General features: G+C 36.1%; 4 protein-coding genes and 2 long non-coding RNA genes across 10 annotated transcripts; 4 read left to right on the top strand and 2 right to left on the bottom strand.

The window, feature by feature from the left end:
• The first annotated feature begins 4769 nt into the window (after positions 1-4769).
• On the top strand, positions 4770-8153 carry LOC140154322 (arylacetamide deacetylase-like). The gene is made up of 3 exons (XM_072176894.1): positions 4770-5057; positions 5744-5810; positions 7228-8153. The coding sequence occupies exons 1-3, from the start codon at positions 4832-4834 to the stop codon at positions 8036-8038; spliced, it is 1104 nt and encodes a 367-aa protein (XP_072032995.1). The 5' UTR covers positions 4770-4831; the 3' UTR covers positions 8039-8153.
• A 1399-nt stretch (positions 8154-9552) lies between these two features.
• Positions 9553-11943, top strand: LOC140155903 (uncharacterized). The gene is made up of 3 exons (XR_011859440.1): positions 9553-10008; positions 10553-10727; positions 11140-11943. It is a non-coding gene; the product is annotated as an uncharacterized lncRNA (long non-coding RNA).
• Positions 11944-12454: 511 nt separating this feature from the next.
• On the bottom strand, positions 12455-14773 carry LOC140155902 (uncharacterized). The gene is made up of 2 exons (XR_011859439.1): positions 14635-14773; positions 12455-13535 (listed from the first exon to the last, which is right to left on the bottom strand). It is a non-coding gene; the product is annotated as an uncharacterized lncRNA (long non-coding RNA).
• A 1580-nt stretch (positions 14774-16353) lies between these two features.
• On the top strand, positions 16354-32880 carry LOC140155901 (carotenoid phi-ring synthase-like). Of its 3 annotated transcripts, none has more exons than XM_072178911.1 (8): positions 16354-16670; positions 26015-26134; positions 26709-26864; positions 28618-28770; positions 29318-29440; positions 29808-29956; positions 30461-30546; positions 31095-32880. In XM_072178911.1, the coding sequence occupies exons 1-8, from the start codon at positions 16634-16636 to the stop codon at positions 31870-31872; spliced, it is 1602 nt and encodes a 533-aa protein (XP_072035012.1). In that variant the 5' UTR covers positions 16354-16633; the 3' UTR covers positions 31873-32880. The 3 variants fall into 3 exon arrangements, with proteins under 3 accessions (XP_072035012.1, XP_072035009.1, XP_072035010.1); XM_072178908.1 differs by lacking the exons at positions 26015-26134; positions 26709-26864; positions 28618-28770; ... (2 more) ...; positions 30461-30546; positions 31095-32880 and adding exons at positions 18222-18341; positions 18951-19106; positions 19307-19459; ... (2 more) ...; positions 21755-21840; positions 22244-23345 and having other exon boundaries at positions 16421-16670; XM_072178909.1 differs by lacking the exon at positions 16354-16670 and adding an exon at positions 24188-24336.
• Positions 32881-34701: 1821 nt separating this feature from the next.
• LOC140155900 (trafficking protein particle complex subunit 14-like) lies at positions 34702-55495 on the bottom strand. The gene is made up of 10 exons (XM_072178907.1): positions 55081-55495; positions 52241-52457; positions 49926-50012; positions 48288-48390; positions 47839-47992; positions 41372-41532; positions 38308-38402; positions 37111-37244; positions 35233-35582; positions 34702-34820 (listed from the first exon to the last, which is right to left on the bottom strand). The coding sequence occupies exons 1-10, from the start codon at positions 55486-55488 to the stop codon at positions 34706-34708; spliced, it is 1824 nt and encodes a 607-aa protein (XP_072035008.1). The 5' UTR covers positions 55489-55495; the 3' UTR covers positions 34702-34705.
• A 2525-nt stretch (positions 55496-58020) lies between these two features.
• LOC140155899 (glycerophosphodiester phosphodiesterase domain-containing protein 5-like) lies at positions 58021-120797 on the top strand. Of its 3 annotated transcripts, none has more exons than XM_072178906.1 (15): positions 58021-58128; positions 77205-77652; positions 78772-78875; positions 100244-100337; positions 101490-101648; positions 102337-102433; positions 102912-103057; positions 104029-104111; positions 105678-105828; positions 107430-107654; positions 108051-108208; positions 108770-108917; positions 110095-110177; positions 112880-113163; positions 117179-120797. In XM_072178906.1, exons 2-14 carry the CDS (start codon positions 77527-77529, stop codon positions 113148-113150), a joined length of 1845 nt encoding a protein of 614 aa, XP_072035007.1. In that variant the 5' UTR covers positions 58021-58128; positions 77205-77526; the 3' UTR covers positions 113151-113163; positions 117179-120797. The 3 variants fall into 3 exon arrangements, with proteins under 3 accessions (XP_072035007.1, XP_072035005.1, XP_072035006.1); XM_072178904.1 differs by having other exon boundaries at positions 110095-110201; XM_072178905.1 differs by lacking the exon at positions 58021-58128 and adding an exon at positions 73684-73806 and having other exon boundaries at positions 110095-110201.
• Positions 120798-124126: the final 3329 nt, after the last annotated feature.

Below are 124126 nucleotides of genomic sequence, written 5' to 3'. Positions count from 1 at the left end.
TAAAAATACCACTGGAAAGAGCAAATTCTACACGTCTAAATAAAAAAGAATTGTTGCAATTGCTCACAGCAAACTTAAGTTATACTCATTTGAATACAACCCCCCATTTTTGTAGCTGCACACGACTGATTGATTTTCATCCATTTCAATTTCGACGAATCAGCAAAGTGGTAACAGGATTTATTCTTGAAAAGAAGGAAATTGGAGACGAAAAAGACGCCGAACTTCAGTGGACTCTTAGTTTCATGTAGCTTCGTCGACAGAAACGTGCGCTCCCGTGCGGTAAATTGTGGTGCCATGTTGTCATTTGACCCGTTTTATTATAATATAGTGCAATGAGGTAAAATTCATAATGAAAAGAGCTCTTTAAGGGGTGGGGTATGAACGTTTGGACATTTATTGTGGAACATTAGAGCACATCAGACATATCGAATTGCCTTCTGAATACGAAGAATGGCCTTCGATATCAAATAATTTTGATTTTTGAAATTCGCAATGTAATACACATTTTATGGCAAATGATTAAAATTGATATTTTGATATTTAACAGTACTCGAAGTAAACTTTATAAATCTGATGATTTATATTTAAAGTGTATGTAGGTGGGATGAAAAGCCGACGATCAATTGAACATTTTGACCTTTCGTATTGAAGATATGGATTTTTTCCCAAAACACAAAAAAAATTAGGTCTTTTTGGGAACAAAATCCATATCTTCAATATGAAAGGTCAAAATTTTCAATTGATCGTCGGCTTTTCCTCCCAGCTATATACACTTTAAGAATATATCATTAGATTTATCATATTTACTTCGAGGACTGCTATATATCAAAAATGTGAAAAATATCAAATTTTAATAATTTGTCATAAAATTTGTATTATATCGTGAATTTCTAAAAATGAAAATTATTTGATATCAGAAAGACATTCTCCGTATTCAGAATGCAATTCGATATGTCTGATGTGCTCTCATGTCCTACAAAAAAAACTGTCGAAACGCTCAAAACGCTCATTCCAGATCCCTTAACATGTAGGAATTATTGATCGAAACCACACCTCCCACAGAACTTTATTTGCATTTGAATATCGCGCCTTACCAATCAATATAATAGGTATGCCCCTACTTCGGAAGTGAAACCGTGTGCAGCTACAAAAATGGGTGGTTGTATTCAAATGAGTATAACTTGAGTTTGCTCTGAGCAATTGCAACAATTCTTTTTTTTATTTAGATGTGTAGAATTTGCTCTTTCCAGTGGTATTTTCATTTTTAGCATAATCCTTACAGATCTCAAGTTACAGCCCCTCAAACATGAGTTTACATTAACAATATTATATTGAATAATATTAATAATAACATATATTTATTTAAATGAAAATTCGACTATGGCATAGTCTATATAGGTGACGAAGTCTTCGTCATGTTCCTTGATTATTCGAAGGCATTTGATCATGTTGATTCAATCAGCCACTTCAAACTGTTTGCTGCAATGAAAGAAATGGGCTTCCCAGTATATCTTGTTTCTCTGCTACAATCCTTTAATGTAAACCAGAGAGGAAAGATCAGATGGAATGGTGAAAACGCAGATGAGTTCAGTATGACCAAAGATATAAGACAGGGCTGCATTGCGTCACCACATCCTTTCATGGCATACACAGAGAAAGTGATTAGGGATGCTGTGGATAACTGTGGCGTCAAAGTAGGAGGCATACAAATCTCAAACCTCCGATATGCAGATGACACCGCTGTCCTTAAGACATCAGTAGAGGGCATAGAAAGATTGACAACAGCGATATATGTAACGGGCAAAGACGCGAATTTCAAGCTCAATGTGAAGAAAACACAACTTCTTGCTGCAGAAGCAGAAGGAAAAGAGTACAACAGCATACCTAATGGCGCTATGGGCTCCCTTGACATAACTGGAATTTTAGACACAAACTAAAAGTGCCCTTCCATAAAAAATTCTCACCAGCAATAAAGGGCACAATTTACCCCAAGGCAAAGGAGCCCATGTGCGCCATTAGGCGAAGGTTTACTTTACGGTAATAGATGGAGAAGAAGTTGAACAGGTCAATCACTTCAAATACGCGTATCTGGGCTCGGTGAAAACATCCAATGCAAATTACACTGCAGACATAGCCAGGATTGGAATGGACAAAGAAAGAATGATTGAACTTCGGAATCTATAGAATGATCGACACCTTGTAACAGAACTGAACTGAAAATGAAACTTGTCAATATACCGGTAGAGAGTGTACTCCTGTAAGGAGGGCTGGACTGTGACTAAAGCAGATGAGAACCGGGTGCTGGCTGCTGAAATGTGGTTCTGGAGAAGAATACTAAACATCCGTTTGGAAGGAGAAACGACTTGAGGAACTTGGTGTGGAGGAGACTGCTGCTTGGAGAGTTGGTGACAAGAAAATTAACGTACCTTGACCACATACTCAGAGGAAGTGGCAGTGCACTAACACTCCAGATAATAGAAAGAAAGGTTGAAGGGAAAGTGAAGAGAGAACGGCAGAAGAAACAATGGTTTGACAACATCAACGAATGGACAGGAATGAACCTAGTGCAAGCCAATCGTCTAGCTCAGAACAGAACAGACTCAAGAGACATAAGAGAGGACAAATAAACCTCTGGAACAAGGCAACTGCGCCAGAGCCAAACCGTTAGTTGAGGAAGCGGTTGCATCTTTGAAGAAGTGAAATAAGTTGATCATAATTGCTGACAAAAGTGACGCAGGTTAGTAAATAAGACATAAATAAATATTGTTTTATGTTTTGACCACAGTATAATCACCTCTGTCCAATTATTTAATGTCGGAGAAGTTGGAAAAACTGGTTAAGTCGAGATTAAAGGGGACATGACTCAATTCGTGGTGCTTTCTTGTAAGTGTTACTTTTTCTTATGAATTTTGTTTTAATATGGCCCAGCAAAGAGTCAGCGCTAAGGCGCGACATATCTAGTGGCTGGTTCCAGTATTGGTTCTGATCTTGTCAGTGGCCTACAATACAAATGTAGATATAATGCTGGGTATTTAGCAAATTAATACAACAACAAGATGAGGATATGATCCAAAGCAAACACACAGCTGCTTCAATTGCAGAAAAACTGGACACTGGAGGAGAGGTTGTGCACAACAATGTCAAGGGTTCAACGCCACGAAGGCAGATAACGCTTGTACCACCAACAACTGGCAGATAAGATTAAGTTTGATGACTGGAGAGCAGCAGTGTCGTTTTTAGAGAAAGGCGATTTCTTGTTATTTTTAGTTTGATCCCTGATACCACCACATCGAAATATATCCTGATCATATCTTATATAGTTTTGCATGGACAATTATTGGTAGCTGTAAGAAATATTACTCATTTCTAGTACTTCCCTTTGGGCTGTCAACAGCTCCATGTATTTTTCACAGTTTACTGCGTATGAGAAGCACTTTGAAATAAATTGCAATGATTCAATTATTGCAGTTGCACCCAGAGGTACATTCCATAAAAACACTGTCAAATTATGTGTACCTGCGTCTGTGAGAAGAAGTATGAGAGAGGGATACCTCGCCCAACAAAGTGCTGATGAAATACCCAAACCGTGTTAGTTTACTTGCAGCAGGATACTAGCTGATACTGAATAACAGTATAATACACTATTATGTTTGCATCACAAGATTTGGACATTGGGGGGGGGGGGATTGCCGAAATTAAGACCCATATTAAAGATTTTTGGTTACGATAGGTCCATATTTTTACCGATTTTATAGTAATGTTGTAGTACCAAATTTTGAAACGTTATTTGAGCTTCGTTTGTGGAAAAAAGTTTAAAAATGAGTCATAAGGATTTTTCTTCAAAACATAAACCTTTGTCTAAGGATTTCTCGTATAAAACTACCCGTACCCATTCAAGCCCGTATGCCCGCCTTTTTATGTTACTATCCTGTTGTGTTTGCATGCGGTAAAGTCATTTATCAGTCATATTTTTAAAATTTAGAATCAAGAGAATGGATTATGGTACACCATTATAATTTCATAAAAACTAGGAGCATTTTAAAACCAACCGTGATCAATATATTTTCCAATCATTCGTATAAAGTTAGGTGGCGTTTCATTTACTGGAGGTAATCATTTTAAAATCAACCGTGATCAATATATTTTCCAATCATTCATATAAAGTTAGGTGGTGTTTCATTTACTAGAGGTAATCATAAAAGGTCATCATTTATTTTGACTAAAGTTACAGATTAAAGGTCGGGTTTGTGACTCTTGCAAATTTACGTTAAGTTGTTCAATTTTTAAGAACGGGTATTGAAACGAAAGACAACTGATTTGACACCCCGAGATTTGCCATGAATTGCAAAATTGTATTACCGATATTGGTGGGATTGGTTGCCGTATATATAGGGTACCAGTTTGTTAGCTTACCGGTACCAGAAGGTCTTCCAGAGCCATGGAGGCAGCGTGGTTTTATCATGGTGTGGCAGGTGAGGAGGTCTAAAATTTAGACCTATTGGACTTAATTTCTCTTGGAGGGCTCAGCTTAACATTGCTTAACGCATTGCGGGGGTAGGAATGCTATATGACTGCTGTTAAACTGCATTAACATAACGGTGCGCGTTGTGGGTGGTTGTTGGTGGTATTTGGAGGGAGGGGGTGGTAGCCGGCGGGTGTCAGGAATGGGGTGGAGGGGGGTGTGTCTGTGGGTGTGTGAGTGGAACGCTTGTTTTGTCTATCCAACCTGGGACATAGCCTATATTGGAACAAATAAAACATGTAATCGCCCAAAATTCGGCCTGCCCATTTACATAATTAATAAGCCTATGTCCTTATCGGGTTTTTTATGCAGCAAATATGGAACGCTGGATTGCTTGAGTCACATTATTCTCAGTGGATACTGAAAGGAACACCATTGGACTTCCATTCATCACGTGTAATTACAGACATGACGTTTGACGGGGTACCGGTTCGCATCTATGCTCCTCCATCTTGGAAACAAGACGACCAGTCAGAGCCAGTACCTGCTCTTGTTTTTCTACACGGCGGTGGATGGATAGTAGGAAGCATTGGTAAGTACATAGCAGGCCTACTTCTTCCTCTTTAACTTAATTATCGGGCTTATATTTCTTCTTTTTTTTTTGTTCTGTGTAAAAATTATCATTGGCGCGTTGCTACAGAGAATAGAGATATTTGATCTGTTTCCAAAGGGTAATGCTGGAGCCGCAAACTAATGGAGCGGGTCAGCAGGATAGCTTGGAATTTGGAGTGCCGACAAATTATATTTGAAACGTTGTGACGCCCGGTCCCAAAAGGCTGACTGCGCAACTGCTGGGTGGGACACAAATTATCGATCAAGCCCCTAAGTGCGGATCATTCAAAGAGAGGACGCATGTTTATAAACGTATGTACAAGTATAAAAGTGTGTCTGTTCCGGCATTCAAAGCGAGGACAAGAGTGAGTTTCACACATTCAAAGTGAGGATATTTTTCACAGCGAGGACATCTCTGAATAGCACATACAAAGAGAGGAAATCGGCCATATCTCCCCTATACCCCTACAGAAAGAGTGTCATCCAGTGCACCTATTTACAAAGCGAGGACTGGGATTTTGTCCTCGCTATGCCCAAATGTCCTCACTTTGAATATAGGAAACTATATCTTGTCCTCGCTTTGAATGACTTGGCGAACGCAAACTGAACACACCCATAAACAATATACTTCTGACCATAATTGATCACCGATGATTTCCTCAACAGATATGTATAATTTTGCCTTGAACGACATTGCAACCAAACTGGACCATGTCTTGATAGTATCAGTAGGGTAAGCATTTAAAAATGATATACTTAAATGTTGCGACCGTGTTCATGATGTCCTCTGATGGGACGAATTACTAAGAGTGAATTAAAACGTCAAGTTGTTAGTTCAAAGGGGCGCGAATAATGTAAGACTTCGGGGCGGTCAAAAGGTTCGTAGAACATGGCATGCTATTTTATTGCACGGTAATAAATTTTAACAATGTACAGTTGCTGAAAATAGTGACGAAGTCCTTGATATTCAACAGCGAGTTGAAGGATGGAATGAGCATCCTTGAATATCATCCAGGGTCCAAAAGACTTGCTGACGTCACCACTAATGATATACGTGCTAGAGGGGGGAAAGACTTCTCACATGGGGACAGACAGGGCCCCTGTCACAGGGGAGAAGCTGCCCCTTGCACCCCCTGAATAATGAATAAAGAACCAAACAAGACAGTTGAGATAGCCATCAAATATAACAATTCTGATGAAATAGTTTTCAACATAAATCCATTAACATTTGAGTATACCAGGGTGTCTTCTAGTTGGGGGTCCCAGGACCTTCATGCAATAATCAGTTCCACTCCCTTAGAATGAGGACCGAGACAAGTTTCATCTATATGTCTAAATGTGATAAGACATACATTAATCACTGGAATCATGGGTTCATTCAGTGGAAACACCTGGATTCCCCACCCCTAAGAAGATCGTCACTCGGTCACCATAGGTCGAGGTCTTCATTGGTGTTTTCTGAGATTCAAGAAGAGTATTGATGACAGATCATTTGCCAAATGAAAGTGCAATTAAAGGCATATATCATACACTTTTGATAGCAAAATTGAGGCAAGCTATCAAGTGAAGAAGGTTGGTGGTAGGAATGGGACTGTTCTTGGATTGTGACCTGTACACTATTCTCAGTTTGTTTTTGTTTGTTTTATTTCTTCTTTAACCTGGGACACTCAATCAGTTGAAAACACAATAATCATCTGTTCTTCCTTGAGGCCCAGGGAAGTTGCCATTCACTGTCAGATAACTAAAGCAACCATATTGTGGTTCAGACATGGCCTCCAGTTGGCGAAACCCACTTTAGAATTTAAGTCCTACTTTCATAATATCAGGTTTGCTGGTGATCAATGCTGGTTAGACTTCACTGAAGAGTGGCTCATGGATCAATCGGAAGACTTCCATTTTGTTGACATAGAAGGTTTCAAGAAAAATTGAGACGGGTACATTAAGGTATGCAGTGACGATGTTCAAGAGTGAGATAGAAGAATTTGGATAGTACTCTTCCAAGTACCTTAATCTACGAACTTATTGACCCCCCCTCGTATCAACTGTAATATTTCTTTATAATTCATGATCATGAAATAAACTATACGCTGGAAACGAACGGTTAACATAGTTAAGACATGTTTCTTCTTTTCTATTTTACTCTATAACAGGTACCGTCTAGCCCCTGTTCATCCATTTCCAGCTGCAATTGACGACTGCACCACAGCAACTACTTGGCTTCTAAGTCACACAGAAGAATACAACGTGGACCCAAAGCGCATTGGGATATTCGGCGACAGTGCTGGTGGTAATTTAGCAGCGGCTGTTTCACAAAGACTAACTTTTGACTCGCAATACTCTCATCTTCCCAAGCTCAGACTACAGGCTTTAATTTATCCAGCGCTGCAAGCTGTAGATTTTGAAACGCCATCTTATCAACAGAATGGCCATTACCAAGCATTAATTTTAACTAAACCACTTATGGTTATGTGCTGGGGTCTGTATCTCAATGGCATCAAAGAAGTGAATTTCGCTGCAGCTGCCTCCACCAACAATCACACTTCGCCATATGCAAAGAAGTTATTGGCAAAACAAGATATTGTGTCCCACGATATTATCCCAGAAAACATAAGATCGGGAGAATACGTTCCACCTACATCTAACGATTTTGGCAACACGACCCTCTATGATTCCATCAAAGATACTCTCTTAAATCCAGACTTTGCTCCCTTGATGAGAACTGACTTGAAAGGTTTACCAGAAGCGTATATCATCGCTTGTAATTTTGATGTCTTACGCGATGATAGCATTTTCTATAGCAACAGGCTTGAAAAGGCTGGAGTCAAAGTTACCTTGAAGTATTATGAAGGTGGAGTTCATGGAAGTTTGACCGAACAACATGATGGATTATTTGAACTGGAAGCAGCAAGGAGGATGCGACATGATTTGGTCACTTATTTGAATCAAACTTTACTAAGCTAATAAAAATGCCATATTTAAAAGGAAAAGTCGGCCTCACTAATTTCATGTTAAAAATCTTTTGATCTTATTTTAATGGTCGACTCTATGTCTCCTTTCAAGTGTTTTCTGCATTTAATGAGGGAAATATTTTGGAAGAAATATCTGATTATTGTTACAATTTGTTCAGACGAATTCTGACTCTATGCCTTTTATAAATTTGCAACTGGTTGGAAGTACATGTGTTTGTTGAGACTTGTTATTTGACCATTGTTGGGGCATGGTAAAAAATAAAAAAAACCTTAAATACAATGTTCTAAATGATACAATATCTATACAAAATATTATACACATTTCAGATATTCAGATAGCTCTGACATGGTTTGACACAATGGATCGAGTTTTATGAAGATATATACCGCCAACGGTTTACTACTGTTGTTAAGATTTTATACATAAAATAAATTATAATAGAAAGAATAGAAAGAAGTGCAGAATACAAGATATATTCTACATGATATTCTATACACATTGGGATAAAACTCTTTGGATCTGCGTAAATTAGATAAAGTTGTTAAATCGAAAGATTATTATTTTACAGTTTGATTGCATAAGTAGTCCGTGAAATTGTGTTAACAAAATGAAAGTGTTGAAGGGTAGACTAGGTATTGTTGGTCGAAGCTGCAAAAAAACCCGATTTTCATTATCTAAATCAATATATTATTGAAAAATAACACTTGGATGATTTGCAAAAGTTCATTCTACAAATCATATGCTTTGAAATGTTACTTGATTCATTGTTATTTAATGAGTTATGTACGTTTTACAAAAGTGTTGTTGTTTCAGCCCTTACAACATAACTCAAGAACCACAGGACCTACAAACGTATATCTGTGATACTTGAATTCTTCTATACACACTTGCTATGAAATGATCAATGCAATTTTTGCCAAAGCTCACTAACATTCGCAAGATTTATTGTTGTTAATGAGTTATGTACGTTTTACAAAAGTGTTGTTGTTTCAGCCCTCTAGCTCTTTACAACGTAACTATTATGAATGGGTTATAATTTGTACAATTTGGTACTATAGATATGGGTCGGGTTTTTTAGCCACTAGCGGCAAACCTGTACTCCATTTTGGATCAAGTAGGGCCTACCCCTGCTGGGTAACATGGCTTTATTTCTAAATGCGGTCTCGATAAAATACCTGCAATCAATCGAATATTTGTTTAGATGGTCATTGCACCGGACAAACCACTTTCAAGTATCATGTATGCCGCCTGGTCCCTACTCACAGAGCGATCGTAAAAAGTGGTGCACGCCCTTGGCTAAGTTCACCAAGCCAAGCATGCTGGAGTCTCACATTTCATAAACACAACAAAGGTCACTTCACCTCTGTGTGAAATTGTATTTGTAACTTGCACTTCGTGTATTGAAGTGCTATTAATCACAAACTGAAAATAAAACTAAATAACAATTTTATGCATATTACCATCATGCTATTACCTGAATGATATATATCTATTTATTAAAATGATTTTATGATGTAATAATTGTTTAAAATTAGGGGGGTTTAATCTCTAAAATCAATTGCCAGCTTGGCTATAATTAATGTTCATCAACTACACGGGGAACTAACTTGTTTTGTTTACAAAAAGATATATGGCTGCGTACATGGGCGATCGAGATTTCCTGGTTGGTGATGAATTTAGAAGAATATTTGGATGCTTTTATGGAAGATGATGAAGAAGAAATTGAAGATTATAGTGTAGAAGATGTTGTAGAGAGCACAGAAGCTATTGTTTGTTCGTGTGGAAAGCCTGCAATTCAACGCACGGCCAAATGCAGCATGGTTCACTAGTACTAGTAGGCTACTACACGTGTGGAACTGACATGACTGAAATGCACGGTGCATGTGATGGAGAGAATACGGCTATACTATCGATGCTCAAATTGCCTAATGCAACTGTTGTGAATTTATGACACTTTTTAGGTAAATAAAAATATTTCTTTGTTCTTATAAATCTGTGTAAAACTTAACACCATCACTTTTTTGTGCATGGAAAAAATATCCAAATAATTTAAATATTCACCACTTAAAAAAATTTGGTTTCAATTCAAAATGCACAAGAAAACAAATAAACAGAAAACATTCAGCAGTACCGCCAAATCAATTGTATTCAGCTGAGAGTGAACGCTCATGGTTTCATAGTTTACAACTTCACATGCCATTGCACTGGCATCGTGATGTATTAAAACAAATGATTCTGAGACGTGCAAAATACGAAATTAGATTGGAATGACTCAGACTTCTGCATTTCTGTTTTACATACATCGGGTGGTTCATCGTAAGTACCATATTTTAAGCTTACAAGCTCTTTGCAAAGTATGCATACCCTGGGTCATGCAATGGTAAGCAGATATAACTGACCATGTTGGTGCCATACATTGTAGACAAACTGAATGAGTTGACGTTTTAAAATGTGTATTCACCCAGCAAAATTTTATTCATAAATGTATTTTATTTTATTTTGCAGATACAGATGAAGAAATGCCCAATCAACTAGCCTTGAATTCCATTTCCCAGCCCCCTTGTCCAAGCAGACATACCCAATAAGCCAGTACTTGTAAGGCCAAATGTGGCTTCCCAACTCCCTGGCCCTGGTCAGCCTCAGACAAAATCATCAGAGAACACTTCAAGAAAACAAAAAGGTAAGCCAATGTGGTTTATTTATTTTTTTATTTGCATTAAATGTTTTTATTGCCAGGACAAACCCTTTGCCCTATGAGATTTTAATTTTCCTTCATGAAATGTTCAGGTTATTTTACCACAAAATCGAATCTTCAATCATGATCATACTTTTGCAACGAAACTGGGGAAAAATCGTGACATAAAGTCATATTTTCAATGTTTTTGTATGCAACTATGTTAAGTGTGCTTCATACATTATATCTGGAGCAATTTGTAAACCATAAATATGTTACTAGTTGCATAATTGTACAACATGACCGAAGGCTTGTTCATTATACTTCACTGCATGAACAAACCATGATAATATATTAACATGTTCCGGTACCAAGCTTCTTTTGATTTTTTATACTTATTTGTCTCACCTTATTACAGGTCCTGCTACCAGACCGTTGTTGTACACAGAAGACCATGCCAAGCAAGACTGTACAAAACTAATACTTGATGCTCTTCAACAATGATTCTTCTTCCATGACTTTGATTTAAGCCATGATTTAATCAAATGGGGAAAATTAGAAAATGGGGTTAACCTGTATTTTAAACTGGCATTATAATGAATGGGGTGCATAGAAATGGACAATTTGGGGAAAATAAACAAAGATACGTTTGTGACATTGTTCTTTCTCTTTCAAACTTCTTTTGACCAAATCCTCGAGTTTAACAACGAAATTATATTGAAGTAAAAAAACTGATTGGTTGGTCATCATGGGAACATGACTGTTCAGCACTATTTTCTCAAAATGTGTTCATTTTAATTTTTTCACAGTAATTATGATGTCATAATTAGAATCAATGTTTTACTTGCATTTTAAGAACATATACTGTAAAAGTGGAAATTTGTGCGTGCAATTAAATTTTCACACTTTGCCAATTTTGATCCGATTCCCTTGTTTTTAAATTTGCGATTTCAAGTTTCCTTACATAACCTAAACACAAAAAGAATATTCACACATTGTTATATTTGCAGTAGCAGCTTGGAACATGAAAAGTGCAAAAATAAATATAGTGCGAAAATGTCCACTTTTACAGTATTATAAGTAAGTTTTAATTACCTTTTATAAAGGAAGTGATCAGCAATCACTGAGAAGTGAGAATCTTTATTTGAGAGCCGTTATTTATGTTTAAAAAATAATTCTCAAGCGTTATGTAACATGGTTGGGAAACAAAGTCATACTGACCGTAAAACAGCCGCTCTCAACACGAGATATTTAAAATTCCCGGCACCAAAATCAACTGGTATAATGATGTCACAGTATTACAAAAATGGTTAAGGGGGTACTACACCCCTCGATAAATTTGGGTGTCTATTTTTGCATTTTTCTCTAAACTAATTACACAGTGGTAACAAAAGTTATGTATATTATAGGGGCAAGGAATCCAATTACTACACTGGAATTTCCGCTTGTCTTGAGTCACTGAAATTTCAGTGTAGTAATTGGATATCTTGCCCCAATAATATACATAAGTTTTGTTACCAGTGTATAATTATTTTTTGAGAAAAATGCAAAAATAGTCACAAAATTACCATATGGGTGTAGTACCCCCTTAACCATGATGACATTGCACCAGACGATTTTAGCACCCATGAATTTTAAATAAATCGCATGTTTAGAAGACGACCGTTTTTATGATCAGCTCTGATGACAGACACTTACAATGTATAATAAACAAACTTGCTTCACTATTGAAACACTGTGTCTTTGAAATGATTTTATTCTGTGTGCATGAATGTAATAATTAAACCATAAAAGTTGGTGAAGAGTCCATACTGTCTCTCCTTGTCATTTTCATTCAGTCAAGAGGCAAATATATGCCAAGTCACAATTTTCAAACATGCTTGAATAGTTCTTGATGGGGGTGCACCGCTAAGTCCGACACGCTGTTAGTCCAACTACACAAATTCCTAAATACTTAGAGGTGCGTCAGTCTGAAAGTGGAAACACTGTGCTAGTCCAGAAAAAAAAGCATGCGCTAGTCCGAATATGAAAACCACTGCAACAGTCTGACACGGCGCTAGTCCGAATCTGAAAACACTTTTTCAGTCCGACACGCCGCAGTCCGAATCAGAAATACACTGCGCTAGTCAGAATCTGGAAAACACTTCTTCAGTCGACACTGTGCTAGTCCGAAACTGAAAACTATAGCGCTAGTCGAAAACTTAAAACCACAGTGCTAATCCGAATCTGAAAAAAACTAGCGAATCTGAAAGACAAATTCTGATTCGGAAAAGCGCAGTGTTTTTCAAATTAGGACTAGCACAATGGTTTTCACTTTCGGACTAGCGCAATGTTTTTTTGATTCAGACTAGCGTTGTGTCGGGCTGACAGTGTATTTTAGAGTCGGACTAGCAGCGTTTCGGACTAGTGCAGTGCATTTCGGATTTGGACTAGCGGCGTGTCTGACTAACACCCTGTACCCCTTGAGGATATAGATGCATCATAATTTGTTCCAAATACTCCCAAGAAACCATCTTACAGGGTGTTAATTTAAGGATTCTCCTCTCCAAATATGAATGGTCTAATTATTGAGCAGAGATCCCAGACCTTCTATACTATACTGCCTTGCACAATGGTGTCGTCAGCCATCAGGCTCATCATATTGGTGGTAATCGTATCCTTGTCGACAAGATGAAGATGACAACACAAACAGAAATTAATATCTGGGTGCAAATATCTAATAGTCAAGCTCATATCGTCAGTCTCCAAGCATGTTTACAATAAGCTCAGCCTCACAGTAGATGCAGGTGACACATAAGTCCACGAAGGAATATACTGTAAATAAACAAATAGAAACAGACTATGATTAAAGTACGGAAAAACAGTGGCATGATTAAAGTGTTCTACAAAAAAGAAAAATAGAAAAAAAATATAGAGCCTACAGCATGCGCATATTGGGGGGGGCTTTGAAGCATAAAAGCAGGAGGCGGTCAAAATGAAGGGGCTACGGAAGAAGAAGGGGCAGCAAAAGAAGGGCGGCAAAAAGAATTAGTAAAGAAAAATGGGCGGATAAAATTTGAGAAAGTATAAAAAAAGTGGAAATTTTTTTTTGTTTTGTTTTGTTTTGCTCTTCACTTTTTCAAACCACCGAAAATTAATTGGGTCAACTTTTTCGGGTTGTTGAGGAAGGGGCGGCAAAATTGAATTTTGCCTAATTAATACATTTAAAAAGATTTAAATAACCAAAGATACTCCATGCAATTGAGTATTCTGCAATAGGAGTCAAAGATCTTTTAGAAAAAAAACCACACAGAAAACTTCATTTGAAAAATCTGACAAAGTATTCTCCATACCACGTCAGTTTTTTTAAACAAATCCCATCATAAGTTATTATTAAATTCATTTATATTTTCATTCCAAAGACTGAGTGATTGCATTGGTGTGGTGATGATCACAAATTGTCATGATGTAAATTGTAATAAACCTAATTTGTCTTTTCTGGGGCTCCGCCGAGCATAATTTTACTGACGATTTAACTTGTTCAATGAAATAAAGAACAACAAAAGAACAAAATCTACAAAAAATAAACAAATAAACAAGCAAATAAATAAATATTTGTATCATGACATTAAGCTTACCAATATGTTACTGCAGAACAATGTCATGATTGTTGAATTCGTCTACCCATTTCACTCCCAATACAGAGTATTAAGTCCATAAAATCACAGAGATTCGTGAAAATCTCTAAATTTAGCCAAAAAGTAGTCTTACAAAAACTCGTTCGGTAAATTCAGGCGATTTCGGGCGATCAAAAAACATTTTAATTGATATTTGTATACAAAACGATGTTTACTGTGTTGTTTTTCTTCTGCCCAAACCCGGCCAAAGTGTCAAAATCTTGTTTTCTAAAGAACCAGATTGAATAAGTACTTACCAATATGAAATCCAGTTATTGCTCCACACAAATATTCATAAAATACCGAAAGAATGGTCGAAATCCGTCAAATTTTCGCCAAAATATTCCTATTTTCGTCAGGGATCTTCCATAGCCATCAGCTGTGTTTACATTCACGGGCAGAATCTATATTTAGAGCATTGGTCATGTTGATAGTTGACACGTAACCAAAATATTTTCTCCAGTGATGGAAAATATCCAGTCAGCCGGTATTGGACAGGCAACACTGTCGGCGTACATGATACTCTGCCAAAGGATTGCAGCATGCTGTGAATACAGCAGGAAAAGCCATTAAATCCTTTGCCAGTAATTGCCGCTAATACAGCGTTATATAATAATGATCATAACAATTTGGCTGTGCAATATCCATGGCTGGTCATTCCGTCTGGAGGCACTGATGAGTCCTTCTGGGACGTTAGCGAAGCTTTAATATACCATATCAAAACGTTTTAGCTGTGAGAGACCCTTTGCACACTGCGACTTATTACTTCTTTCCAACACTGCTTATAGGGATCACAAGGTCAAACCCAATCTCTGTGTATGGCTCTATGCATTCTCAGATTACCATCCTTAACCTTTGGTGAAATCTCAGCATACCAACCGTGTCACTGCACGCACTGTATACAGATTGCGGAGAGACCAATATACCTGGTTCATGCAGAGGTGATATGGGGTTTTGCTTCAGAAGTTCATATACTCCTTTTATAGTTTTTTCGCTATAAGCGAGTGAGATACTTGGCAAATCAGATTCTTTATTAGATGAGAAGCTTGGAAACATCCCAAGCTTCAATTGGATAAAAGGAAGCAGGTATACAAATGGTGCCACGACGTTGTAACGTTTTGAGATAAATGGTCAAAATACATAGAAAAGCAGTAGAAAAGCTGAAAAACGCGGATCTCAGGCACAGATCGGAGCATTTGTAATACATAGGCGATGGTGAATAAAAATTATTTGCGAGTAAACAATATCATCTACATTGTTTTCGATGCGATTTTAAATTGCAGGACATTCTCATGATTGTTTTGGTATGAAGAAGCATGATATACGACTAATAATGTCAAAGTTGTGGGGTTAGTAATACAAATGTTTTGAGAAAATGTCTGAATTTTGTTGATGTCAGTGGACGGTTGTTAATGGAATGAAATAAGAAAATGATCAATGACGCTAGGGTACCCTAACGTTTTGATATGCTAGCCTACAGTGGCGTAACTAGGAGCTACTAGGGGGGCAAGGGGGGGCAACCGCCGTGCCCCGGGCGCTACCACTAGGGGGGCGACAAATCATAATCCGATGCCATTCCCACACCACCGCTTCTAAGATATTCTCGGGGGGGTAGGGGCGCCAAATTTGTTTATAGTTACGCCACTGCTAGCCTAATGTTTCTTTTTGCTCAGAATTTCAGGAGCCAAAATTGCTGTCAAGCCTGTCATCGTCACGCTTCTCACATGTTAAAATTTGAATACCTCGCGTGAAGTAGTACAATGATCATGTAAATGCATATAGTTCAGTTCAAGTTCAATATCATGTTTGTACAAGGAAGCTGATTTGAAAGATATTTTTGATTTGAAAGATAATATCTTTCAAATCAAAGATATCTTTCAAATCAGCTTCCTTGTACAAACATGATATTGAACTTGAACTGAACTATATGCATTTACATGATCATTGTACTTCTTCACAAAAGGTCAGGTTCAGGTATTACGTGCTGAACATGCAATGCTCCTGGGATCAGGTGAATGTTCGCTTGTCATGCTTGTGTATGTATAGCTCCATTTACATGTATATCCTTCCAAAATTGTCTCAGTGCAGCGTCACAGATAAAGATATACACATGAAGCTTTTACATTAATCATAATTCCGATTGCTATATCTGCAGCAGGCTGATTTTGAATACTCCCGATATACAAAGGCTACATCACCAGCATTTAACAGACCCAGGTAACAGACCGAGTTAAAGGCAAGAAAAGCAGCACCACAATGGGGCTGAAAAGAACTGCTGTGTCCATTGTGTTAGGTGAGTTTAAATAATGTGCAGACATTTTGAAGGCATCATTAATGATTTATTTAATCGGGTAAACTAAAAAAGAACACGTGTGCTACTAACGGTAACAACTGCAACTTCATACGATTGGACATTTTGGAGTGACAATGGTGCACGCATGCTTCCGTTCCTACATTACATGCTTTCTTCCATTGATCTGATATGAGCTTCGTGATAAAATCATTCTCCCAACATTGCTTTTTTTCTAATTAAAATATTCATTTGAATACGTAATGAGAATTCTACAGCATTCATCAGTATCATACTGTAGTTACGGTCCATTTTCCAATACATAATACACAGTACTCTCACCATTGACGCGTGATCTCTAAAAACAGTGTATGTTACAAGTATAGGGCATTGCCTAGTTAACGTCACTGTGTGAAAAATAACCGGCCAATATTTAAAGTACTCTCTGAAATTCTAGAAAATATAGTTTTGTAACATGTCCTAAAGTTTTAGCTAATTTAGATGTTTGGAAATATTAGCACTTTGGTGTTTTACTGTATGTTATAGGTAATAGGGCATTGCCTAGTTAACGTCACTGTGTGAAAAATAACCGGCCAATATTTAAAGTTCTCTCTGAAATTCTAGAAAATATAGTTTTGTAACATGTCCTAAAATTTTAGCTAATTTAGGTGTTTGGAAATATTCGCACTTTGGTGTTTTAGGAAGGATATGTAAACGACAGATAACACCAAAAAATATGAAGAAATTATTTCCAAACTGTGTTAAGTCTGCAACCATTATGTTTCTCATTTTCAAGAATGCTAGTTAACAATATGCAGACTATTGTCTCATTTCGTAAACAAAGGCCCACACAGTATATTGTTACCTTGCGTTTGCTTTATACTCGTTCACCCAACTGAAACTATAATACCAGCTCATTGCTCATTGCACAGGTAAAACAGAAACATGTGTAGTGTGGATTTAACCAGAGAAGATCTGATTTAACATAGTTGAGCTGTTTTCAATGAGTGTTATCTTGGTTTAATAGCTTTTAATGGGGTTTGAGTCCTGCAAAGGTTGTGGTGAATTCTACTGTAGACATGACTGCATCATGTACTCTTTCAAATTTCATTGATTAGATGTAACTAAATGCACAGCTTATACTTGTAAAAATGTGTGCATTTCAAAAGCTTTCCCCTCCCGCACCCACCGTTTCAGCATTTCATGCCTCGGAGCAGGTCCCCATATGCATATTGACCCCTCCCCACATATTAAAAATTTTCCGTAGCCTCTGTATCTTTTGTTTGATGAACATGATAAAGGAAGGGGAACTAAAGGTTTAATGTGACCGGGTTGACATATTTCCTGTGCCAGTCTTCATTGGCACTGATGACACCTGAACATTGTTTGGCAATCTCTATCGCGTTGAAAACATATTAGCAACGAATTATTTTATTCATTTTAATTAATGTGCACTATTTGACGCTGCAGTTTGGTAGAAAAGAAGAATATCGTTGTTATATTAATATTGTGGAAACAACTGTAAACAGTTTTCCTTTCGATCGTTTGTTCCAGCTGGTATATTTATAGTATACATGTTCGGCTATCCGAAATCGGCGAGGATTATTCCACCGGCTAATCCAGACGATCCTCCTCGACTTCCTGAAGGACAGCAACGAAATGTTCTCATTATAGGTAAGCTTTACCCTCCCGCATGGTGAAACTTGGAACAACGGGTGAGTCAGTTTATGTATCACATTAGTCCTACACTTTAACATACAAATAGATATACGTTGCCCTTTTGACGGAAAGAGCTGAGAGAGCATAATAAGAATATCTCGATTTGCTGTAGGACGCTGTAACATTTTGATACTAATTATGGATTGATAATTAGCAAGACCATCTTACTAATTTTGTGGTGAACTACAAAAATGGGTGGTTTTATTCAAATGAGTATAACTCGGGGTTTGCAGAAAGCAAATACAATAATTCTTTTAATTTAGCCGCTCAGAATCTGCGCTTTTCAATGATCTTTTCACTTACAGTGGATTTCTTCTATAGATTTCGTACAAAAGCGCCACAAACATGAGTTTACTTCATTTTGAATCACCCTGTATGCAACGGTAATGATTGTAATTTGTTCAACCATTGTTGTGAAGTTCAAAGGAAATTGCTCTTCTCTTTATATTGCGTTTTATTAACTTTTTTGAACGAATGAGAATTTTAGTAACTCTATCTTGGCAAATTTGGGAGAAAATTGTTAAAGAAGCAATCCAGAAAAAAAGTGTGATTACATGTTTACAGGTGGTGGTTTAGCTGGAATGTCGGCAGCTTTGGAGTTAGCTGAGCGTGGATACCAGGTAACTATCAGGGAAGCAGACAGCGTCTTAGGAGGAAGACTTCATACTCGACCTGTTGAGAGACTTGGGCAGACTTTCCAAGTTGAACATGGATTCCATGGTAATTTTTTTCAATCTGAAATATAAATACAAGATTGATATTGTATAGTCATGATAGTAGAGCATGTAATTTTTTTAATCGCTTAAAATTCTAGATAAATGAATGTGAAATGCTTTCAATGTACCGATAATGCCGGTTACTAACTGATCAAACTAATCAAGTGCTCATTTTACTAATAATTTGACTCGCTTTTTTTAAAGGCTGGTTTCACAACTACTATCAATTCAAAGATATCCGTGAACGACTTGACATAGATAAGAACTTTCAAACCTGGGGATCAAACTTTTTCAAATGGCGCAAGTACCTACCGGAGGAAATAAGTAGCTGGGGACCATATCCAATAAACATTTTGGGTAAGGCCATATAAATAGGACTTACATACATATTCATGCTATCAGAATAACACAAGAGTAGTTCGAGTGACGCCATGTCGGTGTGGCAAACACATCGATAAGGGTGGGGATAAGGGGCGCACCACTCGATTTCCAGAAGGGGCATGGAAGAGTTTTTTACCCACAAGTGAAAGGCACAAGCCATTCGCCCCACTGATAACTAAACAAACCGGTAAAAAACGATAACACCCAACTCTGTATAATTATAAGGGTAAAACAAAAAACTGTGATGAAAAAATCCGCCCAACCCAAATTTTCAATCCCCAGAAAATCTAATGGCACGCTCTGAAATATGCTGCAGCGACCAAATGCCTAAAGAACAACACCTTACAAGACTAATCATAATTTTCAGATGAGAATCGACGGCAGCAGAGAACTAAAAACGAACGAAGAATTTGTCGCAGAGGGACTGATGGGTTTTCTTAACGAAATGACAGACAATGATAAGTTGAAATAACTTACGCATGGCTAAGGATGAGATTTAAAGCCGTTTTCGAATTTTTAGATATCACTGACCTTGGTGGCCAGAAAGCATTCAGGATTTAATAACTTCTGTGAATCTACTAATGTATTTATTTCATAGGTTAACAATTTGATTACATTCGGCAGGTATTGTTATAAACAGTCAGAATCTCGGTATTGTATCCGCCATGATGAACCAAGGGCCAATGGCAGATCTTATGAACTTTGACATGGACGTTGTCTACGATAAATACGATCAATATACCTTTGGTAAGTTATGATTAAGGTTAGCCTCGTAAGTGTGACCAATCTTTTTATTCTAGCCTTTTGTCACTCACTAACAAGTTGAGGAAAGCGAATTTTCGTTTTCAGTTTTGTGAGTTGTGTAATTTTCTGACTTCAAATCTCGAGGTTAGAGGGTACATGCTCATTTAGACAAAAGAAGTTAAATCTAAATTTTACGGCCCGAAATTCGCGAGAAATTGCACGGCTTCATTTACTTGTGTGTACTCCCGCATGCACGAGAGTTACTCGTAAAAATAGTCTGGCATCGAAATATACGAACCAGTGTTGCCAAGAAGTAAGGCATTGTGTTGTCAATTGATGTCGCCCAAATACAGCATCAAACGCGTGTGTGTGGTAATATGCACAAAAGAATTGCGTTCAAGTGAAGCTAATTGATTCCATTCATTCGCTTAAAGGCCCATATAAAATTAACAGATGTGGAAATAGGAGTATAAAGTGACCAGTAGATACCAGTTGTAGTCCTACTAATTCATGGCATATTGGATGGCCTAGGGAAAGTTAGCCCATATTAGCAAGACTATCCTTGCCTTCAAGGTGAAACAAACCTACTCATGTTACCCTCTGGCCATGGGCTGGCCTGGTGTCAGATCTTACCCAGGGAAAGATGACATTCCAATATATGCCTTTAACAATATTTCGATTGGTAATAATCTCAAAATCACACAGCAAACACACAACGTTTTACAGAAAAGGTTTAAATGTCGGGTTATATAAAAGGTCTAAAAACGTTTAAATATCATTTTGAAATTTTTTTGAAAACGTGACGCAAAACATTTTATAGCAGGATATTACTGAATATTTTGCAAAAACGTTTTAAAAACGTATTCATTATCTTAATATAACCCGACATTTAAATGTTATTAAAATGTTTTGAATAAACGTTTTAAGAACATTTTTGTGTTTGCTTGGTATAGATGTTTATCATTTTCAGTCATTTACCATATAATACTAACGCCTGCAAATAGCTTAGGATAGAGAGGGAGTGAGAGACACAATTGAATGGAATCGTTAATATTCGTAATATGTATATTCAATTAATATGGTTGCCTAAATTGTTTTGATAGATGAATGGGCAAAACTGAGAAACTTGGATACTACTTTCTACGATGTGATGCTAAGACCAGCGCTATCTGTGACTCTAAATGAAGAAAACACCCTCAGTGCGGCAGAAATGCTCATGTATTCACATTTCTACTTCCTAAGTGACTCACAGGTAATGTGATTGATATTGTTACCTTTTGTGATTCGTATAATTACCAAATGAGAAAGAAAGGAGAAGACGAAGAACGGCAAAAGAGTAAAAATAATGCATTGGAACATGTGATAACAGTAAATTTTACGCTTCTCTGTTATAATTAATCATGTCGGTTATCCTCTTCATGTGGATAATTTCATCGCATCCCTACTTATAATGTCCTAACTTGATCACTAACTTGATAATAGCGTTTAACTATTACTTCGTATTTCCTTCTTTTCTATTTGTACTAGGCTGACAAAAGGGAAATCACGCGGATGGATTATGGTTCAGCAATAATCAACCCATGGGCCGAAAGACTTACAAAATTGGGAGCTAGGTATAATGAGAACTTATTTATTTACTTTTGTTTTAGTCAATCTAACGATAATTACGCTAAAAACAAAAAAATTGGTAGCTAAATCTTTATGTGAACGCCGCCTTAATTCTGGTATTGTCACGTTGATTAAACATGTGTTAAACGTTGTATTAATGTAAGAGACAATCTTTTCACTTTTCAATATACATCTAAACTGTGGGTACAAATCGTTTTGATACAATATGTATAGTATTACTTATCACCGAAAGCTTCATACAAGTGTAAATTCGTAAGATCTCCTCGGCCACGGAAAAGAACTGGTTTCAAATTTCAATCTTAATTAATATCACGTGAAATCACGTACTTCTGGTTTGTCAAATGTGATTAACTATATTATATTCTGCTTTCATATTATATTTTACAGAATTGAAGTTAACGCCAAAGTCGAACGTCTTCTTGTTGATGATAAAACGGGGAAAATAATTGGTGAATCATCGCATCCAGAAGAGAAATATGATCATGTAATTTTGGCACCCAATCTTCAAGGTGTTGAAGAAATCTTAACGGCAACTTTGAAGGTTGACTCGCCCGCTAAACAGCCTATCCAGAAAATTCTCAAGAATGTGTCCCAGCTCGAAATTGCTCCTCTTTACAAAGTTCTACGGGCGTGGTTTGATAAAGAACTTGAAAATTCTGGCAGTGCCATTTTTCTTCAAACTCCCGATTTTGACCCAGTTAGTGCAATAGGTCAATACCACTGGCATGAAAAGGAGTCCGAAGAATGGGCCAAAAAGACGGGAGGATCCATTATGGAATTTCACTTATATGACTGGAAATTTGGTGATGTTCGCGATGAAGATATATGGGGGCTCATTGCACCAACAGTTAAAGAAATTTATCCTGAAATGTTTGAGAGGGATTTCAAGATGCTTGCGTATCATGTTAATTCTTATGAGAATTTCCCTTCTTTTAAGAAAGGACTTCAGCAATACCGTCCAAATGCCACCTATCCATCACAATGTGGCATTCCTAATTTAAGTTTTGCAGGTGATTGGTTGCGAACGAGTTACCCCTCCGCATTAATGGAACGTGCCGTGAGTACTGGACGTGAAGCAGCCAATCATGTACTATTATCAGATCATATAAGACAAGCGCCTTTTAAAGTTTGTCCATCTCATGGTCCAGGGAATAGATTCTCGTCAGTGACATTTTCTTAGGCAAATTTTGGAGTTCAAATCATGATTTGGGATCTTCTAATAAAACAAAAACTCCCGCGAATTCTGGAAGTGATTCTGAAATAATATGGCTCAACTTATCCTCAATTTATGAGTGCTATTCGAGCTCTTAAACATGTTAAAAAGTATAGACTGATTTGCAGGCCCATTTGGATTAACAATAATTCACCCCAGCTATGCCCTTTCACAAAATACACAATATCTCGAAAACGTTTTGTGTTTGCTGGGTTAAACATGACTGGAAATAGAATCGGAATAGATGAAATAACGTAGATACTTTTACCATGTTTACATCGGAATGAATGAATCTTTATTTTCATAATAAGAAACAACAAAATACATTGAAATTACACATCAAAACATAAAATAATGCAAAACAAATTATAGAGTAGATGATCAAAAGGCCAATTTACAAACATGGTCTGCTAGATACGTGTTGCGAGCGCATGCAGCGAGCAGGAAAATTTTCATATCTCGCGTTTCCGTACTGTTTTCCTAAGCGTTTTTAGAGTGTTTTATTTAAAAGGCTACCCATGAATGTGTGCCAAAAATCGCCCCCCCCTTCTCGGCTTGCCAAAACTTGCTTGCCCCCCTTTCGCCCCCCCCCCCCAATTTTACCCTCCCCCAGGGCTCATAAGTATTGCACTATTGCACAGCCCCTAAGTAGTCCATGATATTCTAAATCCACTCCATAATTTCCGCCATCCACTAAAAAGTCCGCAGGGTCCTATAAAAAAGAAAAAACGCGCAGTGATAGTGCGCCACGCACAGACAGACACAACACTTGACATTGATCCACAAGCCTCAGCACACTTTCAGGTTGTCGTACGGCCCCACATCAATCCATAAACCATTAAAGAACAGGGACTTCAAGAGCGCATACCCTAGACATTCTACAAATGACCATCGCTGCAAGGATCAGCGTACGGGTAACAACGAAATAATAGCAGTAAGTTCCTTGTCCAGGGGAATTTCAAGCTAACGCAATTCCTATGATAGCTTATGATGATCGATGTTCTTATGTCATCTTATATAAGCTTACATAAGGCCTGTGCGCTGATCTGTGTTTGTATTGATCCCTTGATGGTCACCTTGATTAAATATCTATATATCATGCGTATGGCCGGCCTACATGTGCGTTAAAAAAAGGATTCTTCATCACGTATCGCTACAAAATAATAGCTAATAATCAGAGACAGAGAAACTTACACATTAGTACCACAACAGAGAAGTAACAGCACTGCAATGGGACTTCTAAGAACGGCTGTGTCGATTGTTATAGGTAAGTCTTTTATCGCCGAAAACTCATTATGTATTCAGGATTCTCACGAAGAAAACACCCGGCAATAATTTGACGTAGTTTGTAGAGCCTAATTTTGATTTGGTTCAGTTTCGGTGACGTTTCTCAATCCTGCGACCGATGTGGGACCATATCAACGTACGTTTTTAGGTCCCCCCTTAGTTCCAGTAACTGTAACTCGTCAGTAGATGTTATTATGTTTAGGATAAAGACTGAAGTCTTGCTGGCAGGACTAGGTCCCCCTTTGACATCTCAATTTTCGGCGAAAACGTACCATTCCAGAAAACTTGTTGGTATTATTCCTTTTTATGGAAAAGGGGGAAATACTGGTCTTTAATGCCTTTTTTGTACTTTTTAGCATATTTTGACAATTTTTGTCAAATCCCCCTACAAAGTTGCCTTGTCCCCCTCCTTGTCCCCGTGCTGCAGTGCTTTAGAGAAGATCGTAAGATATTATATTCCCGGGTCAGCCACTATGGTCATACGACCAGGAATATTTACGTAACTTAGAAATTGGTACAGCTTCCGTGCAATTAATATGGATATATAGGCCTATAGCATGTATAGTGACCGTCTGTATGTAGTCTTTATTATGTTTACCATGCCAGAAGATAACGTTCCAATACAAATCTGATGCCTAAACAAAAAAATCAAACCCATTACCTTTAAACTTTAAATTAATTCTCTCAAATTAATCCCACCCCTAAACATATCTTCATTGGTCTTTTCCCCTTCTTGTGATTTTATTCTTTCATTGTCCTTCTTTGCTTCCATTTTCTTCCCTTTCCTTTCTCCTTTTAGCCCACGTCGATTCCCTTTCTACTTTCATCTTCCCATTCCTTGCTGCCTTCTCTTTCCTTCTAGCTCACCATGCTCACTTCTTTCACCCCTTTCCTACAGCGCTTGAAATATTGCTTTACCTATGTTAAATGTCTGTTTTGTTTTCACCCAAGTTGTCTTTTTCGTCTTTCTTTCCCCTTTCTCTTCCCATTAGGCTTCCTTTTTTATTATTCACTTCCCTTTTCTTTTTTCATTTGATTCGTCATCGATTCCTTTCTCTTGGCTTTCCCCTTTCTTTCATTTTCTCTCTCCTTTTCTCTCCGACCTTTCCATTCACCCTTTTTCTTTCCCTTTCACCGGGGAATTATTCAAATTAGGATAAAGGATTTAAAATCTGGGTCTGGTTGGGAACTGCCGTCTTTCCTATTCGAATCGTTACCAAATTGTTACTTTTCACAATGATCACATCACCTGGAGTGAGAAATCGGGATCACATTATCTTGGACTTGGTCTGAAATGAATCAGAGGCGTGCGGCACCAGGATTTATTGGAGAGGGGTACGACGGGCTCAAATGGACTTCTGTGAATTTTTCCTTCATTTTTACCGAAAAGGGGGACCTTTTGTGAATTTTTCGTTCAAAAAAAGTTGATTTTTAAATTACAGGGAAAAGTTTAGGCCTATCTTTTTTCAGAACATAGCAAGAGGCTGAATGGCTATAAAGTGTGCCAACAATATATAGCTGATAGTTTTGAATGATTTTTATTTTAACCACCAAAACACCAAAGCCGGTGTCCAGCGACAGTATTTAATACCCAAGGAGTTGGTCTGGCAGGGGGTGGCACAATCGACATTATAACCTGTATTTATTGTTTGTTTCAGCTGGTATATTTATAGTATACATGTTCGGCTATCCGAAATCGGCGAGGATTATTCCACCGGCTAATCCAGACGATCCTCCTCGACTTCCAGAAGGACAGCAACGAAACGTTCTTATTATAGGTAAGATTTACCCTCCCGCATGGTGAAACTTGGAATAATGGGAGAGCGAGTTATCCACATGCAGCACACTGTTCCTTTGCCATAGCTCAACAAGCTGAAGGAAGATGAAACATTGTAATGCCAATTATTATGGACTGATTAGAAAAACCATCTATAAGGTGTTTTACCAGGGAAGTGCCACCACTTCCCTTTTACAAAGCAAAATATTTCGTGGAAGTGAAATAAGAAAACACCACGAATTTCAGCAAAACTTAGTCTATATATGGTCTTGTATATAACTTGGTCAAAATGAGCTTATTCATTTTTGAAAAACAGAAACATGATTTTGTTATTATACGTTTAAAAATGTGACGGTAATTATTGTAATCGTTCAACCATTGATGAGAAGATCAACGGAAAATCGCTTTTCTCTTCCTGTTGTATTTTATTTATACTTACTTTAACATGTTTAACAAAAGAGAATTTTAGAAAACTCTATCAATGTAAATTTGGGAGAAAATTGTCAAAGAAGCAATCCAGAAAAAAAAATACGTTTCAATTCCTGTTACATGCTGATGCCATTACATGTTTACAGGTGGTGGTTTAGCTGGAATGTCGGCAGCTTTGGAGTTAGCTGAGCGTGGATACCAGGTAACTATCAGGGAAGCAGACAGCGTCTTAGGAGGAAGACTTCATACTCGACCTGTTGAGAGACTTGGACAGACTTTCCAAGTTGAACATGGATTTCATGGTAAAACACTATAATGATTTTTTTTCTTCAAATAGGCGAAATAAAATGGTTTGATATTGATAACGATCAATATATTGACAATGATTGAAGAGCAGGTTTGCAAAGTATCTGCCAAAATAAGTATTGTGCACAGTATAAATTCAAAATCGATTGGGCAAGTTTTGTAGGCCTAACCATCAAGAATTTAAAAATAGTAGGGGACTGCTGATTGACCCGGGCTGACTGCCATGCAGTCGCCGTGCGTCATGGTCCCCACCCCTGTATTCTGTGTGTGTGTGGGGGGGGGGGGTCTGTGGAGATGATGAGCATGCAATGGAGTACGTGATGTTTGAATTTAATTTATGTAACTTTGTGATATCTGGGCCACAAGCTAGACCAGATATAGCTTACTGTTTGATTAATGACATGGACAGTCGTAAACCAATCAAAGATAAACATTTGTGTTACATCATTAAGCGACTGCGATTGTTGATTATCTTATCAATTAAAACAATAGATGTATTGGCAAATTTGCTATGTGATCGGACATGACCTTTTTAAGAGACAATTTGCTCATCCCTTCATACCTTTAACGGAATCTGCGTAGTTGGATTTCTCACCGGATTTTACTTGTTTTCCATAAAGATCTAGATTATACTTGATCTCTATCTGACTAATTTTCCATCTTCCTACCGACATCTTCTGAATATTGAAATTTTCAAAAAGGTAAATATTTAGGCAATTGCAATTAGAATCCCACCCTAGACCAAGAGATTCGATTTGCCCCCCCCCCCATTTGCACAGGAAACACAATCTGGTGACGCCACAGACTAATCACATCCCCTCTCATAAACACGGTCCTCATCTCCCAAAAAATGTCTTCCTATTTCTAAAAACCGTTTCCCATTATGTAATTTTGTTGAAGATTTCTCAGTTTTACTCGAGACCTCTATTTTCGGTATTCACTGGCATCTTCCTGGGTGGCACAACTAAAGACGATTCTTCAGTCTATACACTTTCCTCCAATGTTCCTACAAACGTTTTCCTGGTCATTCCTACCTTCTTTCTTACTTATACACACCCTTCATAAAACATTTTTACCTGCTATTTAGATTTTGCCTCATCTTCCAACAGACGTCTTGACTCCTTTACCGATCTTCTTACAAACCTCTTCCTGATTACTTTACCTTTTCTCATCTCTGACAAACTTCTTTATATACAGATCGTTACCTTTGTTATAGACTTCATTTATAAATTTCATGTAAACAAATCCAATTGATTATTTGGTAAAATGATGTTAAACATACCTAACAATGACGTTTCGTGCTACATCGTAGCACTTTCTCAAATCGACTGACCAATTCTCCCAGTCCTCCTCCTCGTCTGCTTCCTGTTGGAGCGTGACGTTGATGATATCTACTGACAATCCTGATGAACTTGTTTACGGAACTTTGTTATAGACTTTTCGCCATGCATGTCATCTTCTTCGATGGTAGACACCTTTTTCGGTGATTTTCTCATCTCCTATAAACAAGCCTCTTGGTAAATGGATTATGGACCCCGGTTATGGACCCATCCAGGCCGGGGGAGCCAGGACCTTTTTTTTTTTATAATTATCATTATCTTAATCACCTAGATCTTTTTCTTCAGGTGTTTGTATGTAGGCCTAGGGGTGGTATAGGGGAGCTTAAGGGTCGGGTAGTGTGTACTTGTACTTGGGTGTTTTATATTGTATTGTTGGTCATTTCATTAATTTAACACAACTCTTTTACAGCCTGGTTTCACAACTACCATCAATTCAAAGACATCCGTGAACGACTTGACATAGATAAAAACTTTCAAACCTGGGGATCAAATTTTTTCAGATGGCGCAAGTACCTACCGGAGGAGATAAGCAGCTGGGGACCATATCCAATAAACATGCTGGGTAAGTGAAGATGTACAAATGGGTGCACAAAAATAAATTGTGCCCGTCACAATATTTTGCATAGGCCTAAATGTGCAAATTCTGTTTTTACCAAAATTTTCAACTTTATAATAGATCTTGGAAAGAATTTAGGGTCGTTTGAGTATACCTTTCACGGAGGGATCCCGGAAAACGTCTTGTTGTCATTTAGGTAATTTTATAAAGTGTTTATAACTGTAGAATTACTGTGGAATTGTGAATGGGCTTTAGAACGTGCAAATTATTAGCATTGGACGAATTCTCTAGAATCGTGATGTATTAAACTCGGGATCCAACTACTCCTTGGTCTATTCATACAACTGACTCAGTTCATAGACGACTTCCCTCAATAGTGAGGGCGACGAAGCTGATCTGTGGGCTATCTTAGAGGGTAGGGCCTATTATGGGCCAGTGCTAAATGTCAGCCTACACATTTAGGTATCCCGATTTCACTCTTTTCATTAAAAAAGAGTCATACACTGACCTGATGCATTTTTTTCATATGTTAACAATTACATTTGACATACAGGTATTGTTCTAAAAAGTCAGAATCTCGGTATTGTAAGCGCTATGAAGAACCAAGGGCCATTAGCAGATCTTATGAACTTTGACATGGACGTTGTCTACGATAAATACGATCAATATACTTTTGGTAAGTGATTAACACATTAATCAAGCTCATAATAACATGAACATAAAAATATGTACAAAAATGCTTCCAGGCAGTCAATGGTGAGGACGGTAACAAGATTCAAAGTACCGTAATTGATGCAGTTTAAGCCGCATGACTTTGTTATGGCAATAAAGTTCGCATTAGCAGCACTGCAAGTACAATGCTTATTATTATGATAATAATGGTGTGATGATGACAATGATGTCGTCAATGACTTTTACTATCATCTATAAAAGTAAGCAATATTCAATAACCCATATCAACTCTGAACTTGGATCGTTTTTAATCAACTACTTGCAATATTGTATTCAGCCATATTGGTTTGTTTTTGTAATTACTTTGATAGATGAATGGGCAAAACTGAGAAACTTGGATACTACTTTCTACGATGTGATGCTAAGACCAGCGCTATCTGTGACTCTAAATGAAGAAAACACACTCAGTGCGGCTGAAATGCTCATGTATTCACATTTCTACTTCCTTAGTGATGCAGAGGTATTTTTTCTTGGTTTTATCACTTATTTCAATGGAGACAAATGTTAGAGTACGAAGAGTAGAAAGGAGAAGACAGGAGGAAGAGGAATATAATGATGATGATGATTGATAATGACAATGTTATTCAACCAGGGCCTGAAATTGATATTTGCACATTATGGGCAAGTGGGAGCTGGAAATGAATCCAGCAAGTAGTATATCATGATATACTAAAAAGAACATTATGCACGTTAAAGCCCCAAATTAGAAAAATAGTCTGTTTTTGTCTTCATCTTTTTTCAAACTTGGTACCATTTATAAATACTCTTATTTTTGTTAATATGAAATTTACCATCCTTCTTTTTTGTTTGATTTTTTTCCTAATACTAAAAAAGTATATAGCAGGGCTTCCCAAACTTATTTGATAGGTATCAAGAAATCTCGAATTCGGCATTGACGAATGCGTCTCCCCTTATTCAGTTCTTAAACCCCATCAGTTTTGATTTCATTTCGTTCTATTTCCAGGCTGACAAAAGAGAAATTACACGGATGGATTATGGTTCAGCAGTGATCAATCCATGGGCCAAAAGACTTCAAGAACTTGGAGCTAGGTATATAGGTTACTTCACATATTTTTACAAATCTATCCACTTGAAGGCTAAAATTATTTGCTTGATCTCGCACTGTCTGTGGAAGACAGGGTCGTTCAGTCGGATTTTTGTTCACAATTTTTTTTTATGGTAGAGCCAAAATATCTATAAGCATAATTAGCTTCGTAAAGAAGACAAGATAGGTGTGAATTGGGATATTTCTACCTGTATCAATTCATTGATTTTTTAAAAGTTTGAAAATCTGAAAAAACTGTTTAAAAAGCTTCTCTGGATGTCTAAACGTTTGAAAGGATTGAGAAAAACATTCTTCTGGAATTAGAGGTCGTTATTCTCTTGTACAGTAAAAACTTTTGTCTAGATTTTAAAGATTATGGTCGGTTGGGTGAGGACAGACAAAATGGTGGCTATAAGAATTATTATTATTATTATAGCCTACAGGACATAGGCCTATAGGTTGAACAATGGATGCAATAAATAGAGTGTAAGTTGAAATAGCTTAGGTCTGCAGAATAATTGATTTTCATTCCACTATCACATTCTTTCTACAGAATTGAACTTAACGCCAAAGTCGAACGTCTTCTTGTTGATGATAAAACGGGGAAAATAATTGGTGAATCATCGCATCCAGAAGAGAAATATGATCATGTAATTCTGGCACCCAATCTTCAAGGTGTTGAAGAAATCTTAACAGCACCTTTGAAGGTTGACTCGCCCGCTAAACAGCCTATCCAGAAAATTCTCAAGGATGTGTCCCAGCTCGAAATTGCTCCTCCTTACAAAGTTCTACGGGCGTGGTTTGATAAAGAACTTGAAAATTCGGGCAGTGCCATTTTTCTTCAAGTTCCTGATTTTGATCCAGTTAGTGCAATAGGTCAATATCACTGGCATGAAAAGGAGTCCGAAGAATGGGCCAATAAGACGGGAGGATCCATTATGGAATTTCACTTATATGACTGGAAATTTGGTAATGTTCGCGATGAAGATATATGGGGGCTCATTGCACCAACAGTTAAAGAAATTTATCCTGAAATGTTTGAGAGGGATTTCAAGATGCTTGCGTATCATGTTAATTCTTACGAGAATTTCCCTTCATTCAAAAAAGGACTTCAGCAATACCGCCCAAATGCCACCTATCCATCACAATGTGGCATTCCTAATTTAAGTTTTGCAGGTGATTGGTTGCGAACGAGTTACCCCTCTGCATTAATGGAACGTGCCGTGAGTACTGGACGTGAAGCGGCCAATCATGTACTTTTATCAGATCATATAAGACAAGCACCTTTTAAAGTTTGTCCTTCTCGTGGCCCTGGATTTGGTAGCATGTAAAGACATATTGATGCCCAACACATCAAATGGGAGTCTTTGCAACAAAGTGCTTTTCAAAATATAGATTAAAATAGCTAGAAAAAATAAGGAAAATAATAAGAATTTGGGAAGCTTTTTCACTTATAAAAGTTATATGAATGCCTTGATCAATTTCAGCAAACGAGGCGTCAATTTCAAGTTTGCAAAATGTTTTCAGAGCAGAAATACTGAACTCAAAACTGACTTCATCTGCAAAGTCCCTCTTTTTGATGTGCTGCATCAAAATTAATCATCATCTGTGCAAGGGTTCTCTTTGGCTATGTAAAAGGACAAAATTACAGGTTTTTAAAGAGATTTACAGTTTACTTTGTAACCAAACAAAGGATACTCTCAACACTGCTCAATCAACTTGGATCTCAAATAAAATGTTTCTTTTATTTGTACTTATGCATATTCACCAGTCGTAAGCATTCATGACCAATGAACCTGATTCACATTGACCTAAACTCATTGTCTGGTAACTGAGAGAGATACAACTGGTGTTCATTTTGAATTTGAAATACTTCTTTCTTCTAACAACAGATCTTTTTCCAAAGTGTATATCATTGATCATGTATTTTGCTACCCTCCTGTTTCCAACCACAACTGACACAATATTCATGAGTGTACATTTTTGATGGTGCTTGAAATGTTGAATGTTGTTTCAATGTGTAAATTGAAACCACATCTTGTTCAAGCCCCTCCTACCTGTTGTATACTCTCTTACATAAAATGGTCAAAACTCACTCTCCAAAAGAGTGAAAATGTGCAATTAACAACTCTCTTTCAAGGTATGATAATTACCGGGGATAATTATGAATTGTCAAAAGTAGCTGAAAAGAACAAAAAATGGGTCATATTGCCGAAAGGTGGAGGGACACGTAGGATCACAGATATTGGAACACTCTGTGGTGGGATTGACGCCCATGCATACAGAAATGGAGGTTGTTACAATCATGCATTCCTTCTATTTTGTACTCTTTGTGATAGTTTATGGAAAAATGTGATGTGTTTGTAGGAAATAAAGTATCATAAAAAACAAAGTTTCTGGTTTTGTTTTTATTTTAATGGCATTAATTTGGGAGTACATTTCAGTGTTGATGCACATTGTATGTCCCAGTGCCACATACAATCATGACAATGTTTGATTAAGAATCAACATGCCAGTGCAGTACAAGAAATAGCTGCATTCAGTGCCGTAGTGTGGGTCATTATGGGGGGGGGGGCGCAGGGGCACCGACCATGATTGGAGGGGCACTGGGCATTGGAAGGGCTCAAGCCAGTTTTTGGCAATTTTCCTATGGGATTTTGTCAATTTTGCAATCAATTGCATGTGCCCCCCCCCCCCTCCGACGCTACGCCACTGGCTGCATTAAAGAAGTACATTACTCTCTTAATGTAAAAGAATGTAAACTGATAAAAGAAAGGGTGAAAGAGTAACATGTGAAACTACTCCCTAAAAAGTGATAAGGTGAAAATTTTAATTTTTGAAAAGAAGTGGAAGTAACATGCAATTCAATTCCATGTTGTATCCAAAGTGTATTACCATTTGTAGATCTTTATTATGAAGGTGTGAAATTTCACAATTTTTGAGTGGCACCTGAGATCACTCCAAAAGAGTGGATTTCACTCTTTTACATTTAGAGAGCTGTTTACAATCACACATGAATGTGTAGCTATTCCTCATTATATAAACATGCTAAAGCAGATACTTCAATTTCCCAACATGCTTTCCTCTCTATAAACCACTTGACATGTGACGTCATTGCCCGGCAGTCTGCATACGCATCATAGTTTTCTCTGGGCATGTGCATTTTAAATCTCCCACCACATTTTATATAGTACATGAAAGCCATTGAACAGTGTAGCGATTTGTTCAAGCATATTGATAGACCAGTCCCTCGCCTTTGTTGATAAACAATGATGTCAAGTGGTCTATAACTCAACCCTATCTATCTAAGACAATAGGATTCACACCTGTGTGTTCCTGCAGTTACAAATCTGACATATATAAGTGTACTAATTTCTGTGGTAGCTAGCTAGTACACTGTCCTCTATACTCTTTAACCATGCTGAAAGCCCTTGTTTTGAAAATATAAATGTTACATATAAATGTTATATTGCTACAGTGAAGCATAGTGATATTTTGCACAAAGCCAACTAAAGTCCGTACTGTGATTACAGTTCCTTTTATTAAGGTGATCTGTATATTGCAACAGTGGCATAGCCAGGGGTTGCTTGCTCGCTGTGTGGAGACACACTTGGGTCCTGATGGGACCAGGCTCTCAAGCCAGGGTAGAAAGCCTATAATAGTATGGTGTAAGCAGCTGCCCCATGTGTGAAGCCCTCCCCCATGCTCTCCACCCTGATTATTTGAGATTTTTAGGTCACTTTTGTACTTTTTAACCCATTTTTTCAAATTTGGACACCCCTCTGATAAGTCCTGACTATGCACTGCTGTAATTGCACCACTTGTGAAAAGCAAGTTTAAACACCAACTTTTATCTCCTCACACATAAGAGACAAAGTGTCTTTCATGAGAGGTTGTGGTAATCATCTCCTGGAGATCATCACATGCAATCCCTTTATTTTACACAGAAATAACAGCCATTCATTGCAGATGCAGAAGGTCAATGTTCAGAGAAGTCAAGTTTCCCCAATACTACCTGCTTGCCATTTGAACCCTCCGTAATGACCTTTGACCTCGATTGACCTTATTATTGGTGGATTTGTGTGTACAAATAACTGTATCCTGTCTTGGGGAGATGATCAGTGATGATTATCACAACTGCCCGTCCTGAATGCCTTCCCTGTTTTAATTGTCAAGTACCAATATCTGGCATTTCTTCTTGGCAATTCTATCTACACTGACTGTTTGTGATGTGATGTTGGAACTGTCTGGTCTGGATTTCACCGGTGAATATGAATTCCTGCGACAAAACAAAAACAGTAATTGCTAATAATATTAAAGGCATTATCACTGATCCCAGCAAAGGAGCAAAAACTGTGTATTGTTTTAAGAATGCTTTAAAGGATAATTAATTCCACTGTCTGTTAGATATTTTATCAGATTAAAAAATTGGCAAAAAGGAAGAAAACAGCAGTGCTGATAAACATTAAGCTCACATTCACTTGCATGTATAGTTTGTTCAGCTTATAATTGACGAGAATTATCAGCATTTTTTTTTTTTTCTTATGTCAATAAAGTCCTAACTTACACTTGCATAATTATATTGCATGCATGTTCACTCGCCTCTCCAATTTATATGTTCAGTTCAATTGTGCCAATTATTTTGTCCAGGTTTTTGTAGATCACATCACTTGAATCAAACACAATCTTACCTTTGTAAATTCACTTTCCATGCATTCAATGGATCACCTCCTACCCCTGGGATGGAGTCTGCTCTCTGCACACCCTTTTGGTTACTATTTAATCCTAATCCACTGATCGTCTCAGTTCCTGTCAAGGAATGAGACCTGCGTGGGAGACTAGGTGACAAGGCTGGTGGAGGAGCACCTGAGCTGAGCTGTTGCACAGATAGGTTTCGAGGAAGCTGCTGCAGAGGTGGCTGGTTCCTGGCAATGTGGTTGAGGCTGAACTTGCTAGAGTCTTTCCTTTCTAATGGAGATGATTTGTTGGAAGAATTGGGTGGTTGAGTGTATTGTAGCTTCAGCTTCATGTATTTGCCAAGCTGTAAGGAAATACCATGCAACAGTATTAAAACTAAGTCAAATGCTAGAGTTCAAGAAGGTTCGGGTTTCAAAATCTAAAACAAATATGAAAGTGAAGAACACTTGGTTCATGATGACATAATAGGCATATCTGTTACTTTTGCCAATTCGAAATGAGACAGTTCTAGTTGATGAATAACCTATTTGCTTATATTTAGCCATAAACTGCATGTAAGTGCATGGCAGATTCTACAAAATGTAGATACTAATAGTTTATGATCTTTATTATTGTATTATACTTATCTGTTTTTATTTGAGTTGTGTCAATATGAGCCACTTTTGTGTGACACTTTATAATGATGCATGGTGCATTTGAAGGATTTGCTGCAGCTTTAAAGTGACATTTTGAGTAGAAAATTTGTTAAACAATTGGAGTGGGGAAAACATTGTGGCATGTAATAAGCCATGGATCAAAATCAAAAGCCTCTGCTGGAATCACAATCACAATTTTAAATTTTATTGCAGCTGTAACAATATAATTTAGGCTCTTATTTGTGACCTGCTACCACGAAATGAGCGTGAAGTCACAAGTTAGTAGTTTCTACTCTGCGTTGGTGTTTTTTGTTTCACATGCAGATGTTCATGTCTGTATGTCCTTTGTGAATGGGGTACAATGGGTCATTCACGAATTGACATAATACTATTGACTTGTACAGGTGAGCTGCAAACAAAGAACATCCTCTCAGCAGCCAGGATGTCTCAAAACTACCAACTTGCGACTTTACGCTCATTTCATGGTAGCAGGTCACATTTTATCTATACAGAAAGAGCTTGCATTAACACGTACACATTATTAATACAAAATAGTCCGAACCCTATCACAGACCAACATACATTCAAGTTTATATTTCATGGGAATGAACAACATTGAATGAAGTCAAAATAAGGATTTCCACTAAACACAAATGTCACTTTCAAAATCATTCCGCCACTCTAATTAAATGCAAGCAATAATCAGAGGTGGTTATAGGTAGAGAAGACTAGTGAAGCTATTTTGTGGCTTGTCATTTTGGAAAACTTTACCCACATCTTGTCATTCCAGTGGCAGCACCAGGAATTTCTTCCGGGGGTTATCAACAAATTTTGTGCAAAATAGTGAATTTGTGACACGATCTGGTCCATGGGGGCCAAAGGAGGCATTTTTGAAAATTGAGTTACTGTAATTATTACATTATATATACAATAGGCTATCATTTACTAAAAACACCAAATGTCTAGCATACTTGGTTCTAAAGTTATGAAGTTTTTTGGTGTCTATTTTCTTATGTATTTTATTGTTTTTTACTCCACATTTTTACCTTTATCTCAGTTTCAAATTTGCCGCCTTTGGCCCCCATGGACCAGATCGTGTCACATTTTTTGTAATTTGGGGTGTTTACTGTGGGGGGAAACTGGGATGGGGGAGGGACAAGAAAAATATTTTTGGCCCCCTAGTGTCGCCACTGTGTCGTTCAGGCGATAAAATATAGACTGCCATGCAGTACTGACCTCGTGTAACCCTGGACGAATTGCCTGGAATGGCACTGTGACGGTTGCTGTGGATCCTTTGGCACAAAACCCAAGTTGATTGGTTGGTTGTTGGCATACCACAGCCTCTTCTATGAACCGCATAGAATTCTCATCTGGGGAGTGAACATGGAAATATTATAAGCACCTTGTCTTCATGGGAATGATGTTCAGATTGGGTCTGTTAGGAGTGCTCAAATGCTAGAGTGATCCATATTTCACGCTTTCTTTTTAATTTGTAATCTTGTCAATGCATTCTATATTTTTGGCCTACTTTGACTGTATTTTATGTAAATGTATTGTCTTTGTGAATCACTTTAAGGTTATAATAAACATACATTTTTTTCACCAGGTTATGCCATCACAAATAATAAAGGAGACAGGTAGAAAAAGTGATCCCACCTGGGAATCGAAACCCGAGGTCCTGGGTTTGATTCCCAGGTGGGATCACTTTTTCTACCTGTCTCCTTTATTATTTGCGATGGCAAACCTGGTGAAAAATTCCTGTCGATCATGCCACTGTTTTTCCACACTTTAAGGTTGTTTTCATTGTAGGATGATCAATACATAATAATAAATCCATTTCACTTCATTTTTATTCACATTTATTCAAATTTATGGGAAACATGCTTTACAGCAAACAAAGAGGTTTAATTTGAACACTGATAAGTCACCATGCATTCAACTAGTGCATTCAAGGTGTCATAAAAGTCAGGCTACCACTTTCAATGCCCACAACTATTGTGAGTAACAAACACCAAGATAGACAACCAATTAATTATTTAAACCTACGATCTCTGGCATAAGGTGCTAAAAAGGTGCAACAACAGCCTTTAGCCAGTTATACCAGGGGGAGGGGTGTGGCCCAGGAAACAGAAACTAAAGAGATGAGCACATGTGTGGAATCCTCCCACATCACCTTAACCTTGACTTTATATGACAACATCAGTACATGCATAACTGCTAAATCCATGCAACATTCAAAAACAAACATAGTAAAAGGGAAAACATAAAATGAACCTGAATGAAACAAGCTTTATTTTGATAATACACTGCAAACACATCATATTTTATAATGGAAATAACTAAGCCACAAACAATACAAAGCACATATTCTTCACATTGATTCATGCTAATGAATCATGCAGTATGCAATTCATCTAAGCATGCATGCGCTACCTGATTCAGCCACTGGGGCATTGCCAGGCATCCATAGCAGCGTTATACCCAGGAAATCTTGCAGGTTGTTCAGCAAAGTGTAGGTGACATGAAAACTAGAGAAAGGGCCCAACAATGGATCCCCGTGGAACACACAATGATGATGGTATAATTAGTATAAGCACAACAATTCATACTTCCAGGAGTGTTTGGAATTAGGTAATTATTCGTATCATGCAAATATTTTGAACAATTTTTCTTAAACCGTCCAACACACAAGTACACAGAACATGTAATAATTATGACGAATTTCTATATTAAAAAACTGTCTATCAACCATTGCAGCTTTTGTAAGTATAGAAACAAGAGGCAAATATATTCAAGCAATACTTCACAATAATTTAACAAATATGATTTAGCTGTACAACTATCTTTAAATTAAATGTTACTATACAGTATATTTTTGATAGCAAAAATCTTTATCTGTATCAAAAATACAACTTTATTTTTCTTGAATTCATTCTTTTTGAGAAATCCAATCAATCATTTAGCACTTTTAGCACTGAAAAGAACACCCAACTCTGAATATTTTTTATTTATTTTGAAAAAGGACAATAAATATTTCATTTAAATTTGAAATATTGTGGGTAATATAAATGCTCTAAAAATGTAACAAAGTAGTTCGTGAAAAAATAATGCATTTTAACCATCTCATGATATCACAGGTATCACTGTCTTTTAGTATTCAAAAACAGGTAACATACAGGGTGTAACAATAAAATTTATACAATTGCATTTTGACTTCTCAAGAAAAACTAAAAGAGTTATGGCACAAATGTTATATGTAATACAATTAGTAATATCTAGGCTAAAAGAAGACATTTATTTGGTTTCTTTACTAGCTTGGGTTCAAAAGTTATGTCCGATTAATTAAATCGCCCAGAAAACGTGTTGGGCCACTTTTGCCATGTTTGCGCATATCAAGTTTGAACAGCATAGAAATGCTTCTCGTGCATTAAACATCAAAGAACTGACACAAAAGAATTATAAGTGGTGTTTCTTCATAAAAATTAACATGAACTTAATAATATAATTAATCAAAATCTATAAATGAAGTCATTAAATTTCTTTCAAAATTATCTTATAAATAATGTAATTTCTCATATCCCTGAGATATCGGGGGTATCATTGGTAAAACTGAAAACATTTATGCATCCATGAGTACAAAACAATACAATTTTGAAATTAAATTCAGCTGGGCTTCTAGCTATTCTGGGGTGACCACTATTGCCAGCATTCTGTTGACAAATTGTACATACTTCTCATAGTTATATGTGATTGTATGCCTTGATGGAAAACATTTGGAAAATGAGCTATAAACAATCTTATGGTTTCTGCTTGACTCCATCTGCTACCGAATGTCACAACCATAAAAATATGCTCTTCCAAAGTTCCAACATGAATTGGGGTAGAAGTTTTTGAGCTGCAGCCACGATTTCTAGTAAATGAGGTTTTTATGTCAGTGCTTAGTTGTGACTTTCAAAAACTCAAGGAGATATTCTATTATGTAACTATTTCTACCACTTCGAATACCCCATTGTTTAAAACTACCTATCATAAGAGCACCGTCCAACTGGTCCATGGTTCAACTCTATGCAGTCACTTTTGTAACACTTAGACAAAAGTGGCCCAAGCGGTTTTAAGACTAGGTTACATAATTGGCCATATGACACGGTTTCAGATTTGAAGCAGGTTTGACTGCCAAAAATGGCAAAATATAAAGTTTCAAAAAATATTGTTTTAAATATGTTTTCTAGACTGAAATTTTGTGCAGAATTCATTTCTGAAGTCAGAAATGCACAATCTGTCATTGTTTTCCTGATATGAGCATTACAGTAGAGGCATATGCTTTTGACGGAAATAAAAATATGAGATCCATAAGTGACAACATCATCACAACATATTTGAACTCTATTGGCACACTTATAAAGGCTCTGTAAGGCTCACATCATGTTGTAGTGCAAGTCTGACATCTGATTGGTGCACACACATTGAATATAGGTCACATGATTGCGCAATATTACAGGTACTAATTGTTTCCGATTTTGCTCAAAAATGGGGTGGTGAGTCAATTTGATAAAAAAATTAGAACTAAAAAAATATGCATTTTAGCACTAAGTTTGATACTATATCCCTGTAGTACTGTATCATGGGAATAACTGATTAGTTTTTCTGAAGTCAGAAATACAAAAATGGGGTGGCAAGTCAATTTGATAAAAAAATTAGAACTCAAAAAATATGCATTTTAGCACAAGTTTGGTACTATATCCCTGTAGTACTGTATCATGGGAATAACTGATTAGTTTTTTAAACATGTCGCCCTCATATTTGTTTTGTTGTGATTTTTCGAAATGCCAAATTTTACGTAATTTACAGATGTCACAAATTGATAAAAAAATTAGAAAAGAAAATTGAGAAGGAATGGAAAGATATTAATGTTATACCCAAGTAGGAACTTATACTGTGCATAACTGATTAGTTTTTCAAGCCTATAGCTCTTGTAGTTTTCTTATAATCCCAATTTTTATAAATGGCGGAATTTTTACACACGCCAACATTTTAAGGGGTAGGGGAAACATTTTTACATTTTGCAAGTCTTTCCCTTAGTTAAAATGAACAAAGTGAGGTATCAAATGAAAGCCCATTCAATACTGCATAGACTGGTAGGTCAACCATCACTGTAGCACCTTCCTATCAAGAGTTATGATTTTTCAAATCAATTTCTTTGCCGAAAATGGCTTATTTTGGCATGTCAATTGTCACGAGGCATGTCATATTTGAATGATTCTGGCGTGCAAATGATTAAGTCAATCACAAAACAAATACCTGAATCCATCAAATAGTACCCTCAGCTGATATGTTAACATTTTAAAGGGCCATATCTATGTATATTGTAGACTCTATGAGTATACAAAGTTGGCATGTGAAAATTTTTGTCACCCAAAAAGTGTGTTTTTCGGGCAAAATCGGCCACAAATCAACATTTTGTAGCAAAGCAATTCAAAGCATATGAAGTGTGACTTACCTTTCTCCCACACTAACAGGTGACTTGCACTGGGCAGACATTACAAATGAAGGAAAGTCTAGTCTGATAGTTGGCAATGCATAGTGTGTACTTATAGTCTCATTATCACTCATAGATGATGTACACCATGATGAGGACAGGAAGAGAGGAATATGAATACCCTGCATCGGAAATAAAAAAAATACATCAACAATTGATGTCCATTGATTATACTTTGTCCAAATTTGTCATTAAAATTGCCTATATTTAGACCTATTATGACTTAACAAAGTAACTTTACCAGTTCTAAGAAATTCCACTCACAAGCTCGGCCAAACAGACAGACTGACTGAGACATTTTACTCACAAGCTCAGGCAGACAGACTGACAACTAGGAACACTATGCCTCTGTCAGGCAGACAGACTGACAACTAGGAACATCAAAACAGACAGACTGACAACTAGGAACATTATTTTATATCATTTTATCATGCATGATAAAATGCATTAACATGATCAAATATGGGCTATCTTCAGTATATAGTAACATTAACCTGATCTGATATGGGCTATCTTCAGTAGACATTAATATTAACATGATCTGATATTGGCTATCTTCAGTAGACATTAATATTAACATGATCTGATATGGGCTATCTTCAGTAAACATTAATATTAACATGATCTGATATGGGCTATCTTCAGTAGACATTAATATTAACATGATCTGATATTGGCTATCTTCAGTAGACATTAATATTAACATGATCTGATATGGGCTATCTTCAGTAAACATTAATATTAACATGATCTGATATGGGCTATCTTCAGTAGACATTAATATTAACATGATCTGATATTGGCTATCTTCAGTAGACATTAATATTAACATGATCTGATATGGGCTATCTTCAGTAGACATTAATATTAACATGATCTGATATGGGCTATCTTCAGTAGACTGTAACATTAACCTGATCTGATAAGGGCTATCTTCAGTAGATAGTAACATTAACATGATCAGATGTAAACTATCTCCTAGCTCCTGTAGCCTTTAATTAAAACCTGACCAGTGGCGTAGTGTGAGACATCCTATGGAGGCACTGACCATGATTGAGTTGTCTTCAGTATACAGTAACATTAGCACAATCTGATATGAGCTATCTTCAGCAGTAGACAGTAACATTATTTTTAAATATTTGATATCATGCATGTAGAAACAAGAGGTTAAAACCAATATTATTTACTCAGCTGGATAATATATTCTTCCAGTCTAGTAGGCAATATTGCAATCAAATTGACAGGATATGAAGATATATACATGCCTTATTATATCAGGCAACATAGTCTCTGTTACGTTCTGTTTTCACTGCTTGTGCTGCATTATTGAAGTTAGGGTAAACACATGATGGTAGAATGCTATATTGAAAGGTGAGCATGAAGAGCAATTATATGCCAATCTCTGAAACAGGTGGATTTCAATTTGGCACTCCCCGTTAAAGTTGCACTGCAATCGGTAATTTGAAGTATAAAATGCACTAAAATAATGGCTTATTCCCAGGTCTGGAGACAGTGCATATAATGGTATCTTATCTAGCCACTCATCTTCTCATCATTTTGGACAGGCAATTTGATTAACCTAATTATCCCTCCTTAACCATACTGACTTTCCAGCTAACAAAAACGATTTCTATATTATTTGCAAAAGGTTAGAAAAGGTTGCCAACAATGTTTAAACGTTGGGGTTATTATAAAGGGTGCATAAAGAGTATAACACCTTTCAATAACATCCAAAAAAAATTTGAAAAATTACTACAAAACATTCTAACAATTTTATTTAAGTGTTGACAAAATAATTTTGCTAAAAATGTTTGCAACAAATATTTTATAATATTGTGTTGTGGTGTGTTTTTATACAAAATGTTTTAAAATGTTTCATGACCTTCATAAACTCAATATTTAATGTTATTAAAACATTTTGGCCAAAACCAAAACCCAAGATAATCTGTTAAAATGTTTTTAAAACGTTTTGTGTGTTGCTGGGTTGGTGCAGATCTGCTGTCACTCGTATTATACGGTACGATAAACAGATTACAATTTACATACACATTGCATGCAAGCAAGGAATTAGTATACAGTAAAGCACAAATAATAAAAATATTAAGCAGGATTACTTTGGTCAGTATTCAGTGACTGCTTTCAAATTAAATAGCTCTGGCCCTGATATGGTGTCAATGTAATAAATAAATAAATAAATACACCAAGTGGATCTCAAGATGCTAGTGCTAAGCACATCATGACACAAAGAAGGGAACAGGGCGAGATGGTACAGGTATATGCAAAATCACGACTCATCCAAACACTGATTTTTCAATGAAAGTGTTAACATTTTTCACTCTGGTTGAGGGCTGACCTCACCCCATGCTGCCTATGATTACTAATTAAAATTATATCAGACAGAGTACTATTTTTAGTTGGAAGATAAATATTGCTTTTCATTTCAATCATGCATTGTAAGGCCTAGTGCAGCACACACTCATTTGCTATGCATTTATTTTGTTACTCGTATAATGATGTTGCACTACTTCAATCTATGGTGACAACAGTGAATTTGCACTTGGATATTTTTATTACAATTTTGAATTGGGCCAAAGCACATACACAATTTGTTCTGGTAGCTGATCTTCATTATTATTAACGAGACAGTTCATTCATTCTACCAAACCTCTGTATCTGTGAATATGTTTTTAAACTGTTGGTTAATGATGTTACCAGGCCATAGCAAGGAGACCATATGGTTGCCCCACTTTTTGTGAAATTTGTTATGTTTTTCTTTATAGCTTTATTTCAATTTTGGCACATATTTGTATTTTGATCTCTCCGCATTTCAATGGCTACCCCACATTTTTCAACCTTGCTACAGCCCACGATATTACTGTTTTCTGAATCAGAAAATTGGATTGCAACTATTTGTGTTAACCATGTGTTTGGTACATTAACAAAACTGCTCAATTGGAATTTACCTTATGCATAAAGCAATATTTGCAAATATTTGCATTAAGAATTTTGCAAATATTAGTATCTGCAGCTTCAGTATTTTCTAAGGCAATAAAAAATATATATTAAATCCCATCATTCCTATTCCATTATAATAATAATATGATATGATTTTTAGTTTTATCACCAGTAGGCAGTGACATTAACACAAACTGATGTGAGCTATCTTCAGTAGATATTAACATAAACACGATCTGATATGAGCTATCTTCAGTAGATAGTAACATTAACACGATCTGATATGAGCTATCTTCAGTAGATAGTACCATTAACACAATCTGATATGAGCTATCTTCAGTAGACAGTAACATTAACACAATCTCATATGGGCTATCTTCAGTAGATAGCAACATTAACACGATCTGATATGACCTATCTTCAGTAGACAGTAACATTAACACAATCTCATATGGGTTATCTTCAGTTGATAGCAACATAAACATGATCTGATATGAGCTATCTTCAGTAGATAGTAACATTAACACACTCTGATATGAGCTATCTTCAGTAAACAGTAACATTAACATGATCTGATATGGGCTATCTTCAGTAGATAGCAACATAAACATGATCTGATATGAGCTATCTTCAGTAGATAGCAACATAAACATGATCTGATATGAGCTATCTTCAGAAGATAGTAACATTAACACACTCTGATATGAGCTATCTTCAGTAAACAGTAACATTAACATGATCTGATATGAGCTATCTTCAGTAGATAGCAACATAAACATGATCTGATATGAGCTATCTTCAGTAGATAGTAACATTAACACACTCTGATATGAGCTATCTTCAGTAAACAGTAACATTAACATGATCTGATATGAGCTATCTTCAGTAGATAACAACATAAACATGATCTGATATGAGCTATCTTCAGTAGATAGTAACATTAACACACTCTGATATGAGCTATCTTCAATAAACAGTAACATTAACATGATCTGATATGAGCTAGTAGATAGTAACATGATTCATCACCATTGCGGCAAGATAATTTTCATATTCATAAGTTCATCAAATTTATCACAATTTCAAAAAAATATTGTTGATATTCAAGTTCATCAACATTTTATCAACATATTGTTAATATCCATTATAAGTTCAAATTTCATCAACATTATTGATATTGTTGATATTCATAAAATCAATCAAAATTCATTAGCGTATCATTTCATCAACATATTGTTGATATTAATAATAAGTTCATCAAATCTATTATCATTTTGTTTCTGTCAATTACATAAATTATAATACCAAGCATTAATGTTATACATGTAGGCTCAGGTCTACTGTATTGGCAGCATCTCTCTATAACAGTAATGGTAAGAATGTATCGTTTTCAATTTGCCCCTTCATGCAAAAAACAAAGAAAAATAACAACAAAGAAAATGCTCTTATGTTGTCAAAATGCATGCAGTCATTATTTCCTCTTCCAATATCTTTAAGCCTATAGAGGTTATCCGTGCTCTATAAGCTGCATATCCTATCAACGACTGCTATACCTTGTTTAGGACTTTCAAAAGAAGTACCTGCATGTGCAACCATGACTGTTTCAAAATAGCCCACCAAGAGTCATGCAGGTAACTCTGAGGTCATGAATTGATTTGTTTTGAATAAGGAATACTACGGGAATCAGCGCCTTTTGTTAGAAGTCACACATGAGTAAAGTGGATAACCTCTATACAGGAGAGTATTCAAGTCTGAAAGAAATTAATGTGTCCTTATGAGCACATTCCAGCCTCTATATTGAGCTCTTATAAGAATACTTGTTAGAAATCAAACATGTAAAAAGAACATGTAAATGTTTTTTGTAAATGTGACTAATTCCTAATGGAATTACCAACATTTATACAGTGTGATATTGGTAGTCTGCAGTGTTTTTATAAATGATAATCATCATGATCATGTAATATATTGATTTCAAGTGAAAGGCCCTATTTTTCTCATAAACATATCGAAATTAGAAGTTCCAACTCGGTGTATTTCCGAAGATATCATCAAAAAACTGCCTAATTAGTCTCAAATGTGGTATACATTCGACAGTTTTTTGATGATTTCTACGAAAATATACCGATTTGGAACACCCAATTTCAATATGTTTATGACAAAAATATGAGCTTTCATCTGATACCAAAATTTTGATGAGGTAAAGTGGGGGAATGAGGTTGTCAATCACCTTTAAGTGGGGAAAGTTATTTCAGTCCTCTGTAAAAGCAATCCCATAATTCCCATTAATAAAGACCGCATTTATTATTCACAAATCTAATAATCATTAATGCATACAAACCACTGTGCATACAAACTGGCGTGTGTCCATTATTTACTTCTATACAAGTATCATCAATATTCAATGACTTTACGGGAACTTTAATATTTTTGGTCAAGTTAATTAAGTTAACATCAGGTGTGAAGGATAGTGGCACATTTGTTTTTGTTTTGTTTCATTTCTCACAAGCTCTCAATGGGGTTCATTCTGGCCGTGGTTGGTCTCAAAGTAGTGTAGGGAGACCTCCCTGACATTATTAGAATTATGGATAAAATATAGTAGTTATGGTGCCTGGACAGCCATCACAAAACATAGTTGCTTCCCAGGAGTTACTTCTGCCACCTTCTCCGCATCTTTTTCTTCCCAGAATGAAAACAAAGCTGTTGCGATTTCATTAGTCCTTCATTTGGTTACCCCCTCATGTGAGAGGAAACAAAATGCAATCTTCAGTAGATAGTAACATTAAACACGATCTGATATATGGGCTATCTTCAGTAGATAGTAATATTAACATGATTTGATGTGAACTATCTTCAGTAGACAGTAACATTAACGTGATCTTCAATCAAACTCTTTGAGCCAATTTATTTTAGATTTGTGATCTGCATCAATGAAATCAACTGTGTGCTCATCCTTAGCACAATCTGATATTGGCTATCTTCAGTAGACAGTAACATTAACATGATCTGATATTGGCTATCTTCAGTAGACAGTAACATTAACATGATCTGATATTGGCTATCTTCAGTAGACAGTAACATTAACATGATCTAATGTGAGCTATTTTCAGTAGACGATAACATGATCTGATGTGAGCTATCTTAGACAGTAACATTAACGTGATCTTCAATCAAAGTCTTTGAGCCAATTTATTTTAGATTTGTGATCCGCATCAGTGAAATCAACTTTGTGCTCATCCTTAGCACAATCTGATATTGGCTATCTTCAATAGTCAGTAACATTAACATGATCTGATATTGGCTATCTTCAGTAGATAGTAACATTAAAAGGATCCAAAATGAACAAACCTCAGTAGCACATATATATTTTTTTTAATTGAAAGACAATGAAATTTTGATCCAATGAGTGATTTATTAATCATTTTCAATACCAGTTGTTGAGAGAGGGAAGGAGGGAGGGAGGGGGGACAACTTACCGTTGTTAACAAGGTGTTATTTCTCCACATTTCTTGACTGATGTGTAACTGGAAGACAAATGTGTGTTGTTCAAGTGGATGCAGCACTACTGGTAGACTGGAAGACTTGCTCAACAGAAGCTCTATATTACTAGAATCAACACCTTTTGATGTACTGTATAAAAAAGATTAAATAAAATATTGTTTGGCAAACATTTTCAAAAAATATTTTGCCAACATTTAAATAACATTGAGTTAGAATGTTTTACAGCAAGTTTTCAAAAATATTTTAGAATGTAACAATAATAATTAAAACATTTTATACCATTTATACAATCCAAAAACATTCTGTATTTGCTGGGCTACAAAATATTGAATAAGGTATATTAATCTTTCTACTCTTTTACTAGGCACAATGTTGTCAATATGAATCTTTATAATAATTATGATCACTGATTTATTTTACTTACTTCAATAGATTTGTTTTATGTCCCTGCAAGACAAGTCCTTCATTTTTATTGACCAATACTTGCAGATGGGTTATATGAAGATCCTCAACATAGTGATTTGTAACTGTAAGAATCAACAGTGGTTTGAAACATGATATGATATTATAACATTATTTAATTCGTTGTATTCCAACAGTAATGAGATGACAGAAATGGAAACTGTAAATAAATAAATAAATATATAAATAAATAAAATTAAAAATATAACAAACAAACAAACAAACAAACAAACAAACAAACAAACAAATAAATAAATAAATAAATAAATAAATAAATAAACAAACAAACAAACAAACAAACAAACAAACAAACAAACAAGCAAATAAATAAATAAAATGCCAATTAAACATCCGCCTAAAAAAGTAAGCAGAGAGAGAGAAAGAATTATTATTTTTAATGCAAATCCTTGGGAATTGACAACAATTTTATTCCAACCATGTTCCAACTTATCAGATGCATACCTTTAACCAGCGATCATCTGTCATGTTTGATAAATGCTTGGGTGAACTAATTATTTTCCAATTACAGATGCTTGCCAAGAAAATACCCCTTGTGCGGTTTCCAGACACGAACACACGTATATAAACAGACATTGGTTTCAACAGACGGCCTATATCGGATGCGTAGAATGTCAAGGGCAGTGCATTTGGCTGTTCCAGATGAAATTCATACACCCCCTATAGTAGACATGACCTTAATCTCCCACACATGGGGTGGAGATTTCAAATAGAGTCACCCATTCAGGTAACCCATTTGAAATTCACGCTCTCTGTGTAGAAGGTTACGGTCATGTCTACCATAGGGTGTATGGATTTCAACTGGAATAGCCCATTTTTGAACCAAGATTAATAATTCATGCAATCAATGAACACTAACACCAAATCAAACTACGCATGAGAACAGGGTGTTTTTTAAGCCTCTGACTAAGCCTGGGACCATGAACTATATATGCTTGGATATAAGCAGACTAACCTAGCAAGCACAAAATGGTTTCATAACATTATTTGAAAGGGCAAAAAGGTTGCCAGAAAATGTTTAAATGTTGGTTTACATAAAGGTTATAAAACATTTTAATAACATTTAAGAAGCATTTTTATGTTTTAAGTTGCCATCAAATATTGTAACATAATGTTATTTTTAGTGTTGATAACAGATTTAAAAAAATATTCTGTCACTTACATTTTGACAAAAATATTTGATATAGCATGTTAAACATTTTCTAATATTATAATAATCCAACATTTGGAGGGGTATAAGATCTCTCACCAAGCTGGGACATGTAGATAGTTTTATTCATATTCTGTCACCAAAAGACCTTTTCAATTAACTTGTTAAACTTTTTAACCTTAGTAATGGATACTCTTACTAAAAGAACAGTAATTTACATAATGGCAACACCATCTTGGAACCTTTTAGGATTTCACATCAATTTATTATAAAAGATGTAATTATCGATCCTATCAACCCTAATTCTACCCATAACCTGTCCCTAAACTTGACCCTAAATATCTTGGGGGTGCAGTTATCAAAAGTCTTGCCAAGTCAAGTTGTAATCTTACACTTGTTTCTGGCATGATGGAATCAAAGACAAATACCAACCTGTTAAGATCAGGAAATGTTTCCCACCGGTAGCAACATGACGACACTTCATTTCAGGTGGAGGCACTACCGGTAATTCTGCTTGCACTGAAATATAATGAAAGTATCAGGATAAAAAGGCATAAAGACTGGATCATTTATTAATATTTCACTAGTCATGAAGGTTCAGGGGGAAACCAAGTTTGCATTATTGTGAATTTTCAATGAAAATGACTATAGGAATCAAATGTTTTTATTTATGTATTTAAATTTCACTCTTAATATTGTGTTCGCCATTCTGTTCATTTGTCATTGCATTTCAATTTTAACTCTTTTGTAATTTATTTGGTCGGACATCCGGGAACATTGTCCCCTTTGCACAAGTGTGCACATAGCAACCAGCTCAACGGAGGGGAACTGCACATGCACACACTGATTTTACAAGGATTTTTCTTCCCCTGTGTGACGTCAGCCCGACTAAGAGAATGAAAAATAAGAGGAAAAGAAGAAGAGGGAAAGGAGAGGAAGAGGAAGACAAATAAGAAGATGAAGAAGATGATGTAGATGATGATGACGACAACGACGATAACGATGATGATGTTGACAGCCTTGCTGTTAGCCTGCATTACCAGCCTAGCATTGATAGTGATTAAGTGTGATATATAGGCCATAATGAATCCATAATCATAACCATGACCTTGGTTTGCTTTGCTTTAAGTGATGCATTTGAATACCAATAATGGAATGATATTTACCATCAGCCAGCAGTCAAGCAAAAATGATATTTGGAAGTATAAACACTTGATTTGATTGATAGATTTGATTCTCGATATTGCTTGTAAATTTGTAACAATACCGACTTAATGAAATGAAATCATGTATGGTATGAATCAAAACATAAATTTTGATTATTGTAAACATGTATCAAATGCTAATTGAAAAATATTTACCTTTTTTTGTTTTCTTACAGTTCAAATGGGTAATTTATTTTTCAGTAATATGAGGTTAATAGTTTGATTTTAAGATAATTTTGCATCATTGAAAATGAAATTATAACCAACTAGAATTTTGCAGTTCTTGACTCGCATGGTTCTCGACGCAAAGCGTTGGCTGTAATGCCTCCACCTTGACGCGCATCATTTAAACTAGCACAAATTTAAAAACCTGCAACAATCTATGGTGATTTGACCCAAATGACCCCAAAATGATCTTGGAATTATTCGTCTTGCTATGGTGGTCTTTCCCACCAAATTTCATAAACCTGCACCAGTTTATGGCGATTTGACTACGGATTACCCTGAATGACTCCAAAATGATCTTCATATTTTTATCTCATTTTGGCAATCATTCACACAAAATTTCATAAACCTGCGACAATCTATGGCGATTTGACCCGGGATAAACCCTAATGACCCCAAAATGAACATTTTTTTGTCTCGCTACGGTGGTCATTCCCACCCCACCACATTTCATGTAATCATGTACCTGTGACAATGTATGGAGATTTGACCCCAGATGACTTCAAGTCACATCACTGTAACCAATACGGATCTCCAGATAATCTCTTCAAAAGGTTATTTTGCTAATTGATATACATAAATTATACACATTATCTACTTAATTAGCACATTTTGCGATGAAAATATGTTGGAATTAAATTTGAATACTGCCAATTGCCACACTTCCACCAAATCGCATCATTATATGCCTTACTAGTTCTGAGAAATTGCACTTGCAAGCTTGGATGGACGAACGGACGGACAGACAACCAGGAAACATAATACCTCCGGTGGAGGCATAAAAATTAATAATATCATTGTCTGTTATTTCATGGTCTCATCTGAAGTCATCTCTATGACAAACAACTGTAATTTGCGTGTGGTAGGCCTACTTAGTAACAATAACAGTGAAAGAGTGACTGGTAAAAATTGTTACCGAAAAGTCCTTTAAACCATTTTATCAGAATAAATGACCATACGGGCACATGCTGCAAACTTGGGTCGCATTTTCGGCCATTTGGTATATCAATTACCCCTATGACCCCTCTTTCTAGGCAAAAGTTGATATATTTTAGGGCATGTTATCCATTTTTCCTGAAAAAGAGCCCAATTTGCTTTATTGTACAGCCAAAATGTTTGGAATTTGCCAAAAAGTTATGAAAATTTGCTAATTTGCCTTAAATTTGGCTGAATATTTTGACTTTTGGTAGAGCGATGGTCCACATTTCTTGGGAAATTGGCATATGGATGAGTCCACTTACAAATTCTCTGCAGCATATCCCTCACCAAACCATACTTGAGTACCCCTGTCTCAGTCCCCAGCACTGAATAACCTACCTGTAGTTTTCCACTGGTCATTGTGCAAGTCAAAGACTTCCTGCATTGGTAATTTCAAGAAGAGATCTAAGAAACCTTCCTTTGGTAATGACATTGAGCTGGGAGAACTTGACACATTGACAGATACCATAGCTGTATCTGCTTCTTGTTCAGATGTGTTCACCGTGACAACAAGTGGTATCACTGCTCTATTGTCCTGTATCATGATGGGTTCAGACTAGAAAGGAAATAAATGAAAACAAGGAGTATTATTTCTGGTACATCATCAGGGTTTTCTTTAACGCACAAAACACGCGTATTTACGCGTTCAGGCACTTTTCTGACTCCTTCAAACCCATAGTCTCAAAGTCCAATGCGTACAAAATCTTGAAAACGTCTGCGTTCAGATATTGCAAAATTTGACAAGAGAAATACCGATATTGTGCATTTATTCTCGGCTTTTGGCATTTAGGACCTACTCCCATATGTAGGGCCCATCAGATTTTGTCAGCATCGATCCATGTATGTTTTAGTGATTGCGAGTCTATAAAATTGTATACATGTAGTGTCAGTTTGAAATCTTGCAAATTGGGTTCGGGTTTAAATTATGCACGAAATATGTCTTCAATTGGACTTTAATTTTGCAAAATTTTCCCTCTCATGGGGGGAACATCCCCCTCAGACACCCCCATGCGTAGTGGATAAACAAGTGACCATTTTCGCTTCTGCTTTCGACATTTGCCAATTTATGCCCTATGTTTAACACAATTTATAGGTCTGATGGGGAAAACGTGACAACGAAAGGCTTTATGGACCGTCATTTCACAATTTTCGGCTTTTCAACTGTTCAAACTAAAATTTTATACTGTAATAGTGCCAAAATGGTCCACCAAATCGCTTCAATTAGGTCTTAATTTTGCAAAATGTTCCAAGTTTTAAGGGGCGGGGGGGAACATCACCCTCGTAGTTGATTAACAAATGACCACTTTCACTTCTGCTTTCAACATTTGCCAATTTATGTTTAACTTAATTTATAGGCCTACCATAGGAAAACCTGCCGTCCACGAAAGACTCCGTGGACTGCTCATTTCACAAATGTTCGGCTTTTTTAAACTAAAATTTTACACATTTATAGTGCCAAAATGATCCACCTAATTGCTTCAATTAGGTCTTCATTTTGCAAAAGTTTCTTACTTCTCAGGGGGCATTTTTAAATATTATTATTTTCTTCTAAAATTGGCCCATCCCTTCTGACTGCTCTAGATCCGCCACTGCTCCAAACAGTGGCGTAGATTTCTTTTAGGAAAAAAATGTCTTGAAGTACAGTGAATCCAGCACCTTTTGGAGAAAGAATAAGTTTATGGTACAAAAAATGTTGCCATTTTGAAGCTAAACTGTTGAAATATGGTGCAAAAGTGGAATAAATTCGAGCAAAGCGCGCAAAAATTTGCACATTTGGGGCTAAAATGGTCAAATATGGCGTTAATTTGGTCAGAAACCCACATACAGGCGTCAACATTGGGGGATGATTGTATGGGCCATTCCCCTGGCAAAACCCCCACCCCCACCCCCTCCGGATCTACGCTCCAAACACACACATAATTTTATTGTTAAAAATGTCTTCAAAAATAATATTATAAAAATACCCCTTGGCTAATGTTTTTGACTCCTTCAGAGGAAAAATTCACAATTGAAAGGGTCAAAAAAATTTGAAAATACCCCTTCAGCAAAATGCTTAAAGAAAACCCTGTACATCATGTATGCAATTTCACTCCTATTCGCTGTAGAAGTGATGATGTAACAGGATTAACTACCATAGCAATAGGGAAAAACAATTTATATCGCACTTCACAAGTAGGGCCTACGTTCACGCGATACCTCTGAATTGAACCAAATCATGCTGATCACTCGTACCTGTAAGATAAGTATCTTTGAAAAGAGCAGTATTATATTCAATCTATGATTGCAGACATTCACAGGTGATGAATGCAACCTGCTTGTAGTGCAGCATACATTCAAAAATTAGGAGAGGGGACATTGCCTCCATTCTCCTATTTCCATCACCTAATGACCCCCAGTGTTTTTTGTCCTTCCTGTGGTTGCTACCTATAACATCAGGATGAAAACAATTTGTATTTTTAAATATTTTGATATTTCATGTTCAAAGTCTTGTCAAACATAGCTCTTTTGCTTTTCTGATTTTTAAACTTCCCGTTTAAAACTTTTTATGTGTTTTTTGCACGAGTATCTACCTCAGAATAGTTGAGTGAGAAACATTTCACCATCGCATCTTTATCTTGGTGTCGATCGCGCAATGACATTGAGAGTGGTATTTTGTTCTAAAATATCAGTATGTAGTGTGGCAAGTATAGAATAAAGTAAAAAATAATTTACCCCCGACTACTCAAGTTTCACAGTGTACAAATGGTTGACCAGAGATTTTCAAAACATACCCTACCGTATACCGGTAAACAGGATTTGCCATTTTTGGGAATGGGAATTTAGCGCAGTTTAGCAACAAATGTTAACGCAAAATACACCCCTAAGCAGGATTTGATCCGAAAGGTACCACCCCTGGGTATTCCCCTTACAGGTTTTTGATAAAATAAACCCTTAGTCGGCATGTTTTTATTTATAATTTTCTAATATTTATGTTTGGGTGATGTGGGGAGAGGGTAGTGATCATAGATGTGGAATGATGTGAACGCACAATATCCCTGAGGAAACATGCTTCTTGAAAACAGGCGTTTTTGACACACTAAAACAGGATTCACGCAATCCGCGTTCATTCCGGTCACGCATGTATAGACAGCGAAACTTGAGTGCCCCCGGACTTATTGGAAAAGTGCAGTTTAACTTACCAGATCAGGTCGTCTCTGCCTCGTGCAATTGCCATTGCTGTACGATGCAAACGGTGGACATAATTTGAAATGTTTGTCCATTTGCTCACGATTACTATTCTTCGTTATGAATAAACTGTTTGATTGATCAATTGAGCCTAATATGCGTGTGTCATTAGCTTCTTCGGCCCGGAAACACACAATATTGTTGCTGACTACTCGCAGTTTTTGGACTCTGTTTCGCCAAATCTTCTTGTCGTCCGTGCACCTTTCTGTACCAGTATATTCCAAAGATACAGCCACCAAAACACGCTCTCCTGGGTATACGCATCTTCTCTGAGCAACATCATCAATTTCACTGTATGTAGAGGGCTCTTTGACTGGAAAAAGCAAGCTCAAATTCGTATTTTCACTGTGGATCTCTGCCATTGCCTCTCCCCAATGACTGTTTTCATACATGTAAACAAGCTGAATAAACGCATGCGCAAAGAAATAAAATGGGCAAAGTACCGGAGGCTGTCGATTACGTGTTTCCTGATTGGATAAAAGATTGCAAACTTTCGGAAACTTTTTTAATAAAGGACGCACATGCACACCTATATTATGATAGGCGGCGGAAGCAGGGGCGTAAGCAAGAGCCTCGGGGGCCCATGGACACTGAGTGCTGGGCCCTCAGAGCCAGATTTACCACTGGACCAGAGTTCAGAGGGGCCCCAAAAATTGCCCTGTACATGTTCCATTTAGCCCGACAACACCATGTTTTGGACCAAAATATGGTAACTTAAATTCCAAAATGTGGCGCGCTTCGCGCATATCATACTAGCCCTTCACATAGCAAAATTCACCTTCATTTTGGGCTAAAATTGTCTGAAATTATATAAAAGTCCTAGTAAGATCGGAACATTATGCTTATCTCCCTCTAATTTGTAATGCTTCTGCCACCACTGTCATTCTTATCATAGTAGCCCCAATTTGTAAAACAAACTTGGCCTCGAGTGCACATGCTTTCCTTATGGTGAGTTTGGGGCTCCAAATTGTTTTTGGCCTGGCCCTAATATTAATACAAGCTAAAACCGTTGGGGTTCGATAATGAACCCCACAAAACTAACCGAGTGTATGGAAAATGCCCGGGAAAATGCCATACGGCTGAGCGGTTTTGCTGTCTCTCTCTCTTTCTCTATCATGCCACTCTCTCTATCATGCCCCTGAACCCTCAAGTGATGTTGAATAATGAAAGTTATGTATCTCAAGTTTCCTTAACATCTGCCAATTTATTTATTTATCATGTTTGAAACTTCGGAGTAGGAATAAATATCATGCAGTATACAATGGTATAGGAAGCTAAAAATTAATATTATTTTGAGCCATTTCCACACAAAACCGAAAAGAATTCATAAGCCCATAAATTTGGATTCTTGAATGAGGCGTGTTTTTAATAGACTTGAAACATTATTTGAAATATACATTGCTCATTTCAAGTCTTTGAGCATGCACAAATAGATAATAGTATTATAATTTCCTGCAACCAATCTACACTTTAAGTGTTGAAAGAATATTTTTTTTGTTCATTACTTTATACACTTTTTTACATCAAAGACGAGTTCTACGCAAAAACAGGTCTACATTTCCGAAAATTCAAACGCCTGAGTGCCAAATAATTACCGCTGCCCACCCAGTACCATCAATAGTGGTAGGCCTTATTTGTCCAAAATGTTTCAAGAATTGAAAATTCTCTGGGGGGAGGGGGTGGGTAGGGGCGCCAATTTTGTTTCTTGCCCCAGGCGCTACCAACCCTAGTTACGCCACTGGGGGGGGGGGGGGGGGGCAGCTGGTTGTTCAGTTCCCCGAATGGAGTCTGGTATAGGTGCGGGCACTGCGAGCGGCTTGCGGGGTGGGGTCCAGGGTTTTAGCGTCAAAAGTGACGGACCAAATCCCGCGAATGACCAACAAAATTGGGGGTGCCTGTGCCCCCTGCCCCCCCCTTTGTATACGCCACTGCGCTGATAGACTTCTCCGTAGTCCACTTGCCCATTTTGCATACTCTGGCTATTACATTTAAAGAAGATTTGTGTGCAACTGATAGATTTTCACATCTGTATCTGATCTTTTCAGTCACCGCACTCCCTCTGTTTGTTAGCTTTCCAAGTGGGATCGTGGTTCGCTATCAATAAACTGGTAGATTCCAAAATCAGAATTGTTCAGTATTAAAGTGAGCCATTATAATTATGCAAGATAATGTTGCATTCAATTACTTTTATTGTCACTAATCATCTGATATTCTTAATTCTTTATGACCATTTTACTATTGAATACTTTAATTTTAATAAACATCAGTATAATTTTGAGTTCAACGAAATGGATTCATCATGACTATTAATAACATATTTTTAATAAAATTCGACTATGGCATAGTCTACTACGCTGATGACAGCCTTATAAAATTAAGTCTGCAACTCCAGCATTGTCTTTTCTGATCTTTGTAATGTGAGACCAGAAAGATTTTGGATTCTCTTTCAAGTCTTTTTGAGTTGGTCTGATACAAAAGTCCTTGCTTTGTTCAGCTCTGCGCTCAGTCTTGACTTCTTTCTAGAGATCCAGAAATTTGTCCCATTCTTGGGGATTCCCCGTTTTTTTTAGCTCTGTTATATTCTTTTCATTTTAAGACACAGTTGTTACTCACAGTCTCCGATGCTTTTTGTCTCTCTGGATATCTCTGGACAATGTGCTTAATTTAATATCTGCCATCACTGATAAATCATAACTAGACCCTATGGATAAATTCACGTTCCTTTATGAACGAGATAATGATATAGAGGGGGTACAGTCATTTTACTGCATGGCGCAGGCCTGGCATGGCGTCAGGGACCAGGAAATAATATCACAATATCTAGTACCGCGCAGCACCATTCAATTTGATATATTGAAATTCGATACCAGGTGACGTGTGCGCCCAGCACTAAGTTTTCGTCGTGAAAGTCAAGGAAGAAAAGGTCACCTTTCTTGCTGAATTTATGTCTTCATGAATTCTGGTAACTGATCTTTCGGAGAACCTTCATTGAGGAATTACAGGTATGATACCTTTTTTTATTATGTTTTGAATGACTCTAGATATTCTTGCCACACCTAGTGACGTCCTTGTAACTTTATAAGTTTCACATTTTTTCATGTTCTATGTTTACAATTTTAAGCTTACTATACCGGTACTAAGTCTAAATATTACATTTACAATGTAAATAACTCCAGAACTATAATTTTATTACGTATTTCTTGGCCATGGTGGAACATTGAGCAACGCTTGTAGCTTCACGAAAACACGCGAGCGTACATCGCTATCGACAAGCGAATTTGACCTCGATCGTGTGCATGTACATTAAATCTGTGCATGCACGGTTAGATTAAGTTCACTACCTATTTCACAGATACGCATGGATATTTTTTTTTTTTTTTTTTTCTAGTTTCGAGAGCGGGACCGAGACTCAGGCTAGCAAATGTCATGTGCCTCGCGTTGCGCAGCTTCGATAAGCAATGCATTTCATTCACCAGAAAAAGTTGCAGCATGCCGTCAAAAATATAAACAAATAAACAGACGCCGCCTGCTGCCCAAACGATGACGTAACGACCATTTTAAACATACAAAGACATGGTTTAGTAAATAACTAGTGTATTAAAATGTAATAAAACATACTTTGCGTTTGTATCATATTTTTCTGTGTGTTTTCCTTTTTTGACCAGTATATTTGAACAAATTGAAAAAAATGTGGTATCAAGGTCAAGGTCAAACCACTTTGGTTTAATGGGGTGGGAGGGTTCAATTCCCCCATATTCAGGCAATCAAATGACTCTGACCCCCTCAAATGAAACCCCAGACCCCAAACACATGGAATTTCCCTTAATATTTTGTTGTTGTCACATTTTCAATCATCACAATGAGTCAAGTTCACCTTGCCCCCATGAAATTTATTAAATTTAAAGACCCCACTGGAACAGACCCCCTACTGCCCCATGCCTTATGAAAAAACCCTATTTAATTCACATTGACTGCCCCTGGTTACGGATGGTGTCATCTTTTATTTACAGCCATTCAGTCATTTAATAAAGGATTTATCTTGGATTAATCAACCCAAAAATGTCAGTCGGCACAAGTGCATCACTGTGCAAGCAAGCACAGCAAATCATATCCAATGTATGGGATTATTTCTTAACAAAGGAAACGGAGCAGCTAAGCTTTGGACTTCGAAGATAAGAGTGCTATCCAGAACACTATGGAAGCAACCGGGATTAAATCTAGGTCAACCCTCTACAAGATTAGAAAACATGGACCTAAATCTCCATTGAAAAGAGGACCCAAAAGGAAGCGGATAGTCGACAGCGTAGATGATTTTGATCGAGGTGTTATCAGGCGGCTAATTAGCAATATGTACATAGAGAAGAAGTGGCCAACAATTAACTCAATATATGATGAGGTCAAGATTGCAATCAACTTCCAAGGTAGCAAGTCATCACTAAGAACAATTTTAAAAGACATGGGCTACAAATATAGCAAGAGGCCGGAAAGACTTGTTAAAGAAAGGCCAGACATTGTTGCCAAAAGACACGACTACCTGAGTAAAATGAAACAAATTAGACAGCTTACCAACTGCCCTGTCGTGTATTTAGACTTTAAACATTCCTTCACCAGAATCATACAAAGTCCAAATGCTGGGTAATTGCTGGATCAGGAGGATTTCTTATTCCAACCGGAAAGGGAAGCAGGTTAATTATTTTGCACGCTGGGTCAAAAGAAGGATTTGTTGAAGATGCTCTCCTTTCATTTCAATCCAAGACGGGATCTAGTGATTACCACGATGAAATGAATGGCAACGTTTTTCTGGAATGGTTTACCCATCAATTTCTGCCAAATATACCCCAACACACTGTCATCGTCATGGACAATGCACCTTATCATTCAGTTCAGGAGGAACGAATACCGACGATGAACACAAAGAAAGCCGAAATGCAAGAGTGGCTAACAGCTCAAAATGTAGATTGGTGTCCAACCATGATCAAGGTGCAGCTTTATGCACTTATTCAGATGCACAAACCAAGGTGTACGAAGATGGTAATTGACTTTAATTGGCAAGATCCCATGGTCACTATATTCTGCGACTGCCCCTTACCATTGTGAGTTGAATCCTATCGAACTGATTTGGGGGCAAGTCAAAGGTGACGTTGCAACAAAAAACTCAACGCTTCAAGATGGTAGACGTTAAAAAGCACCTTGAAAATGCACTAGCAAATGTAACGCCTGAAAATTGGGCTAAAGCTGAGCAGCATGTCATCAAACTTGAAGAAGAAATGTACAATAATGAAGTCAGAATTGACACAACACTACCGGAGGACCAATTGAACAGCTTCAGATTCCAAATTGAAGTCGACGATAGCAGCAGCGAAGAGTCTGACTCGGACTCTGAAGATGACGATGCCTATGCCAGTGCACCAGAGTTCCCCGCTTGGAGTTTGAGTGAAGTGTAAACAGGTAAGTCAGATTATAATTTACAAATTGTCCTTACAATTACATGAAATTCAACATGCATGCACATGATCATCATAGGGTAGTGCGCTTGTACACAATGTTTTTCATGATTTACTTCATTGATTTTGAATAGTGCAAATCCTTGACCTGCTAACCAGTCGAGTGCGTGTCGCATAAATAATCCTACCTGCAAAAAGCAGTCATTTCTTCTGCACTGCAAGTGCAAGTTGAGCTGCTCACAAATACACAATATGCAATCGATCCAAGGTTTATCAAATCAGTTTGTTGTTTACTTTGTGACTTGCAAGTAAATACGCCGAGTGACACTTGCAAGTCACGAAGTAAACAACAAACAAAAAATCAACTCGACGAGGCATGTTTGAACTGCATTCTTGAGCTAGCTCACGCACTCAGCTCCGGTCAATTGCTTCGTTTTCTCGGATTTTACAGCATATCATAGCACATACACGTTATGATAGTAATCCCAATCATCATCGAGTGCTCATAGAAGCAGAAACATATAATATGATCCATGAATTGGTGCAAATCTTGTAAATGATCCATTAAATTTCGCCAATCGCGGTAAAATTATTTACATCTTCCACATGTCTCTGTACTGTACGCCAGCCGTATATCGGCCTGTATTTTAAAGTACGGCGATGTACGTGATGACCTCTGTCAACTAACCAATCACATAACGGCAGGGTTAAGGTCATCAATGATCGAGGTCACTGCGCGCAGTACAGTGTATATACGCTTAGTACGCTACATGGACGCAATAGAAGTGTTCCAGGTTGGCCAAGAAATACGTAATAAAACAGTAATAAAGGTTAATTCATGAATTAGGTAATTCTTGGCCAAGTTCGAACACTCCATGACTCGGAACGCTAGTGGTTCCACGTGCGCGATAAACGCTCAGTCGCTCACGCACGCACATAGTTATAGTAGGTATGCCAGGTACTACACCGTAACGTACCCCTGGCCAATTTTGTTCCTATTTTTGCATTTTTTCTCAAAAATTATAGCGTATTGGTGATAAGTACGATATGTATATTATAGGGGCAAGGACTACAACTACTGCACTGGAAATTTTATTTCAGCACAGACGACAGTTGTGGAGTTACAGTCAAAAATGAGGGAAAACCAATATTTGATCAATAAATCAATAACTACTTGCCTTGAGTTGCTGAATTTTCAGTGCAGTAGTTTAGTACAAGGAACTTATACGATGTCCTCATTCACAAACTCAACTGATACTATCTGTCCATCGTATAAGACTGTTACCATACGGCAGCGTGCTGAAGGAATATTACACAGTCAAGAATAGGCTCCGTCATATTTTAATTGGGATCCCTCACAGTCTCCCAAAACATCAAAACACCAAAAGCGATGCACATATACTTACTTAAGACTGTCTTTTATCACATTACGCACACAAAGTTTTGTCAACTTGTCTAGAAAGGTCAAATTTTGCCACATTTAATCGCTGTGCAATCCTATGAAAGTCCAACATCACATCGTCTAACATTGCGGACTGCGGACTTCACGCTGGTGCTACGTACATGGACAGGATGGACACTGCAGGATGCAAGTACCGGTATGTATGTTCTAGCTTGGCCAAGAATTGCTTAATTTACCTAGATACATACATGACATTTAAGGACTAGCCTGGATTATAGATGAGTTGACCTCAATGTTTATCAACAAAGGCAAGGCCAGGGATTGGTACATGTATATTGATATGCATGAGTGAACCTCGACCCCGCCCTGTGCAACCACTACACTGTTCAATAGCCTTATTGTGATGTGGCGGGAGTTTTAAAAACACTAGCCCTGAACAAAATATGATGCGCACGCAAAAGCCGCGCATACTGCCAGGGAAAAAACAATGGAAATTGTGATGATGCATGGCTCGTGCACATACTCTGCTCTGCCAGGCATTGACGTCAGAAGTCAACTCATCTAATATGTTTTCAATAAAATATTACATTCGCATGGACTGGAATGATTTTGCGGGCTCTTCATGTTTCTGGCGAGTAGATTTTCTGGAGCGATTTTCTGGAGCGATTGCCGAATAGGCATAGCCATAGGGTACAACTCTTCTAGTCTTATTACAAGACTGCCAACTATAAACCCTAAACTCCGTAAACGAGGATTGCTCAAGTTGCACCCTATTTGGTAATTGTACTGATTTTCTTGCAATATAAACTCAACCCAGAAAGTATCGAAACGATTATAGATGGTCAGATATATCGGGAACTGAAATATATAGCAAAAACTTATATAATGTATATAAAGCGCAACTTTCTCCTGCGCATTTTGATACCTCTTTTGTTGCTCTACGATATCATTTAGTCGAGTTATGGGCGCCTGAGTGGCTTCAAGTCAGATTTTAAAAGTTGCACTTAGCTCCTATTCAAGCCAAATGCGTTGTACTGTAACCAATAAATGACCATTGCCTTTGTCCGCCAAATTCAAATGAGTGTGTGTGATGGTGGGCACACCAAGTATTGAGATGTCAGCAGAAAGAGTTCATGAGATAAGTCAGAGATAAGTAAAGGGTAGCAAGTATTGAAGTTGGAAGTCGAAGGAGTAAAATAGAGTAAAGTTCATGGTTAAGTAAACAGAGCACATCTTTGTCTTGATTTTGTGTGTGTGTGTGTGTACACGACGAACGCATTTGGCTTGAATAGGAGCTAAGTGCAACTTTCAAAATCCGACCTGAAGCCACTCAAGCGCCCATAACTCGACCAAATGATATCGTAGAGCAACAAAAGAGGTATCAAAATACGCAGGAGAAAGCTGCGCTTTATATACATTAAATAAGTTTTTGCTATATATTTCATGGTCCGATATATCTGACCATCTATAATCGTTTTGATACTTTATTGGTTGAGTTTATATCATCCAATATCCTTAAATGTATATCTCCAGCATATCCAGTAGGTAGGTATATATACACTACATTCAATGTTGAAATGGTTCAGACCTCAGGGGGAATAGAATAGTAGTTTATTTGAACACACAGTGACATCAAAAGAAGAAAAATTTATACTTTTTGAATGAAGTTGATATCTCATCATTCGGTTCTTGAGATATGATTATGACAATTTAACAATATCCATACAACAAGTTAACGATTTCATAAATTCTGGGCATTTTCGTACACAGTACTAGCAAAAGGTGTATGAATGCTGATGGAGAAAAATAAAAACTGTACAATATCCCACAATGCATCCCTGTTTTGTCTGACAATGCATTTGTTTATTGGTAGCTTATTGTATGCAAGTTGATTGTTTTATTATTCCAGTTAGTGACGCAAATGCAGTTGCGTAGTAGTTGCATGTGCGTAAGAATCTTGTGCATGTTGGGCTCTTGTTCGCATGTATACACTGTGAGCGATTAAGATTTACGCGTGAGAAACAGTGCCACCAATTGTTTCCAATAATTAATGATGCTGGCTAACTGTTTTTATATTGATGTGTTTAGTTTTTCAAATTCTTGATATTATCTTATTGTATTGTTGTATTGAAAGTATAGGGAGTGGGGTGGGAGAATAGACTTTGATATGTGAGTTTTGTTGGTGTGAGGACTCTGATTGTGTTATAATTCAGGATGTGACTCTAGTGTCATGCAGAGTGGTGTGTGTGAGCAACTGTTGTGAGTGGTTATGTGCCCTTCCAGAGTGCTGTAAGTGGATTGTGCTGTGCAAATGTTGTGTGCTTGTGAGTAGTCTGGGTTGGATTTCTTGGGGTGGATTATTAACTTGTTTTGCTTTCGTATGGTTTGTGCTATAGGGTTTGCTGCAATATTTTGTTTATTTATTTTGTTGTTCACTTGCATTTTGTCATAATTCTCTATTGTGTATATTATATATGTCTTTTAATGTAAACTTTGCTGTAATTTAGCCTGCGGGCTACAATGCATTGTGTTAATAAACCATAAATGAATGAATGAATGAATGAATGAATGATGATCTGTGATTGTACATGTGGCATTGATGTCAGTGGGATTTTGCAGCAGGTCTCTTGTGCGATTTCGCGTACACCATACGTGGTTAGGATTTACGTGTGAAAAACGCCATCAATTGTTACTCGCAAAAACGCACACAAATTTGGCAAAATTGCGTATTTCTCATAATGTTCAATGGGATAAAAAAGAAACAATATTTGCAATGATTAAAATTATATCTGAAACATATTAAAAAAACCCAATAATTTCAATAAAATTAAATATGCTACCTCAAAATATAAATTATTTTCTTTATATATTTCATATGTTTGACAATATAATTGTATAATTCAAGCAATGCTAGAATTTCTTGTCTTCAATAAAATAATCTGTGATATGCACACACTTAATGTCGTGCGGGAATATGAGTTCCAGTAACTGTAATTCGATATCTTCATTTATCATTTTGACATTATTGGATACTGAGTTACTGGGTGCCATATTTAGATTTGTTTCGCATTTAAGCTTTTTGTGCACAATTACAGCTAGCCAACAACTTACAACTCTGATTTTTCTAAATCACTAAAATAACGCTGATAACATAGTCGCTAATGTAGTCCAATATGTATTGTGCACTGTGCAGATATATGGACGTCTCCATATGGGTCTTGAAAATGGTATAATAAGTTTATTCCCAACTTTTTCAAATTTAGGTTCACTTTGTTAACATGGGGCACTCTTCTTCGCCATTAATATGAATAAAGTGACGTCCAGTTGGGAGTGCGACAGCAGCAAATTTGCACAGAAAGTGCACCTGAAATGATTGTTTTTACAAGAAAAGGAACAATCAAATGAAATTCCATCTACAGTGTATCAAGGGTAGCGCTAGGCTGCATTTTGGGGTCCCGGACTCACCAAAATACAGTTTGGACCCCCTATTTTAAAATTTTCTGTAAGTTCAGGGGTCCCTGCAGACCCCCAGTTTTTCAATCTTGCGCTACCGCACACATAATATTTATGCTCCATTTGTGCAACTCTGGACCTACCAAACTCTACTAGGGACCCCTTACTTGTCCCTGCAGACTCTGGAGTGATTTGTTCTAGCGTTACCCCTGCAGCGTATCATGGTATGGAAGCCTTAAGGTTACACGAAGAAACGTATAAAAAGCGATAAAAGACGATAAAGTTGTTCTCTAAAACAGAGTTTTCTCAGTAATCAAATATCGCAGCAAGTGAAATGTTGGTGCATTGCATGTAGCTTAACATTTTTCTTGTGTGTTATATACAAATTTTAGAATAAATTGGAAAATCCTTCGCTTAAAGCCGTTTTTACGCACCATGCTCACAAGATCAAAAACACGCTCCATGACGCTTTTTTTCAAATGTGCGCTCCGTATAAAACCACGCCGAGTGATTGTGTTCTTCTTTTATGTATTGTACTACAAATCGATTAAAGAAATAATGTTGCCATGGGGAAGAACCAAATACAGTACCGATTAAATTTTAAAAGTCCGTTTTGGGGGAACATTTTCGAGAATCTTGCCTCGGAAAAACTGTTTTGTGAAATTATCGATATCTTGATTACGGGAATTTAATTTAGATATCTGAATACCTACATTATTTCTCAACATTCTGCCAATTACTATCCCATTTGATTTTCACTGCAAATTGAAGCTAGTATTCCAAAAAACGAGGTTTTCCTCCGTCAGTTCGTTCAAAATTTCAGCGCCGACATGCATGTTTATTCTAAGAGCCATTGTTTGGACGCGATTGTAATCACGTAATTGCATCAAATTATAGTTATATTTCCGCTTCGAGAACAAGCAATTGCGTAAGCTGATGTATAGCCGAGTGGATAGAGCGCTGGACTGGGAATCTTTTATGAAACATTTTTTGTGGGTTCGAGTCCCCCCCCCCCCTCCGTGTGGCTCAATTTTCTTTCTTTTTTTCTCTTTTCTCATTTATACTTCCTTCCTTTCCTCTTTTCTTTCTTTTTTCTTTCTTTCTTTCTTTCTTTCTTTCTTTCTTTTTCGTTCTTTTTTTTCTCTTTCTCTTTTCACTATTTCTTTATTCTTTCTTGCTCCTTTCTTTTTAGTTTTATTTGATTGATTCGCTGACTGCAGTGAATCGTGATTTTTCACTTTATATATAAATTCAGAAATTTGTAGGCCTGCTAAGTCTGTCTTGTTGAATATTCTTTCCAAATTCGATTTGCAAATAATTGCTTTTTGATATTGTTGTTGATGTTATTGTTGTACCCTATTACATTGTAATCAGTGGAATAGCAGGCTCATTGATTTATTTCATCAAAGATATCAAGGCTATAAATTCAAAATCAACACATTTTCCAGGGCGTAGCTTGAAAAGTGCCCCAATCAATTTTAAAATTTATAAAATCCTTATGAAAATTGCCGAAACGGCTTGTGCCCCCCGGTATCCGACCCGCATGCCGCCCTCATGACCCCCGACTCACGAGCTCCGGGCACGAGCTAAGCCAAGTTTCATGTCTTGATCGTGGATCGATATTCTATTGTAAGTAGGCCTACGTCCCGGTACGCTTGTTCATTTGCTGCATGACTGTTTCTGTTATGAACTTGCGCCCCTCTGGAATCAAGCGCATGAAAAACTCTCGGCTAACCTTAAAGGTACATGTGACCCCGGGAGGGGGAGGCACTCAGAATTATACTTGTAAGCAACCGCGTAAAAGAAAACACAGATTTAGGTTGGTTTTGGAAAAATGGGTGTTTTAAAGAACGATCCTCGTTTTGGGTAGTTTTTTTTTAAATTACCCAATTAATGGCCATTAGTGGTGACATATTTATCAAGTTATTCGGCACGAAAGATTGGTTTCCGAGCCATTTTACACACCAGATTAAAAAAAATTTGGAGCCAACTTCAACAGCGCCTTGAACAGCCGATCATCATTCATCACTGAATGGCACTCATACCGACACACGCAATATATCTCCTTGTTTAGGGGCAAATTTCAAGCCAGTTCCTCGCTTCGGGTAATTAGGGGAAAATTTCAAACCAATTCCTCGCTTAGGGCGTTTTTATTTGAGTAAAATCCTAGGGCTAGTTTTTTTCGACATCCTCGCAGGGTCATTTTTGAATGTCAATTCACGCGGATGCTTACAACTTTTATACATGTGTGGCCCCGGGTATGTGACCAGCTCCATCAAAACCTGGAACAAGTTGCCAGCCATGTTTTTGAGTTAAAGGCTGTTAAAGATGACATTCCCATAAAAAAAATGAAATTTTGGAATTCTTAATTTCATGGTATTTGACCTTGGGACCAAGTGGACTTTCAAATCTTTGAAAGTACTTATTAAAAAGAGGTTTATTTAATCAATAATTGACAGTTGAACTATGATAATCGCTTACATTCTAATATGATAATCCCTATTCAATCCTGTGTAAAGCAGAAAACTAATTAGCCCATTACTCAGATTAGCAATTGACCAAAAATACAAAGGTATCATTTACAAAATAATTTTGGTATCATTTTTAAAGCTTATTGTCCTGTGCTTACATTTTTATTCAAATTATGAAATGTCAAAAATGTGACTTGTTCCTGGATTTGTCAGAGCGTGTCACATAAAGTGATGATGTAAGCATTGCGTTTATAAATAGAAGTTATCCACTTTACTCATGCGTGACTTCTAACAAAAGGCGCTGATTCCCGTAGTATTCCTCATTCAAACCAATTCAATGCACGACCTCTGAGTTACCTTCATGACTTTTGCGGGCTATTTTGAAGCAGTCATGGTTGCACATGCAGGTACTTCTTTTGAAAGTCCTAAATAAGGTATAGCAGTCGCTGATAAGATATGCAACTTATAGAACAAGGATACGGTACCTCTATAACACATTTTGTGGGCCGATGAAAGTTGAAAAAATGAAACCTTACAAAACATGTCTATCCAGTGCTGTATGCTGACAGGCCAGTAAATGTTGGGATGTTTAAAGCAGTGTTCTTAGTCGGTTAATTAACCTCAATCTTACCGGTTAATTAACCGCATCTTATTTAACCGGTGGTAAAATAGGTTAATTATGAATTTTGAATGATTCTGATGCTTTTTTAGGTTTTAACATTTTAATATCACTTCAATGTTACACTGGAATTATTAAAAGTCTTCTTCTTCTTGTTCTCTAGTCCTAGAGTGTCATGCAGCACATCATAGATAGACCATATATAAATTATGCAGACTATAGGCCTATCATAGTCTATGAGGCATAAGTACATACGTACAAATCCATGGGGGTGGTTCTTTGAAAATTTTGTATGGGGATGTGCCACACAGACTTTTGGATGCTGACTTTCTCTATACGGTACCTACTCTTTGCTGTTATCAGTGTACCAATATTTCACAAAAAGCACCCAAATTTGCTCTAATTGGGTGCTTTTAGGGGCATTGGTCTCCACTGAAAACCTACCCATAGATAAGCATAGGGAAAATGTGCGATTTTGAGAGTAAAATATGCGCGCCAGTTTTCGAAAATGCATAATTTGCGGGTTTTTTTCAAAATGCATGATGAATTTTTTTATATCAAAAGACTTTTCCCATTAGGTCAACAGATAACGCAATTCAATGTTATTATAGTAAGGCGAATGTGGTAAATCTGTTGAAAACTACCTATCCAAGCACATTTTGTGGCCAAAATGTAGGTTCTAAAAGTCAAAACCTCAAGTGTTCCTTGTGCAATATTTTTCAAATTTTATGTCATATAATGGCCAATTCTCAAAATTGCAAATCTTGTGCAAAAAGTACTATTTTTGCCTGTTTTATCATACATGTATGGTTGTAAATTCAATGAAATATGACATTGCTAAAGAGCGCTTACAAATTGATATGACCCAAAATGGCAAAATGCACAGCGCTTTTTGCGCAACGAACTGTGGCACATCCCAGTAGGCCCTACACCTTCGACCATTGCAGAACGCCCCCTCACCCCCACCCGTTGTTCAAGTACCCAAAAATCAACATCGGAGTGTGCAGATTATACCATTTTTGCCCAGGATTGTTTCAACCAATAAATAAAAAGTTGATAAAATTAAAAAAGTGTGCGAGTCACAGACTTACAGTCATTTACATTGTGCAGCTGCGTCAATGAATGAATTCTTTTAAACAGGGTGAAAGTTTATATGAAAATAATTTTTTTATTTAAAAATTTTAAAATGGAATGTTTTAAAGCTAAAGGTGGACAAGCACACATCATCTGCTCATGTTAAATACTTGCACAATGTTCTTCAGTATGATGGCATATTGAATTCCGAGCTCGGATTTATATATTGTCCAATCATAATTAACCAATCTTACCGGTTAATTAACGTTAATTAACCGGTTAATTAACCACCGTTTTTAATTAACCGGTTAATTAAGAACACTGGTTTAAAGGATAGGTTTGGAGGTATGCTGGCAGCTCTAGTGCATACATGCAATGGTTAACACTGAAATGGAACCTTGCAAATATGTAAATTTTATTTTCATTTTTTGAGATAAAATAAAATAATAACATTGATTTTTAAAGCCAATTGAGCCAAATATTTGAAAAATTACCAGATATGTATTTTGGTAATTATACTATGTTACCTTCTGTTAAATAGTTAAATAAACTTGCCAATTAAAAGGGCATTTTGTGATCCACAGCCTCATCCCCCCACTTTTCTCAAAAAAAGTTGAGATTTTTATACCACTGGAAACTTCTGGCTACATAATATTTATGTACCAAAAATTTCTTGCAGATTAATTCGTTTAGCAAAAATATAGTCAAATTTGAATTTCGTTCTGGTTTTCCAGAACAAAATTACAACAGTGGCCTATGGAGCAGTGTAACACACATCATGCATAACTCGCAAACGCAAGATCGGAATCAACTGAAATTTTGGGAATACATTTTTTTCGTGGATATCTACTGAAAAATGTCATAAAAAGAGATTGTTATGATCACAAAATCCTCCTTTAAGTGCATTAACTGCCTTTGTTATTGCAATTATGAATGCACAGTACATGTAATATCTGATTGCTTTAAACAAGAATATTGATCAGTGTACTACTGCACTTTCTCTCATATGATAATCAATTTATAACATGCCTAGAGCAATTGGACCAAAATGTTTTGAACCACCATTTATAGCAGACCAGTAATGAGAGAGATACCAGCAATTAAATGTCCCTGCAATTGTTGTGTGTCCTAAACATGCTAAAGGAAAGGAAGATTTTGTGCAAATTTTCAAGAAAGAACTTATACTTATAGTGCTTGTCAAGTTACCAAATGCTAAAGGTCAGTGAATCCAAAATTAATTGTATTTAGTGAGTGCAGTATGAAGGTAAAGATGTTATTCAATAACTGCTATTGTATGGTTTTTCATAGAGTCAGTTGATTCAAAAAGATCAGATTCACAGAAGCATAAGAAGTGGGGTTTCATAATCATGTGGTATGTGTCTGAGGGTTGGGGGGGGGCACTTACCACAAATGACCATATGGGTATGCTCCCCCGGAAAGGCCCCCTTTTTGGATTTTGCAGCTCTGAAAGACCCCCTAAATTTGACCAAAATGGATCTCTGAAAGGTACTGATTTTGATCATTTCAGCTCTAAAAGACCCCTAAATTGTTCATTCCATACACTTCCAAAAACAACAATTGGCCTAGACTATTTTGTAGGAGGTAAATCTGTTTCATGTGCATCGGCCAATCTTGTTAAGAGCTGTTGGCGTACTGGTAAAAGGGGTCTTTTGGAGCTGCAAAAAAGGAAAAGGAGGTCCTTTGGAGCTGCAGACAGTCAAAATCAAGGTTCTTTCTTGGCTTTCTGGTTGAAAATCGTCTGACCAGAATTATCATTTCAAAAATAAATGGAATGTGCCTTAAATGATGATTGGCAAGCACCAGGCCTGTATGCAATGATTTATTTTGGGGGTTGCGGGACTTCAAATGAAAAGTACACATGTATGCATTTTTTTGTTTTGTCAAATGTGGTCGTAAACCCCCCAAATATTTTATTTTTTAAATGCCCCATCACCAAAAAGCGGACCTTTTGTTGATGTGTACCCTAAAGCGTACCCTATACGCCTGGCTCCAGCATTGGGAGTGTTGTATATATAGTACAATACAGATACAGATTTTGTCAATTTTGCTCCCAATTAGGACCTTTTTACTAGAAAAAATTGCAAAAAGTTGACCTTTTGTGGACTTGGGAGGGATCCTGCACACCGCCCCCACACACGCAAACACACTCAGTCTGGCAAGCACTACACTAAATAATTTATTGTATCCCGGATGGTCTTCAGATGGTGCTTATTTTAGATATTTAAATATTGGAAGGCAGCTATTCAAATTGGATTCACAATTTGATAGAACTGAGGGTCAAGTACAGCAAAAGGTGTCTCATTTCCAAATTGGAATTCACACAGGTCTGTACTCTGTATGAATTCATAATCAAGTCACCTGTGAAAAATACTTGCATGTTATATATAGGAAGCAATTTAAGACTTCTATGCTACTTAAATTTCACTCACCGGAACACTTTCACCGGGTAAACCGGCGTTTTCAGCGGATGTTATTGCTCTGAAGATTTGTTGTTGCTAGTGACTGATGTTTTTGGAACACCTCTGATGACGTCACAGATGTAATGTAATGTAGATGACGTCAAACTTGAAGATGTATCGCCCCTTGGTTCCGGGGTCAGGAGATTGTCCACATCTTCAAGTTTGACGTCACACTACCACATCTTCAAGTTTGACGTCATCTACATCTGTGACGTCATCGGAGGTGTTCCAATAACATCACTAGCAACAACAAATCTTCAGAGCAATAACATCTGCTGAAGACGCCAGACCCGGTGAAAGCGCTCCGGTGAGTGAAATTTGAGTAGCGTAGAAGTCTTAAATTGCTTCCTATTTAAGTTTACCGCTACGTATGAATATATTACAAATACTTGCATGTTGTTTAGTGATAACATTATATTCTGGGGTTACTTGAAAGTTGAATGAACATGATTGAATTGCTGCCCCAACACAAAAACCATTTTTTTAAAGTTTTGGATTTGGTTTCACAAATTTCTGTTATTCGTTTTCTGATATCATTGTTATTTTGAAGTAGTCTGTAATGCTTGTATCACTGTCAACCCTATTATTCTAGTCTTCAATGTCAGTCACTGAAAAGGAAAAATATTTTCATTTTCGGTTTTGTAAGTTACATAAATTTCTGACATGAAAACTTGAAGTGAGAATGTCGGTGTTCTGTGTTCATCAAGACAAAGTGTCGAAATTTTATGCAACACAAAGAATGGCATTCATTCAATTCATTTTGTGTGACAACATGCAATTGATAATTGCTTGGGATGTGTGGGATGTGGTGGTTGTGTGTGGTGGGTGTCTTTTTCCACCGATATTTCTTGCTTATTGAAAATGTCAAATGTGAAACACCATCTTTTTATATCAGGCTGTCATTTGAAAAATCATTGAGAATTTGTGGAAAAAAATCTTGTTTATAAGTTGTCAGCATTTATCATACGGGAAAAATGTAACCAACTATAAACATTTCTTGAGCTTGGATTAATTTAAATGCAAGATATTTCAATTCCCCTTTAAAAATTGTACATAGAATAATATGTGGTGCAAATGTGCAAGTCAAGTACATGTATGTCACCTCCATTGTAATGACATAAAAGTGCATTCTAAATACCTCTATTGAATCCCTTTCAGAATAATTGCCCAGAAGCATTTATAAGAGTGGTGAAATGCTGTAGAATGGCCATCTAATAAAGCTAGTGAATAAGACGCTGCTGTAATTGATTGCTTGGGCTGCAACTTCCTATTATTTTCATCATTCCCCCCATGCAAAGTCTTACTATTAATGTGTTTCATTCACAACAGAATGAATAAATGATTTTCAAAATGTTCATACTTGCATTGCATCTTCAGACAAATGGATCACCTATATTGTAATACAATCATTAAGGTTATAAAAGTGGATGGTGAAATGTTGAGTTGAATTTTTGAACCAAGCAAACATTTTATCAAGCCTCTAGCGAGTTAAAAATTGATGTCATGAAAATATGCATGTTAAGTACAGAGCAAACATATTGGAAGTACTACGGGGAAAACCAAATGCCAGCATGACATTCTAAAGCGTCCCTCTAGGCGACGATGCTTGTTTTCAGAGATGCAGGCCGAGTTTAGAGCTCTCATAATCCCATTTAGATAAAGAGTGTCTGTGAAGAATTCTAATTTGTTGCAGATAGATACAAGAGTTTAGGATGGATCCAAAGCTACTGTACTGAGGTAGGGTTGGTGTACATACAATATCATACATGTATGTGATGGAGGGGTTTTGGCAGGGAATTTGTGTGATTTGTCACATTTTTTGTACTCTGTCACTTAGACTAGAAATCACTACAGTTGGAACAAATTGTGTGTTTGTGCATCTTTGCATACATGTATACTTGTATTGAGGGTATGGGTGTACAATGTATATAATTAAACACCATCAATCAAAGATAGTAGGACACACACATGCAATCTTTCTGCATACAAAGTAATTGTGGATCTTGGACATAGATTGAAAATAGCATAAAAATGCATTCTAAAAAAATTCATGGTGAATCTTCACTCAGCATTGAAAAGCTTCAGTCTGCAGAAAAGCAAAATAAAACTCAAATACATTGTATTGCCATGATACAGCAATAAAGTCTCTTTTTGCCAGTGTGGTTATGTTGTGTTTGTGAAAAATGGCAAATTGCTGGAATTGAACTTGGAAGAGATGTTGGTGTTTACACATTTAATGTGTGTACATATGGGTGTGGAGGCGCTAGTCTTATAAGATTGTCTAGTCCGAAAATAAGGTGCGCTAGTCAAAACAAATGGTTCACTAGTCCGAAACATTAATAGAGTTCGCTAGTCCATGGTTTAGGGTTACGGATAGTGTACTAGAAAACTTTTTGTACAAGCGCACATTAGGACAAGTTAGAAAATAATTTCCTGCAAATATACATGATTAAAAATTGTTTTGTGCTAAATATTTAGCATTAACTGCTTCCCTTCCCATGAGTAAAATTCAATTGCTTATATTTGGCACTCGCATTCATACATGTATATTTTTTTCTAGGTTTAATACTTGGATCAATTTTGAAAGCCCTCACTTGTGATGATTTAGTTGTTCAATCATAGTAACTTCCACCTGGCGATGATACTAGTCATTATAACGCCATAATCCAACCTTAAGCTATGATATCTTGTTGTTTACTAGCTTTTCCTTCTATCCTTACAGAAATGAAAATCCAGTTTTTAAATGACTCAAGTTGAGGAAGTGAGCTGTGAAAGTGTAATGGGGATAATGGCCACTATATTTCAAAAGTAGTGCTTTCTATAAATATAAATTGCAATACTTTGCTTTAATTTCAATGATCATGGAATCAGCAGTACGAAACCCAGCTGTGCTAAGTTAGCGCTAGGTAAAAATCTGCTCAGGATATATAAGTCCTACATGTTTTTCAGTGACTGGGCTAAAGTAAAATTTTGTGGTACTGTGTACAGTCCAACCTCTTCATGGCCAGATAATTGAACAATCTGGGTAAGTGAATTGTATGTGTAAACTCTGCTTTGGAATGTTTGGGAAGTGCTAAAAGTGGGAAAAGAAAATACAATGAAGATTTCATTTTATTGCTAAATGCAATGTTTAAATGCATAAATGCATGAAATGTAGAGTGTCAAAACATTAAAAATGTGTTATTCTATGAAATTTACCTAACTGGATAACAGAGTGAGCTGTAGAAAAGAGGTGAAATATTTTGTGGCATTGAAATACATGTATGCAGATGTGCTATACTATTATTGTGGTTTCACAAAATGATTTATTTGTGTCTTTTGTGAGTTTACTTTCATCTACATTTTAAAACTTTATGAATGTTTAGATTGGAATGGTGTCCTTTCAACTAGATAACAGTATGTTCTAATTTAGAGTTCATTTTGGTTATTTCTGTATTAGAAAGTAATTATGGAAGTTTTGTTTTGATTATTCTATATCATTTATAAAGTATTGCATATTTTGTAATTAAGTGCAGGGCCTTCTTGGAGATAAAGAGGTTAGCTGGAATAAATAAATAAATACAGAAACAATACATTTCGCAAAAATTTCAAATCTGTTTTTCTCTAAATACACAATTTGCAAATGCGTCGCTATATGATCCGTCCGATGAGTTGATGATGTCTAGTTAAGAATTCATCACATGTGAGGGATTTGAAATGCATCACTTAACTTGAGTGGGAAGGGTGCTTACAAGTTACTAGGTTACCATGGTATGTAAATAATGCAAATAAATTTAACTTGGATATCATTCAACAAAGGTCAACAACTATTTGTTTATGGATGTTGTTTGTAAACAGAATATCAGACACATCCAAATTATTCAATGTTCTTTATGATGTGCAGACACTCATTGACTTAGATAACAAACCAAAATATTGATGAAGTCCTATGAATAAAAATAGTTTTGTTTGGGGGTTTAAATATGTTGTTTCTTGGTCTAATCAGGGAAGTGAGAGTATAAAACATCAATGTTACTTAAAACTATGAACACAATGAAACGAAACTGTTTATAGTCCTGACTTCATCAACCGTTTGGTTCCCTTGCTTAGTAATCCTGGTAATGTGAGAGATTTATACAGTGATGACCTATAGAGATACATGCGCTATTCCAATTGAAATCCATACACCCTCTATGTAAGACAGGACCTGAATCTTCCATACAGGGAGTGTGAAAATCAAATGCGGTTACCTGAATGGGTGACTCCATTTGAAATCTACACCCCCTGTTTGAGAGCTTAAGGTCATGTCTTCCTTAAAGGGGGTGTGTGGATTTCAACAGGAATAGCCCAATATTAGTCTAGGTAGAGAGGCTATCCTTCCTAATAATGTTACTGAATTAATCTTGTAGAAGTCATGCTGTCAGTATAACTGAATGAAATGACGTCTTCTATATCTGTGCGTATTTAGATCCTGATGAAAGTGCCTGCCAGTAGTACTTTTAATAGTAAGGTGCGGATGTGTTTTCATACACTGTACATTGAAAATGGTCTATGGTTTTTAAATTTTAAATGATTAATGCTGTAAATTTCTTGTCATTAAAATCACTCAAATGTTGATAGTCACAGTGTATAAATATTTTCACATATTTCTTGTATTCGTACTCCACAAAATTATGATATATCTTGCTGTCATAGGGCCTAACAAAAATAATGTTTTGTTTCCTGTAACCCCTAAAAAATTGTACGTTCGGTACATCCCTTTTGTTTCTTGAGTGTAATAAACCATTTACAAAGTATAGTAAAACTTCTAGTTCCTATTATTTCCATATGAGATAATGATTTATGTACCTATTTACATATATTAATACCAGCAAAAATATTCAGACCGCTTTTATTTTTTCACGGCTTATTATTTTTTGTTATCTAGAACAGATACAAAAATTTGTCCACAAAATAAACCTTTTTCCTACCTTAGTCTGATCCTCTTTCTTGCAGCATGCATGTTACAGGACACAAAACATTATTTTTGTTTGGCTTAGTGTATCCTTTCCAAATTTCCAATTTTTTTTAAATATCATGGATGGTTTGGATTTCCAATATTTACTCCCCAATTTGATCACAGCTATTTTCTTCATTTGTTTACTTTTTGTTTACAGGTGCAGGCATCACTACTCAAGACCATGCTAAAACATGTGGAGTAGCTACATAGAGTTTGACATTGGATAGATACCACCTGTATGTGTTACAAGTAATAGTTGGATTTAACCACAAACCGTCATCCATGTTCAAGAACTTCCAGCCATATAAGTAGAAGGAAAAGCAATACCATGAATTTTATGCAATGAAGCTGCATCTGCAAATCACTTGTCAGATTTTTGATAACTGCATTCAAACATGTAAAGAGAAATAACAGTGTACATTGTAAATAACAAGCTCTATTAATTTTGGAGGCGTAGAGAGAAAGAGGGAAAATTCAAAATGGTGTCCCATGTGAGACTTGAAAACCAACAAAATTACAGACAGCAAGTATGCTTGTCTTGTATGACAGGATTGTATGGTTGCCGTTGGAAACGATATAGAAGATCAACAGAACCAACAACAGTGGTAAGTAAGACTATCAACATCCAGCAAGAGAAGAAGACCTTGTCTTGAAACTTAACAATGCTTTCAAATTTGGTTATGCAAGATAATGACATGGGTGTGCCTTCAAAAGCAACTGTTTTTGGGTGTATGAGCATAAGAGATACAAGAGAATTATATGAGAATTTCCCCAAGTCCATAAATCTTGTGTTGAAAGTTGAAAGTTACCAGATACATGTAGTGCTTTAAGATGACCTGAAAGTACTTGCCAGATAGGACTTGGCAGTGATATCAATAACAGTTGCAGGAAAACTAGTAAGTAAAATATATACAAGTGTACATCAGTGCTATCTCTAGCCAGATGGCTTAATTGGATCAGTTTCAGTGGTTCACAGAACTGACTCACAGCAATTCAATTTGCACTGGCAGATATTTTTAATATTTTTGCTGTGTTCAAGCAGGTAGATTTGTTACATGTAATAAGGCATGCCTTTATGAATACATGTATGTAAAACTAAAAAGGTTTTTCAAGGTCATATATAGGGGTGGGTGACTAATGAGTGGGTGAGGGTAAAATGTGTTGCTATGTGAGAATCCTCTCACATTCACAGACTAGGCAGGTGTTTACAGGTGCTATTCCCAATACACATTAGGCACTAGAATTGAAAGAAAACTTGGATCAATTAACTGTATAATGTCACCTGATCAAATCCACTCAGGACAAAGTTGGAAATTTTGAAATTGAGTTACTCCCATTACTAACTTGCTCAAAATTGTACTCTCTCACATACACCCCTCACACGTACCCACTTACCACCACCCTTCCCCTACACATCCGATACCCCCCTACACACCCAATACCTCCCTACACACCATGACAAATAGCGGCCGGCAAACAGGGACAGCAGAAGATAACACAGACTGTTTGAGTTGTTACACCACATGCAGACTGACCCTACACCCATACTGCGGACATTGTTTATATCAATTTGTAAATCCATGCTATTTTCGGTCCATCAACATGGGCAAACTGATGTCCGCGGTACTATATATGTCCACTGTTTCACTGTGATTTCTTGTGTGGTCCTTGATTGCCCCAGTCTTTACAATGGAAGATTAAGAAGCAATATCTTGTTATTTCAGATTGAGAAGACGTTCCTACTGATAACCATCATAGCATTTGCATTTATGGCTATGTGGTTGTATTATTGGATTATTGCAGAGAACAGTGCAGATGATTTCAACTGGTAAGTGTATGACACTATGAACCACAATGGCCTCATCCTAATGGCAAAGTCCAATAACCTCAATTAAACGATCATAGTGCAAAATGTGACCTGAAGTTGCAGAGTATGAGTTTTGTACCCAAATTTTCAAAGGTCATTTAATGAATGTACAAATGTATTGGGGTTAAAGAACTGTGCACTAATATAGATGAGAATGTTTTGGATCTTAGTGTGAGAACCATGCATTATGACAAGCAGTACCCAACATGATTAGGTCAGGCATTATGTCAGGGATTCCTCCTTCAGACACATTGTTTTATTCCCAAACTTAAAGATTTGTTTTCGATCAGGTGTATTTTTGACAATTTCATTACATGAAATACAAACTTTATCTTGGCATGTGAAGTTTTTTTTGTCAACAACAACCGGTAATGGGAAGATGTTTCTCCTTTAGCTGATGTATATATGATTGCATTTGATCATGTACAATGCATCTAATGTATTGCAACACACCAGAGTGTGTATGGATGAGAGAACTCATAAATATCACAAGCAATCTTACAGAAATTTGCAGACACCTCAAATCTTTCTTTCTGTTACAGTTCATCTCACAAATTGATAGTTTAATTATCATTCTGACTAGGTCACAAAAGCTTGTATATTGAGCATCTATGTATAATGTTATAGATTTTTCAAATTTTGTCAGACCTTTTTAAGTTTGTTGTGAATCACAATCAACATAAGCTGGTTCAGAGGAGGGGTAAATAAAATTTTACGTTGTGCTTGACCAACCTGTGTTCCCAGAAAGAAGAAATAACACACACCCAAATCTTTCTGAATTGGTTTTTTTTTAAGAAAGAGAAGTTGAGAAATACAATCAATTTAGTGGTTTTTTTTAACAAAGTACATGAATTTGCTGTCAGAACAACAGGACAACCTGTATATTTTATGGCCTTTTAGCTGGTGGAGTATCACAATATGAACAAGGTATCCTTTAATAGTATACAGCAATTATATTTACCCAAGACAAATGAGTCTTCTAAAGTATGCATTAAGATTAATGCTGTTTTATAAGACCCTCTTTATGCACGTTAATTGCATGCACTCGACTCAATATTACGCAGGTCTATATCGCACAATGTGTTGTGTGTGAAATTGGATCAGGCATGCATACCACTTTGACTGCTTGAAATATATTGCATAGCTAGTGAAGCGATGATACTGAGTTTGTACTGGCAATTAGAGAACTACTTAATGCAGGGCAAAAGCATTGATTTGATAAGGTCCCATTTCTTATGGGACATTGGTTCCTTCTAGCTTTATATTTCTACATGGTTCTAAGATGTGCATAATGGAACAATGCATTCTCAAAGAGTCTACATATATCCATCAAATAATTGTTTCTAGGGAGTTTTAAATTGGATTAGTTTTGTTTTCTTGGGAATGCAGCCAGGGTAAGAGGCTGCTCTGCGAAGTAAAGGAATCAATGTCTTCACCAGGATGTTGAACAATGTTATTGGTTCAGCTCTGTATTTCATTTCCCCCTCCCCATATTGGGAGACTATGTAATCAATACTACCTCAGTGAAATAAAGATAGGGAAACAAGAAAGTTAGTAGCGAGATGAGCTATTGTATTAGGTTAGGCCAATATACCATTTAATACCATTTATTAACTCTACAACTGAAATTGTGACACAAAGTGATAGTTCAAAACTTGATCCAGGAAGGGTTGACCAAAAAAAATGTGAAAAGGGATGTTTTTTGTGAAAGAATGTGGAATGCATGGTTCACATTTAGGGGTGTTTAACCGGGGTGTTTAAACATTGATTTTTAAGAAGGATGGGTGTTTCTTCCAAGCTAGTTGCATTTAAGTATGTCGTAAAGGGTCTTGGTTCAAGCTTGTTTTTTCCGCAGGCGGATATAATACGGAATTTGCTGGGGATAAAATATAATTATTTGACACATAATTGTGACTGTGGAAATTGTTTTTGTGTTTGGTAGCTTTATGTATAACAAGATTGACTTATGTAAAATTGTTGTTGTATATGTGTTGAGTTTGTGTACGATAATTTGGAAAAAAACATTCATTTTAATATACTGTTTTTAGAAACACACTTTCTCTGGCCTCTTCACTGAGCTAGACGCATGCGTGGTGTCAATTTTGTATAGAATTGGGCTCATTTGCATATGCATAAGTTCGTTGATAAGGCTTAGTGATAGTAGAGTTCCAGTAAAATGAAGTTGCACGATTGCGTTTGATGATATAATGCGTATATATTTAAACTGTTGAAGCATTTGTTTTTGGCAATGTCCAGGCATGTCGCAAATGGCAAATATTGTATTACGTGTAATAATATGTCCTAGTGTATTGTATTTGTTCGAAAAGTTTAGCCCTTAATTTACTTCGCGCAAGGCATAGTTAAAGTTGGATAAATTAATTCACGATAAAGGTAGGGATAGAGATATGACGTCATCGAAAAGAGATTTGTTTTAGATTGAGAAATAATGCATGTCAAGTAAAATTTCCGCTGACATTTTTATTTTACTGTTGTATTCATTGTTGTCAATGAAAGTGACAGTAGAATTTCGAAAATAACCGTGTATTTATGACGAATTTATGTCATGGGACTATTTGTTATGGTTTTAATGCGGAGGGACATGGAGCTATAGAGGTCAGTAAACGTGAAATGGTCAAAGTCACGTGGACAGGCACATGGAGTTGCAGACACGTGCAATAAATTATGCATGTCAAGTAATAATAATTGTGGGACATGTTAAATTGTTTTATTGTTTTATTGTCGTATACAATTGTTGTATAGGTCTACTGAAGCTGACAATCAATTCAAAGAAGATAATGAAGAATGATGAGGAAATGTTTGTCATGGGACTATATTTTGCTTTAACGGGACATTAAGTTAACGTTCAGATAAAGTGAAACGGTCAGCATGGATGACACGTGAATTGAAAAAGTCTTTGTCTCCGGTTGTTTATTGCGAGTTATCGGCATGGTTCCGGGTTTGGAGTAAACTTATTTTCTCGTTTTATACACAACGTGTGATCACTGTGATGTAAGCGGAACCAGCGAATAACGGCTGGCGTAACATTTTGTGATGGGGTTAAAGGAGTAGTGGGGTTAATATAGAAGGTTACCATGCGAAATGACTTGACCAGGTCAGCACGTCAGTGCATACTGCGAGTTTGTTATCAAGATTTTTTTTGAACCCAAGCTCAAGTGCACTAATTGCTTCTTGTAGCATCACCAAGGTAAACATTCGCATGGCCTTGTAAGTTGTGCATGTTCTCTCACACAGTGGACTTGACATGTACGTTCTCTGTATGCTGCTTTCAGCATAATTATAGACCTTTACAGGGTCTATATGCTTTCAGTTGACAAAAATCTATTACTGTACTTAGTATGCGCATCGCCTATTTCTATTACCAGTGCACACATGATTTATAAAGCGCGTTCATCTATGTGAACTGTTAGTATTATGTTAGTATTTAATATAGTTTCAAATATTTTACAAACCTGTTACTCAGATAAAAAGTATCATAACTCCAAAAATGCTGTTTTAAAGAAAACTAAAAACCACATTCTTGTGATTCCATTGAAATTAAGTTATGTGTAGTACTGCTTTAAAAGCAACCCTTTGAACCCAATACAAAGTCTGTGAAATTCCAGAAGTTACGTGAGGCCTATTAAATATGTCACAATCTGATCATGCAGAACAAAGGAAGCATTTTTCACAATTCATTTCCCGGAGGGGGGGCACTCCTATTGTCGCCTGTACACCATCCGCGATAATCAACTTTTGAAAGCACCCTAAACAAGGATTTAACCCTTGGCAAAAACGACACCCTAAACAGGTAACACGCGCCTGTTTCACACCCTAAACAGGGATTCCTTGTATCAAATTTCATACCCTAAATTTCATTTCAGCGTATTAGCAATTGCAATTTTGCTACCTTTTCCCCAATTTTTCATGTTTATTACACCCTAAACACGAAAGCAGCGTGTCGCGCCTACCCACAAAAAAAGTACCTGTTTTACGCGTTTTTATTTATTGCGGATGGTGTACATGCCACAATGGGCGTGACCCCTACCGGGCAACCGCCATACTTCAATATGCTTGGTTCTAGAGTTCTGATGATTTGTATATGCCCCTACACCATATTTTTGCCTTGATCTCAATTACAAATTTGGCGGCTTGGGCCCTAAGCCAGATATCACACATTGTTACAAAACATTCCAGCAACCTGTTATTTCAATTACTTGTCTTTATATGAATATACTAAACCTTTCAATTAATATTAATTAACAACATTAACAACATTGAAGACAAACCTGCAGTGACAAAATCATTAAACGGAGACGAATATAACTATTCGTCTCAGATGTGATATGTTTTCATTCAAAGATTATTTATTCTATACTTCTCTTAAGTTAAGTGCTTTCAGTGATCCCAGCGAAAGTACAAAGAAATTTTGTCTTAAATACATAGCCGCTTTCAGCTGAATTACTATGTTAGCACATCTATGACAATGCAAAGGTACCAAAATCTGAATTTTGATGACTCACGATACGATCGTCCAAATGAGCAAATCGCCGAATGGGCTTTAAAACCTGTTACTTTTAAATCAGTGGCTCCGGAACCGAGGCAAATCCATCATGTTTCCTTTAATCACTGCGTTGTCTTTTTTAAAGACATTTCTTGTTAGAGGGTTAAATTTGGTGAGAAATTGCACTCTAAATTCTTGATTAGCAACGGTTTACTGTAAAAAGACCAAAACTTGTATAATTAATACAGAGTATTTTGAAAACAGTTGGTCATTATTGACTCCAGGAAGGTAAGAGCATAGTGCGTTGACTGAAACCTGGTTGTGTTGTAACATGATCTTTTGAATAATAGTTTACCTGATTTTTCTCATCATTATTTTATAAAATTATACTAAAAAACAGACAAAAAACGAATAATGTAAGAACAGCGTAAATTTGCACTTTTTTCCTCATTCAGTAATTTCATGTGTTATTTTTTAATTCAAGTCAAGTTTTATTCACTATCACCTAGGTACTCTAGGTCCACTATACCCAACTGGTCAATGTTCTGTCTCTTCTACACATCATCATCAGCTGATTGTCTCGAGACAGCAGGAAAACACACAACGCAAAAATTAGACTCCGTATTGTCCCACGATCATGAGGACCCTTTAATACATGCAAAATATTTATAACAATTCCACATTTTCATAAGACTATATTGAAATTATTAACAATCGATTTCATATAAATTAATACAAATATATCAATTGAAATCAATAATTGAGCAAGCATTTTTAATTATTTATCTTCATATAAAATAAATAAATACAAGAATTATTGGAAAAATGTGTACAAGTCAACCATACAAGACACAAAAGTTGACTTCTGTATCACATTTAACCAAATTTCCTCTTTAGCAAAACGGATACATCTTTGGATGAAACAGAGGATTGGATTGGAAACAACATTTTATACCCGCAATTAAATAATTAGAAATCTCCAAAAGAAGAAATAATGCCAGCAATTAAAATTTTGTATCCAACCAGAGCCGGTATTTACATATACACTATTAATGATATATAGATATTATTAAAACCACTGATACTTATAGTCAATTAACTAAAGATACTCCAAACAAGCAATTATTAGCTACATAAAGCCTTCAATCACGCTCTGTAAAACGCGGTAGAAAGTGGAGACAATCTACTGACGAGATTCTTCAGGTTTTGAAGAAACTCCATAGGCCACTATAAAACGCGGTAGAAAGTGGAGACAATCTACTGACGAGATTCTTCAGGTTTCAAGAAACTCCGTAACACATTCAAACACCATAAAACGCAGTAGAAAGTGGAGACAATCTACCGACGAGATTCTTCAGGTTTCGAAGAAACTCCGTAACACATTCAAACACCATAAACAGGGGTAGCGCTAGAACTAAACACTCGAGTGTCCGCTGGGACCCCTGAACTTGCAGAAAATTAAAAAGTAGGGGGTCCGAGTCGAGTTTGGCGAGTCCCAGGTGCACAAATGCAGCATAAATAGTATGTCTGCAATAGCGCTAGATTGAAAAACTGGGGGTCTGCAGGGACCCCTGAACTTGCAGAAAATTTAAAAACAGGGGGTCCGAACTCTATTTTGGTGGGTCCGGGACCCCAAAAAGCAACTTAGCGCTACCCCTGACCATAAAACGCAGTAGAAAGTGGAGACAATCTACAGACGAGATTCTTCAGGTTTTGAAGAAAATCCTTAACACATCCAGGCACCATTAAACGCAGTAGAAAGTGGAGACAATCTACCGACGAGATTCTTCAGGTTTTGAAGAAACTCCATAACACATTCAAACACCATAAAACGCAGTAGAAAGTGGAGACAATCTACAGACGAGATTCTTCAGGTTTCGAAGAAGCTCCGTAACACATTCAAACACCATAAAACGCAGTAGAAAGTGGAGACAATCTACAGACGAGATTCTTCAGGTTTTGAAGAAAATCCTTAACACATCCAAGCACCATAAAACGCAGTAGAAAGTGGAGACAATCTACCGACGAGATTCTTCAGGTTTTGAAGAAACTCCATAACACATTCAAACACCATAAAACGCGCGGTAGAAAGTGGAGACAATCTACCGACGAGATTCTTCAGGTTTCAAGAAACTCCGTAACACATTCAAACACCATAAAACGCGGTAGAAAGTGGAGACAATCTACAGACGAGATTCTTCAGGTTTTGAAGAAAATCCTTAACACATCCAGGCACCATTAAACGCGGTAGAAAGTGGAGACAATCTACTGACGAGATTCTTCAGGTTTCAAGAAACTCCGTAACACATTCAAACACCATAAAACGCAGTAGAAAGTGGAGACAATCTACAGACGAGATTCTTCAGGTTTTGAAGAAAATCCTTAACACATCCAAGCACCATAAAACGCAGTAGAAAGTGGAGACAATCTACCGACGAGATTCTTCAGGTTTTGAAGAAACTCCATAACACATTCAAACACCATAAAACGCAGTAGAAAGTGGAGACAATCTACAGACGAGATTCTTCAGGTTTCAAGAAACTCCGTAACACATTCAAACACCATAAAACGCGGTAGAAAGTGGAGACAATCTACAGACGAGATTCTTCAGGTTTTGAAGAAAATCCTTAACACATCCAAGCACCATAAAACGCAGTAGAAAGTGGAGACAATCTACCGACGAGATTCTTCAGGTTTTGAAGAAACTCCATAACACATTCAAACACCATAAAACGCAGTAGAAAGTGGAGACAATCTACCGATTTAGATTCTTCAGGTTTCAAGAAACTCCGTAACACACATTCAAACACCATAAAACGCAGTAGAAAGGGGAGACAATCTTCCGACGAGATTCGTCAGGTTGCGAAGAAACTCCGTAACACCTTCAAACACCATAAAACGCAGTAGAAAGTGGAGACAATCTACAGACGAGATTCTTCAGGTTTTGAAGAAAATCCTTAACACATCCAGGCACCATTAAACGCAGTAGAAAGTGGAGACAATCTACTGACGAGATTCTTCAGGTTTTGAAGAAACTCCATACCAAGCCTTTATTTTCAAAGCATAAAGCAGCATGATTGGATATACCATCTTATTAGAGTATCTTTGACAATATTTAGTTAACTGAGTTACCCTTCCCGCTATTGGGAGGGTGGGTGGGATTTTTTGGTCCATCATGATCGCAGAGACATTTGCAAGTGCATCACTAAGAGAACTATGGCCATAACAAAGTAATGAAAATATAAAACGGAAAACCTGATTGGATGCACACCACAAAAGGGACAGCTGAATGGGCAGGAAAGATGAGCTTGTTGCTATAACAACATAACAACAACCCTAAACTAAAACTGAATTGACTGGTGACCAAAACTTTTTAAGTGTGCTTGAGATGACTCAAGTGGGAATGAGAGGATAAAGCTCTGCACTTACATATATGGTCGAATCCAACGAAAAGTGTACACGGCATGTTCAGGGCTATAACTTAAAAGTATTAATCAATCGGAATTAGTTTTTGTATTGTGTTTATTCGCCTTGATCATACGCTTCGCGCCATATATAATAAGACCCCGTTCTGTGAAAAACTTAGATACAGAGACCCCAAAACATGCTATTTTTACCCATTTTTTCAAAATATTTCTTAAAGTATTTTAAAAAACAAATAAATCAGTTATGAAAAGAAGTCATTGGATTGAATCTAAATTGATTTCCTGAAAGGTGTGTATTCAAAGATTGCCTGTTCAATTTTTCAAATATTTGTACATAATTATGAATTTTTTGTGATAATTTTTTAAGTGGTATTTTTTACATTACCTACTGAATACAATTTTTCATAGCACTAGATATATCTTTAAAAATGGAAATCACTAATAAATGCTAATTGATACAAGCTTTGATATGTCCAATACTGAAATGCATTGCATTCGGACATCTTTATTATTGTGTTTAGCTGCCAGAAATTCTAAATGGCACAAAGGTAGATTTGGTAAAAATATGCATTACCTCCGAATACATGTTAAAAGCTGTGCCATTTCCACAAAGTGAGAGAATAGTAAACAATAGTTAAGCAATAGGTGCAGGGTAATACACTCTTTATTTCTACCAAGTTTCAATAGCCTGCGTTTAAATATTTCTGAGATGTCAACAATAAAAGCAAGTATTCAGAGGTAAATTTCGGTAACCGAATGTTACCTACTTAATACAATTTGACATCATGACAGTATTATGAAACACCGCCATTCATGCCAATGCCCATATTGGTACATAACAAAGGCCTGTATGTTTACTATCAAATCATATGTCAATGAAAGTTGCAAATTCACATACATGCCCACCATGCAAAACTGAATACGGCTTAATTGGTGAAAAATATGTACTGAAATAGACGACGGTCTGCTCATTTGAAAGAAAAATCAGATTCAAAGAAGATTAGAAGGGGATAAATACTTGGATTTGTCAACTGTCATGTGTGCTTCATTTTAAATGTTTACCGACAGTATTGTGAAACACCGCCATTCATGCCAATGCCCATATTGGTACATAACAAAGGCCTGTATGTTTACTATCAAATCATATGTCAATGAAAGTTGCAAATTCACATACATGCCCACCATGCAAAACTGAATACGGCTTAATTGGTGAAAAATATGTACTGAAATAGACGACGGTCTGCTCATTTGAAAGAAAAATCAGATTCAAAGAAGATTAGAAGGGATAAATACTTGGATTTGTCAACTGTCATGTGTGCTTCATTTTAAATGTTTACCGACCTTCTGGTTTCTGAGTAATTTGTGTCCAATTTGATTTATTCAAGGTAACTTTTGACGTTTTCGCTAAGGTTACCTACTGAATACCATGGAAAAAACGACTGTTCTCATTGTCTCATGATCTAGACAACACATTGATGGACCCTGATATAAAGCTAAGTGTAGTTGCCCTCAAACGAAAGAGCACAAGACGTAACTGACTCCAAGATGGACTTCACAAGTCTGCAATAACAGTTTTAAGCGATTTGTGTGCAATTAAGCAAATAAAAGTCACTTTAGTGCCTTTGTTTCTTACTTCAATACTCTTTCAACCGCTGTGAACCGACATTATTAATATATGATAGGGTCTAAAGTATCAATAAACGCACATAAAGAAAACAATACATTCAAAGTGCTTTATAAAATGAAGTTTTGATTATGATATCCACCAAAAGTCTAATTCTTACCTACAAATACTGAAATGTTACTTACGAATACAGCATAATACATGACATGTGTAATGAAGTGTCTCTACTAATGGAAATTAATTGTCAAAAACTTTAAGCGGTACCCCAGGACACTATTATTACCTATATACGGATTCATTCAACAATTATATATTATGTAAAATTGCTAATTAACTACTTGTATATCAAAATGAAGTGGTCAAAATCTTGCTAAAAGCATCAACAATTTTTGATCTAAGGTAATAGCATTTATTCATTTGGACGTACCATCTGAAAGAGATCTAAAAACTACCATTTTATTAATTCATTACCATAATAGGAAAATTTAAACCTCTAAACTCAATATAGATATTGTTAAATCGCTCATGTTACCTACGAATACCCGGGTTTCTTCACCTTTTCATTGTATAAAGCGTTAGGTGTATACGTATAATTCCTAATATTCTTGAAAACATATATCCTACTCGTTCTAATACAATGTGTAAATTGATTCATACTCATTTGATAAATAAAATACAGAAACTGACCTAAACTTCATTTTCAAAAATAAACTAGCATAAATTGACTAAGATCATATTGATCGCGTTATAAAAATAAAAACAAATATTTTCTGATTGAGCTAGCATTTTCCTGACACCCTGTGGTCTACATTACACCTAAAAAAAGCGTTAATGGGAATATTCCATTTGTTTTAGGTTGATTAGTATTGCGATAGTGAAAGCATCCTAGTGGTATTCAGTAGGTAACATTGGGTTTTGATATCACATTTACTATCACACGTCCTGGATTTATTTTTCAAGATTAGTAATGGCACTTTTGGTTCCTATAAGGCCAATATGTCATCAATCAATGGGCAAAAGGAAAAAATTGTGGAGACATTTTTATTTCGGACTTTTATTTTTTTGGCCCGTGGACACTTTTTGGTTGGATTCGACCATATGCACATGACAGCCCATGGTCCCCTGCTGCTGAGACAATCTGGTTTTTAAAAGATTTACACTTAAAAAAAAACGGAATTGTTTTAATGAAGATTACAAATTTTCATTCATTCATTTAATATTCTAACCTGACCTGACCACCATACTAACTTCTGATCGATCTGTGGTTATGAGTAAATACAATATTTCCTTTCTATTTCTTAATGTGGTCATAGACAAACACATTTCACATCCTTGCTTCCTTCCTTCCTCTGGATTTTTGGAACTAGACAGTATCATCATTTGAAGTAGCTCTCACATAATTGAGCGGGTGGACCTATATTTTATTGTACTTTCAAAGGTCAATTAGTGGCATGATATAATGGAACTTCAGAATGCATGGAAGTCTGGAATAAGTTATTAATAAATTAATGATACATGTATATCCCCCAAATACTTACATAACACTACTAATTCCTCAGTCTAACCCTAAAATACTAACCCTAATACTATAATTCTACTTTTAATACACTTGTTTGTGGATGATTTTAAAATGTTGCAGATAATTTTATGAGTTGTCTTTGTGACCTTATGCAGCAAAGTAAAGTCCTAATCCTGAGATTTCCATGGAATCTTTGATTTTGGATTAGGTAGGTTTTTTGGCTGTGATTCTGTAACATAGACCCCAAATATACCAAATTTGATGAAAAAGAGACCCAAAAATAGTTTTGATTATTTCTGTTCAAAGTTACAGAATAGTAAATTTGCCCAGTTCTGGAAAATATTTGTAAATTTTGCTAAAGAGCCAATGTAACCAGAATCTGTACTTTTTAACTAGGACCTCCCATAAATTCCAAACCCACATCTGTCAAAAGATAACATATGTCTTATGTTTCAGTGCTAGTATGTGCATAATGCATAATATCACAGATGTCTTTTAATAAAACAATAATAAACCGATAGTTCCCCATTTCTGTGTTTTATTTGTATAATTTATTTCTTATATTTTTAAATAATGCCATTATTATTCCAGTGATATAATTTTACGATGTAGGTATTGTTCAATGCATATGCTGTAAAAAGAACTGCAAACATACGTCATGATATGGAAAACAACACATACGTTGCTTTCTTTCTGCTCATCCGTATCTGCTGTTCAACACCTCCACAAATGCTTTCAGCAAGTTCTCTTCTACCACTTTTAATTAAACGTGACAAACTGGGTATGATATAAAAGATGTCCTGTTGTCATGGTAATATAACAGGCACCTGCTATCGTCAGTGATATAAATAACAATATTTGAATGAAACAAATCATGTTTTATAACAAAACAGTAAAAAATATATAGGCCTATTATAATAAGGCAATGGAAAAAAAATGTGTTTTACATGGACAGACCTTTTGAGTAAGGTCAGTCAGGCACTTTTTTGTTTGTTTTGCAAAGGACTCTTCAAAATCACCAAAAATACCCTTATTTTTTAGTAAAAATCAATGTACTTGTGCCAAGATAACCTGCTAAATGCATAGCAAAACAAACCCCCAAAATTCAAAATCTGATTCAGTAGAGCCTGTCATCATCATCCTTCAGCTGTTTAGCAGGGGACCACAAGATATCTCCATGCACAGTGATCTTTGGCAAGTGTGGCTATCTCAGGCATCTGTTCCGCTTAAATCGTGCCTTCATTGTACCCTAGGATGAATTTGCTGTCAAAGTGACGTAATAAGCGGATTAATGGATGAATACAATTTTTGACTATATTGCCCTGCACTACAACATTCACACAGTACCTATGCATTGAACCATATCATTCTTATCACTCGCACCTGTAAGTATCTTTGAAAAGATCAGTATTGTATTCAATCTATGATCACAGACATACACAGGTGATGAGTGCAACCTGTTTGTAGTGCAGGGCGATATAGTCAAAATTGTATTCATCCATTGCTATGGTAGTTAATCCGATTTATTACGTCACTTCGACAGCGAATAGGTTACATATGAGGTGTGTTGGCGTCCAGGTCTCCTGTTGCCATGAGGTGGTATGTAGAGAGCATGCTCTTCCACTGGCAGATGAAGGATGAGCCCTAGGAATCTCAGCTGCTGGTGATTCCTTGCACAGTTGATGTTTATGGGCCTGTAGAACAACTTGTCTTTCAGTTTCCTAATGTATACATGAATACTGCTAGTATTCACCCTGCTCTAAATTGTCTACGTTAATATTAGAAATTTTTGCAAACTATGCAAATCAATGTTAAAATGATAAAATTGTTTCCCTCAAATGTAAGACAAATACAAACTGACAAGTGTTATTGCTCCAGTTTAAAGAACACAATTTCCTTGCAATGTTGTGTTTGGGTCGTAACAATGTTGATGCTGTCACAGTTATGAATGGCACACAAGAAATAGATGTCAGTATATATTCAGGTACCATTTATTGAACCAAGTGTTTGTGTGTGTAGGTGTTATCTTGTGGCAATTCACAATTATTTTTCTCTGTTTTGATGCGTATTCTTAGAATATGATTTTTTGCAGGGTTATTTTCACGAGTTTTTTAATACTTAAATCAGCTTCTTGAATGAAGTAATTTTGGAAAGATGATGTGTACTTGGAATATTGATGTGTATACATTTGTTTTCCCCCAAAGGAACTGTTTCCCTTCATATATTGGTAGGGTTTATAACACCCCCAGCCCAGTCTATGCCAAGTCTGCATCCTCAACAAAATCAGGCCTGCAAGCAAATCTGGGTATTGAATGATGATAAATGCACCACTTGTAGAAAAGGATTATAAAGTTTACCAAATTACCATTGTTGTAAAAGTTGACAAGAATTACAGAATCTATTTTCACAATGATTCTCCTAAACTACCATTATGCCCAGACTGATGTATACAGTTGGTTATGATGATCCATTACACAATTCTGATTCTCCCAATTCAAAAAAATTACAGTAGCCATATAAGATGAGTTTGTGTAAATTAATTTTGATGCATAAATGCAACATGTGATGGAATGGAGCCTGTTTATGGCAAAATCCAATTAAATTTTGCAATATGTAATTTCATATTGTGTACTATTATATTGATATCTCCATCAATATAATCATGATGAATGTCCATGGGACTGTGTGGATAATTATGTTGGGGAATGAACAGGGCAGGCCAGTGAAAGCCTCAGATTCTAACTAACAAAAGCGAGTGAGGTTAATTTAATACAATATTTGGTGCGGATGTAAGATAATATTGAGGCTAATGTAAACTAGTTGTTATTCTAAGCCACAATCCTCCATAGGGTCTCCCTCTCAGACGGTTGAAGACTGGTTCCATTGTTATTGCTTTGCATACATGTATGAGCTTCATGAATACTGCTAACCAGTAGGTCCTATAGCATTTGTGTACAAATTCTGATAGAATATGGACATTTTTTAGAAATGCCAAGGTTACTTTTTCTAGTAGTTTTCGAATTTATAATTAAAAAAAGAATAAAAAGAAATAATTTTCTGTTTTCTGTTAATGTCAGTTTGCTTGTGTAACCAGGCACGGACACATAACTCTGGTAACCCGGGGGGGGGGGGGGACACTGTCTTGGAGACAATTTGACAAAGAAGAGGGAATATTTTGGTTATATCTGATCAATTTTGCTCCTTTTTGATGTTACATAACATTTATAAAGATAAATACACACAGACAGGATGATATAGGCATTAATTGGCAGTAGTGCTACTGGTGCCATGTCTTCAAGGGAAAAAAAGAACAAACCCCCCCAAACAGGGGGTTTGTCAGTCACTGATTGGCTGTGACATAAATCCAGTCATTTCTTTCCAATATTGCCTTCTCAGAACACCTCGTTATAGCCTCGTGATTCAATCAATACATATACGATATTTCTCACATAAAGTGTGCATATACTATGCACATGTAATTATGATCATGATAAGTTTAATTTAGTATTGAGCGGCCATCATGTGATGTTATTCCTGATTCAGCACGTCTCAAGAGGCTAGATTATGAATCAGATATGTTTCCTGCTTCATCCCACAAAACACTGAAACATGTCGGCAGAACTACTTCGGCAATAAGGCGACGAAAAAAGGTGTTATGGAAGAATTGAATTTCCTCTTTTTTCAGAACAGCATTGACCATGTTAAATAACTCTTGACAAGTGTACTGTATCTTCAAAAGTATACCAAAAAAAGATAGTTTCATTGTAACAATTTAAAAAAAATCTCTATATAAATATATTGAGAAGTAATTTTTTTGTTTCTGTTTCATGTTTCTGTTTTTGTGGGAATGGGTCATATAATATGTGTGAAAAATATTGTTCAAAATCTGTCAAAAGACTTGAGCTATGAAAGCTACATATGATAATTTCTCATGTTGGCCATTTTCCAGATATTCCTAGTACACAGAAGTTGATTGTCAACTGAAATGTCAAGTCGTATGACAATTTTATTCTGAATATTGACAAATTTCTGAGCATTCTGTCGTTTGAAATTAAGTTCCACTTCAATTCATCTGTATTTACTGACCCATAATTCATCATAGCCTTGTTTAGACTGTCTGCAGTTGCATATGAATTATTGCTTTTTTTTACATATATTTGTGTATAAGATTTTGATTGTCAGTTTTTTAAAATCATCCATGCAGATATACACACAAGTGTAATTTGTCTTGATTAATGTACATACATGTATTTTAAGTACATTTTTTTACTAGTTTAATTATGTAATTGCAATTTAATCAATCATATTTGAGACTTTTAAAAATATATTACAATGTGTGCATTTACCTATATTTTCATATTAAAAATGCATATAACTCAGTTTGGCCCCAAATCATGTCACTTGCGACATTCTTGCATTGACCTGACGATGATGCGATGAACTATCTTCTATCAGTCCCATTCAATGCCTCCTGAATGAGTAAAGGGCTAAAGGAAGTTCAGGTATATTTTGCGATTTTTGAAATTTGATGGTTTAGTTTTAGTAAGTGTCAGTTTATTGTCATCAAAATTGATGGATACTTTATATTGTCAAAAAGTGCATCATTTGATGCAAATGCAATTAAATCTCTGTTGCTTTGGATGAAAAAAATATCAGGTTTATTATTTAACTCACAAGTGCAGAATATTCAAGTATAATAATTATAGAGGTCAATTTTGTTCTTGCTGAAAACAAAGTGTCACCTCTTAGCACTAAATCACATACAATGTATTTTGTATAGTACTTTGGATATGCGTTTTTGATTTTTATATGAGTTTGCTAATTTTTAAACATGCATATGGTCGAATCCAACCAAAAGTGTCCACGGGCCCAAAATAAAAGTCCGAAATAAAAATGTCTCCACAATTTTTTCCTTTTGCCCATTGATTGATGACATATTGGCCTTATAGGAACCAAAAGTGCCATTACTAATCTTGAAAAATAAATCCAGGACGTGTGATAGTAAATGTGATATCAAAACCCAATGTTACCTACTGAATACCACTAGGATGCTTTCACTATCGCAATACTAATCAACCTAAAACAAATGGAATATTCCCATTAACGCTTTTTTCGTGTAATGTAGACCACAGGGTGTCAGGAAAATGCTGACTCAACCAGAAAATATTTGTTTTTATTTTTATAACGCGATCAATATGATGTTAGTCAATTTATGCTAGTTTATTTTTGAAAATGAAGTTTAGGTCAGTTTCTGTATTTTATTTATCAAATGAGTATGAATCAATTTACACATTGTATAAGAACGAGTATGATATATGTTTTCAAGAATATTAAGAATTATACGCATACACCTAACGCATTATACAATGAAAAGGTGAAGAAACCCGGGTATTCGTACATGTAGGTAACATGAGCGATTCAACAATATCTATATTGAGTTTATAGGTTTAAATTTTGCTATTATGGTAATGAATTAATAAAATGGTAGTTTTAGATCTCTTTCAGATGGTACGTCCAAATGAATAAATGCTATTACCTTAGATCAAAAATTTGTTGATGCTTTTAGCAAGATTTTGACCACTTCATTTTGATATACAAGTAGTTAATCAACAATTTTACATAATAAATAATTGCTGAATGAATCCGTATATGGGTAATAATAGTGTCCTGGGGTACCGCTTAAAGTTTTTGACAATTAATTTCCATTGGTAGGGACAATTCATTACACATGTCATGTATTATGCTGTATTCGTAAGTAACATTTCAGTATTCGTTGGTAAGAATTAGACTTTTGGTGGATATCGCAATCAAAACTTCATTTTATAAAGCACTTTGAATATATTATTTTCTTTATGTGCGCTTATTGATACTTTAGACCCTATCATGTATTAATAATGTCGGTTCACAGCGGTTGAAAGAGGATTGAAGTAAGAAACAAAGGCACTAAAGTGACTGTAATTTGCTTAATTGCACACAAATCGCTTAAAACCGTTATTGCAGACTTGTGAAGTCCATCTTGGAGTCAGTTACGCCTTCTGGCCTTTCGCTTGAGGGCAACTACAATTAGCTTTATACCAGGGTCCATCAATGTGTTGTCTAGATCATGAGACAATGAGAACAGTCGTTTTTTCCATGGTATTCGTAGGTAACCTTAGCGAAAACGCTCAAAAGTTACCTTCGAATAAATCAATTTGGACACAAATTACTCAGAAACCAGAAGGTCGGTAAACATTTAAAATGAAGCACACATGACAGTTGACAAATGCAAGTATTTATCCCCTTCTAATCTTCTTTGAATCTGATTTTTCTTTCAAATGAGCAGACCGTCCTCTATTTCAGTACATATTTTTCACCAATTTAAAAGCCGATTCAGTTTTGCATGGTGGGCATGTATGTGAATTCGAACTTTCATTGACATATGATTTGATAGCAAACATACAGGCCTTCGTTATGTACCAATATGGGCATTGGCATGAATGGCGGTGTTTCACAATACTGTCATGATAAATCAAAGTGTATTCAGAGGTAACATTCGTTACCAAATTTACCTACTGAATACTTGCTTTTATTGTTGACATCTCAGAAATATTTAAACGCAGGTTATTGAAACTTGGTAGAAATAAAGAGTGTATTACCCTGCACCTATTGCTTAACTATTGTTTACTATTCTCTCACTTTGTGGAAATCGCACAGCTTTTAACATGTATTCGGAGGTAATGCATATTTTTACCAAACCTACCTTTGTGCCATTTAGAATTTCTGGCAGCTAAACACAATAATAAAGATGTCCGAATGCAATGCATTTCAGTATTGGACATATCAAAGCTTGTATCAATTATGCATTTATTAGTGATTTCCATTTTTAAAGATATATCTAGTGCTATGAAAAATTGTATTCGTAGGTAATGTAAAAAATACCACTCAAAAATTATCACAAAAATGCATAATTATGTACAAATATGTGAAAAATTGAACAGGCAATCTTTGAATACACACCTTTCAGGAAATCAATTTAGATTCAATCCAATGACTTCTTTTCATAACTGATTTAGATGTTTTTAAAAATACTTTAAGAAATACTTTGAAAAAATGGGTAAAAATAGCATGTTTTGGGGTCTCTGTGTCTAAGTTTTTCACAGAAGGGGGTCTTATTATATATGGCGCGAAGCGTATGATCAAGGCGAATAAACTCAATACAAAAACGAATGCCAATTGATTAATACTTTTAAGTTATGGCCCTGAACATGCCGTGTACACTTTTCGTTGGATTCGACCATATATGTCATATGAGATTGATCTGTTAGATGGTGTCTATAAAACTGCACATACATCCACACCCCTGCACACACACAAACACCCCCACACACCGTGCATATTACCATCATGTTTCACTTTTATTTCATTATGCAAAAAATGCATGAATGCCCATTTCATGAATCATTTTATACATATTATATAGTGGGCATACCATACTGATACAGAGCAGAGCTCGACTTTAAAAAATGCTTACCCAAGCAAAATATAAATGATTTGTTTACTTAGTAATAGTGTAAAGACAAGGACACCAATGTGGACAAGACTTGGATGTGAAGACAAGACAATCCAAGACAAGTGAAAGACATGCATGTTGGCAATGTGTAATTTGTTATCATGTAATCCCTATAGATGAAATTTGAAAGGTTTGGGGGTTTTGAAAGGGGAAGAAAATCACATTTGTATCAATTTCATTTTTATCTTTTCATTTCAAACATACATGTAGTACATGGCAGATGCTTATTTAAATAGGCTTGTTACTATTTGTTGACTGAGCTAGTGAATGAATAGTTTTGAATGACACCATGTTTAAAAGAGATGTGTTTAATAGACATGATGTATCTGAGCTGGTAGTATCCAGTTTGTGCCTAGTTGAGACAGTTATTAGTTAGAGAGAGAAGAAGATGCGTGTGAAGTCACAAGATAGTCTCAAGTGGGGGCCTCTGGAGGGAGTTTAGTAGCTTGGTGAAGTAATTCGCTCTAAAGAAGTCTAAAAATAGTATGTTATTATTTGCAACACATCTAAAAAGAATATGTGTCTGCTTTTCACATGATTAAAGGGACATTCACAGATTTTGATTAATTTTTTTAATTTTCCACAAATTTTGTTTTAGGTGACCGGTCTACTTCGAAGTTGGAAGTTTGTGGACATATCGTTTTGGCATACTAGTATCACATAGATCATACTTTTATTAATTGCCATCAGACTCCCTACTGGCATTACAATTGTTTCAGTTCCAGTTTTTTTGTTTTTTTTGTAAAGTTTTTCAATTGTAACCTTAATTTATGTGTTTGCTAACTTAATTTTGACTTCTGCTATTTTACCTAGAATCCAAATAACTTATAGCTTCCAACAACACAGTATTCACACAAAATAACATAAAGACTATAACAAGTGTTAACAGTTGGTAAAAATGATTGGATCCTACTATAGTTTTCATAAAATATGTGCTTTTTTTATATCAAAATAAGAATGTTATTGCAATTTTTATTTGGTATTATGACATCATACATCATGAAATCCAATGGACATTCTAAACATTTCAGTCGACCACCCTCAGAAAATCTATTAATATGCTTGTAAAGAAATCTGGCAAGTTCTTATAAATTTCACATGATGAGGTCTATCACAGTTCAAATGTTAATAATATTTAATGGTTGTGACAATTTTATTAAAGCTTTCTCACTATATTTGATGATGATATTATTGTTAGTTACAAAGATGGAAACTAGGATATACCTCAATAACCATAGTAATAAGAACAGTAAACATCAGAATCTAATACTTTGCAGAAACTTTTTCATATAGATGAGGCAATTACTATAGTTTGATGAAATCAAGGGGTTAGTGCAAGAGGGCCCTGTGTGCAATAGCTGCCCTATAGTCATTCTAAATATGCCACATGGCAGCTATTGCAGATAGGGTCTTCTTGTATAACCCCTAAAAATACAAGTATAATTTTGGATGACAAAATATACACTATTATATGAATTGTATACATGTACATAAGTTATGTCAACTTCCTACAGGCTGAAGTTGTACCTTTGGCCACAATACTTTGGTTGTATTTATATAGTGTGGAGGCTATAAATGTAGTAATTTAGAAAGATCATGCTGGGAGTCATTTCCCCCTCCCCATTTACCTTGAGTTCTATATACTGTGACTCACTCAGGCTATATGTGGAGGAGGAAATCAAGTGTGATAGTGGACATCAAACATGTATCTTGAGAAGCCGCTACAATATAGGACTACCATATTTGTTCTTATAAACACCCCACCATTGATTTCAACCAAACTGTACCATAAATGGTGAAAATAACCTACAAGGCACCTGTAATCCCGCCTGTAATAAATGTCCCTTTGGAAAATGCAACATTAGACAAGGAAAAACGGTATAGGAGAATACGTACAGATAAATAGTGTACCTCAATAGTATAAGCTGTAATAAATGGTATAGGCATACCTACTAGAGAGAGAATGCGACATGAATTCTGATGTGCTCTATTTCGCGGGTAAATGTAGTATGGCCATGCTTAACCTACTGGCTTACTTACACCTGAGACAAACATACTTGGCTTATTGAAAATGTAAGCTGCTTGCAGTGCCCCAATTGGCCAAATTGCTGCATGCAGTAGCATACCTGGCTCCGGTGCCTGGCCTGATATGGCTGAACTGTTAGCAAATCATTGGTCGCAACAACACATTAGTGGTGTAGAGTTAGTTTATCAAAGTTTCCATTTCACATTGTGACGTAAAGGCTTAGAGCTACAATCCAGGAAAAAAAGGTTGGCACACTTTGCCTGTCTTTTGGTATATCTCTTCCCCTGCTCCCCCAATTCAATGTTGGACCAAGCCATGTTGTCAACAGGCCCGTAAGACCCTCCAACATTGAAAGATGGGGAGTGGGGAAGGGTGAGATATAGGGGGTAGTCTGTACTTCACATATATGGCATGCATGTTTCACTCGCCTCTCCAATTTTGATAGGGCACACATTTCCATTGTTTAGTGCAAGTGTGCCAACTATTTTTTCCTGGATTGTAGGTACATTTTATAATTATTCCTTTTAACTATTAAAGATGCAGTTTAATAGTTTGAACCTTAAACTTTAAGATAACAGTGGAGGAATATCGACTCCATTATTAGTAACATATCCTTCAAACGTGTTTTTCTAAGAAACATATTTTGTCATTAATAGAGTCTTGTTTTGTTGTTCTCATTACACAGGTTTATGTGGACTACTACCAACTCATGGTTCCACTGGTTTACATTGGTGTTTACATTAACAATTATAGCTTTCATTTATACTACATTCCTTGTGGTAAGTATACAAGGAAGTTTAAAAAACTAGGACTTGAATTAAGGTAGAAATTGGAGTATCTGGCCCGAAAGGAAACTAACTGGCCCGAAAGGAAACTAACTGGCCCAAAAATTAAGTGAATTATTTTGCCATATATTGGGAAATGGTGATACAGCCAGCATAGCCAGTCATACCATACATTTAGTAATTAACACACAGGAATCAAGAAGTAAATATTTTGAACCTTTGGTGTTGGTTGAGCGAGAGTGATTGATGAAATCACTTAACTTATTTTTCATCAGTTATTTGGAGAGTATCATCCATCTTAAAAGCAAGTTACAAGTTCAACTCTGTTCTTATTATTTCTCATGAACACCTCTTGCTACCTGACCACTAGTAAAATAATCATTCTCACAATCTACGACATATGTGTCTATTTGGAAATGGATGCATGTGAAATGGATTCTTTTGCAATTAGTAGTGGATTAACCTTAGACTTGCCTATAAGGGAATAAGTTATGTTTCTTCTAAAAACATAATATGTTTCATCTAAATGACACAATAATATATTTCAAAAAATTTAATGCTGTATTTCAAAAAATTTAATGCTGTATTTCAAAAAATTTAGTGCTGTTTTTTTCTGACATCAAGAACAGTTACAGGTAAAACATGAAATGGCTTATTTTGAAATCATTAATAATCTCACATTGAGTTTGGTAGTGACGTAGGTGTGTATTTCGCTGGTCATGTGCACTAACCTAATCCCGTAGACTGTATGCACGCATCTACAAGTGTGGTTTGGCGAGCAAATATCACCACCAAATTGTAGATGGAAGAAAATGTATATAATTTAGTGTATTTTGTATCTGAAACTGAATCCCCACAGTGCAGGTGGGAGAAGCTAATCCCTCCCCAGTCTTTCAGATCAGTGTTGATTTCTTGTTATTATGTCATCCAGAAAGCTGCAGCATACAATTAAAACCACTGCCAAGATGCATCCTTTATTAGCAACATTGTGTGTATATTACCATTTGCCAGCCTACAGTCGGTTTGGGAGGTGGAGAATCGGTGCATAAGCTTATGTTTGGTATTATAATTCAAATTGTAAATGTTGATGTAGAATAAGCAGTGTTACTTATACATGATGCCTTTGTTCTTTCTTTGTCCTTTCAGTTACTTGCCATTGCTCATTGTATAACAGGCCAACAGTTACACCTGTATATAGTCCACAAAGTCACTATTATTATACTTCTTTGCGCATGTATAGCATTTTGTATAACATTGACAGAATTATGGCCAGAGGAGTGGGATCTACTGTTCATTTCATTACAGGTGAGTCTGCTCAATCATTGCATGGAAAATAAGAGTTTAGGCATGAGAATTTTAAGGTTAAAACATGAAATCTGGCTTTTTTGTCGTCCAAATTACGGCACTTTCTTTTAATTTCAGCCTGTTTTGGGCCTTTTTAGCCCAATTGTACACACTTTTTCAGACTTTTTTCAAACACTTTGGTTTTTTTCATGGATGATCATTCTCATGCCTGAGAGTTGTAAAATAAAGCATTAAAAAAACTAATTTAAAACAAGTGTCAGTAATATTCCAAGCTAATATTTAAACAATAATCTTGTTATTTTTTTACATTTCAAATCCCTTCGCATAACAATAACACTCAAACTGAGTGTTTTTACAAATTACTGATGGAACCAGGATTTATAAAAAAAAATCAAATAAAAAAACTCCACAATAATTATGAGGTAATCCTGTCTATTTACATGTACTGATTTAAAAACACAAAACGGGGAAAATCTAGTGGAAAAAAGGACTGAACTGCATGTGTTAACCTACATTATTCCTTAGAGCATTCACACATCTATACAAGGATGGCTTGATGGCACTACCTTCACTTCCAAAATCGAGTTCAAGTATATGTACTAGTAAAGCCTACATTGACTGCATACTTAATAAGTTACTATTAAGGCAATTGTTTCTATCACTTAACAATGTTACTTTGTTGCTATAGGTAACTGCACCAATATTACAGATAATGGGTGTGGTGATACTGACATTCCTCACCTGGCCTCTAGCTGGTATCTGGTGGAAGAGTACTTCCTCTACAGGTGAGATTGCAACTCTGACATGTTTGCATTATTTCAAAGTTTTTAGGGGCCTGAGCTTTCAATCCTAGCAGGATCTTTATCAAAGGCAAAGTGACAAGACAACACACAAACATGTATATATAGGCATGTTTGCATTATGGAGGAGAAATAGTGTACCATGACTACAGATGGAATATACTCCATTTGAAATTAAACAGTTCCATCCAGGCTTCTCAGAATTAAACATTTCCACTTGCCGGTCAGGCAACAAGTCCACTTAGAAAAATCCACTTGCCCAACTTTACTTGTCCTGCTCTTTGCACACATTTATTGACCTTAAATCTAACGACGTTACGATACGGTAGTAAATGGATACAAAAATTGGATTGCATAACTTGCAATTTACAACCATGGAGCTGTAGAACCACCTGTTACATGTTAATTAATATGCACTTATCCATCTGATTTTCAACATATTTTTTTTTCTTTTCCCATGCAGCATTTCGCTGGGTGACCTTCATAGCATATTCCTGCCTTCTGTTATTTGTTTACTTATGTCCACTAGCTTTTTTAACCCCTTGTATGCTGGGACATAATAGCTTACCAAAAAGACCGCTTATCATGACACACAAAGGAGCTCCAATGGTAAGTATCTTTGAAGGAGGGTCAAATTTGATCTCAATATATCTTATATATTAGATCCGAAGACTACCGGCTCAGAGTCTCACCAGGCTATAATTGAAGACTGAATATAAAAGACTACATGTAGTTTGCGTCTGACGTCAGGGCAAAGGCACACCATTATTGGTTGCTAACCTGTGCAGTACAACATTTTTGGTCAGGTTGACAGGACGTCATATACTAGTCTTTTTAATCAGTCTTCAATTATAAATTCGCTACTCATGGTCTCAAACACAAACAACCATGCATTTCAAATAAAAATGTCAAGCTCAACTTTCATATCGGCACCTTTTTGAAAAATGATTCCTCTGTTCACAGCTTTTTTAATTTTTCAAATCGACAAAATATATGTCAAGTTATGTAAAGAAATATTTTGTAACTTTAGGGGGGGGGAGTTATTTCTTTTGAACCCTGTAAAAGTGCCCTCCTGTAAAAATCCCAACAGCAAATAAGGGCATGGACCCTTAATTCTTGTTGGGATTTTCAGAGGAGGGGGTTCTCAATTATTTTGTATGTGAAATTTACCCCAAGGCAAAGGAGCCCATGTGTGCCAATTAATTTACCCATAGTTAAATCGGCGAGCACAAGAGGTATTGCACATGCAAGTCCTGCAAGGAAGCAGTTTTCTTTCCTGTACATAATACAACACACACTCATTTGTAATGTGTCTGGGGCAAGGTAGTTATGCTAGTGCCATGTGTCAAGATCAGAAAAGCACGGGAGTAGACACAAAAATCGGTGGCAGCTGGTGGCAAGAATGTTCACACTACGTACATCATTAGTTTACTTTTCAACAGGCGAACTTTAGTTAGGATGCAAAAAACGACTGGTAAGAAATTCTAAGTCGTCTGTGAAGAATAAAAAAGTAATAAAATGATATGAATTGTTAAATGTTTGGTATAAACAGATAATAAATGTTGCTGTTACTATTTCAGCTTGCACCTGAGAATACAGAACTGTCCTTCCAAAAAGCTGCTAGTTATAATATATATGGATTTGAATCTGATGTTAGAATAAGGTAAGATTTGTTAAGGATGTGGCATGTGACCAACCAGTATCTATGCATGACAGGCTAGTTGGTTGATTATCAATAATGGTCATATTTTAAAATAATAATAAGGGCTCTGCACTGATTAAAATTACCTTCAAAATTGTTACATTTGTTTGAAAAACTTTTTGTCAAAATTTGGGAAATGTTTGTTGTGATTGGCATTATGTTTTCTGGTTGTCCATCAGTCATTCTGTCTGCACAAGCTTGTGAGCGTGATTTCTTGGAACTGGTTAGGCAAATAGTGATGTGACTTGGTGGAGGGGTGGCAGTTGGCGGTCTTCAAATTCTGTTGTATTTTCGGTGCAAAATATGCTAATTAGCTAGATCATTTTGCATAAATCAAAACTTGTGAGCAGAATTTCTCGAAACTGGTACAAACTGACCAAAATGAATTGCGATGATATATTGTAATTAAATATTTCATCCGAAGTACTAAAATCTATGAAAACACAGACCAACCAATAATTGAAATAATTATAGACTTTCATCTACTTCCTTTTCAATGCTTGTAATCACCTCCTACAATTTTGACAGTTCCCCCAGTTATCCCCAGTATTATGAACAGTCTTCAAATCTTTGTTGACATAATTGTATGTTAGTATGCAAGAGCTTGCTTAGTGCTCTAGCTGTTAAGATGTGGATCTTATTGAAGAGACCTTGGGGTTTAATTCATGGTATGTCTTTAATAATTTACTGCAAGTATCCGTCGTTATTTGTAGTACTGTGCTTTCGGTTCATCATATCTAGGACTGATAAAGGAAAGATATGAGTTTGATAGATTTGCATTGTGTCTGATCAAAGCCATGTGCAAATAATCTTGCCATGTTGATATATCTCTAACCTGATATGGAGGCTTAATTGAATTGTAGATATGCTGTTACATTAAGATAAACATGATAACATAGATGCCTCAAGAATGTATCCTATTTAAAGAAACTGTTGAAACCTTTAATTATTTAAAATTAGCAGGCTCAAAATTGCTGAATACTACATATACTCTTTTGTACAAATTATTATTATCATCAAGTCTCTGTTAGGATTCGGGTATACGGTGCACGTTTTGCAGGGCACACGAATAGCTTAATATCGATCAAGGTAATTTCATAATACCGGGTCACATAAGAAGGCACTATTCGAAAAAGGCTGTATACCTGCATATAGTATAGTATAGTATAGTATAGTATAGTATAGTATAGTATAGTATAGTATAGTATAGTGGGAATCGAGCGCGTTCGATTTTAGTGCAGCGTATACCGTCCTAATTTTAAACTAAACCATATGTGGGTAAATTTATTTTTTCAAATACACTATCTAATTCTGCACATTATGACACCCCATTGAATGTATTGTGACCTCAAGAAGTAAAGTTACAAGCATTTGATTAGACGAAGGTTCAGTTTTAAAATTGACAAACTGACCTATGGGAGCATAGCCGAATAGCGTGTAGCGAATACCGTATACTCTTATGTGAACTCAGCCTTATGGCATAATAGGTTTAATATACATTCATTTCTGCTTTCTTTCATTGAACAGCCTGGATGGTATTCCATTTCTTATGCATGATTCCACACTGGAAAGAACCACCAATGTTCACAAAGTTTTTCCCAACAGAACAAAACATAGTGCAGAGTTTTTCACATTTGAAGAACTTCAACAGCTGGATGCAGGCTCATGGTTTCTGCAGGTAATTTGCAACTTCTTTTCAACTCTTTTATTTGATACTATTGTATACAAATTCAATGGATTCAGTTTTCATTTGGTTTTTGTAATTTGTAATTCCATTGAATGTGCTTTGCAGCCTACATAAGACCTGATCTATACCCGTCTGTGTCTTCAGAATGGCAAAAACCCATTTTGACGACACTTTCGTAAATAAATGTCAACAGTCATCCTTCTTAATGCGGATTTACTAATCTTGCCTGGAATTGGTAATGACCCTCTCCAAACAATAGCCTCAAGTTTCATTTGTGGATGAAAACATTCATTTCGCCTCCAAAACCTTGTACAAGGGGATCAAACAAAAAATAATCCCAGGATTATTATTTTTTGCAATTTTATATATTATACATATATTGGAAATTTGCTGGTGGGTATAACATTAGAATTGTACCCACACTGGGCAAACTTGCAGATTTTAATCAATATACCTACTTCCAAAATGCTAGTACCTAAAAGGTAGTGACATAATGTTGACAGCTGTACAAGTTACCCGTTGACTTTGTAAATGCATCAGTGGCTTCCCATGATAGGAATTACAGCAGATTACAAAAACAAACAAAAAACCCAGATTTTTCTTTGTCCTTCTTTGTTAGAATAGTAGATGAAAGAATTTTAGATTGAGACCATCACCCAAGCATTCATATTCAACTTTTTGTGAAATTGCTTTAGTAGTTTTGATGTTTGCATCAAGTATGTGTATCATAATGACCCAGAACAGTACATACTCCACTCTTCTATCACTTTTGAAATATGCATACCAAAATGCAACATATTCCATGCTATGTAAAAAAATATGAGCATTGGATGGTGCTGTAAATCAGATGACCCCTTTAATTTCATGCAAGGATGAAGCATTTATATTGCCTTAATTTGATATGACAAATACTGTACTGTGCCTAATAAATGCCCCTATAGTCAGTCTAGTCTGAAGTACAAAGTACCGACGCGGATGCAAAATTGTGCCGACTTCGAAGGCATGCATTCCTGCAGCAGAGACGCAGCACTGCGTGCTGTTTACACGCTGTATACGCGCGCGTTGTCACTTGTACTTCGGAGTGGACAAACTGTAGGGGTATGAACTTTATTGAAAAGGGGGTGTTTATTTGGGGTGAAATTTCAATGTAAAAAGGTTTAAAATCTGGCCTCATAGATGATTAATTGTGTTTTCAACTGATTGAGTGTCCCAGGTTAAAAAAGAAACAAAACAAACAAACAAATTGTGAAATACAATTCACTTTTTGCTTCTTGTTATCTGTAAATGCTGTAAAGTTTCATCTGTAAGTGCATTATTATGCAAGAACCATGTGATTTACTATTTTGAATGAACATTTTACTATAATATGGCAATGAGCTGGATGGTAGTTGAGGTTATTTCAATACAATTTTGGACATGCAGCAAATGCCAGTTTTCAGCTTACTCCCATGATGTCGCTTGTACATTTCTGCATTTCGGTCACTTTTTCATTGAAAAATTTATGGGGCATTTATTGGGAACAATACGGTATCTTATTTAAAAAGTTCAAATTTTATTTTACTTATTTTATTTTATTTTTCTTTAATATGCAGAAAAATCCATTCTACACTGCCAAGAGAATGTCCAAAGCAGAGAAACAGCAGATCAAGAACCAGACCATCCCTTCTCTGACCAAGCTTATGCAAGTGGCAAAACACTATAATAACAAATCCGTTATTTTTGACTTATTCATGCCCCCTAGTGGGCATCCATATAGGGGGAATTTTACAGAGCAAACGGTATCCTCTATAAAAGCATCTGGAATTCAGGAGCACCAGGTAAAAGTATTATTTCAGATACAATCTACAGTATTATCTCAAATAAACATACCACTGCTATTTTATTATTGGCTTATTATCTGTGAATTATTTATTTGGTTTTGATGACCTTACTGTCGTGAATTGTCAGCTACGAAGTAGACTAAAGTAGTTAGACCAGTACAAAAGTAAAAAGTAGGATACTACCGTGATACTACTGTGAAATATAGTTAGACCAGGTCTAATGTTAGACCTGTTCTAACTGATTTTGTTCATACGGACCTTAGTATCGTGAAAGTTCACTACATTTGATTGCGTCACGTAAAATTTACAAAAAAACATACCAGACAAACAAGTAAAAAGCAACAAACCACCATCTCATACTTATTGCTACAATGTTTTACCCTTCCCTTGCAGATATGGTGGCTCTCTGATTTTAAGAGAGATTGGGTTCTAAAAAACGCTCCTGATTTTGAACAGACAGCGACAACTAGCATGGCACCAAAGGATTTCAAACGATTTCAGATTGTACATATGAATGCAGAGTATTCGCAAGTAACTGATCAGGATATCCAGTAAGCTTTCACACGCTATACCCAGTGATTTGCCTGTCCAGGAAACTTACAAGAAAAATAAGAAAATTCAAAGTGATTTTTTTGTGAGATTTGAGTAACTATATATATTTGGGCAAGCAAGAAAAGGCACAAAGGATTGTGTTCACAGATATGACAGATTAGTTTCAACAACATTCTATGAACGTGATACAATTAGTGCCAAATTTCATGTACATAGTTTGCATTGCTTTTTGAGGGTAGAGTAGATAGTAGATTATCACCAGGTCATTGTGACTAACGCAGGTAGTGGTGAAATTTCAATTTTGTTGGAAGCTCCATCATAATTAGACTTACGGTTCCAGAGATATGGCCATTTTAGTGATGCTCAGAACAATCAAATAATGGAAGTTCAATACTATTATTGTCAATATTACTGACATCTGACCTTTTTACTGACATCTTGACCACATCACAAAAGTAATATAAATCACAAGAATTCACTGTGACATAGAGTAATCATACCTAAAATGACATTATATGTACCTGTAGTAATTCACAAATTTCCATTATCTTTTTGCACAGAGACTTTAAAAAGATAAACATCTCAACAAATATCTACACTGTAAATAAACCGTGGTTGTATTCCCTGTACTGGTGTATTGGTGTGAAGTCTGTGACATCTGGTGCTTGCCAAGTATTACAAAGTGTGGAGGCTCCTATTTGGCACACAGTAAGTACTACTATTCATTTCACATTGGTCACTTTGATGCTATGCGGATGAATCATTTTAATGTGAAGCTTTCATTTTCTTATCCCCATGGGCACTACTGCTTTTCTTACAATGCCCCTGATTGGTTAATTACTTGGTATAATAATCTGAGTAACCAATGAAAATAGAGGTTTTAGATATCCTAGCAATTTTAAGCTTAATCCCCTTCACTCAGCTGTACTGACTTACCATACCTCTGATTGGCTCAGTACATGATAATAGCTCTCTTTGTAACCAATCAAAATAGTTTTTAGATGGTGATTATTCAGCTGGTAGCTGATGTTAAATGTTCCCCCATCAGGGATGTAAATCTAATAAAAGGGAATGCCCTTGGGAACTACAGATTACAACATCATTATGTGGTGAATGCCATATTTACAAGTTGCGCATGGAGGTTAGTGTATTCTGACATGCGCCGGGCAAGCAAATTTTGATTTCTACTGTGTGCTTGTTTGTGTTCACATGTAATGTGTTGTGCTCAAATTGAAAGAATGCAAATTAGACTCCTAATTAGTCTAATCTCTTTAGTGCTGCAGTCAAATTACACACTCTCTTTCAATTGTGTATATGAAAACTTTTTAGTTTTTAGAATTCATGAGAGAATGATTGTCTGCATCGTACATGTTTTCAGGCATAGGAAGTGTACATTTGGATGCATCAAAATCTGTTAATTTCTGGTCATTTTCACAGTTGCTGTTGTTTAAATATGTTAATGAACTTGTAATCCATAATTTACTATTTTAAACTTTTGATCTCAACACAAGATTAAGCACAACCTGTAGGGGTGTAGATTTCAAAAGCAGTCACCCATTCAAGTAATCCCATTTCATATTCACACTGCCTGTGTGGGAGATTAAGGTCATGTCTTCAATAGAGGGTGTATGGATTTTCTAAAGACAGTGATTCCATGAACTGCATGCATTACATTTACAAGGCTATGCAACATAAAACATGCTGGGACAGCACTCTGGAGCAGTATAGCTACTTATATCGGCTACTCTCTGTTCCGATAGAGTGAATGACAAGTGTCATGAAAAAACACTGGTATGATACAACCATAACTGTTGTTTCCCTCAATGACATTTTACTTTTTGTAATGCAGTGATTAATTTGATATTTTGTTGTGATTTTGTTGCAGACTCCTCAAATCTGGCGTATCATCTGGATACTGGAAGATTGTGTGTCACTCATTTGTGTGGTGCTTATTTTTGTGTTTCAAAGGTATAGAGAAACACATTCTCAGAGGTGTGCATGGAGTCTTCCCAGTGTTTGTATATTATGATTTTAAGTTTCATGAAGGCCAACAGTTTTATACATTCTCTACTTTAGTACTAGTGATACTATTAATAACTTTGTACCATCTATTTTGAGGTCATTGTGTGACATTGGAGCGTTTTGTTTTGGGCCAAGGTATTTTTGCAAAGGAGCATAAGCTCCTGAGGAAAAACTACTGAGGCCTAAAATTAACACAAACAATTTCATACAATGTCTTCAAAACAGTTGGTGCACAATTAGTATTGTCATTCATGAACGTCAGTTCTGAAATTTGCATTAGATAAAATTGACTTTATTGTTTGAGAACATTATTGAAAATGAACTATCCATTCACTGTTTGAACTCATCTCTATGCCAAGTTATTAGGTACACTTGTTTTGTGCGTAGTGGAAAGACATGTTGGATATGGATGTGTGTAATGGGCACAATTGACCAAACATTATTGGATCATGCTTATTATGCAGGTTATTAGTCAAATTCAAATTGAAAGTGATTCATAGTGCTAAACTCAACTCACCGGTTATTAGTCAATTTCAAAGTAAAAGTATTTTCATAGTGGTAAACTCAGCTCTTCAGTTATTTGTTAAATTCAAAGTGAAAGTGATTTCATAGTGATAAACTCGACTCTTCGGTTATTATATCAATTTCAAAGTGAAAGCGATTTCATAGTGCTATACTCAACTCTTCTCACTAATGCGTTATAGTTTAATCTAATGATGTGTGGAATCATTACGCATGACTTTGTACTTTGAGTAAGAAAAATATCACTGCCCATCAAAAAAATTCAAAACAATGAGAATTATAAAACAAGGAACTTTTACTTGTGAGCAGGTTAAGACATCAGTCCAGATCAAATTAGTGAGTACCAATTAAAATTGAAATGAATAAATAAATAAATAAATAAATAAAGTAATATTTAAATTATGCTAGAATTTCTTTCACTCAACTCATTTCCTTCATTGCTTTAGTGATGTCATTGCTTATTACATACTTCAGTAAATAAATAAAGGATTAGCAAGCAAGCAAGCAAACAAACAACAAATGGATGAAAGCATTGAACATCATCACTGCAAAGGAGGTAATTAGTGTGAAAGTGATTTAGTTGGCCTTCTTGTTTTATTTAAGTACAGTTAACCCAAGTGTGCACATATGTACTAGTGTTAAATGTGTGGTAGCACATCCTTGATAAGCTATGATGTATCATGTCAAAATTAGCTCTGTATTATTATATGTAGTGATTGGAAGAGAAAATGGCACATAATTTGAAAAAGCTGTGGAGTAAATCTGTATTGTTCTAGCGCAGTGAGAACAATCTTGTAATAATCCACTTGAACTTTATCACATAGATAGGGATCATGAAGGATAATGTACAATGGACTATTCTATTCATACACCACCCATTGAAGACTTAAACTTAATCTTTCACACATGAAGTGTGTATTTTAAATTGAGTGGATCTGAATGGGTGACTTTATTTGAAGTCTACACTCCCTGTGTGAAAGATTAAGGACAAGTCTTCCATAGAGGGTGTGTGGATTTCATCTGGAATAGCCCAATATAGCTATTTGCTGTACCAAATGACATGATACATCAGTTTATATTTCAATGTTTTTATGCAGCAATGCATGGTCACATTATTCAAGCCTTGTTCATATTACTGTATACCAGTAAGACTGACACCGCTGTCAGTTTGGATGTTGTAGTTTTATTATGTTCATAGAAACACATTGTGTATAATACATACCCCTTTGATTAGGATTTGATAGCCCAAGCAGGATTATCCATGAGGTAATTTTCTATTCAATCATCCACACTGCAAATAACATCTTGTAATAGAATGGATGTTTCAGCTTTAGTTTGATAGAAAAATACTTTCAAAAAATGCATTTAAAATTGTCATGCACAGCTCCCATGTTTGTGCTGCAGTGAGTCCATGTCGTGAAAACTGAGCCAAGTTACATAGTCACTCGCTTTCATTGTGTTTAATGTTGCATGTTTCCAAAATTTTCACATGTAAATTTACCCATTTGATGGATTGCTTATATTTATTTTTTCTTTTGTGTGTCCGTGAACTTGTGCCTCATTTCATGACTTTTGTGCATTGGTACTTCATGGTTGATAACAAAATTGGTGGATGTATTGTTTCCAAAATTAAATTTTCGTTCTGTATTTTTGGTGTATCATGCAATAGTTATCTATACATGTAATTGTGCATTACATTTGTGATATTATGTTTGGTGCAATATTGTGCTATGTGATATATCACATATTTAAGTACATATTTCTATTTGGCAAAATTTATATCATGATTTTGGTGTTTTTTTACTATGCCAGAAATGTGATATAACATTTTGAGGACATATTTGATTTCATTAAGTTTTCAAGACTGAGAAATATGGTATAGGCGATGCATAAATCAAGATTTCATATTTTAGACATGAATTACACTCAACTTTAGATTATGGTTATCTAATAAGGTTAATAGACCTTAATTATTCAGTTTATAGAGAGACAAATGCTCTTTTTCATTGACAAAAACAGTATACTCATACACTATCCACTTAAGCTGATATTTTGCGTAAAAATATTTGTCAAGGTATCATAAAGCTTACTAATTTCCATCCAAAATGGGGTCCATTGTTTCACAGGTATCGATTTCCAAGACGACCATCCAATCCTGAAGCAATCTCACTGCACACCAACCGCACATTTCCTCACAACCATGGTAAGAAGAGTGACAGAGAACTACTCTATCGTAGCAATGAAGACACACCGATGCCAGCACCAGCTGGTGATGCGAGTATCAACCATCGACCCCATAATGGATATGAGGACATCCCTTCACCAGATGGGACATCATCACCAACGGATTCTTTGCCAGACCCACAGCATGAAGAAATAAGAATGACACTGGAGTGAATCATGCATGCAGGTAAACATTAGGGTATAGCATATTATACAGGCCCAATGACACTGGAGTGAATCATGCATGCAGGTAAACATTAGGGTATAGCATATTATACAGGCCCAATGACACTGGAGTGAATCATGCATGCAGGTAAACATTAGGGTGTAGCATATTACGCAGGCCCAATGACACTGGAGTGAATCATGCATGCAGGTAAACATTAGGGTGTAGCATATTACGCAGGCCCAATGACACTGGAGTGAATCATGCATGCAGGTAAACATTAGGGTGTAGCATATTACGCAGTCCCAATGACACTGGAGTGAATCATGCATGCAGGTAAACATTAGGGTGTAGCATATTACGCAGGCCCAATGACACTGGAGTGAATCATGCATGCAGGTAAACATTAGGGTGTAGCATATTACGCAGTCCCAATGACACTGGAGTGAATCATGCATGCAGGTAAACATTAGGGTGTAGCATATTACGCAGGCCCAATGACACTGGAGTGAATCATGCATGCAGGTAAACATTAGGGTGTATCATATTACGCAGGCCCAATGACACTGGAGTGAATCATGCATGCAGGTAAACATTAGGGTGTATCATATCATGCAGTCCCAATGACACTGGAGTGAATCATGCATGCAGGTAAACATTAGGGTGTATCATATTATGCAGTCCCAATGACACTGGAGTGAATCATGCATGCAGGTAAACATTAGGGTGTATCATATTATGCAGTCCCAATGACACTGGAGTGAATCATGCATGCAGGTAAACATTAGGGTGTATCATATTATGCAGGCCCAATGACACTGGAGTGAATCATGCATGCAGGTAAACATTAGGGTGTATCATATTATGCAGGCCCAATGACACTGGAGTGAATCATGCATGCAGGTAAACATTAGGGTGTATCATATTATGCAGTCCCAATGACACTGGAGTGAATCATGCATGCAGGTAAACATTAGGGTGTATCATATTATGCAGTCCCAATGACACTGGAGTGAATCATGCATGCAGGTAAACATTAGGGTGTATCATATTATGCAGGCCCAATGACACTGGAGTGAATCATGCATGCAGGTAAACATTAGGGTGTATCATATTATGCAGGCCCAATGACACTGGAGTGAATCATGCATGCAGGTAAACATTAGGGTGTATCATATTATGCAGTCCCAATGACACTGGAGTGAATCATGCATGCAGGTAAACATTAGGGTGTATCATATTATGCAGTCCCAATGACACTGGAGTGAATCATGCATGCAGGTAAACATTAGGGTGTATCATATTATGCAGTCCCAATGACACTGGAGTGAATCATGCATGCAGGTAAACATTAGGGTGTATCATATTATGCAGTCCCAATGACACTGGAGTGAATCATGCATGCAGGTAAACATTAGGGTGTATCATATTATGCAGGCCCAATGACACTGGAGTGAATCATGCATGCAGGTAAACATTAGGGTGTATCATATTATGCAGTCCCAATGACACTGGAGTGAATCATGCATGCAGGTAAACATTAGGGTGTATCATATTATGCAGTCCCAATGACACTGGAGTGAATCATGCATGCAGGTAAACATTAGGGTGTATCATATTATGCAGTCCCAATGACACTGGAGTGAATCATGCATGCAGGTAAACATTAGGGTGTAGCATATTATGCAGGCCCAATGACACTGGAGTGAATCATGCATGCAGGTAAACATTAGGGTGTATCATATTACGCAGGCCCAATGACACTGGAGTGAATCATGCATGCAGGTAAACATTAGGGTGTATCATATTACGCAGGCCCAATGACACTGGAGTGAATCATGCATGCAGGTAAACATTAGGGTGTATCATATTATGCAGGCCCAATGACACTGGAGTGAATCATGCATGCAGGTAAACATTAGGGTGTAGCATATTACGCAGTCCCAATGACACTGGAGTGAATCATGCATGCAGGTAAACATTAGGGTGTATCATATTATGCAGGCCCAATGACACTGGAGTGAATCATGCATGCAGGTAAACATTAGGGTGTAGCATATTACGCAGGCCCAATGACACTGGAGTGAATCATGCATGCAGGTAAACATTAGGGTGTAGCATATTATGCAGGCCCAATGACACTGGAGTGAATCATACATGCAGGTAAACATTAGGGTGTAGCATATTACGCAGTCCCAATGACACTGGAGTGAATCATGCATGCAGGTAAACATTAGGGTGTAGCATATTATGCAGGCCCAATGACACTGGAGTGAATCATGCATGCAGGTAAACATTAGGGTGTATCATATTATGCAGGCCCAATGACACTGGAGTGAATCATGCATGCAGGTAAACATTAGGGTGTATCATATTATGCAGGCCCAATGACACTGGAGTGAATCATGCATGCAGGTAAACATTAGGGTGTATCATATTATGTAGGCCCAATGACACTGGAGTGAATCATGCATGCAGGTAAACATTAGGGTGTAGCATATTATGCAGGCCCAATGACACTGGAGTGAATCATGCATGCACGTAAACATTAGGGTGTAGCATATTATGCAGGCCCAATGACACTGGAGTGAATCATGCATGCAGGTAAACATTAGGGTGTAGCATATTATGCAGGCCCAATGACACTGGAGTGAATCATGCATGCAGGTAAACATTAGGGTGTATCATATTATGCAGGCCCAATGACACTGGAGTGAATCATGCATGCAGGTAAACATTAGGGTGTATCATATTATGCAGGCCCAATGACACTGGAGTGAATCATGCATGCAGGTAAACATTACGGTGTAGCATATTACGCAGGCCCAATGACACTGGAGTGAATCATGCATGCAGGTAAACATTAGGGTTGTAGCATATTACGCAGGCCCAATGACACTGGAGTGAATCATGCATGCAGGTAAACATTAGGGTGTAGCATATTATGCAGGCCCAATGACACTGGAGTGAATCATGCATGCAGGTAAACATTAGGGTGTAGCATATTACGCAGGCCCAATGACACTGGAGTGAATCATGCATGCAGGTAAACATTAGGGTGTAGCATATTACGCAGTCCTAATGACACTGGAGTGAATCATGCATGCAGGTAAACATTAGGGTGTAGCATATTACGCAGGCCCAATGACACTGGAGTGAATCATGCATGCAGGTAAACATTAGGGTGTAGCATATTACGCAGGCCCAATGACACTGGAGTGAATCATGCATGCAGGTAAACATTAGGGTGTAGCATATTACGCAGTCCTAATGACACTGGAGTGAATCATGCATGCAGGTAAACATTAGGGTGTATCATATTACGCAGGCCCAATGACACTGGAGTGAATCATGCATGCAGGTAAACATTAGGGTGTAGCATATTACGCAGTCCTAATGACACTGGAGTGAATCATGCATGCAGGTAAACATTAGGGTGTATCATATTACGCAGGCCCAATGACACTGGAGTGAATCATGCATGCAGGTAAACATTAGGGTGTAGCATATTACGCAGTCCCAATCAGCGCAGCATTTATTTAATGATGTTTACATATCTCTTGATCAGAAAAGAAATTGTCAATATATTGATCACAAGTCTCTAGCATGGCCTAGCGTCTAATGGCTACCAGTTAACTTCAAGACAACTTTGTAGCAATAGTCCCTAGCTAGAGATGGGTAAGGTTTTGTCCTAAAGCTGTAATAAGTTGATAGGATGCTATTTTGGAGTGGACACACCTGTATTGCAGTTTCCACTGGTTTATCATTCTTGAGTTTGGACCAAATTTTGTCAAATGAGAACAGATTTATTTCTAAGACATCACTTATCATGCTTATTTACAAGCTTCCCAACTTAAAACAACAATTTAACAGGGTTTGATTGTTTTAATTAAGTTTGTTGCAATGTATGTCTACCTTGAGTACCAAGAAGATTCAAAAGATATTGAAAAAGTTTTTGAATATGTAGATATTGTTATAATTTTATTTTATGTGAATCTTTTTATAACCACTATGATGATCTGTTATTTATTCCCAGTGATCCATGCATGGAGTATAAATTGAATGATTCCAACAAAATGCTGTCAGCCCATACTGGATTACCATAGCTTGCCATAAAATCTTCCTATTCAAATGATATGTGAGATGACTTCAAACCACAAGATTTGGAGGATCGTAATAATGAAGATGGCTGCCAGGAACAGCAAGTCCACATCCAGGGCACCCAGTAGACCTACGTCCAGGGCACCAAGCATGTCCATATCCAGGGCACCAAGTAAGCCCAAGTCCAGGGCTCGCAAGCAAGCCCATGTCCAGGGCAGCAATTAAGCCCACGTCCAGGACACCAAGTAAGCCCATGTCCAGGGCACCAAGATGGCGTCAGACAGCGCCAAGGAGGAGAAATCAAGTAATATATACTCAGAAATGAAGTGAAGTTGTAGCGTCAGCAATCAAACCTGTGCTATAACTTACAGGTTGCAAACCATCCTGGGATAGTGTTACTGTATAAGTGGTTATTTCAGCAGAGTTATTTTTGCAATTTTGAGGTTCCAAATTGTGCGAGATGTTTATTTTCGCAAATTTTTGTCAAGTATAATGTAACTTTATATAAAATATATATTTTTGCATGTTGTTATTTTCGCACCTGCATAGCCACCAAAGAAATTCACAGAAATGAAACTCATGTGAGAATAACCACTTCTAGAGTAGTAAAAGGCTGGAATATGTTCTGTATCTGTTATAGTAACCTTTATTTTTGTACAGGTATTATTATCAAATTACGGGCTCACAGACTCCACAATTAGGAAGAGATTAATACAGCTCAATAATTCTGTTTTCCGGACAATGGTCAAAGTCCAGTGCTCTTACCATTTCCCAATGCTCCAATGTAATATGGAATCTATTATAATAAGGTATTGTAATCATGATAGTTGACTAGTGATGTCTTCATGTAATATTGAGATATTGTAGCTAGAATTGAATGCCATGACCTGGTGTGTTTGGTTTCCACACATGAAACTTAGTACATATGTTAAATTTAGGTTTGAGTCATATACTTCCAATATATTGTATAAAATAAATGTATGCAAACTTGTGTAATAGAGCAATATGTATGTCAGTTTCTCACTATGACCTACAAACCTACATTACACTATTTTGAAAAGACCTTCCGCATTTGCCGACCGATCGCAAAGAAAGAACTAGGCCATGGTGCCTTCATTATTGCGATGCTACGCAAATTGTTCGGCAAATAAGGTGCTGATGTGATGATGACGTGTTCAATTAGCCAATCAGAACCCGACTTCATGTATACGCCATAAACTGCACCAAATATGTCCATGTGAAAGGTCTTTGCAAATAGGTTTAGTGAACATTATAATTATGATCCATGACCATGTATTGGGTGAGAACTAATTCATTAACGGTGTGTGTCTGAAATGGTATTTGAGTGAAAAAAAGATATGTATCCATATGTTGTTCTTAAAGGGACATTTTTTGATCCACAGCCTCGCCCCCACATTTCTCAAAAAAAGTTGAGACTTTAATACCACTGGAAACCTCTGCCTATATAATGTGTATGTACAAGATATTTGTTTAGCAAAAATATTGTCCCGTTGTATTCAAGTTATGGTTAACACAATGAAATTACAACACGCTGGCCTATAGAGCAGTGTAATATTATACATAATCATGCAAAACTTGCAAAAACAAAATCAGAGTCAACTGAAATTTTGGAAACAAGCTTTTTTCATGGATATCTATAGAAAAATGTCTTAAAATGAGGATGATACGATCACAAAATACCCCTTTAAGTAATATTGTAACAAGTATGTTGATGAATGAATAACCTGCTATGAGACAGTTTGTGACCCATGAATCTTAAAAATGGTTTTCCACAGACAAAAGCCAGGAATTCACAAATTTTAACACCAGAGATATGATATTTTTAAGAGTTTATTAGAAATAGGTAGCAGTACATGTGACATCTAAGAGGTTATTAGAAGTAGGTAGCAAGTACAATGACTGTGCTGACACAATGAAATCCTATTGCAGACTAGCTAGTGTTTATAATGTTATGTGTGCTAATCCTGGAATCATCCTAGATAGTGGAAGGTATCTTGTGATTTGTGACAAGAATAAGAAATTCAAAAAGCAAACTTTATTTATTTTGAATTTGCTATGTATTTTGCATACTGCCTTATGTAGATGATTGTTTATGACTAAAGATTGGGCTCCAAATATCTTTGAATTTGGTAAGAAAGTGTACAATTGCCAGATGTTATTGCCCAATGGACTTTGTTGCTTTTTGCTGAATTTGATGAAAAGTCTTGGATATTATTGCACTAAGTCCCATATTTTGAATCCTCAAATTAAGGTAATGTTGGGTTCAAAACTTAAAAAGAAAAAAAGAATACAGATATGATGAGACCTCTAGTTGGATGGCAGAAACGTGTTCCAGGAGATGCAAATTGTTAATAGAATGGATTACTATTTTTTTAAGCTGAAAAGACTTGTTTAAGTTACTTGTTAAAATAATTTACAACTGTTTGCCAGTTTGCAGAAACCTGTATGCAAAAACTTTTTTGAAAACAAATTGCAATATAGACCTGTTCTCATGTCCTTACATGCAAATATAATCAAGACTATTATTTCATAATATTGTAATTTCAATAGGGTGATGATAGTGGTATAACCTTGATTGTCACTTATTTTCGGTGATTAATGTTGTAAATTCTATGGACAACTCGTGTGATTACTATAATTGGTGATACATATATATGCCTGTTTTTATTTATGCAAGTATATGAATTAGGTAAATTGAAGGCTGAAAAGTTGGTGAACCTGAAAAAGAAATTATAAATTGGGTTGAATTCAACTTTTTTGAAAAGGATAATATTTTCTTCATGTGTGTTGTATTAATGAATGCCGGTGCAGTTGTATGACAGAATTGTATCAAAGTACAGTATAAGGCACAAAAAATACTGTTTGTCGTAATGGACAAAAAAAATTGATGGTCAGTCGGTCATTTTTTTAAACTGCTTGTACCCGAAATTACAGTGACTTGTTAATGACAAAATTAAACACAATAATAAATATTGATAATTGAATTTCAAACAAAATTATTTTTTGTTTTATGGTTGAAAAATGACAGTTAGGTGGAGGTAGGAAATGTATTTCTTCTTGAAACTGAAAACAAACCCCACCTTTTACGTCGGCAGGTTATTATTTGTATGGCTGGTCCTGTTACGAGAAACAAACAATTTTTTTGTGCCCAAGTCAGACTTGGCTTCATGAAAATGTATATGAAGTATCTGTGTGTTGATTAACCTACTGATTCTAACAATGAATTGTAATATTCGTACCCAATAAGTGTTCCTTACTTCCAGTAATATCACATTGCAATAATTTTGTCACAGATTTATTTTTTAAAACCAAAACGTGATGGTGTATTTAATAGACAGGAGTTACAAAATGTTGTGTATTAATGTAGCTTAGATTATTACTTGTGAGTATATTGCAAACTAAAGGTGTAGACATGATAGAAAGCATGTGTCACCAATGACATGTCCACTATACTTTGATCAGCTCGTAATTGGCGGGAATTATTAGGCTTTTATCACTACGCCGAAAAGTACACAAACGTTAAGGGATCTAAAATGAGCGTTTATTGCGTTTCGACAGTTTTTTTTTTTGGGACATGAGAGCACCTCAGACCTATCGAATTGCATTCTGAATACTGAAGCATGTCCTTCTGATATCAAATAATTTTGATTTTTTGAAATTCGCAATGTAATACACATTTTATGGCAAATCATTAAAAATTGATATTTTTCAAATTTTTGATATATAACAGTCCTCGGTAAATTATATAAATCTAATGATATATTCTTAAAGTCTATGTAGCAGGGAGGAAAAGCCGACGGTCAATTGAAAATTTTGACCTTTCATATTGAAGATATGGATTTTTTCCCAAAAAGACCTAATTTTTTTGTGTGTTTTGGGAAAAAAAATCCATATCTTCAATACGAAAGGTCAAAATTTTCAATTGATCGTCGGTTTTCATCCCACCTACATACACTTTAAGTATAAATCATCAGATTTATAAAGTTTACTTCAAGTACTGTTAAATATCAAAAATATCAATTTTAATGATTTGCCATAAAATGTGTATTAAATTGCTAATTTCAAAAATCAAAATTATTTGATATCAGAATGACATTCTTCGTATTCAGAATGCAATTCGATATGTCTGATGTGCTCTAATGTCCCACAATAAATACTGTCCAAACGCTCATACCCCAGCCCTTAAGAAGGATATAATTAATCTGCCTTGTCTATATTTTGTGTTTTAAAGGTAGAAAAAGTATTGGACTTAAAATAATAATTTGTAATACTCCTGGCGAGATATCAAATGACAATTCTCCAAATAAAATATATTGATATTAATCCGCAAATGTGTCATTTAGTGTTGTATTACAGTTGATATATGAGGTTGAACATGGTTTGTAACATGTACTTGAGGCCCCACTTGATGATCTGACACCTTGATATATACTTTGTTCAACTTATAATTGATAATTGGAAAAAATTATTTGGGTTTTGCATTAAATTGACATAAGCGCGTACCAGTCATGCATTACACATTAGGTGCTTCGCCCAACTGTGTGCAGCCATTCTAATGATTCTTTAGCAGTGTATGGTATTATGAGTCTTTGCCAATTATATGCCAAACAAAGTATAGTCAAAAGGTAAGTGCATGAAAAAACTAGTGTTCTGCAGACCCAATTGCTGTTGCAAAGTTTCAAATGCATATAATTGACAAAAACACCAAAATTATTATTCGTGCCACCAGAATAGGTATTGTGTGTGGTTTAGGATGATGTACACAAGTGGTGAAATTATTGCTAGTTACACCTGATATTATGTGTGTCACATGTGTCCTCCCTAGTGCATATGTAGCAAATCACTTCTTGTGTGTTGACATTAAGTATATTTTTAGATCATGGAATAAGACAAAATTAATGACAGTAAAAAACCCATGAAAATTGTAGTTACATGCATTATTGCTCAAATATTCAAATTATTTGTTGTTGATTATTTCTGCACAGGTGTGTATCTGGTGTTGTAGTCAAATTAATGTTCTATAATAATGCAATGTTTCCATGTTTTGCTAATTTAACAATATATACTGTAAAGAATGGCATTTTATGTGGCATTAAAATTTCACGATTGGGAGAGAATCCATGTATCTACGACATGAAATTTTTGTGGATTTGTGCATTTCCTAAAATGCCTGTAGGAAGAAAATTTATGTGTGCATGAAAAGTTTGTGAATCAACTGCATTTATTCAATTTTCATCCACACATACAATTCATGCTTTACAGTATCTTATTCTCAGCTGCTTTGAAGAGGTGTCCCTAAACGGAGTATGCAACTCGCTGAATATATGTTTGTAAATAAAACTATATATGTACAAAATATGACAAATAACATATCATTTAAATCATAATTTAAAAAGAGCTATAAACTATATGTATTCTTTCTATGTGATATAATCATATTGATGTAACATAGTTATTGTTGTCAGCGACATGAAAAGTTTTCAACATTATAGCGACCGTAGACAGTTTCAGGAGCACAAATATTATAAAACCTGATTGACAATTGATATTGTGTTGGAAGCACTAGCGTATATATTTGTTTTTGACATTGGAGTGGTGCAGAGGTAGCGCTAGGTTTTCAAACAAGGAATCAAAAATGTCAATTTTTAAAAAGTATGGATCCAAAACAAATGACCCTCTAGCAATCTAAAAGAATGTGCCTATGACCCCATGGCACAGGTTATCCCTAAATGGATGGAGGGTGGTGTAAAATCTGTGAAGCAGAGTAAATGGAGTGTCTTTGGCTCTCTGTGGAACAAATGTACAGCTCAACTTACCGTACTTTTCCTGACCAGACAGTCCATGCCAAAATTGTTACTACACCTTTACATTTCATCGAATCTCTTTTTGATGTCTGTCATTTTGAACATCACACTTGAAAGATGTATGCTATATATGTAGAAACTTTATTTTGCAATTTCATAATTTGCATATTATTAGCATATTTGCAAGAAAAAACATGAAAATCAATAAATACCTATATTTTTCACAATTTCAATATTTTATTAGAAATTAAGCATGTAGGCCGTTTGTTATGACTTGATGAATGAAGCTGTTAAACAGATTTTGATATTTTTGCTTATTTTTCCTTTTTTTTCCCAAAATGTGTAAAAATCACAATTTTTTGGATGACCTATATTTTCTTTGAATATTTATAAAAATTTCTTAATTTAGGTATATAATACAGTGCAGAAAAAGATGTCAAAAAATCTGTTAAACAGATTTCCAATAAATTGTTCCATTTTCCATTTAGGGTTAAATACTCAATTTTCATGCGCTGGATATTTGAAACATAAAATGAAAATATGTCCATTGCACTTTTTCCTCGAGATATACTATAATATCAAGGTTACGGATATATTATAATCCCTTCTTATCTTCACTGATCCATCAGATACCTATTGTTATGAATGATCAATGTAAAGGTTCAGAACTGGGCTACTAATGGTCTGTCAAGTATCTATAGTTATTTTCATGACTGTGTCAACTCAAAAATCATGAAAGGTCGAATGTAGCAAAAGTATGATCAGTTGAGCTGTAAGAGTATTGACATTTTGAAACTAGAATATGTGAATGAAGTACATGAAATTAACCAAGATGAGGTTAATTTGGTCAAAAACACACCTCTGTGATGACAGTGGCTGGATCATGTTGCATATACTTTGATCCATGACCATTAGGTGAGGTGATCAAGTGAGGTGAAATACATATTAGGTAATCAAGAGATGATAAACAATATGTTGGCTACATAATAATGTAATGCTACATAATAATACCATATTGCATCATTTAAATTTAGCTGTTGTCTATTGTCATTAGCTTT

The sequence above is a fragment of the Amphiura filiformis genome, chromosome 6 (genome assembly GCF_039555335.1).
Source record: "Amphiura filiformis chromosome 6, Afil_fr2py, whole genome shotgun sequence".
In the NCBI taxonomy this organism is placed as follows: Eukaryota; Metazoa; Echinodermata; class Ophiuroidea; order Amphilepidida; family Amphiuridae; genus Amphiura; species Amphiura filiformis.
Note: the sequence above shows the minus strand (reverse complement) of the source record. Positions and strands in the feature narration are given on the sequence as shown.

Bases quoted from the DNA above. Each gene is read 5' to 3' on its own strand.
- LOC140154322 (XM_072176894.1), top strand. From the start codon at position 4,832: ATGCAGCAAATATGGAACGCTGGATTGCTTGAGTCACATTATTCTCAG. The intron at 5,058-5,743 runs GTAAGTACATAG...TTTCCTCAACAG, and splicing joins ATGGATAGTAGGAAGCATTG to ATATGTATAATTTTGCCTTG. The intron at 5,811-7,227 runs GTAAGCATTTAA...ACTCTATAACAG, and splicing joins GTCTTGATAGTATCAGTAGG to GTACCGTCTAGCCCCTGTTC.
- LOC140155901 (XM_072178908.1), top strand. From the start codon at position 16,634: ATGGGGCTGAAAAGAACTGCTGTGTCCATTGTGTTAG. The intron at 19,107-19,306 runs GTAATTTTTTTC...CTTTTTTTAAAG, and splicing joins AGTTGAACATGGATTCCATG to GCTGGTTTCACAACTACTAT. The intron at 21,480-21,754 runs GTAATGTGATTG...TATTTGTACTAG, and splicing joins ACTTCCTAAGTGACTCACAG to GCTGACAAAAGGGAAATCAC.
- LOC140155900 (XM_072178907.1), bottom strand. From the start codon at position 55,488: ATGGCAGAGATCCACAGTGAAAATACGAATTTGAGCTTGCTTTTTCCA. The intron at 52,458-55,080 runs GTAAGTTAAACT...TTTCCTTTCTAG, and splicing joins GGCAGAGACGACCTGATCTG to TCTGAACCCATCATGATACA. The intron at 38,403-41,371 runs GTAAGTCACACT...CCCTTTCTCTAG, and splicing joins CCTGTTAGTGTGGGAGAAAG to TTTTCATGTCACCTACACTT.
- LOC140155899 (XM_072178904.1), top strand. From the start codon at position 77,527: ATGGTGTCCCATGTGAGACTTGAAAACCAACAAAATTACAGACAGCAA. The intron at 102,434-102,911 runs GTGAGATTGCAA...TTTCCCATGCAG, and splicing joins GAAGAGTACTTCCTCTACAG to CATTTCGCTGGGTGACCTTC. The intron at 110,202-112,879 runs GTGTGCATGGAG...ATTGTTTCACAG, and splicing joins AGAGAAACACATTCTCAGAG to GTATCGATTTCCAAGACGAC.